This window comes from Aotus nancymaae, unplaced genomic scaffold (assembly GCF_030222135.1).
Source record: "Aotus nancymaae isolate 86718 unplaced genomic scaffold, 86718_ANA_hifiasm-v0.15.2.pri h1tg000012l, whole genome shotgun sequence".
In the NCBI taxonomy this organism is placed as follows: Eukaryota; Metazoa; Chordata; class Mammalia; order Primates; family Aotidae; genus Aotus; species Aotus nancymaae.
Window position 1 is genome coordinate 14,992,772 of NW_026988423.1, and position 144,179 is coordinate 15,136,950.

Genomic DNA, 144,179 nt, shown 5'->3' on the forward strand with positions numbered 1-144,179 from the left:
AAAACCCGTAACAAAATACTAGCAAATCAAACCCAGTTAATTTACCATGGTCAAGCTGGCTTTATTCCTGGGATGCAAGGCTAGCTTAACATACACAATTCAATAAATGTGATTCATCAGATGAACAGAATTAAAAACAAAAACCATACAATTATCTTAATAGATGCAGAAAAAGTCTTTGATAAAATCCAATATCCCTTCATGATAGAAATCTTCAACAAATTAGGCACTGAGGGAACATATCTCAAAATAATAAGAGCCATCTATAACAAACCCACAGACAACATCATACTGAACAGACAAAAGCTGGAAGGATTCCCCTTAAGAACAGGAACAAGACAAGGATGCCCACTTTTCCATGCCTATTCAACATAGTACTGGAAGTCTTAGCAAGAGCCATCAGGTGCAAGGCGTGGTGGCTCACACCTATACTCTCAGCACTTTGGAAGGCCAAGGCAGGTGGATCACCTGAGGTCATGAGTTCAAGGACATCCTGGCCAACATGGCAAAACCCCATCTCTATTAAAATTACAAAAATTAGCCGGGCTTGGTGGTGTGTGCCTGTAGTTCCAGCTACTCAGGAGGCTAAGGCAGGAGAATCGCTCAAACCTAGGAGGCGGAGGTTGCAGTGAGCCTAAATTGTGCCACTGCACTCTAGCCTTGGTGACAAAGCGAGACTGTGTCTCAGAAAAAAAATTTTTTTGAAAGAAATCATAGATGATCCAAACAAATGGAAAAACACTCCATGCCCATGGATAGGAAGAATCAATATCATTAAAATGGCCATTATGCCCATAGCCATTTACAGACTCAACACTATCCCTATCAAACTACCAAGGTCATTTTTTCACATAATTAGAAAAATCTATTATAAAATTCATACTGAACCAAGAAAGAGCCCAAATAGCCAAAGCAATCTGAAGCAAAAAGAACAAACTAGAGGCATCACATGACCAAACTTCAAACTATACTGTAAGGCTGCCATAACCAAAACAGCATGATGTTAGTGTAGAAACGGACACACAGATTAATGGAATAGAGTAGTGAACCCAGAAATAAAGCTACACACCTACAACCATCTGATCTTTGACAGAGTTGACAAAAATAAGCAACAGAGAAAGAACTCCCTATTTAATAAATGGTGTTAGGATAACTGGCTATCCATATGCAGAAGAATGAAACTGGACCGCTACCTTTCACCATATGCAAAAAGTAACTCAAGCTGGATTAAAGATTTAAATATAAGACCTCAAATTATAAAAATTCTAGAAGAAAACCTGGCCCTGGCAAAGATTTTATGGCTAAGTCCTCAAAAGAAATTGCAACATTGGCCCTAGCAAAGAATTTATGCTAAGTCCTCAAAAGCAACTGCAACAAAAACAAAAATGGACAAGTGGGACCCAATTTACCTACAGAGCTTCTGCACAGCAAGAGAAACTATCAACAGAGTAAACACACAACCTACAGAATGGGAGAAAATATTCTCAAACCATGCATCTGACAAAGGTTTAATATCCAGAGTCTCTAAAAAATTTAAATCATTCAAGAAGCAAAAAACAACTCCATTAAAAAGTAGGCAGAGGACATGAACAGACACTTCTCAAAAGAAGACATACAAGCAGCAACAAACCCATGAAAAAATGTTCTACCTCACTAATCATCAGAGAGATGCAAATCAAAACCACAATGAGATACCATCTCACACTAGTCCAAGTGGTTGGTATTGAAAGGGCAAAAAAACAGCAGATGCTGGTGAGGCGTGGAGAAAGGGAATGCTTACACACTGCTGGTGGGAATGTAAATTAGTTCAGCCACGGCGGAAAGCAGTTTGGAGATTTCTCAAAGAACTTAAAACAACTACCATTTGACCCAGTGATCTCATCACTGGGTGTATAGTCGAAGGAAAAGAAATCATTCTACCAAAAAGACACATGCATTCATATATTCATCACTGCACTGCTCACAATAGCAAAGATACGGAATCAACCTAGGTGCCCATCAACAGTGGACTGGATAAAGAAAATGTGGTACATATACACCATGGAATACTATGCAGCCATAAAAAAGAATGAGATCATGTCCTTTACAGCAACACGAATGCAGCTGGAGGCCATTATCCCAAGTGAGTTAACACAGGAACAGAAAACCAAATACCACGTTTTCACTTAAAAGTGGGAGCTAAACATGGACATTAAAATGGGAACTACTAGAGATGGGAGAGAGAGTTGGGGACAGGGGCTTAAAAACTACCTACTGGGTACTATGCTTACTACCTGGGTGCCAGGATCATTCATACCCCAAGCCTCAGCATCATACAATAAACTCATGTAACAAACCCGCACATATACACCCTAAATCTAAAATGTTGAAAGTGTAAAATAAACTCTTTTCTGCCTCTCAACTGCACATTTTTGCCATCTAATGACCTTTCTCTTTAACATGAAAATTATGCTACTCCTTTCCCTTTTCCAAAGAAGAGACTCTAAGAACAAAAAAACCTTAGAAATCGCTTAGTCCAAACGCCTCACCTTACAGCAGAGGAATTGGAGGCCCTGAGGGTTGGAGTGACTTGTCCAAGTTCCAACTACCGATTAGCGGCAGAGCCACAGCAAGTGCCCAGGTTTTCACACCCACGGGCTGAAAACCCTCAATCCTTCACAGCTTCATAAACTAAACTTTTGATCATACAGCATTATTTTTCATTGGGATTCTCTCTTACTGCACTATAAACAGAAGCAACTGATAATTTGTCCTACATATTTTCTAATAATTTCCCTTCGTATCACCAGTACTGACTAGAAAACGCCATGTGTAGAAAAGGTTTGCCCAGTGCATTGCACAGAAATTAGCTGTTGAAGGCAGCAGCCCACACTGTGCCATCTTTATCTTTTCACCTGGGGCCTCGGGTTCCCTGATATATCTATTAAAAGGTGAGAGTAAAAACAGGTGTGGCACAATTGTTCAGAGTTGCTTGCTCCATGTTTAAAGAGCTCGACAGATGATTTCCTCAAGTCTCTTCCAGACTATATATTTTATTATTATTATTATTTTTTTATTAGAGATGAGGTTTCACCATCTTGGCCAGGATGGTCTTGATCTCCTGACCTTGTGATCCGCCCGCCTCGGCCCCTCAAAGTGCTGGGATTACAGGTGTGAGCCACCGCGCCCGGCCCAGACTATATTTTTTAATACACAAAAAGTAAACTCGCAAGTGCTGTTTGCCCCTGCCATAGGATATTACAATAGGTTGGAGTGCAGTGTTGCAATCCTGGCTCACCATAACCTCTGCCTCCTGGGTTTAAGCGATTCTCTTGCCTCAGCCTCCTGAATAGCTGGGATTACAACCACCCACCACCACACTCACCTAATTTTTGTATTTTTAGTAGAGACAGGGTTTTGCCATGTTGGCCACACTGGTCTTGAACTCCTGACCTCAACTGATCCACCCACCTCAGCCTCCCAAAGTGCTGAGCCACTACACCCAGCCGAATGCATTCCCAGGTCTTATGACTGAATGATTTTATGCCAACTCCCATTTATAATCAAGGAGAGGCCTGAGAAACCATAATCTGATAAGAAACCACAACTATGTGTTTATCCTTTAAGTTATAAAAGTGCCTGATAACCAAAGATTTCACATAAATTACAAGAGACCGCTTTGGGAATAAATATTCCTTGATATTAGACAAACAACATTGTATCTGCCTAATAAAAGGTTATTTGTTTACGTGTCCCCTGTGGGAAGCGGTTGTCTCTAAAATAACTAGACTTAATATCCCATGTCATGGGTTTTTTTCTGAAAATCTTTAAGGGGTACTTTTGTGCCCAGCAAATACCTGTCAAGTAATTGCAGCACAACATGCACTTGAAGGATGTAAGAGTGACTGTTAAGGCAGCTGACTTGTGTCACAAACTGTCACCCAATCCTCCAAGCTTCAGTCCTTGGACATTCAAAACACCTCAAAGTGCCAGGACTGGTGCCGTTGTATGAATTAATAATGCTGCTTCACGTCCCAGCTCTGCCACCAAACTCTCCTCAACCGTCTTCCTCCAAATACTGGCCAGGTCCAAATTAACTGTGAAATCAGAGAAGAGGAGAACCTGAGATGGGGCAGGCAAGCGATATTCACCGCCTACCACCAGGATGCAGAATCGAGTGTGCAGTAGGGCTCAGGCTGATGTTAGAATATATTTATTGCTACATTTATATACAATTATATAAACAGCTCAGACAGGAAAGAAATGTTGCATCAATTTCTGCAGATTCCACCACCATGTGCACAGAAATGGAGCTGTTCACCACTGAGTTTGCTCTTGGATTGAAGCCATACATTTTTTGAAAAAGTGGGAAATTCTTGGAAATCCTCTCCATAGATTCCTCCTTACAAGCTAGTCATGCAGAAAAAAGTGGGTTCTCAGAAGCTGATGCCTTCCAGCATCTGTTTGGGGGATAGAGTCTTGAAGATGGGGTGCAGGAGATGCTGGCTTGGGACTGCAGAGTGCCGTGCGAGGTCCCAAGACCTGGCCCATCTTGCTAAGGTCTGTCTTTAGGAAAGGCAATTGAGAGGGGTTTGGAGACAGAGACAACAGCAAGAAACGGAAATCCAACAGTAAACCGAGATGAGGAAAGAACCATCAGCCAGGGCCCTGGTTGAGGGAATACTGTCCACCCAGTTCCAGCTGAGATTGCAGACTTTGGAGGATACACACATTCAGAACACCAGGTATGTCCTTATCCTAAAGCTTGCCATATGTCAGTAGCCAGGGGCCTGCATGAAGACACAGAAAGGGAATAGGAAAGTCAGGCAAGAAAGAAGAAAACTCAAAAACACTCATTATTATCAAAATTCAGCTGAAAAAGGCATGACCCTGAAAGTCCTTGCACATTTTGTAAGTTAACATTTAGTCATGGTTAGCTGATGGTTGAGTGATGAAGGGGAATGGAATGCCGCTGAGAAAATGCAGTGATGTACAGATTGCACCAAAATAAAGGTGCGTCCACAAACTCTGCACTCTGACCTCAGCCTGGCTAGAATTACTTTTGGCCTGAAAAGGAGTCTAACATATATATTTTGCAATGTTCTGATCCAGAATTATGATGTGGATATAAGATCACGGCATAAACTCTTTCACGTCACAACCACATACACCTTCGTAACGTGAATCCCAACGGAAATCGTTGAGCAGCCATGGGGCATGTGTGCCCAAGGAATAAGTTTACACCAGCTCCATCGGACCCACCTCAGGCCACTTCCCACCTCAGGGATCCGGGAGGGAGGATCTGCAGATTGGATCTAATCTGACCTCCTCAGCTAAAATCAGCCCAGAGCCTCAGAGAAAGGACAAGGTCTGCAGGTTGAGAGCAAAACACCCACATGTCTAAATACACCAGACTGTGCCAACCTTTGAGGTTGATTAGTCATTTGGGAACAGTCTGATCCCAAGGCTATAGGGGTTCTGTCCATGAATACACCAGTCAGTTCTATCTTGTTCATGGCTTTATTTTATTTTTGAGACAGGGTCTCGCTCTGTCACCCAGGCTCAAGTGCAGGGGTAGGCTCTTGGCTTACTACAGCCTCGATCTCCTGGACTTAAGCAATTCTCCCACCTCAGCCTCCCAAGTAGCTGGGACCACAAGGATGCACCACCATGCCCAGATAATTTTTTGTAGAGCTAAATTTTGCCATGTTGCCCAGGTTGGTCTCAAACTCCTGAGCTCATGCAATCCACCTGCCCCGGCCTCCAAAAGTGCTGAGATTACAGGCATAAGCCATCGCTCCTGGCCTGCCCGTGGCTTTAGATGTCACCTTTAATTCCTTACCACCATAATCCTGCAGGCCCCTAGTCATGAGGCATGCAGGATGACAGTGCTGTGGAGAAGCGCTGGGGACAGTGGGAAGGACCAGAACATCACTCAGAGTCCCTGTTCTTTTTATTTGTTCAATGACTTTATAATCAGCTATGGAGGGGCCCAGCAGGTCTTCCAAGGCTGCCAACTATGTGACATTTCAAGGTGGAGGATGTGGCAATCCCCAGCTCTGCAGATCCCTTCATAAATTCATCTCTAGATAATTCAAAATCTCTTTCTGTCATTTGATCTTGACTTTTCTGATGAGTCATGCAGAAACTTTCTTTTCCTACTTCTGACGACAATAGCTCAGAGTCAAACTTACTTAAAGGATTTGCTCTAAAAAGAACATTAACAGATGAAAATCAAGGAAGAAAAATTATAAAAGGTTAGGTAAATTTTACCTTGGGGAGTTTTACTAATCAACAAAATGGAAAGAGTTGCATCAATGAATTTCTGCACTGGAAGAAAGGGCTAAAGATAAATAACTAAGAAGAATATTGTTTGTGGCAATCTATGGCACATTAAGAATGTGCTTTAACCCAGGATTTTAGTTCAAATATCAGAAATAAGACTAGCTGGAGTCTACGGATTCTCAGCTAGACCCCTTCCAAAGCGAGTGAGAGCAAACAATGATGGATGTGTTGTAGCGTTTCAAGCAGACTTTGACATAAGGAAAGTGTTTTGGTAGTGTCATGAAATATCAGAGAGAATCTTGCATGACTGGCTTTAAACTCATTTCAGAGCAGTCCAAAATTCAAGGCCAAACAAGCAAATTACTTTTAAAAATTCCCCACCTTATCTGAACACATGTGACCATTTTTTGTCACATAAATACATCTAAAACATAGTATTTCTATAAAGGACATTGGTTCTACATCTTTAAGTATTATCTCAAATATATTCACATTTAGCTAGAGGGAGGTTTACAGAACTTGGGGAGACTTAACCAGCAAGTTGGGGGAACTCAATGAACCATTCAAGATCTATAACATAAACAACATTATTGTGGTTTATGTTATAAACCACAGAAATGGGATGAGTCAAATAGTCTCTGCCCAAAAAAGTAAAGAATTTTAAAACAACCTATTGTCATGGTAATCACATTGCAAAATGATTTTAAAATATTACCAAATTGAGGTCAGTACATAATACTCTATTAACCTAGCTTATGAACCAATTCTTTAATTCTTCTACTCCAGGAATCCCCAACCCCTGGGTCGAGGCCCAGTACCAGGCTGTGGCCTGTTAGGAACTGGGAGGCACGGCAGGAGGTGAGCGGTGAGCAAGCATTATGGCCTGAGCTGTACCTCATGTCAGATCAGCAGCGTCATTAGATTCTCAAAGGAGCAAACCCTGTTGTGAACTGCACATGTGAGGGTTCCACGTTGCGCACTCCTCACGAGAATCTAATGCCTGATGATTTAAGGTGGAACACTTTCACCCCAAAACCATCCCCTCCACCCCCCAACCCCATTCCCAGATTGTGGGAAAACCATCTTCCATGAAACCAGTCCCTGGTGCCAAAAAGGTTGGGAACCACTGTTGTACTCAATGTGCTTGTACGGAACTTCATTTTTTTAAATTTTTTTTTTTTTTTTTTTTTTTTAGAGACGGGGTTTCACCATGTTGGCCAGGATGGTCTCGATCTCTTGACCTCGTGATCCGCCTGCCTCGGCCTCCCAAAGTGCTGGGATTACAGGCGTGAGCCACCGCACCCAGCCTCGGAACTTCATTTTTAAGCAAATCTGAATATGTCTTTTTTTTTTTTTTTTTTTTTTGAGACAGTCTCTCTGTAGTCCAGGGTGGAGTGCTGTGGCACTGTCTTGGCTCACTGCAACCTCCACCAAGCAATTCTCCTGCCTCAGCCTCCAAAGTAGTTGAAACTACAGGCATGCATCACCACACCTGGCTAATTATTTTTGTATTTTTAGTAGAGAGGGAGTTTCGCCATGTTGGCCAGCCTGGTCTCAAACTCCTGACCTCAGGTGATCCACCTGCATCCACCTCTTAAAGTGCTGGGATTATAGGCATAAGCAACCATGCCGGGCCTGAATATGTTTTATTTAAAAGAAGAAAAAAAACCTCCCAGCAGAACACAAGTGTCGTGTGAGAACTTGCACTATAATAGTTTCATTCTCAATGCTCAAGAGGGCTCTTTCTAAAGGTAAGAGAATGCTCTAAAGTAGCAGGTCCAATCAGCTCACCAAGATTACAGGTAAAACATCACTGTCATAAACTCTAGCTGACCTCAAAATTATTAAATTGGAGGATGATGTTCTGGCTTGGCAAAGAGCCCAAGAGATGCAAACTATTAAGAAAGAACCCAGAGGGGATAGAATCAGAGGCTGTAAAGAGAGAGGTTGCTCTTGGTCAGTTCCTTTGACTTGAAATTCACAGCCCCTGTGGATGAATAGATTCAGGTCCCACTAGCATCCTAGCAGTTGGAAGGCGCAGCAGATCTCGTGGGCAAGTGGGCTGGCCCTGGTCATGATTGCTGGTTGTACTTACCTAGTGAGGCGGGGGAGCCTTCTTCCTAAGGGTTACATTTGCTTTATGCTGCTTTGGCAAGAGCGCATCTGGAACAATGCATACAGTTTGGGTCCCCACCTTTCAAAAGAGACATTAAGAGGTTAGAAAGCATTTAGCAAAGGAACACAGTAGGAAGCTGAATGGGCAGGCTGACTGCTGGCTCAGCACGTTGTAATAGCAGAAATGCCTTCATCAGCCTGGATTATGTAGGGCCTGTTACTGTCAAACTCCTGCCTAATTTTTAACTTCTTTTTTTTTTTTTCAGTCCACCTTTGAAACTCCACTATTAGAATGTGGAAATAAGAATAACTTTAAATCTTCCTTTTAAGTAGATGCTAGACTTCTAATAGTGTAGCAACTCTACACAAGCTAACTAGTTTCTTTCAGTAATAAGATCTCTTATTTAGAATAATAGATCTTGTCTTAAAGCTATAAACATCAGAACTTCATGTCAAAGTAATGTGTTCTACCAGATTTTATATTTTATTTGACATTCTCTGCTGATTAAGTTAGGCATTAAGTTACTTTCACGTAGCAACCAGACTAATGGCTCCAAAATACTTTTTAGTGCCTACTCTTTAAATCTATAGTTGCTATGTTTTTGAATAAGCAAATTCTCAGTACCTACCTACTAAAAGACTGGATAGGGGGCTGGGCACGGTGGCTCATGTCTGTAATCCCAGCACTTTGGGAGGCCAAGGCGGGCAGATCACAAGGTCAGGAGTTCGAGACCAGCCTGACTAACATGGTGAAACCTTGTCTCTACTAAAAATACAAAAACGAGCTGGGCGTCGTGGTGCACGCCTGTAATCTCAGCTACTCAGGAGGCTGAGGCAGAATAGCTTGAACCCGGGAGATGGAGGTCACAGTGAGTCAAGATGGCACCACTGCACTCCAGCCTGGGCAACAGATTGAGACTCTGTCTCAAAAAAAAAAAAAAAAACACTGACTAGATTAAGACAAACAAACCATGAAAACTACCTCCTCTGCAGACATGTTGGCATTGCAGGAATTAAAGAGGTCAATTTCGGCCCTACTTTCTCTGGTCTGTCTTCCTCAGCTGACTCACCTGCCATTCTCCAATATACCCCTTAGCAATACTGAAAACAAAGTCAGAATTAACTCAACAAAGAAACTGCTAAACTGGCCAAGCTTAGCTGTGAGTCAGTTCCCTGACTGGGGAGAATACTGGTTACAGTATTTTTTAACCTTTTGGGTGAAACAATTACAAATGCAGTTACTCGAAATCTCCATCTTATGAATGAGTTATGTACCAAAAGGGCAGCTGTGGCGGGTTGCTTCACATGGAGACCATGTCACGGACAGTGGTTCTGTTTCCAGGCAGTTTAACCCATAATGAAAAACTGAGTCTTTGCAGTGAAATACAGTAGAGTCTCCAAATTTGTCAAAGGTTTTAATAAAGGAACACAGAAACAATGACATTTGTTAACAGTTATATAATTTTTCTTTAATACTTGAGCTTGATGTTAACCTGGGCAGAAATAATTAGATAGTACCTGAAATTTAAGATATTTTAAAGGGAATTTTAAGTATTTTCAGGGACCTGAAGGTAGTCTAGCTGGCACTTTATTGTATGAAATGTCATTTCAAAATGTAGAGCTGTAGTTTTCCCAGTCACTGGTAGTACTATTCTCACTGTGGTTGAGGTAGATTTAGACTCATAAAGGAGCAAAGAGAGAGCAAAGGAAGAGAATGATTTTCATGAACATAATGAGAAAATTTAGGAGAGCATGAGAAAGGAGGATGGGGGAGTAACGTTAATGGGTAAAAGGCACAAGAGAGAGAATAGAACTGAAGGAGAAAACTGCATGTATGAGTCTCCCTAACAGGGAAAGGTAGAGAGACGTCCGAAATTTCCAAGTTTTGCCACCAGGTGGCGCCACGAGATTAGATGACTATTTTAGTTGAAGGCCGCAACAACTGAAGGAGTGAGGGTGAGATACATAAAAATCACATGGCTGGATATTCACAACATAGGAGGCTCAGGATTTGTGAAGCGGTAAGCCATGGGTTAGAATATATATCCAGTTATATCAAGAATATATATTAAATTATGGCTTCGAATGTATAACAAGGAAAACAAACCTAGTTGAACTTTTTTTTTAAAGACGTTATCTCGCTGGGCGCAGTGCCTCACGCCTGTAATCCCAGCACTTTGGGAGGCCGAGGCGGGCGGATCACGAGGTCAAGCGATCGAGACCATCTTGGCCAACATGGTGAAACCCCGTCTCTACTAAAAATACCAAAATTAGCTTGGCATGGTGGTGGGCGTCTGTAGTCTCAGCTATTCGGGAGGCTGAGGCAGGCAGGAGAATTGCTTGAACCCGGCAGGCGGAGGGTGTAGTGAGCTGCGATCGCGCCACTGCACTCCAGCCTGGCGCCTGGCGACGGAGCGGGACTCTCGTCTCAAAATAAATAAATAAATAAAGACGTTGTCTCACTCTGTCGCCCAGGCTGGAGTGCAGTGGCACCATCTCAGCTCACTGCAACCTCCACCTCCCAGGTTGAAGTGATTCTCCAGTCTCAGCCTCCCGGGTAGCTGGGATTACAGGCACGCGCCACCACACCCAGCAAATTTTTTTTTTTTTTTTTTTTTTTTTGTATTTTCAGTAGAGATGGGGTTTCCCCATGTTGGCCAGGCTAGTCTCGAACTCCTGACCTCACGTGATCTGCCCACCTTGGCCTCCCAAAGTTCTGGGATTATAGGCATGAGCCACTGCACCCGGCCTAGTTTAACATTTTAAAGAATCTGTTTATCTAGTACAGGCCATGGCTCACACCTGTCATCCCATCACTTTGGGAGGCTGAGGCCTGGGTGGGTCACTTGAGGTCAGGAGTTCAAGACCAGGCTGGCCAACATGGGGAAACCTCGTCTCTACTAAAAATAGAAAAATTACTCAGGTGTGGTGGCCTGTGCCTGTAGTCCCGACTACTCTGGAAGCCGAGACAGAAATCGTTTGAACTCCGGAGGTAGAGGCTGCAGTGAGCCGAGATTAAGCCACTTACACTTTAGCCTGGGTGACAGAGCGAGACTCCATCTCAAAAAAAAAAAAATCTAGTTTAGTATATTAACAATTTTTTTTTTTTTTTTTTTCCTGAGACAGGGTCTTGCTCTGTCCTCCAAACTGGAGTGAGGTGACATGATCGTGGTTTACTGAAGCCTCAACCTCCCAGGCCCAAGCAATCCTCCCACCTTAGCCTCTTGAGAAGCTGGGACTACAGGTGTGCTTCACTGCACTGGCTATCCTCCCTCCCTCCCTTCTTTCCTTCCTTCCTTCCTTTTTATGGAGGTGGAGTGTCACCGTGTTGCCCAGGCTGGTTTTGATTTCCTGGGCTCAAGCAATTCTCCTAGGACTACAGGCATGAGCTGTTGCACTCAGCCAACAATTTTTTTAAAAAAGTAAAGACAGGCGGAGCGCAGTGGCTCACACCTGTAATCCCAGCACTTTGGGAAGCTGAGGCAGGTGGATCATGAGGTCAGCAATTTGAGACCAGCCTGACCAACGTGGTGAAACCCCGCCTCTACTAAAAATAAAAAAATTAGCCGTGTGTGGTGTCGGGCACCCATAATCCCAGCTACTCAGGAAGCTGAGGCAGGAGAATTGCCTGAACCTGGGAGGTGGAGGTTGCAGTGAGCTGAGATTGCACTACTGCACTCCAGCCTGCGTGACAGAGCGAGACTTGGTCTTAGAACAATAAAAAAGTAAAGACATACAAATGGCAACAGACCCATGAAAAGGTGCTCAACATCACTGAGCATCAGAGAAATGCAAACCAAAACTGCAACGAGATAATCATCTCACTCCAGTTAAAATGGCTTTCATCCTATTGAGACAGGTAATAACAAATGCTGGTGAGGATGTGAAGGAAAGGGAACCTTCGTAAACTGTTGGTTGGGACTGTAAGTTAGTACAACCACTACAGAGAATAGTTTGGAATCTCCTCAAAAAACTAAAAATGGAGCTAAGATATGATCCATCAATGCATATATACCCCCTAAAAAGAAAATCAGTTTATCAAAGAGATCCTGCACTCCCATATTAACTATTCACAGTAGCCAACACTCCCATATTAACTATTTACAATAGGCAACTCTATTCACAGTAGCCAAGATTTGGAAGCAACCTTAGTGTCCATCAACAGATGAATGGATAAAGAAAATGTGGTACTTATACACAATGCAGTACTTATTCAGCCAGAAAAAATAATGAGATTCTGTCATTTGCAACAACATGGATGGAACTGGAGGTCACTAATGTTAAGTGAAGTAAGCCAGGCACAGAAAGACAAACATTGTATGTTCTCGCTGATTTGTGGGATCTAAAAATGAAAATAATTAAACTCATGGAGATAGAGAGTAAAAGAAGGTTACCAGAGGGTAAGAAGGGTAGTGGAGAAGCATGGGCTTGGGAAGTGAGGATGGTTAATGGGTACAAAAAGAAAACAGGGGCCGGGCGCGGTGGGTCACGCCTGTAATCCCAGCACTTTGGGAGGCCGAGGCGGGCGGATCACGAGGTCAGGAGATCGAGACCATCCTGGTCAACATGGCGAAACCCCGTCTCTACTAAAAATACAAAAAATTAGCTGGGCATGGTGGTGCGTGCCTGTAATCCCAGCTACTCAGGAGGCTGAGGCAGGAGAATTGCCTGAACCCGGGAGGCAGAGGTTGCGGTGAGCCAAGATCGCGCCATTGCACTCCAGCCTGGGTAATAAGAGTGAAACTCCGTCTCAAAAAAAAAGAAAACAGAAAGAATGAATAAGACCTAGTATGTGATAGCACAACAAGGGGACTATAGTCAATAATTTAATTGTACATTCAAAAATAACTAAAAGGGTATAGATGATTATTTGAACACAAAGAAGAAAAGCTTGAGGAAATGGATACCCCATTTCCCATGATATGATCATTACGCATTGCATGCTTGTATCAAAATATCTCATGTCCCCCATAAATGTATACACTTATGTGCCCACAAAAATTAAAAATAAATTTTTTAAATAAAATTTTTAGCAGCATCACAAAAGTTTTAATAATTAAAAAAATTAAAGTACACACACACGATTACCTCAATATACTCAGAAATTCCCTTAATAAATTTAAAACCTGTGCTAGCTTCGGCAGCACATATACTAAAATTGGAACGATACAGAGAAGATTAGCATGGTCCCTGTGCAAGGATGACACGCAAATTCGTGAAGCGCTCCATATAAAAATAAATAAATAAAATTTAAACCCTCTTTTTATTTAAAAAGAAAAAACTTTTAGAAAAATACGTATATGTATGTAAAAGGAAGTTTCATTAACCTGATAAAAGTCATGTACCAAAAATTAGTCAAGCTGGTGGCATGCGCCTGTAGTCCCAGCTATTCAGAGGAGGCTGAGTTAGGAGGATCTCTTGAGCCTGGGAGGCGGAGGGTGCAGTAAGCTGAGATAGCGTCACTGCACTCCAGCCTAACTGACAAAGTGAGACCCCATCTCAAACAAAAAAAGAAATGAGATACCACTTATGTTCCACATTGGACTGGAAGTTGCAGCCAGTCAACTCAGTAAGAAAAAGAATAAAAGTTTAATGGATGGAGAAGACTGAAAACTATAATTATTTGCAGAAGATCAAGAAAGTCTACGTAGAAAGCCCAAAAGACTCCACAAATTATTTAAAACCGTGAGAATTGCCAGGTGCGGTGGCTCAACGCCTGTAATCCCAGCACTTTGGGAGGCCGAGGCGGGCGGATCACAAGGTTAAGAGATCGAGACCATCCTGGCCAACATGGTGAAACCCCATCTTTACTAAAAACACAAAAATTAGCTGGGCATGGTGGTGGGCGTCTGTAGTCCCAGCTACTCGGGAGACTGAGGCAGGAGAATTGTTTGAACCCGGGAGGCGGAGGTTGCAGTGAGCTGAGATTGCGTCACTGCACTCCAGCCTGGCGCCTGGCGACAGAACCAGACTCTGTCTCAAAAAAAAAAAAAAAAAAAAAAAAAACCGTGAGAATTAAACAAGGTTTCTTAATTTAAGGTCAGCAGACAAAAATCAGCTGCATTCTCTACACCAGCCAGAAACAGTTTTCAAATGTAACTCTGAAAACAACAGCAAACTAGAAGATGCTTAATAATAAATCTAACAAAATAAATACACCATCTTTTAATGTAAAAATGTAAAAAACTTTACTGAATGGCATCCAGAAGACTTGTTGGAAAGACACTGCATATTCTTGATTAGGAATGCTTAATACTGTGCAGCTGTAATTTCTTACCAAATTAATCTGTTAATACATTTCTGAGCAAAAGTCCCCAAAGTATTTTTTTCCTATACAGGTTAAACTCACTCTAAAATTTATGCAGAAGAACAAAGAACCAAAACTAGCCAGGAGCTTATTTTACAAACAAGGTGTAGCAACTTTTAAAGAAAGCTCAACCAGATAGATATCAAGACTTGTTAAAAAGCTAAGGCTGTACTAATTAAGACAATAGTATCGACGCAGGGATACACACATTGACCGAGGCAACGGAAGAGAGTATAACAGAACAGAGTAAGAAATGTGAAAGAAATGGCGCTAGGATCAACAGGAAAAGAATGAACCATTAAATAAAGTATTAAGACAACTAGTTATCTAGACAAAATAAAATAAAATTGGGTCCATACTTCTGACCAGACACAAAAGTTATTTATAGCTGGACTAAAGATTTAAATGTAAAAACAACCAAACTTTTAGAAGATAATGTAGAAAAATATCTTCATGACATCAAGTGAGAGAAGAATTTCTCAAACAAGACACACACAGGAAAAAATCTCCACAAATTGTAGGGAGAATAATTTATAATTAAGCTACAAGAAAGTGTAAAACATTTACCTATCCAGAAAAAAACCATAAAAAGGCAAAAACACAAGGCAAGCCATGGAAAGAGATATCTCTAAAACATTTAAATGTCAAAAGATTAGTGAACAGAATATAAGGAAATCCTCTGAATCAACTGGATGAAGATAAACAATCTAATAGAAAACAGGCATTTAAAAAAGTCATATCAAAGAAGAGGAGACATGAAAGGTCCTTAAATAAAAGTTATCAACCATATTAGTAATTAAGAAATGCAAATTATTAATAAAGGCACAATATCATCTTAAACCTACCAAATTGGCAGAAATTGAAAAGCCTAGTGATACGAAGCGTGGGTGAAGATGTGGACATAGCCTTACTTTGGGAAACAATTGATGGTTACATAGCAAAGTTGAAGATGTGCATATCCCGTAATGAGAGACAATTCCCCTCCTTAGGTCTCTGCTGTAGAAATACTGTTGTGCTTATTCACCAGAAAACACGAATAGAAGACAAGACTATCCGTGGCTATATTGTTTATAGATTTTTTAAAATACTGGTAACAATCCTATGGCCAGGTACAGTGGCTCACACCTGTAATCCCAGCACTTTGGGAGGCTGAGACTGGCAGATTAGTTGAGGTCAGGAGCTTGAAACCAGCCTGGCCAACGTGGTGAAACCCTGTCCCTACGAAAAACACAAAAAATTAGCCGGATGTAGTGGTGGATGCCTGTAATCCCAGCTGCTCGGAAGCCTGCAGCAGGAGAATTGCTTGAACCCAGGAGGTGGAGGTTGCAATGAGCCAAGATTGTGCCACTGCACTCCAGCCTCGGTGATAGAGCGAGACTCTGTCTCAAAAAAAAAAAAAAAATATATATATATATATATATACTCTCTCTATATATATACTATATATATATATATAATATATATATATACTGGTAACAATCCAAATGTCCACCATCAGGGGAACTGATGAATTGTAGTATACTCATAAAATAAATACAGCAGTGAAAATGAACCACAGTTGCATTCATCAAAATGGATGTGCATGTGTGTATAGTAAAACTATGTTTTGAGAACTTCATCGTGAATTACAAAGAAAAAACTATTTTTATAAAGTTCATGTGTGTGCAAAACTAGACATTAGATTGTTGTAGACACAAACACACATAGTAAAAGCAAAGAAAAGGATGACATGATGGAGGAGGAACATGCAATGCCAGTTACTGGCAACATACTATATTTCAAACTGATACATGACTATCTAATATATATATTCCTTAATTTATATTTCTACTTGACGCATCTCATTCTCTAACATTGTTAAAAATCAATCTCTCATTTTCAAGTGTTTAAAAACAGAAAGCAATGGAGGAAAAATACTACAATAGACGGGGAAGTTATGAATTTGGTTCCAATTATCTTTAGTCTTTGAACCATTCGAATTTCAAAGGTCTCAAACAAGGTAGAAAAGTCAATAGTTACTCTAAGGACACTGATTGAAAGAAGCAACTGTGTTATTTCCATACTATTGAATGCTCTCATTTCTCTAAATCAGCAATTCTCAAAGTGTGGTCCCAAGACAGCAGCATCAGACTCACCTTTAAGAAATGCATTTTTTTGTGTGTGTGTGTGGCATGGTCTTGCTCTGTCACCCAGGCTGGAGTGCAGTGGCACAATCTCGGTTCACTGCAACCTCCGCCTCCTGGGGTTCAAGCTATTCTTGTGCCTCAGTCTCCCTAGTAGCTGGGATTACAGGTGTGCACCAACACACCCAACTAATTTTTGTATTTTTGGTAGCAACAGGGTTTCACCATGTTGGCCAGGGTGGTCTCAAACTCCTGGCCTCAAGTGATCCACTCACCTCGGCCTCTCAAAATGCTGAGATTACGGGCCTGAGCCACCGCAACCAGCCGTAAATGCACATTCTTGAACAGCTGCATAGATCGACTGAATGTGAAACCTGGGGAGGGAGCCTTGCAATCTGTTTTCACAAGCCCTCCAGGTGATTCTGATGCAAGCTACTGTGAGAACAACTATCGAAAGTTGTTCAAATGTGTAAGAAATCCCTTCATTATAACAAAATAACATTTCCTTAGGGTCACCTCAAAATGTTACTAGTCATCCAGACAGAAAGCCACAGCACTGACTCTTAGAAGAGCATTCCTTTTTTTTTTTTTTTTTGAAGACAGGGTCTTGCTATGTTGCCCAGGCTGGAGTGCAGTGGCTATTCACAGGCGCGATCCCACTACTGATCATTACTGGAGTTTTGACCTGCTCCGTTTCCGATCTGAGCCAGTTCACCCCTCCTTAGGCAACCTGATGGTCCCCCACTTCCAGGAGGTCACCATATTGATGCCAAACTTAGTGCTGGCTGATCACATAGCGCACTACAGCCCAGAACTCTTGGGCTCAAGCGATCCTTCCTCCCACCTCAGCCTCCCGAGTAGCTGGGACTACAGGCAGTGCCACCGCGCCCAGCAGAACATTCCTTTTTAAAAAGCTTTAACTCAGGAGTTAGCAAACTATGGCTCATGGACCAAACCCAGCTTCCCATCTGCTTTTGTACAGAATGTGATTTAAGAATGTTTTTTACCTTTTAAAAAAATAAATCATAGGAAGAATATTTTGTGACACATGAATTGTAGGAAATTCAGAGTTAAGTGTCATAAATAAAATTTTATTGGAACATAGACATGCTCATTCATTGACAGATGCCTATAGCTGCTTGTGAACTACAACAGCAGAGTTGCATGGCTGGGACAGAGACAACTGGCCTGCAAAGCCCAAAATATTTAGTATCTGGACTTCTTCATAAAGATCATTTGCCCTCTTTGCTCTAATTTGATAGAATCTACTAGTATAAAAGCAAAATATAATTATAGTAATTTTCTGTTAAAAATGCAATTTTCATTTTAATTACAGGAAAAAATCTAATAGTTTAAAGAATCATAAGGAAAGCTAAGTCAGATTTTTGTTTAAAATACAGATGGGGTCTCACCATGTTGCCCAGGCTGGTGTCAAACTCCTGGGCTCAGGCGGTCCTCCCATCTCGGCCTCCCAAAATGCTGGGATTATAGGCATGAGCCACCATGCCCGACCCACATCTATTTTTATTTACAAAGCCATTCAAATAACCTACATAGAACATCTGAGAAATATTTTTAGATATGCTTTCTGTCTTCAAATATTCTAATAAACAACAAAGAATTGCACAAAGAATTGACTGATACATTTCAATGAAACACTTATTCAGTTCTGAAACATTCTGTCCTGAAAACAAATTTAGCATTCTCCTCCTGCATTTGCTCAGGAGGTTAACTCGAACTATAAGTCAGTCTCAAATGCTGCACGATGACTTCATTTCTCAGCTCTCACAGTGGCCACCTTCCTCTCTGTCTGTCTCCCACATGCTAAAACTCACCAGGAGAGCCTTCTTCCCTTTGATCTTCAACCTCATGAATTTTCTTTAGACTGAGTTCAGTTCCTATCACTGAAGTCTTGCTTACTGAGTTCCTAAAATATTTAATTCAACACCTATTGGGTGGCTTAAAAAGCCTTCTATCTACATACATCTTCACTTCCCCAATTTCAGCTTTCCTCTAGATTTCTTATATTTCTTGAACACAGACTCTTCTTTTATTTCTAGGCTTTAGTAGTCAATTACTAATTTTAAAAAAATAGCCAGGTGTGGTGGCTCACGCCTGTAATCCTAGCACTTTGGGAGGCCAAGTCAGGCAGATCAATTGAGGCAAGGAGTTCGAGACCAGCCTGGCCAACATGATGAAACCACATTTCTATAAAAATACAAGAATTAGCTGGGCACGGTGGCTCACGCCTGTAATTCCAGCACTTTAGGAGGCCGAGATGGGCAGATCACCTGAGGTCAGGAGTTCAAGACCAGCCTGGCCAACATGGTGAAACCCTATCTCCAAAATAAAAAAAAAAAACCCTATCTCCAGTAAAAATACAAAAATTAGTTGGGCGTGGTGGTGCATGTCTGTAATCCCAGCTACTTGGGAGGCTGAGGCAGGAGAATCACTTGAACCCAGGAGGCAGAGGTTGCAGTGAGCTGAGATTGCACTATTGCACTCCAGCCTGGGCAACAAGAGCGAAACTCTGTCTCAAAATAGTAATAATAATTTTAAAAAATAATGCATTCCCTCCCCTACAAGAGTAAATCATATATTGCAACTCTAAATCTTTAAGCTATATGTACCTCATCCTGAAAACAGGAGCACTAAACTGGGGAGACTGGAGTTACAAGCCCACGGTGCAATGGTTCAAGGAGGCTGGTCTTCAGTCTGGTGGGTTTGATCAGGTCACCACCATTCTGTATTCAAGTTGAACTTAAGATTTAAAGCATTCTTCTTTGACTTGTAAATCAATTGATACATTCATTTTGAGTTATGCAGACAAGATAATCCTTCAAAGAGCAAGTAAACATGTCTCAGTTGGCTTTAAACTGGAAAGACCATGTTTTCTAATCAAAAAGATAAGGGCTTCACTTCGAAGAAAACCAAAATCCAAATGCAGAGTCTGCCACGGTGGTTGTCCTTGGGCAGGTTACTTAGCTGTAAAATGGAATACCTTCAAGGACACCTGCAGCCTTTATGATGTCTTTGTGAGGATAAGGAGCAGCCCTGTTTAGCCCCAGGGTACAGCATGTTGAGTAGAGTACAAACTACACTCACTCTTCCATCCCTGAACCTTTGTTCCTCAAACTTCTCTTGAATTTACCTTTTCTTAGCTCGATTCTGGTGTCAAACTGCTCAGTGGACATTGACCTACATCTTGTAGGCTTCTCACCATGGTTTAGGAAGCTCCTGTGATCTGGCTCTTCCTCAACTTCCTCTCACACATCACTCTCCTCTGGACTCACTCGGCTCTGGATATATCACCTTCCTGTCTTTTCCATGAACAAGTGAAGCTCTTTCTTGCCTCAGAGTATCTGCATATATGCTGTTCCCTCTACCTGGAATTTTAAAGCAAAGACTGTAAATTCGTGTCTAGTGGGCTACTTCTGGCAAGCAGGTGTATCTTGTTTGGCTTGCAAAACTTTTTCTAATTTTTTTTTAACAGGGTCTTGCTCTGTTGCCCAGGCTAGAGTGCAGTGTTACAAACAGCTCACTTCAGCCTCAACCTCCTGGGCTCAAGCGATCCTTCCACCTCAGCCTCTTGAGTAGCTGAGACTACAGGCGCGCTACCACACCTGGCTAATTTTTTAAGTAGAGAGGAGGTCTCACTATGTCACCCAGAGTGGTCTCACACTCCTGGGCTCAAGCGATCCTCTCACCTCAGCCTCCCAAAGTGCTGGGATTGCAAGTGTGAGCCACCACACCTGGCCCTAATTTTATTTTTGATTTTTGTAGAGATGGGATCTTGCTATGTTGCCCAGGCTAGTCTTGAACTCCTGGACTCAAGCAATCCTCCCACCTCAGCCTCCCAAACTGCTGGGATTACAGGTGTAAACCATTGCATTGAAATAGCTGACATGTACAATTTAAAAGACTTCAGATAAAAATTATACCTCAACTTAAATACAGTATCATTGAATTCTTTTCCTCTAAAAGCCATTTTCTGGCTTATCTTGGAAGATCACAAGCAATAGCAATGCCGGGTCTACCTACCCTATGTGGGAAGAGCTGATACTCTCCCTCTTCCTCCCTCTTCAGACAGGGCAGGAGACTCCTGATTGAACACAGTCCCCACGAAGCCCAGAACACTCTCTTGATCTGTCTTGCATTTGCATCTACCATCTTGATTTAAACAGGAACAAGAGGAGCTAGCCTTCTCCTCCATCAGGTAGTAACTTACATGCCACCTCCTCAGACACTTTTTTTTACCTCCTGTCCTTGATGACATCTTTTCCTAATTCAGTCCCTTGTTTCTTTCATAGTTTTAAATGTATACAAAATTGCTGTTTTGATAGGTCAGGGATGGGTAAATATCGGCAACTGTACACGATTCAACCTAGTAATACAATTTGGATCTTTTAATTATTCTGCTTTCCAGTGTTTCTATCTTCCTACGGGAATTCCGCTCATTAGGGCAGGGACATGGCTACTATGTTATTCTGAACAACTAGTACACGGCGCCTGTCAGGTGCTAACATATTTGGATGAATAAATGGAAGGACTCCTCCCACCAAAAGTTCCTTAGCAGCTCCAGACTATACACAAAGTCCATCTTGATCTCCCTTAAGGAGAGCAGCCCAAGTTGTAAACAGACTTTCCTAACCAACAGCCCAAGGCAGTGCTACCAGACCTCTTCAGCCTCTGCTCGTATAGCTAACACCCTTTGGTTCTAGTCCTGGAAATTACTCCTAAACTGTGATAGATTCTGAAACTCCTCTGTGAATTAGCATCAAGACCACCACTGAACTGAACATCCACTGAGATACGCCCTCAGCTCTAAAGGCAAGGGGTAGGGAGGAGATAGCACTTGTTCCTGAGGTGGCTGCTGACAATTACAATAACCTCTATAACCTTGTTAATGTTAGCAAGAGGTTGGTCACTACCTAGCTCTGAGTGCTTCTTGTTACTTGTCTCGTCATAATTCTTAACTCTTCTGTTCCTTCCTCTAGATGATGTTTTAAATTATTTATGATGATGTATTAAATTATCTATGAATCCTCAGGGCCTAACTTGAGGCATCTAATAAATGTTTAATAAATGGATAACATTATTTGAATGGATGACATCACTCAAGTGCTTCGTGGAGCCTATTTACTCTAGATGGCAAATACGGGAACAGATTTTCACTTCACTAGGCATAAACTCAGACTTGGGCAGGGGTATGGAGTGGGGTTCATACCCAAGTGTCAGATTTAGACATACGAAGTTGACAGAGGACATTGTTAGAGATAGCATTTTCCTGTTCTTGTTATTCTTGGAGCATAAGAATTTTGTGTAGATTTGGGGAAAACACTTACCAGAAGACACGCAGTTCAGCTAAGTGACAACTATTCTAACTCCAAAGAAATTACTCTTTTCAATGACGTTCTTGTTGCCGAAACCAATATACATTTTAAATTTCATAATAGACCTTTTTTCCCCATGCGGCACTGGTGGTCACATGCAGTCACCTTTCTGTCCTACACGTCTGTGTGGTCCTCTCTTGCTTTGACAGTACGTCAATGCTGTCGCTCTCCAAGGTCCTATACTAAACCCACCATTTCTTTCCTTACACGTTACCCTAGGGAAATTTCATCTGACATTCCATTAGCATTCCAAACTCAAATTGTCCAAAAAGAAATGCCACAGGCTCACCCAAACCTGCTCTCCTTCATGATTTTCTAATATTTCACAGCACTACCTTCTGAATCTCAAACTTTGTTTTCTTTTTCTTTTTTTTGAGACAAGACTCTTGCTCTGTCGCCAAGCGCCAGGCTAGAGTGCAATGGCGCAATCTCGGCTCACTGCAATCTCCGCCTCCTGGGTTCAAGCAGTTCTCCTGCCTCAGCCTCCCTAGTAGCTGGGACTACAGGCGCACGCCACCACGCCCAGCTAATTTTTGTATTTTAGTAGAGACAGGGTTTCACCATGTTGGCCAGGATGGTCTCGATCTCTTGACCTCACGATCTACCTGCCTCAGCCTCTCAAAGTGCTGGGATTACAGGCATGAGCCACCGTGCCTGGCTTCAGACTTTGTTTTCAATACAAATGGGCAGTCCCAGCACACCCCACATCCTTCTGTGACTCGATGTTATTTGCATATGCAGTTCCTTCTTTCCAGAAAGTTTTCCTATCTTTGCCTCCTCAATTAAGAGTAACTTGTGCTGAAAGATTTGGCTTAGGGATCATCTCCTACAGGAAGCCTTCCCTGGAGCTCTGCAGCAAGATCAGGTGCCTTCCTTCTGAGCTCCCAGAGCTCGTCTATCCGTTCATTTATTAAATAGCATGCATCTATGGCATTCCAGGCACCGCTCTAGGCCCTGGGCATATACAGTGTACAAAACGGTAAAATTCCTGCCCTCATGGAGCTTACATCCTAGTAGGGCGAGACAAACAATACAAATAGGTAAATATATAGTATGCTAGATGGGAAGTGCTATAGAAAAAAAATAAAGGCAAGAAATGGGTACAAGATACTGGGGAAGGTACAATTTTAAATAGGGTTGTAAAAGGCGGCCTCATTGAGGTGACATTTAAGCAAATTCCTGGAGGTGGCAAGAGAGTGAATCATATCTGGGAAAAAGTCTTCCAAGCTGAGTAAGAGGAGTTGGACTGGCTGGTTGCTTTAAAGAATAACAAGGAAACCAGTGTGACTTCAAAATAATTAATGAGAGGAGAGGAAAATCAGTAGAGGAGGCCCAAGAGCTGTGGCAGGGACCAGAATAGATTAGCCTGCAAATGACCGCTGAAAAGGACATGGCTTTTACTCAGAGACGGGAAACGTCTGAAGGATTTTGAGCACAAGTGACATGATCTGACTTACCTGTTGTAAGATCTTAAAAGACTGTAAAATGGCAAAGAGGAAATCAAGAAAACAGAATGGAAGACTCTTGCCATAATCCAGGCAATCCTGTAGGTGGAACACTGATGGCTGTGGAGAATGTATGAAGTGCTCATATTCTGGATACATTATAGATCTTGAATGCTGGGCCAGCGGATTTGTGAGTGGACTGGATGTAATTATAAGGAAGAGTCATAGATGCGGTCAAAGTTTTGGCCTAATTAGCTGGAAGAATGGACTTGTCGTTTATCAACTGAGAAGGGGAAGACTGAGGCAGGAGCAAGTTTAAGGGGAGAAGATCTTGAGTTTAACATGGTAAGTTTGAGATGGTTATCAGATATCAAACTGGAAATGCCATGCAGAGTGTGTGTGTGTGTGTGTGTGTGTGTGTGTGTGTGTGTGTGTATACATATACACACATCTGAAGTTCAGGGGAGAATTTGGTTAGAGATTTATGTTTTCTGCCTACAGGAAATACAGCAATTGCTTAAATAAAAAAAGCAATTGCTTATATAAAGCAATGACACTGGATAAGATCATGGAGAGATCCAACTGTAGGCAGCAGGACTGAGACTTGGCACATTACAGTATTAAGAGGTTGAGGAGGGAACCTCACTTATTGATAATACACAAACACGTATAAATGATTTATTTTGTCTACTGGGAGAAAACCATACACTGTTTACTGCTTAGGACCATGTCTTTATGTACATGCTGAGCATAGGCCTGGCACACACTCAACAAACATGGGGAGTGATACCTTCTAAGAATTATAAGTAGAATCCTTAAAAGGTAAACAAAACACATTAAAAATGGAACCCAAAGGACTTGCCTACAAATATGAATATTCATAATACTGACAGATGAAAATATTATGAAAACCAAAATGACAGAAATTACTATTAACATTTCCAACATGCCAACGCTGTAAACAAAGTATTCCGTGTTTATTATTATAATTCATGCTCACAAGGTTAATAGTGTTACTCCATTTAACAGATGAGACAAATCAGGTTCAAATGGCTGAGTGGAATCCCAAGGACTCAGAAGTGGCCAGGCCAAGATTCAAAACCGATGTGGGAATCCAAAACCCATGCAATTACCTCAACATCATGCTGCCTCACAGTTATCCCAAATACTCTTTTTTTTTTGGAAACAGAGTTTCACTCTTGTCGCCCAGGCTGGAGTACAGTGGCACAATCACAGCTCACTGCAACCTCTGCCTCCTGGGTTCAATCAATTCTCCTGCCTCAGCCTCCCGAGTAGCTGGGATTATAGATGCCCATCACCACATTCGGCTAATTTTTGTATTTTTAGTAGAGACACAGTTTTACCATGTTGGCCAGGCTGGTCTCGAACTCCTGACCTCAGGTGATCTGCCTGCCTCGGCCCCCAAAGTGCTGGGATTACAGGCATGAGCCACCACGCCCGGCCCAAGAGATTCTCTTAATGCCCATCAGGTTATGTATCTAATGTGCTGTGAACTGATAAAACCTGGATCTAAACAGCCTCTGTAAAAAAAACAAAACATTTGTTGAAAAAGCAGGAAAATGTGGTAAAGGATCACTACACCCCTAGATTGGGGGTAACCATGGCCTACAGAGTCTGTACTTTGACTCCTGCCAGTTTCTAAGCATGCCTAGAAAAACCATGCAGAGACAGGTGTCCAAATCAGACCTCAGTGGCAGTGACTGGCTAAAAGAGCAATGGCAAGATGGTGACCATATAGGCTAAGCCCTTCTAAATCTCTCTAGTACACAAATGAAGAATTTATTGTGACTCTTGGGGAAGAGGACTGGGGAGAGGGAAATCACAAATTACTAAGATTGATGTTTATTCTATGTGATTAACATGAACTATCATTAGCATTTTTGAAACAAAGCCTAGGTTGTACTCCCCAAAATATTTGTGGCCCCCAAAAAATCATTTAAGAACTAAGATGAGGCGGGTGTGGTGGCTGACACCTGTAATCCCAGCACTTTGGGAGGCTAAAGTGGATGGATCACTTGAGCCCAGGAGTTTGAGACTGGCCTGGCCAACATGGTGAAACCCCATTTCTACTAAAAATACAAAAATAAGCCGAGTGTGGCAGCGCATGCCTGTAATCCCAGCTACTCAGGAGGCTGAGGCAGGAGAATTGCTTGAACCCAGGAGGTGGAAGCTGCAGTGAGCCAAGATTGGACCACTGTACTCTAGCCTGGGCATCAGAGCAAGACCCTGTATCCCCCACCCCCAAAACACACACACACACACACACACACACACACACACACACAGATCAAAGTTTACAGGCATGAGAACAATATTTGATCTAAAACCTAAGCTCCAAAATCAAAGACCATTCTCTTAACTTCATCAAGAAATACCACATGAACACTGAATCAAAGTGACCTAAAGTTGAACTAAGTGGCCTCTCATTTCTCTATCTCCTGCACATTTTATCTCAGTTTTTCTTCTGGCACTTACTACCATATTTTCTATACCTCAATTTGAGTCAAGAACTCAACTCCCTGACTAACTACAGTTCTCTTGGCACAGCCGCAAAGTCTCATCTATTCATCTATCTCCCATTAATTCCAACAGTGCACAAACAGCAATCACTGCAAATCACTGAAAGAATCACTCTGAATGCAAATGTCTATGTCTTATTTTATGGAAAAGGGAATAAAAGTCATGACTTCTATTCTCCTATTTCAACATTCCTTTCACAGTAGTATTACACTGAGAATCTTTTCAGTGCCTAATGTTTAAGAGCCAAAGCATAATGGTTGAAAAATAAGAGGTGGCAGAGAACATTTTCTTATCTGTATACATCACACCAGTTATCCAGAAGACATACTTACTTGCAGTCTTCCCAATGCTTGAGAACATTTCAAAAACTTACATACCAATAACCTCCTGTAAGATGCAAACCTACTCTTCCAATGGATACATTTCATACAAAGCTTTTTATACAGTCTATGCCCCCCAAATTCATTTTAAATATCCTTAAAACATCAGTTATATTGGAATGCAATGTGGTCTAGTACATTAAACGATATCCAGAGGATTAGACTCTGAGTTCTAATTCCATGTTTTATATTGTCTGGTACAAAACTTTTACAAAATGGAAGTATTCTCTCAGTTATTTTAAGAATGCATATAAATCACTAAATGATAGGGATTTATTTTGCACCTATCAACCTATCTTTTAAAAGATGTTAATATTTCTTGAAAAATGACAGGCAGTTTAACTAACCTAAAGGTTTTAAGAAACCCACATAAGCTACTATCAAGTACATTTGCAAATATTAATGAAATTAGAAAGTAAACTATTAAATTATTTACTTTTACATACAATGAAAGATTTCATGTCCTTCAACAGAAAACGCATCTAAAAAACACAAATTTTGGGCTGGGCATGGCACCTGTAATCTCAGCACTTTGGGATGCCGAGGCGGGACAATCGCTTGAGGTCAGGAGATCGAGACCAGCCTGGCCAACATGGTAAAACGCTGTCTCTACTATAATTAGAAAAATTAGCCAGAGGTGGTGGCACATACCTTTAGCCTCAGCTACTCAGAAGGCTGAGGCAGGAGAATCGCTTGAACCCAAGAAAGAGATGGAAGTTGCAGTGCGCTAAGATCGCACCACTGCACTCCAGTCTCGGCGACAAAGCAAGACTCTATCTCAAAAAAATAAATAAAGTTACTGAGGAGAAACCATCTACTTATAACTTAGATTCTATCAAAATATTTTATCTACCCATATTCACAAACCTTTATGGACTACAAATTGAGAACTAGATTGTATTAGGAACTGTCTGAGGGAAACAATCAAAAGAAAGAAGGAAAAAAAAATCTAAGATGTCATTCGGGTATAAGCAGATGAATCAAATCATATCTCTAGCAAAAGCTAAATTGATGAGCATGATCAGGTATGACTTTCAACTTTTAAAAAATCTACAGAAATTTCCAAAGTGAATTCTTTAGACTTGTCACAGCCAGGAAATAATTGTGCATGTATGTTCCGAGATAATCTTCTCTGAGTTGTGTTTTGGTGAACAGAATCCTTTCATAATGAGCTGAAAGAATTATTTTTCTAACCCCAAGATGTTAAAAAAAAAACAAAAACCTTCAAATTTCTTCTAAAACCCAGCACATTATGATGGTCATCTGAGAACAAAAAGAAGTTTGATAGAACTCTTGTTATAAGCATTACTCTGAGGTAATAGTTTTCAAATATAAACCAATATTAATAATTCAAAAACACACAGATATTAAGCCTGAGTTAGCCAAACATTTTTGTGAAGATAATGCATCTAGAATGGAAGTGTCCATAATCTGAATCCAGAAAAATGCTTTAAAAAGGACAATCTGATTCAGAACTATGAAATCAGTAAATTAAAGCTACAGTATGAGAGTATAAGACTTGGAATTAGAACCCAGAACCAAATCCATTTGTTCTTGGATGTCTTAATTTCCTTTAAATTCATTCCCATGGCCACGGCCTTTCTTAGGCTAACTGTAGCAGACATAGCTCTTCTGTTATGCTATCACCTCTGCACTTTCCAGTATACCTTACATTGCACCGAGTTTTCTTTTTCAAACAAGGTTTAGTTATCGTTCCCTCCTGTAGCTTTGTCTTCCCAAAGCTACCAGTTGTCCTCAAATCAAAGTAAACCACCTAAACATAGGATTCAAGGCTCCATAAATTCCTGGGTCCAACCCACTCAAGCTTTATCATCCTACAGTCAGTGCACACTGACTCACATTTTCTACCTGTTTACTTTCATTTCTACAGTCTAGACACTAACCACTATACGTATTCTCTCTTCTGCTTTGCCTTTTTGTAACATCTTCTTCATTTAAAACTATTTTTCCTCTCCAAAAAACACAAACAACCAAAAGCACAGGTAACAACAAAAAAATTGAACTTCATCAAAATTAAAAACATTTGTGCATCAAGGAAAACTACACTATATCAAGGGTGAAGACAGTTCACGATGGGAAAAAAGCTGGAACTCTTATATCTGAAAAGGAATTAATATTCCAAATCCTAATAGATATTTTAAATCCCAGATATAAAGAATTCCCACAACAGAAAATAAAACAATTTTAAAAATGGGCAAAACTTGAATAGACATTTCTCGAAAGATGATACATAAATGGCCAATCGGCATATGAAAAGACTTCCAACTTTTTATGATTTGAGAAATGTATCAAAGAAAAATGCAAGTCAAAACCACAGTGAGGTACTCCTTCACCATTAGAATGGCTATTATCAAAATGAAGCATGCAAGCAAGCAAACCAACAAAACCCATAAAATAACAATTGTTAGTGAGGATGTGGAAAAATTAGAACCTTGGGCACTGTTACATGAATGTAAAATGCTGCTGCTGTTTCTGTGGAAAATGTTATAACAGTTCCTCAAAAAATTACACAGGCCTAGGCACGGTGACTTATGCCTGTAATCCTGGCACTTTGGGAGGCCGAAACGGGCAGATCACCTGAGGTCAAGAGTTAGAGACCAGCCTGACCGACATGGAGAAACCCCACTCGACTAAAAAAAAAGAAAAAAATACAAAATTAGCCGGGTGTGGTATGCATGCCTGTAATCTCAGCTGCTCCAGGCTGAGGCAGAAAAATCGCTTGAACTCAGGAGGTGGAGGCTGCAGTGAGCCAATTGCACCATTGCATTCCAGCCTGGGCAACAAGAGCGAAACTCCATCTCAAAATAAAACAAAACAAAAATTAAACACAGAATTACCATATGATCAAACAATTCCAATTCCGGGGTATGAACCCCAAGGAACTGAAAGCAGGAAATCTAAGATATTTTGTATACAATTGTTCAAAGCAGCAATATTCATAGTAGTCAAATGATAGCAGCAATTCAAGTATCCATCAACAACAGATAAATGGAGAAATAAAATGTGATATATGCATACGATGGAATTTTTTTTAGCCTTAAAAAGGAATAAAATTCTGATACATACAACAACATAAATGAACCTTGAAAACATTATGCTAAGTGAAATAAACCAGACACAAAAGGACAAATATTGTATGAGTTCACTTTTATGAGGTACTAAACATCAAATTTATAGAGACAGAAAGTAGAACAGTGGTCACCAGGGACTGGGGAGGAGGGAGGAATGGAGAATTATCATTTAATAAGTACAGGCTTCGGTCTGGGAAGATGAAAACATCCTAGAGATGGATGGATGGTGGTGACAGTTACACAACAATGTGAATGCAGTTAATGTCACTGAATTGTACACTTGAAAATGTTTAAAATAATAAATTTCATGTATATTTTACCACGGTAAAAAAAAAGATTTAGCTGAAAACTCTTAACTTTATTAATCTTCTCAATATTTAGTACAGATATTAACAATTACTCATATTTGACTGGTTTGTCAGTTGGGTCTAAAATGAGTCTTCCTAGGTTAGAAAAACTTTTAAAATTAGAGACTTTCTCTTTTAGAGTATCTTTATTAACTGGTGTTTAAAATTTGGCCTATGAAATGAAAATTAAGTAATTTATCAGAAAACAAGCATACCTGAGAAATGTATACTGAGCATTCATTCATATTTCCTGTCAGTTACTAATTTTCCTGCTGATTGATCTTCCTTTTATTGTATAAGTTTCCTTTATTTCAAAACTGTTTTTATGAAAACAGCTAAAATTTAAAGTAAATAATTACATAAATGGAATGACGGCATATAGAATTCAAATGCTAGACTTGAATTTCATAGACTTTTCAGTATATATAAAGGAAAGGGAGGAAGGAGATATTGCCTTATGATTCTAAAAAACACATGATACCTAGGTCTAAATATAAAACATCATATTTAAGTTGAAAAAAATAAAAATAAAAGGGATATCACAGCATACACTGTAACACAGTGCAAGAAAAATTTCATATAATAAATTCATGTTTTATAAAAAGAAACTACTCCAAAAATAGTCATACAAATAATCTCAGAAATTCTGATTACATATTACCACTAGGAAGATGGACATTTGGCTATACTGATTTAGTAAGTAAAAAACTAAAACCAGTATCACTATTTTTAGGAGCAAACTAAATGGCATGCATAAATATAAAAATGAATCCAAATATTTAAAATGATGATTAAAGAAAAGTGAAGAACAATTAGAATAGGGTGGTAAAAATAATAAGTCGCATTGATAGAAGCAACTAGCTAGCTATAAACATGGAGGAATCTGGGCATACAAATAACATGAATCAACAATACGGCATTGCCATTTTAAATGATACTGTAATAGATAAATGCAAATGATCTAAGAGCTAACACAAATTAATATTTGAAGTTCCCTATATAGGCCAAAACAAAGGGTCACAATCATCCTAACCTTGCTTCTAAGTCCTTGAATATAGCTAGCACTTAATAAAAATGTATTGGCTAAATGAAGACCATTAAATAAGAACCTGGAACCATTAAGTAGCTAGGGATCTCCAGAGCCAAAACATAAACCTGAATGCAAAGGATGTGTCATGGGGTAATCACCTTAGTCAAGATCTTTAATGTAAAAATTGTGTAGGAAATACTTCAACTCCTAAATTAGTATATATAAGCCCAAATCAGAAAACTCGTACCACAGAGGTTAAGGGAAGTCAAAGTATTGAGAGAAACGGCAATTTTAACAGATAAATGTAAATCTGAGTGTCTATTACCCAAATGGAAAGTAGCTGAACCACACAGTCATTATTTTTCCACAGGGAAAATGGTAGTTCTTACATCTTGATAGATGGACATAGTAAGAGGTAGGTCTACTAAGGAAAAATTGGAAGTTAAAATTATTTAATTGGAAAAGCTAAGGATAAGAATATGGTAAGTGGCTGGGTGAGGTGGCTCACGCCTGTAATCCCAGCACTTTGGGAGGCCGAGGCGGGTGGATCACCTGAGGTCAGGAGTTCGAGACCAGCCTGACCAACGTGGAAAAACCTCGTCTCTTTAAAAAAATAAAAAGCATGTGGTAAGCACTAACATATGGAAGATGATTATGAGCCAGTTTTTCCTACTTAGCAGTGTAGACTGTGGGGAGTCAGACTGCCTGAACATTTCATAGTTATCAAAAACATTTGCAGAATCCAAAGAGCTTTTTTATGAGCTAGAATACTGTCATTCCATGTGACAGACCACATTAGAATATTTTATGTTAAAAAAAAAGAAAGTGTAAATGCAACTTTAGCATTTACAAAATAAGTAAATGTTAAAATTCTGTTCATTTAGAACAGACTTAACGGAGGAAGCTAACAGTATAGTTCCAAACTGAACTGTTATCCCTTACTCTTATTAATGGTATCTAAGCTTTGGTTTACTCATCAGTTCAGTATATTAATGGTAAAGTTAGTAATCCCTTAGACTTTAGTTTCAAGCGTTAACTTTGTGTGTGTGTGTGTGTGTGTGTGAGATGGAGTCTCACTCTTGTTGCCCAGGCTGGAGTGCAATGGCGTGATCTCAGCTCACTGCAACCTCCACCTCCCGCGTTCAAGCAATTCTCCTGCCTCAGCCTCCCGAGTAGCTGGGATTACAGGCATGCGCCACCATGCCTACCACATTTTGTGTTTTTAGTAGAAACAGGGTTTCTCCACATTGGTCAGGCTGGTCTTGAACTCCCAACCTCCGGTGACCCACCTGCCTCAGCCTCCCAAAGTGCTGGGATTACAGGTGTGAGCCACCACGCCCGGCCCTTAACTTTTTAAGACTAATTGTTTTTATTGTGCATATGTAAAATGGGATGCTCGTGAATTTTTTAAAAAATCTTCATTTCTAAAAACATTAACAACCAACAAGGTGATCAATATTGGGACAGAATACAGTGGGAATATTGAAACACTTAATGATGAGTGACTTCCAATAAAATCAACTTTATAAGTGGTCACTCCAGTTCTTAAAAACACCAATTAGATATAAAGCAAAGTATTATTTAAAATTCCATTTTCTGATAGGATCAGAGTAATCACTATGTGTCCTTGAGAAAAGAAAAAAATAAAGTTAATATTACTATAAACAAAAAAATCTAGCTTTTACTGTATTTATAGGTTTATCATTTAAGAATAAGTTACAAATTAGTAAGACTTTAAAAAGGTGATCAATTTCTAGATATGAGTAACTGCTCTGTAATAGAGCTTTAAAATAAGAACATGTACTTAAATAAATGTACTTATTAGCATATGGTTCTTTAAAGAATGTTGGAATTTTAATAGTGACATCAATCAATGACAAGTATATCTTTCTCAGGAAACAGAAAGTAACCACTATACAATAAAGGCAATGATTGGAAACCCGAAATTATATTTTGTTGTCAAGAAAGTCAATTTAATTTAATAATTTAGCTTTTCCACAGAATTAATCACTATTACTTCTATACCAAAGAGGTATTATTTGGGGGAAAGAGTAGATACATGAGGATTTAAAATTATTTCCTATTTCTTACTTTTAAGATGTGGTGATTCATGGCTCCAATAGAGATTGTAATTTTCAAGAAATATAAAAGAAATCCATGTTAAAATAACAACAGTGGACCTTGAAGGCATGAGCTTTTGTCACTTTATTGTTAACCAATGAATATTATCCAAAATTAGAGATGTAATTGTAACTTAATTGTACAACACAAAATTATGCTAATGGTAAAAGCCTACTGAGATTTACCAAATACTCATTAGTGTATTTTTACATTGACTATATGAATGTGTGCTCAAGACTGCTAATGATAAGTTTAATTGGTTTAATCTCTATGAAAATCCATATTGCAAATAGTTTAAAAAAATTCACACTGCCTTAAAAATGGATTAAATCCATTTTAATCCTAATCTAAAAATAGATCATAAACAGCAAAATATGATAATTTTTCAATACTGCATCAAACTGATGTAGCTATGGTAGTGCACATAATCCAAAATGAGGAAAATTAATGAAAATCCAATGAAAGTTCAGGTTTTTATCTACTATGGCAATTGCTTTAAAGTGAACATTTATGTTTCAAAACATGAATAGGAGAGTCCACCATCCATTCCTTTGATGTACTGTAAGTAGGAACATTCCCTTCCATACGATTCTGAAGCATGTGCACAACCATGATACAACAGTCATTTCAAGGTTAACCAGCTATGTTTTGTCCTACAAAGTTCAAAAAATATATTAAATGCAACCTTTCTTTTTCATAATGTCTGCCCAGATTAATCCTTTTAAAGTCAGCAAAATCAAAAAAGCACAAGAGATATTTTCAGACACAACCTGAATCTACTGTGCGTGAAAATGTTTAATAAAATGGCAATTTTAATAGATAAATGTAAATTTGAGTGTGTAATACCAAATGGAAAGTAGCTGAACCACACAGAGAAAACAAGGCTTTACATATCTCCAAATTTAGCTGTTTTACAATAAACAAAGTATTAGAACATGTGACTATTAGAACCTCCTTCTAACTGTAAAGATTCAATAAGATATAATTAAAATTAATATAAACTAAAATTATAATTTCTAAAATAAAATTAACAAATCAAATTTAAGTATTTTTTAGAGACTGGAAAAAAATAAGCACAGTGATCTAGAAACCAAATACACTGATTATGCAACTATCGTATCAAGGTGCAGACATTCTTCATATGCTACAAAGTTAGCAACACACACACACACACACACACACACACAGTCGCTACAAGGTTAGCAACACACACATACACACACCACACACACACACAGTCTCTCTCTTTCTCTCACTCTTCCTCAGCCATACAATACCCCTCCAGGATGATAGTATACCAGTGAGGAGCTTACAGTTTTAATACAAATCAGAATCCCACCGTCTGACTTAACAAAAAGGCAGTTAAAAATTTAGCACTTTAAGATATTGAGGGAAAATGAAATTTCAAAAGTACTTCTTGATGACTGAGGCTATCATTATGAATTATAAAACATATAGCTTATACACTCCATTGTGTTTGAACAACCAGTCATCACAGGTGTAGTAGTGAGGTAGTATTGTTGTCCCCTCCTTGGGACTGATGTTTTTATATGCTGCCCTTCCAGAAAGGTCCAGGTTTTTAAAAAATAATTAATATCAGTTACCAACAAATGTATATTTTCTTTTATTAATCATCTGTTTTTCTAAATCAGTCTATAAAAGAGTAAAACTTTTAAAATCTTGCAGAGGCTGTTTCATCAATAAACTCTCCTAGGGAACTACTACTGCTGTCTAAATCTCTATGAAATGGTAGGCAAAAAAGCCATCAGAGGATTATAGGAGATAAAACACCAATCAATGTAGCTGTTAAAGATGACTGTGATTAAAGAACCAAATATCAAATATCCAATAAGGTAATTAAATTTGGATTAAAAAACTAACCACCAGCTGTACCTACATTATCAAATGTTCTAATCTCTTTCATGATTCATAGCCATATTCTACATAATGATCAAAGACTGTCCACTGTGCTACCTACCATCATCTTAAACACTGCTGAATCTGTATGATGGTGGAATTATGACAATGGGCATGGCAGATAAGAGAAGGGCACACTGAGAAAATGTGACTGAGCGAGAATGTGGAAATATATGTAGGTTAAATATGGAAGGGGCAAGGAAAACCCATTAAAATGTTCACCGTTATCCTGTAAGATGTACATAGAACTGAAATCACACATACACATTTGTCAGACATGATAATTAGTGTTAGTCTTCAACAGAAAAAGAAAGAAAAAGAAAAATGTGAAAAGAGGCAATGGAACACAATTCTTCATTCCCTGGACCAAAAGAAAAAGAAAACCAAGCATGGTATCATACTGCCTTAATGTTGAAGAGCTCCTCTTAAATTTATCTTTTAGCTACCACAGTCAAACTGGTATAAATGCTTTGGCAAGGTGGGATGCATTCCATCATATCTGCAAAGGCCTGCTTTTCTCTGTTGGTGGTTCAGCTTATGAAGAACATATATGCAAAATAACAGCTCTCACATTGCTTCAAACTCATCGATACGCTGCTTTGTATTGCCTTGTCGAATCTGTCGCAGAGTCTTGTACTTATCACGGCCTGCTTTAACATTCTCAGCATGAAGAACATCATTTTGTGTTTTCTTGGTTTCATCTCTGGCTTGGGCTAATTCTGAACTTAATGCCTGTATTTAAAAAATAAAAAGCAAGACTATTATTTTTTTTCTTATATTTAAAAAATTTATGAAAATGGCTTCAAGATGCAAAAATACAAATACCAAATCATTTCCACTGTGAAACCTTTTTCATTAGTGTATAAGTTTGCTTTAGTAATGGTAGTGGCAGTGGTAAGGAAGGAATACTCATGGCCTTTCATTTACACATTTATCAACCATAATATTTTGTACATTATTCTAAATTTCCTTAACTTTCTCATCTAATACTTGAAATGGCTAAAAGTTCAATGTAGCCATTATAGACTAATATTACTACGAGATTTAAAATCTATACCTCAAGGGAAGCTTTCTCCAAAAGACAATATATTTAGTGTAACTATCACCTCATTTTCTTTTATTAATATTTAAAGATTTCAACAATTAAAATATTAGGTAACTTATTAGGAAAAAAGCTCTCATTATATTAAAATTCTCTACTTTGACCTAATTATGTCCATGTAATATACTGACCTTTTGCCAATATAAAATCTGAACAAATAATTAAGATTATACAATGTCTTAAATGTAGTATATATTAACTATCATTGTTTTCAATGTACATTTTATCTTTTTTTGAGACAGAGGCACATTCTATTGCCCAGACTGGAGTGCAGTGGCATGATCTCGGCTCACTATAACCTCCACCTCCCAGGTTCAAGCAATTCTCATGCCTCAGCCTCCCAAGTAGCTGGGATTACAGGCTCATCCCACCACACCCAGCTAATTTTTGTCTTTTTGGTAGAGGTAGAGTTTGGCAGAGGCGGAGCTTCACCATTTTGGCCAGGCTGGTCTCGAACTCTCAGCCTCTCAACTCCATCTGCCTCAGCCTCCCAAAGTGCTGGGATTACAGGTATGAGCCAATGTGCCCAGCCCACAATGTACATTTTACTGATTAAAAACAAAATTCATTTGTTTTTCTACAAAGCATTAGAATATTTTCTACCTTTTAAAATGGGTCAAGCTGTAATTAACTCACTAATTAATGTCTGATTATACAAAGCTAATAGGTATTTGCTAATGGGTTCACACAACAGAGGAAATGAAATAACATGGCTATAGGCCAAACACCCACAAAGCAATCACAAGGCCAGTCACTATTAAAACTTCTATGTTCTTTTTAACTAAATTTGTCTAAGATGGTGAAAATGCAAACTATATTTCAAATGTGCATACAACTGCAAATTTTAAATACCTGAAGCTGCTTCTTAACACGCTCATTTTTCTGTGTTTCTGTTACACGTTCTTCCTCGCTTCTATGGTTCATTACCCCTTCATTTGATAATTCAGCACTAGCCTCAGCATTATTCTCATCATGTTCATCATGTTCGTTTTCTGTTGGAGGAATGACTGGTGGTGGTGGAGGTGGAGGTGGGGCAGACATCACAGTTTTTAACTCTTCTTTGGTCTTTTCCAAGTCTTCCTGGGCTGCAAAAGCCTGAATATTAAAAATACTTTTATGAGCAACTTACTTTAAAAATTAATAAATAAAAAAATCAAGTTATACTGCCTTTTTAATAGAAAATATATTTCGAAGTAACTAAAATAAGCCCTATTTATGAAACCTCTATTTTCATAAAAGAATGCCAACAGGTAAAAGAGAAAATCTAAAACATTATTGCACAAAAGAATTACTAATTCTGTGAGCTTCAAGTCAGTGACAGGTTAAAAGAAAAACAATCATACATGCAAAAAAAGAATTATTAATTCTGGCAAGGATTATTGTTTGCCAAAATTGTTGTGCAAATGGTTGATGAGAAATGGATATTCGTATAATGCCTAAGAATGCCACACTCAGTAGATTTTCTGTGAGCCACAAGGAGAAAACGTAATCAGATAATGGAGGAATAAGACTGTCCTTACTCAAATCCAATCATCACTAAAAAATAATTAATGGTGAGTTAAGTAGATATTAAGTGTCTTCTGATATAATACAACTTGAAATATCTAACATCACGAATTGTTTCGGTGATCATATTATCTTGGTTTACCTGGAAAAGTCCTGTTACACTGTTGTCCTGGTGTAATTATGAACAATACCCCCTTTTTCTCAAAAGTGCTCCAGTTTAGATGTCAAATTACATGGATGTCTCAACTCTAATGCACTGTAGTCAAAAACACTTAATTTGAATTACTCCAGGCTCTAGATCTAACTTCTGTTTCACGGGAAATATTGGAGTTAAAGGACAATCTGAATGACACAATGAAGTAACCTAAACAAATATAGGAGGTGGGACATTCTGTAGGTCCTATCAGTAAGTCAAAATAATAAAAAGAGAACTGCCCTTCATTAAAAAGTCTGCAAATAGAGACAATGCAAAGTCCTCTGAACACTTGTCTGGCAAATTAGCTATGAGACTTTTTGGGAAATTTTGAACAGAATCTAACATTATATGAGATGAAAATTCACTAAAATGAAATAGTATGTACAGTAAGATTTCATGTTGGCAGGGTGCAGTGGCTCACGTCTGTAATCCTAGCACTTTGGGAGGCCGAGGTAGGTGGAGCACCTGAGGTCAGGAGTTCAAGACCAGCCTGGCCAACATGGTGAAACCCCATCTTAAAAAAAAAAAAAAAAAAAAAAAATTCATGTTGAATATATAAACAGGAAGTATCATGGAAGGATCTATACTAAGGTTCTACAGTACTGATCCTAGTTTATGGGAATATAACTGTCGTTTGTGTGCATTTTCTATTTTTCCATAATTCACAGACTTGACATCTGTAAAATGCTTTTTAAAGTTTACATGTCTCTAAATTTTACAAACCATCCCTAAAAGGGATCTAAAACATTCTAATAACAAAGTAGGGTGGGAAATTAACAGTGGCATTCCTTCAGTTGTATTTATGTAAATGTATTTTCAATACATCTAAAACTTCCCAATGAAATTTAAACTGCTACAAAGATTTACTTAAGAGTGAAAGAAGGCTGGGCGCGGTGGCTCATGCCTGTAATCCCAGCATGTGGGATGCCGAGGCGGGTGGATCACAAGGTCAGCAGTTCAAAACCAGCCTGGCCAAGATGGTGAAACCATCTCTACCCAAAATACAAAAATTAGCTGAGCGTGGTGGCGGGCACCTGTAATCTCAGCTACTCAAGAGGCTAAGGCAAGAGAATTGCCTGGGCCAGGAGGCAGAGGCAGCAGTGAGACGAGATCACGCCACTGCATTCCAGCCTGATAGACAGTGCAAGACTCTGTCTAGAAAAAAAAAAGTGAAAGAAAACTGTTTTCTGTATAGGTACATTTTATTGTAGAAACATTGTCTTCTAAAACTATATATCATCTTTGGGTGTAAAAATTTATATTTTCATTTGAGAGTTAATGTCATTTGAATTGACTCTCATCTTATATTCCCCCATCCCTCCAACCAAAGCCTGATTTTACAGTTGTGTGTTACTTTAGACAATAGTGGTTTCATCTACTTAAGACTCATATTAGAAATCTCAGTATGAGCTGCACACAGTGGCTTACACCTATAATCCCAGCACTTTGGGAGGCTGAGATGGGAGGGCTGCTTGAGGCCAGCAGTTTGAGACCAACCTGGGCAACCTAGCAAGACCTCCGTCTCAACAAAAATAAAAATAATGGTGTATGCCTGTAGTCTCAGCTACTGCAGAAGACAAAGTGGGAGGATCCCTTGAGCCCAGGAGTTCAACGCTGCAATGAACTAAGATCGTGCCACTGCACTCCAGCCTGGGACACAGAGTAAGACCATGTCTCTAAAAAAATTTAAAATAATTAAACTTCATATCCAATCACCGGCTGCCATGGCCTTTTGTATCCACTACAAAGTCTTCCCACTCCTCTTTATTCTCATTTCCACATCCTCAGTTTGGCTCTTTATCTCTTAAGTATCCACTATCCCAATCCTTTCTTCACACTGATTACTACGTGGTTTTTATAAAATCCTATCTGATCATGTTATAATCCTGTTTTGAAATCTTCTAAGCCCCATGTCAATCGATACTCTCCATTGCCTTGTTGTAGCACAGCATTTATTTAAAGCCTTTTACAATTCCCTGCTATCTAATTTGAGGGCCACATCTCCCAACATTTCTGAACAACACAAAGCCTCAGCTGCTTATTGGTTATTCTCAAATCTATTATGTATATTCATACTTCCTATACGCATTCGGTTCCCCTGTCTGGAATGACTACCTCTTCAGTCTATATTCCCAATCTTTCATACCCCCAAAACCTAATTCATTATTCAAGACCCAACTTAAATGTATATGGGTCTTCCGACAACTCAGAGAAATTAATCACCTCTCCAGTGTTCCCAAAATACTTGGCTTATATCAGTGAATATTTACAATACACATACACAAGTATCTTTCTCACTCTAAATTATGACAGTATCTTGTATTTATCTCTAGAAAGTTAGCATAATCCTAGGTAGAAAAGCTATTCAATAAAAGCTAGCAAATGAACAAATGATTACTTTGTGCTGCCACTCAGTAGCTTCTTCTTCCTTTTTCTTCTTGGCTTCTTCTAGAAGTGCAATCTTGGCAGTGAATTCAGCAAGTTCTGCTGCCTAAAATAAACAATATAATTCCAAGATTAAAATAACACATTTTGAATAATCTTGTGATATGTTAAGTCAACAAAGCTTTAATGCACATGCTTAGGCTGTTTATGTTTTTCTTAGTCTTCCATTTTAAAAAATACAGCATTTGTTAAGATCTTAAATAGCTTATTATTACAGAAAGTCCTTGAGGTAGTGAGCTAAGGAGGAGACAAAATTAAAAGATTATTATTAGTCTACAGATGAGTAGTTAATCCTGCTTTCAGTAGCAGGAACTTAAAATGTGTAACTTAGGAGCTTTTTTAAAAAACTTTCATCAATAAACTATTTGCTGAAGTCTACAAGAGAAAAAACATTTATATAATGCTATGTACTTTAAATGGCACTTCGTCAAATCATGTCATTTAATTCCACAATAATCCAAACAGGTAGTATCAATAACAGTTAGCATCATTCCTCTTTTTTTTTTTTTGAGACCCCAAGCTGGAGCGCAGTGGCACGATCTTGGCTCACCACAACCTCTGCCTCCCGGGTTCAAGCGATTTTCCTGCCTCAGCCTCCCAAGTAGCTAGAATTATAGGTGCACACCACTGTGCCCAGCTAATTTTTGTATTTTTAGTAGAAATGGGTTTTCACCACGTTGGCCAGGCTGGTTTTGAACTCCTGACCTCAGGTGATCAGCCCGCCTCAGCCTCCCAAAGTGTTGGGATTATAGGTGAGAGCCACTGCAACCAGCCATCATTCCTCTTGTCAAAGGGAGGGTACTAAGGCTCAAAAAGACCCAAAGAGACATATATAGCAAGTAAATGTATAAACTAATATTTAAATCCAGGATCTTTTAAATGACATGCGTACACCTAATTATTAGCAAGTCCACTAAATAAACAAAAAAACCCAACCAATTATGGCCTATAGTTATCTCATAGGAACTATAACATATATTAATTTATCTAATGCAACTGACTTACTGCAGAACCTATCCAAAGTCAAAGTGAATTAGAATCTTTTGCTGACAGAAGACTCTATTTACAAATAATCTATAGAAAAGTAACTTATTCTTTTGTATTTTTAGGTTTTGTTTACGAAGAAATAAAATCTTTAGGTTTTTGTCCACATTTTGTTATTAAGTTACATGTTATCTTTGGCTTGCTTTCCAGAAAGTACAAAATGGCTGCTTTTCGTTTTTTCTTTTTAGAGGGTTCTATTATTTAAACTTTCTTCTCTAAGATAGACCTAAGACAGTTCCTTACTAGCTGCTCCTGATTCTTCATCTGGTCGGCAGCTTGTTTTGCTATGGCAGATTTTGCCTCTTCAGCAGCTCGACGCTCCTTTTCAAGACGCTCTGCTTCTTCTTTTGCTCGTTTTCGTTCTTGATCCAGTTCTAGAGCTTTTCGAGTCTGTTCTTCTAGTTCTGTGAAATATGTGTATTCCCCCCAAAAGTGATTAATTCCAATCATTCTCATTATCAAAAGAAGCTAAAATAGTAGCAAGAAATCAAATCTGTTCAGTTTCTACAAATTAGCACACATGTAAATACATACATACCTCTTTGTTTTCTTGAGACAGGATCTTGCTCTGTTGCCCAGGCTGGAGTGCAGTGGCACGATCATAGCTCACTGCAGCCTCGAACTTGTGGGCTCAAGCAATCCTCCTGCCTCAGCCTCCCAAGTAGTTAGGACTACAGGTGCTCTACTTGTCAAAAGCCTAATTATTTTTAAAAAGAAATGAAAATCTTTTGCAATTTGTTATGCAAAAAGGCTACAAGCATACCTTTATTTTTAAAAAATAATCTCTCCATCTAAAGTTTTTACCTCAGTAAACAAATTGCCATGTTCCAGAAATCTGTAATACATTTTGAAACTTCCATTAAGTTTTTACTTATCTAAACTAATAAGTAAATCTAAGAAATTCGCCAGGTGTGGCGGCTCACTCCTGTAATCCCAGCACTTTGGGAGGCCGAGGTTGGCAGATCACGAGGTCAAGAGATAGAGACCATCCTGGCCAACATGGTGAAACACCATCTCTACTAAAATACAAAAATTAGCTGGGTATGGTGGCACGTGCTGCTAGTCCCGGCTACTTGGGAGGCCGAGAACTGCTTGAACCCAGGATGCAGAGGTTGCAGTGAGCCGAGATCATGCCACTGCACTCTAGCCTGGCGCCTGGCAACCAAACAAGACTCTGTCTCAAAAAAAAAAAAAAAAGAAAAGAAAAGAAAAGAAATTAAGATTGAAAACAATACTTACTGACCCAAAATAGGAATTTTGATGTGAATTACATGAATTATTGAAAAATGTGAGTTACTGGCATATATCTATTCCTATAGCATGAATATTTGGAGATGAATGACATGAATTTTAATCCTTAAGTATACACATCACTAAATTATCTATCTTTTCTTATTCTAATGAGTGGAACAAGAAAGAAAAATAAATTTTTGAGTATAAAAGTATTAACTTTAAGTATTATTTTGACAATTCTTTAAGTTCTCTGACAGAAGACAACAGAACAACAGAATGCCACCTACTGAGACAGTACAATGTCCTACAAAATGTTCTCCCTTACTGTATACTAAGAAAATCTGTAGGTCATGAGGTTTGAAAGCTAACTGTAATTTACAAGCTTTTACTTACTGTTCTTAATTTTGTTGGTCTTGATCAGAACTCGTTAAGTAACTGCAGTTAAGGCTTGGAAGATTTTAGGCTGGGTGTGGTGGCTCATGCCTGTAATCCCAGCACTTTGGGAGACCAAGGTGGGCAGATCACTTGAAGTCAGGAGTTTGAGACCAGCCTGGCCAACCTGGTGAAACCTCGTCTCTACTAAAAATACAAAAAGTAGCCAGGCATGGTGGTGGGGGCCTGTAACCTCAGCTATTTAAGGAGGCTGAGAGGCAGGAGAATCGCTTGAACCCAGGAGGCGGGGGCTGCAGTGCGCTGAGATTGCACCACTGTACTCTAGCGTGGGTGGTAAAGCGACACTTTGTCTGGAAGGAAAAAAAAAAAAGACTTGGAAGGTTTTGAGAGGGTTGGAGAAGAAAAAAATGACTCTTTGGTTAGGTTTTAAATTCTTAATAAAATAATACAAAGGCCACAGCAATTGGTGGCAGGGGGAAGGAAGAAGAAGAAATAAAGGGTATCCAAAGTGGGAGGGAAGAAGTCAAATTAGCCTTATTTGCCGACTACATGATCTTATACCTAGAAAAACCTGAAGAGTCCACCAAAAAAAACTGCTACAACTGATAAATGAATTCGGTAAAGGTGCAGGAGACAAAATCAACATTAAACAATCAGGGCTGGGCATAGTGGCTCACGCCTGTAATACCAGCACTTTTGAAGTTTGAGTTGGGAAGATTGTTTGAGGCCAGGAGTTGAGACCAGCCTGGTCAATAGAGTAAGATCCCATCTCTTCTTAAAAAATAAAATTAATTAAAAAAAATCAATAGCCTTGATTTGTAGTAGCTTTGAAGGTCTCTTTAAAAATAAATGAATGAATAAATGAATGAACGAAAAAAATCAGTAGCCATTATATACACCAACAGTAAACAATCTGAAAAAGAAACCAAGAAAGCAATTCCACTTATAATAGCTAAAAAAAAAATACAAAACACCTAGGAATCAACCTAACCAAAGAAATGAAAGGAGGACATTGGTTTGGCAAAGCTTTTTTTTGTGTAAGAACTCAAAGGCAGAGGCAAAGAAAGATAACAGGTATTATTATATCAAGCTAAAAAGTTCTGTATAGCAAAGGAAACAATCAACAAAGTAAAGAGATAAACTGAAGAACAGGAGAAAGTATCTGCAAACTGTCTATCTGAAAAAGGACTAATAACCAGAATATATAAAGAGCTCAAACTCAATAGCAGAAGACCAAATAATCTGGTTTACAAATGGGCAAAACATCTGAAATGACCTTTCTCAAAAGACATACAAATGGCCAACAGCTATATTAAAAAAAATGCTAATCACTAATCACAGAAATATAAGTCAAAACCACAATGAGATCATCTCACCCTAGTCAAAATGGCTTGTATCAAAAAGACAGGCAAGGCTGGGCACAGTGGCTCACACCTATAAATCCCAGCACTTTGGGATTTACAAAAATTAGGTAGGCATGGTCGTGCATGTAATGCCAGCTAGTTGGGTGGCAGAGGCTAAGAATCGCTTGAACCCGAGAGCCAGAGGCTGCAGTGAGCTGAGATCGTGCCACTGCACTCTAGCCTGGGCAATAGAGGAAGACTCTGAAGACTCTTTCTCAAAAAAAAAAAAAAAAAAAAAAAAGCAGTAACAGATGCTGGCGGGGATGTAGAGAAAAGGGGAACACTTATACACTGTTGGTGGGAATGCAAATTAGCAAGGCCACTATGTAGAACAATATAGACAGTCCTCAAAAAACTAAAAATGGAATTACCATAGTATCCAGCAATATCACTACTGGGTATATATATCCAAAGCAAAGGAAATCAATATATTGGAGATTGTTATACTCCTATGTTTATTACAGCACAATTCACAATGGCCAAAACATGAAGTTAACCTAAGTGCCCATCAATAAATGAATGGATAAAGAAAATGTGGTATATATACACTATGGAGTATTATTCAGCCATAAAAATGAATAAAATCCTGTCATTCGCAGCAGCATGGATGGAACTAGAGGCCATTATGTTAGGTGAAATAAACCAAGCACAGAAAGATAACTATTGCATGTTCTCACTCATATGTCAAGAGTTAAAAAGGTGGATCTCATAAAGATAAACAGACTGGTGGTTACCAGAGCCCAGGAAGTGGGTGGGGGGGAGATGAAGGGAGGAAAAAAAGATGTAAATGTATTTATTACTACTAAACTGTATACTTAAAAATGGTAAAGATGGCCAGATGTGGTGGCTCACCCCTGTAATTCCAGCACTTTGGGAGGCTGAGGATCAATTGAGGTCAGGTGTTTGAGACCAGCCTGGCCAACATGGTGAAACCCTGTCTCTACTAAAAATACAAAAAATTAGCCAGGTGTGGTGGCAGGCGCCTGTAATCCCAGCTACTTGAGAGGCTGAGGCAGGAGAACTGCTTGAACCCAGGAGACAGAGGTGGCAGTGAGCCGAGATCACACCACTGCACTCCACACTCCAGCCTGGGTGACAGAGTGAGACTCTGTTCTGCACCCCCACCAACCAAAAAGGTAAATATGTGTATATTCTATATTATATGTGTACATTTTACCTCAATAAAAAATAAATAATATGAAAATTCTATGTGGCTATTTGGCTATAAAGACAAAACGTATACAGCACTAGATGTTATCACAGCTAAATTCTAGGATTACTCATTTTAGAATCTGCCTTCTAAAATTTAGAAAATCAAGCTGGACTATCAAACTTTTCTTATGATTACTTCTTTTCATCTGATTGATAATAAAACAATACCCACAGAGCTCATGGTTTTATCTTCCATCTAAACAAGCAAACAAATAACTAAAGAATTGAAAGCAGGGTCTCAAAGCAATATCTGAACATCCATGTTCATAATAGCATTATTTACAATAGCTAAAACACATAAGCAACCCGAATGCCCATCAACTAATAAACAGGCAAGCAAAATGTGGTATACAAACAGAATATCATTCAGCTTTAAATGAAGGAAATTCTGACATAGGCTACAACATGGGTGAAATTCGAGGACATTATGTTAAGTGAAATAAGTCAGTCACAAAAAGACAAATACTGTATGATATCACCTATACAGGTAGATAAAGGTAGAATACTCAAAATCATAAAGACAAAAAGTAGAATGGTGGTTGCCAGGGGTTGTGGGGAGGGGGGAAATGGGGAATCTTAATGGACACAGAGTTTTAGTTTTACAACATGAAAAGAATTATGAAGATAAATAGTAGTGATGGCTGCATAACATTTCCAATGTATTTTGTATCAATGAACTACATATTTAAAAAGGCAAAAAAAACCCAATGCTTTATTTTCTCTCATAATAAAAATTGTTTTTGTACTATAAGGCAAAAAAAAGATAAATAAGTCTGGGTTACAAAGTTAAATTCTGAAACATTCCCCAATATTTATTTTTATCAGTTTTTTGTAATAAAGGTCAATTTGAAAAATGACAGATAAGGCAATAGCTATTTTGTGGTATATTAAGAATTGTAGGCCAGGCGTGGTCTCAGCACTTTGGGAGGCCAAGGCAGGTGGATCACCTGAGGTTAGGAGTTCAAAACCAGCCTGGCCAACATGGTGAAACCCTGTCTTTATATTTTTAAATAAAAAAAAAAAAAAAAAGAATTGTATAAAGTCAAAGTTTTAAAAAATGTTTAAAATGAACTCTGAAAACATCATGTCTACTCCCTCTCTTCTAAAAAAAAGGAAGGTTTTTAACAGTCATACATCCCATAAATGACTTCTGGTGTTTCCTCTCCAATTAACTGAGTTAATACAGGAGTTAGCAAACGACTCATGGAGCAAACCCAACTCAGTGGTTTTTTCTTGGTAAGTTAAGTTTTACTGGAACACAGCCACCCTCATTTGTTTATGTATTATAGTACACGGCTGCTTTCACACTGCAGTAGCAGAGCTGAATAGCTGGGACAGAGACCATGTGGTCTGTAAACCATGAAATATTTATCATCACTGGTAATCAAGAACATACACTACAGATACAGTATCCAAATCCAGAAATCTGAACTCCAAATTACTCCAAAATCCTAAATGTTTTGAGCATTTGCACAACACTCAAAGGGAATGCTTACTGACAGCATTTCAGATTTCGGAATTTTGAATGAGAGATGCTCAACCAGTTAGCATAATGCAAACATTCCAATTAAAAAAAAAACAAAACCTCAAATCTAAAACACCTCTGATCCCAAGTATTTCAGATAAGGGATATTCAACCTGTATATTCACTATACTCACCAGAATGGCTAACCAAACCAAACCAAACCCTAACAATATAAACTAGTAGAGCAAATGTACTTTCAATCACCAGTAAAAGAAAGAAAACTGATTAATCCACGGCTGGGCACAGTGGCTCAGGCCTGTAATCCCGGCAATTTGGGAGGCCAAGACAGGCAGATTACTTGAGGCCAGGAGTTGGAGACCAGCCTGGCCAACAAGGTTAACCCTGTCTCTAATAAAAATATAAAAATCAGTCAAGTGTGGTGGCGCATGCCTGTAATCCCAGCTACTCAGGAGGTTGAGGAATGAGAATCACTTGAACTTCGGAGACTGAGGATGCAGTGAACTGGGATCATGCCACTGCACTCCAGCCTGGGCAACAGAGAGAGACCCTGTCTCAGGCACACACACAAAAAAGACACATCCATGTCCAAAAAGCATATGGAAAGACACTCAACATCACCAGATATTAGAGATATGCAAATAAAAACTATAAGATACCACTTTACACCCATTAAGATGACTATAATCCAAAAGAAAAACACTAACAAGTATTGGTGAAATGTGGAGAAATCAAACTTGCTAGTGGAAACGTAATATGTTATGTTTCACTTCAGAAACCAACGCAGCAGTTCCTCAAAGAGTTAAACACAGTTATCACATGGCCCAGCAATTCCACTCCTTAGGTATATACCCAAAAGAAATGAAGACATATGAACAACAAAACCTACACAACAAATGTTCGTAACAGCATTATTCACTTTAGTTAAATAGCGGAAACAATCAAAAACATCCATCAACTGATGAACGAATAAATAAAACAAAGCATATCCATAAAATGAGTTCAAGACCAGCCTGACCCATATGGTGAAACCCCGTCTCTACTAAAAATACAAAAATTAGCTGAGTGTGGTGGCAGGTACCTGTAATCCCAGCTACTTGGGAGGCTGAGGCAGAAGAATTCCTTAAACGCGGGAGGCAGAGGTTATAGTGAGCCAAGATCATGCCATTTGCACTCTAGCCTGGGGTGACAGTGACACTCCATCTCAAAAACAGACACACAAACAAAAATGGAGTGCTGACACATGCCAAAATATGAACGAACCTTTAAAATATTATATTAAACAAAAGAAGCCAGTCACAAAAGACCATATTTTGCATGACTCCATTCATATGATTGTCCAGAATAGACAAATATATAGAGAAAGATTAGTGGTTGCCTAGGGCAGATAGAAGGGGTACTGAGAAGAAATGGGAGTGACTGCTAATGGGTATGGGATTTCTTTTTGGGATAATGAAAATGTTCTAAAATTGATTATGGTAATAGCTATATAACTTTGTGAATACACTAAAAACCCTTAAACTGTATATTTCAAATGGGTAATTACATGGTATGTAAATTATAAGCTATAGCTCAACAAAGCTATTAGAAGACAATAAACAAAACTAAGCTCTATATGAGGGTAAAATCAGAGTGACAGAAATCACATTTGAGGTTAAAAGAAAAAGAGAAAAGGAGGAGACTCCTTGAGTGTAGGTAATTTCTATATTGTGTTCAGGGCACTTATGGGAATAAATTCAATTTGTAAAAATTAAGCCGTGTACTTGAGAAATCACTCTATCTGTACTTCAATAAAAATTTTATTTCTTTCTTTATTTTTTTTGAGACAGAGTCTTGTTCGTCGTCCAGCCTGGAGTACAGTGGCACGATATTGGGTCACTGCCACCTCCGCCTCCTGGGTTCAAGTGATTCTCCTGCCTCAGGCTCCCTAGTACCTGGGATTACAAGCACCCACTAATTTTGTATTTTTAGTAGCAATGGGGTTTCACCATGTTGGCCAAGCTGTCTTGAACTCCTAACTTCAAGTGATCTGCCCGCCTCAGCCTCCCACAGTGCTGAGATTACAGGCATAAGTCACCGCACCCAGCCAAATTTTTTTTTTAATTCGGTCTCCATATAGACTGTCAAACTATACTGCAAGTTGTCATGATGTGGTATCGGGAAAAGTTTTAAATTAGCAATAATCATGCCTTGGATAAACCTCATTGGCTACGATACTGCCACTTCGCCAAGCTAACTTTTTGTTTTTAAAAAAGTCCAATTATAAGCCTGGGTGCAACAGCTCATGCCCATAATCCCAGCACTTTGGGAGGTCAATGTGGGAGAATCACTTGAGCCCAGGAATTTGAGGCTACGGTGAGCCTTGATTGCACCATTGCACTCCAGCCTGTTCAACAGAGTGAGACCCTGTCTCACCAAAAGAACCCAACAACTTTAAATATTCTTTTTAATCTCAGAATGCTAAATTAGGGATTATTTCCACTTCAGAAATTAGGATCCTAAGGAAATTGAGATATTAAAATTACTTGCTTATAGTCATATTCTAAGTTAATGATAGAAGTAAAGCCTTTTCAAATTGTAAACAATGTATGTCTAAATTAGACACTCCCTTCCTACCCACAACTACTGCTTTCATCACATTACCATGTTTCCTTTCCTTGTAGCACTTAAAACTATGTAAAATAATTGTATTATTTAATACATTATTTTGTCTTTCCCCAATAAAATGTAAACTCCAGGAGAACAGAAAGTTTTTTGTCCAGTACTATAAACTCAATACTAGAACGGTGCCTAATACACAGAAGATGTATCCAGAATGAATGAAATCATTATACTAATTCTTTTCTATTGTTTGTCTTCTTGAAGATGGAATTCACGATGATATTTGCTGGGACAGTAACTGAATGCAGGTCTGGCACTCTGTGTGTGTGTGTGTGTGTGTGTGTGCGCGCACGCGCACATGTGTGTATACATTTATTTACTTATTATTTTATTTTATTTGAGACAGGATATCACCCTGTTGCTCAGGCTGGAGTACAGCAGCCCAAACATGACTCACTGCAGCCTTGACCTCCCAGACCCAAATGATCCTCCCACTTCTCAGCCTCCTGAGTATCTGATACAACAGGCACATGCCACCACACCTAGCTCACTTTTAGTCTTTGGAGTGACAAGATCTCACTATGTTGCCCAGGCTGGCCTTAAACTCCTGGATTTAAGCAATCCTCCTGCCTCAACCTCCTAAAGCACTTGGGTTACAGGCATGAGTCACCGCACCCAGCCTATTTTATTATTTTTACTTTTTGTAGAGAAGGGTCTCGCTATGTTGCCCAGGCTGGTCTTGAACTCCTGGCCTTAAGCAGTCCTCCTGCTTTGGCCTCCTCCAAGTGCTAAGCTTACAGATGTAAGCCACTGTGCCTGGCCAGGTCTGACTTTATTATATCTCAAATATATCATCACCAATATATCTTCAAAATGGTTAAAAAATGATAAAGATATAAAATAATTTTTTTTTTTGAGACAAAGTCTTGCTCTGTCGCCAGGTGCCAGGCTGGAATGCAGTGGTGCAATCTCAGCTCACTGCAGTCTCCGCCTCCTGGGTTCAAGCAATTCTCCTGCCTCAGCCTCCCAAATACTTGGGACTACAGGCACATGCCAACACGCCCAGCTAATTTTTGTATTTTTTAATAGAGATGGAGTTTCATCATGTTGGCCAGGATGATCTCTTGATCTCGTGACCTGCCCACCTCAGCCTCCCAAAGTGCTGGGATTACAGGAGTGAGCCACCACACCCGGTGATATAAAATAATTTAACAATGGTACATCATGAAAATGTCAACAGATATATAATTCTATTTAATGATTCACTTAAAATAATGACTTCAATTTTTAAAAATTATTAGTAAGTATAAAAAAGTTTCTTCTTAAAAAAAATTACAAATTGATCTACTAAATCATGATTTAGATACGGCCAAATTTATGGCATTTGTAAGACAATTAGCATAAATTACAAGACAATCATGGAGACTCTAGGAAAGCCTGGGAAAGCTTTATTGAAGAAATTTTAAAATAATTGGGTATCCTTTGCCTTAAGATGACTGATTTGAAATTATCTTGGTAGGAATGCTCTATATCCTTTCTTATGTTCTATCTTCCTTATATTCTTCAGTGCTTGTTTACTTGTAAATCATTAATATTTTTGTTAAACACCCTAAATGAGATTGAAAGACTTAGTAAGTATTTTCTCAGAAAACGTGTTATGTCAATGATAAAGTGGTACTATGATTTAATCTTTTCTTTAAAATAAGATCAGTAATGTTTTTAAACTTTAACATACTTCAGTACAATCCCGATTTTTTATAGCATTCTTCCTCTAAAAGTATTGTCCACACTATTCACATGGCACTTAACACATACTATCCCACTTTATTAATATTTTTATGTACGTATTTCTGTCAAATACACAGACTTTACTCCCATCTATGCTAAATCTTTGTATTCCTAGAATGCAGCACAAAGTAGGCACACTTTATACATGTGTTTTATGATTGAATTTTTAAAAAAGGTACCTAGGGTGGCAGAAATAGCATAAAGTGGCATTCAGAAAACAAGTTCTGCCCCTGAGTTGTGGCCTGAAAATCAATGCTTTATTACCCCCGTGGGCACTCAGCTAAATTCATTTCTAAGGCTTTCACTGCTCTGAGAAGTAAGTCTTCTAATGAGTCAGAATAAAACCTAGGTTTATTACTATTTTTTCTCCTAGAAGTATTATTTCTAATCCTCTTGAAATTGAAATGATCAATCAGCTTGTGCATTTATAGCAATTTTTGTGGCTTTCCCCTCTAGTTACTCTCCCTTATAATTAGTCTACTCTCATTGCTCAAGAGTATGTCTCTACCACAGCAGGCTGGTATAAGAAATCAAAATATATCTTAAATAAGACTAAAGACTGCATATCCTTAATCCAAAAAATCTGAAATGTGAAATGCTCCAAAATCCAAAACTTTTTAAGCATCAACATGACCTTCAAAAAAATGCTCATGACTGGGCACAGTGGCTCACGTCTGTAATCCCAGCACTTTAGGAGGCCAAGGCAAGTGGATTACTTGAAGTCAGGTCAAGACCAGTCTGGCCAACATGGCAAAACCTTCTCTCTACACTAAAAATACAAAAATTAGCTGGGCCTGGTGCTATGGGCCTATAATCCCAGCTACCTGGGAGGCTGAAGCAGAAGAATTGCTTAAACCTGGGAGGCAGAGGTAGCAGTGAGCTGAGATCATGCCTCCGCACTCCAGCATGGATGACAGAGCAAGACTGTATCTTAAAAAAAAAGCTCAGATTTTGGATTTTCAGATTTGGGATCCTCAATAGGACAATGCAAACATTCCAAAATCTGGAGTACTTCTGTTACCAAGCATTTTCAAAAAGGGTTATTCAACCTGTGTTGGCTACTTCCAACAAAACTGAATAGCTTGTTCTACCAATTGTTAGGAAAGCAGGTTATTAAATATAGCTTTTATAAACAGTGTAGACTTCATGTTACCCTTGAGAGCCTGCTGCTTAGAAAGGAGAAAAATATTTTATTCATGCAATACTTTTTTTCCCTTGCTTTCTCTACTATTTGCTGAGTGAAAGTAGTATATCCTAAAGTTACTTAATACAAACCACACACTATAAATCCAGTGTATCCTTTCTATGTACTGTAGCACTTTGGTTATATATTGCCTAACAAGTAAGTTCTTCCAAACATATTACCAAAAACAAACAAAAGACATAACATGTCTATGTGTTGTGTATTGTCTAGTACACTAAAATAAAATCATTTTAGGAACTGAGTTCCAAAAAAGTTTATATAGTCAGAATAGCTTAAATTACTTTAAATTACCTAAATGCCTTACTTATACAACCATAAAGCATTATATACTTTTGTTTAAATGCCATCATGTGTTGGATATGTGTTTTTTGTTTATAGAACCCATATTTACAGTCATTTACAATATTTAAGAATATATATGAAAAATATTTGCTTAAAATAAAAAAACTAAAAAAAAAATTTGCATGTTTAAGAGAAACATCAGCACTGTATAAATGAATGTGCCTTAGTGAAACATGTTTATGATGTAATTGTAATTCCACTAAGTATTAATCTGGCAATTAAATATACAATTGTCCTAGATAACAAATAAGGTTTAATAGTAGTAAAAAAAAATACCACTATCTGACAACGAAGCAATAATAATTTTTAATCCATTGTCAAAAAGAAACGCTTACCTTTCTGGGCTTTAATTGTCTGTTCTTCAATTTGTTTTAGACGTTCCATTAGCTCTTCCTTTTCACGTTCTATCCTTTCCTTTTCCTTTTCTGCTATTTCTCTTTTCTTCTTTTCATTCTCTAATTGTGCCCTTAAAAGAAATTGCAATTGCTGTTACAAATTAATAGACAGAAACATTACTCATGTGATAGAATACTGCTCAGCCATAAAAAGGAATAAAATAATGTCTTTTGCAGCAACCTGGATGAAGCTGGAGGTCATGATTCTAAGTGAAGTAACTCAGAACATACAAATGCCGTATGTTCTCACTTATAAGTGGGAGCTAAGCTATGAGGATGCAAAGACAGAGTGATATGATCGACTTTGAGGACTTGAGAGGGAATGGTTGGGAGTGGGGTGAGGAATATAAGACTATGTATTGGGAACAGTGTACACTGCTCAAGTGACAGGTGCACTACAATCTCAGAACTCACCACTATAGAACCCATTATGTAACCAACAATCACCTGTAGCCCCAAAACTACTGAAAAATAATAATAATTAGAAATGTCACTCATATGAAAGCTAAGAACTAACTGAATCAACTAAGAAGAAACAATGGCATAAATATTTTACCAGGGTTTTCATTATATTACACTTGTGTTCAAAATAGCACGTAGTTAAAAATACAGGACCATGTATGTACATACATGTGCTGGGTTCCAATGTATTATTTATTGTGGGGTCACAATAAGACAACTGAGACTGTTTTTAAAAAATATTAAAAACTTAGACATTTAGGAACATCCACAAAAGATGGGTTTACAAAATGGCTGGTAAAGTCTAACTGTCGAATATATCCCTGTGTACAAAACATGTTTATAAGGCACACTGAGTGGGGGAAAAATTAGATTTACCATTTGCATGCAGGATGAACTCTGACAACAAATTAAATATCAGCACCAAAAGAGTTACCCACAGTTGCCACGCCCCAAGAAAATGCCTTCTTTAGATTAACAGGAGCCGTCTGCTAGGGAAATAATAAAGGACTGAAAGGCACAAACAAAGGCATGTATCTTAAAAACAGGGAGGGCAACAATTTTCAATCATTAAAAATAAATTAATCCAAGTTTAATTTCTCAGGTAGTACCCATTTATGCCTCGATACAAGATGACATTTCAGTTTCACCTCCTCTCACAATTCCATTAGAATGATAGTAGGTGGCTAATGATCTTTAAAAATATCATCAGAACTCAGTGGGGAAAAAATGCCTTGATCATTTAGCTGCATCTGCCATGAGCCTGATGAAAGTGTAACTTTCTTCTCTTTTTTTTTTTTTTTTTGAGACAAAGTTTTGCTCTTGTTGCCCAGGCTGGAGTGCAGTGGTGCCATCTCGGCTCACTGCAACCTCCACCTCCTGGGTTCCAGTGATTCTTATGCCTCTGCCTCCCAAGTAGCTGGGATTACAGGCACCTGCCACCACACCCAGCTAATTTTTGTATTTTTAGTAGAGATGGGGTTTCACCATGTTAGTCAGACAGGTCTTGAACTCCTGACCTCAGGTGGTCTTGAACTCCTGACCCACCTAGGCCTCCCAAAGTGCTGGGGTTACAGGCCTGAGCCATCACATCTGGCCCGAAGAGTGTTTCTTTTAAATACTGCCAAATTCATTCACGAAACATCTACCAAGAGCCTAATCATTGGTCAGACTCTATGCTGGGGCCAAAAATACAAAGAGGAATAAAATTCACACGGGGAAACTCTATTATCAGACAATGTTTTTTACTTAAGTTGAACCAACACTCAAATCGCTATTTTGATAACTTAAAAAATCAGTTATGATTTCATCTCTGAAATTTATCTGAGTATGTTCTAATGTTCCACAAATAGATAGCACTGCCACCTGCTGTCAATTCTGAATTTCAAGTACAAAACCCTGTAGTTTCTCAGCTTGCAGTCTCTGACAAACTTATCAGCAAAATTTTGCTATCAAAGATTTCTCCCTTATTTATAAACCTGAATTTTAATAAAATTCCTGCAGCTCCTAGTACCCATCTGCCCTAAGACAGAAAGAGAGCTCACCTTTGGGGCAAACAGGTGTTGCAAGTCAGCAAGAGGTCAGACACTGATGGTGACCCTCTAGTGTGCCAAGCCAAAACATGAAGGGTCACCACACCTCGCTGCTGGTTTAATGAATCCTCCCACCATTTAAGAATCTATAAACATTGGGCATGGTGGCTCACGTCTGTGATCCCACCACACTGGGAGGCCAAGGCAGGAAGATTGCTTGAGGTTAGGAGTTCAAGCCTAGGGCAACATAAGAAGACCTCATCTCTTCTAAAAATAAAAATAAAAAATTAGCCAGGCATGGTAGTGTGTACCCACAGTCCTGGTTACGCAAGGAGGCTAAGGTGGGAGGATCACTTGTGCCCAGGAGGTCAAGGTTGCAGTGAGCTATGATCATGTCACTGTGCTAGAGCCTGGCAGGCAATTAAGCAAGACCCTGTCAAATAAAAAACAAACTAGAGCCTTGTGGCCATTCATGCAAGGGAAGTTCCAACTCTGTTCTGGAGTTCCCTATGCCTATGAGGTACTTTCTTAACAGCAAGGAGGAAAAGCCAATAACTCTTTCTAACCCCAGTACTTGGGCTCACTCTGCAGGACATTAACCTCTTTCAATCCTATTTCAATTTATAAAGCCTTTATAGGCAAAGAGATTTAAGGAGTTCTAGAGGTATGAGATGCCTCTGTAAGACATGAGTTTAGGGGAAATTTGTGTTTCCCAATCTCTCTGGGCAAAAGAAAGGCCTGGTGGCCCCCACAGCAGCTGCTGACCTTTCTGTGTTCTTTAGATAGCTAAATATCAGGCTCTGTATGAAAGCACAAGAAGCAAAAGCACAGTACTTTCCAAGTAATTGCTAGTATGGCCAAAAGCTGTTCTTTTCCATGCCAGGTTGTCTGCACCCTAGGATGTTGATTAGACTACCCAACCACTTCCTGGCCTCTGTGCAATCACATCCAGTGCTGCCACCCAAGCCAACTACCTTCGTCCCCCCTTCCCCAAGGTCCCAAGACAATTCTCGAGGACTTCCACTGCAAACCAGATCTCAACCAGAAGGCTACCATCATATTCCACCAATAAGAGCCTTTCAGATCCAGCTCTGGCATAAATGGCCCCTTCTGGAGATGGATGTGCTGATTTTATTTAGCTTTTCCCTATCGATATTTTTTGTTCTTTTTCAGGGATAGAGGTGAAGGAGATGTGGAAGCAGAAAAACAGAACCAAGATAATCCAGCCACAAGCAAGTTGAGAGGGGTGGGAAATGGTCTTCCTACTGAAAAATGGAATAAGTATACAGCAGATATTTAACCTGATTACAGTATTTAAAACATGTTATAGTTTACTGTACTTTGTGAGGCTCAAAGCTCACATTTTATAAGAATCCTACCCTGACGATAGCCATTTCCAGGCAACACTTCATTCAAATAATACAAATGCCTTCAGTCCTTTACATTACTCAGTGATATCTAGTTTTTACAGGCTTGTCTTGTCTCCTTTATGAAACTAGAGGATCTTGCTGCTCCCTCAAATGCTATTCACTTGAGAGGGCCTCACTGGCCCATAGGCACACCACACATGTTTTTATCTCTACATATTCGTTTATGTTGGCTGCTTCTTCTGAACGTATCTTCCCCTCTCTCTAACCTTCAAGCCTTAGTCCCACTTAGTCCCACTTTCTTCACGAAGTCTTTTGTGATTACTGTAACAATAGACGCAGATATTTTTATTTGAAGTTTGGGTTTGGAAACATTCATTTCAACACGGTTGTTCTATTTCAAGGACATAAATATTATTAAAAAACTATTATTCCCTGTATTAACACGCAAAAAATTACTTTAGAATATCTTACTTTTTAAAGAATATCAAATGGATCCAATTACATTTTTCTTCATTGAATATTAAAAACATATTTAACTTAGTTTATAATAATATTAGAAATTATTATAATGGCTATTGTTTATTAAGTACCAAGTACTTTGCTAAATGCCTGTATACCACTGTCATGCTTTCTTACAAAAATGCTTGAAGGTAAGAATATTATTTTCATATTAAAAGCAAGGAAACACAGGCTCAAAATTATCTGTTTGATGACTGTTAGAAGAAGTTTCAAATCCAGATTTATCTAGTTTCAAAGCCTGTGTTCCTTGTATGACACTAGCCAGTCTCGATACAGAATCTCCCATAGCTAACCTACAATTTGCACATGGATATGTAACTCTAAACTGTAAACTTGGGGCTTTCAGTTTTTACATGTGGAAACAATTTTAGCCATACAAAAAAGTGCAAAAATTATAAGTCATAATTCAATTTGGATGCAAATAATTTAAGAGCAAACACTACAAGGAATAACCACCCATAGTGTATAAAGTCATCTTCCTTGCCAAAAAACCTCAAAGTTATGAAAATTATGGGGAGTAAATATAGCCAAACATACCAAAGTACTGTAGGGAAAGAGGTCTCTTTGCTACTCTTTCCCAACTACTGTTCATGACCAAGAGAGTCTAGCAGCACAGGCAGCATACCTCTGAGCATTCTCCCAGGTATGTCTGCTGGCTGCTTTGCCAATGGGCTTAATCAAAATTGTTTCCACACATACAGCTGCCATTTCTCTCTCTCTGATCTGTAAAGCAGGGAATAAATGATTCAATACACCATTTCTGAAAGACTGCCAATCCCTAGGTGACTAGAATAATGTATCTTCTAGACATTCAAACTAAATAAGTTACTGAACCCCTACTGAGTATAAAGCAGACAATAACTGTTTACTAACGAAGAGCTATAAAATTTATCCAGAACTATGGATTATTGTGCCAAAAAAGAAACAAGTCTTCCACTTCCATCTAGGCCCTAGAGTAACCAAAATACAGCACCATTACCAAATGATACCAAGTAAACATACTACCTGTACTAGAAGCGATACAGTACTCCTCTATAAGCCATGAAATAAAGGACATATAGACAAATGTATTAAGTTGAGAATGTAAATAACGTATCAACATTATGAATGAGCAGTACAGTTAGGCATAATACAGAGTGATGAGTGTGAGATACAGAAACTGTACATAAAGGAATTCTTCATTTATCTCATGCTAGAAGACCTTGAAGACACAGTGAAAGCTTTAAGATGATTTTTAAAAATTAAGTAGAAACTAAAGGAAGTCTTCCCTTTGACAGAGGCAAATGCAAATCTATGATGGAAAAGAATGTACTGTATAGAAAGTAAAGCCCAATAAAGATTATTTTTAAAAAGCATTTAAGATTAGAACCACAATGTAATGCTAAAGCACATGACCACAATAAAAAAGGACAGAGCCTGTCAAAGTAACAATCCGACTCATTGTCCCCTTTTTTCCCCCCCCAAAGAGAAAGGGTCTTACTATGTTGCATGTTGCCTGTTGCCCTGATTGTCTTCAAACTCCTGTGCTCAAGCAATTCTCCTGGCTTAGTCTCCCAAGTAGCTGGGACTACAGGCACATGCCACCATGCTCAGCTCACCAACTTTAATGGTGGGACCAGTAATTACTGACAAGCTTTATACCCATATAAAAATGTTTTGTTATGTGGTTAACCTCTCTAAGGCAGATAATTTGAGTTAATATTACAAAATAAGTAAAAATCAACAAAATCCCTTAATTACATAGAACAGCTGTTGAATAAGAAAAAAATCATTCAACAGAAAAACTAAAAATATAGTAGCAAAATGATATCTGGCAGATGGCTTCCTTAATTACTAGATACAAAGTACCTTGTATCTAGTATTTAAAATGTGTATGTTTTAAGGACCTACTCTATTTCTTAGACTATCATGTTGTTCCATAAAAACGTATTCAATAAAAGTTAACCTTAGTTTGGCCTCTAAATTTTTTCAAGTAAAGCAAAAAGTTGAAATTAATCTAAAATCAGATTTGGAAATTAATATTACTGGACCCAATAATCTGACTCCAGGGTTGATACAAATTTTTATTCACTATCATTCCATTTTTAAAATTCTCAATTTAACATATTTAACATTTTTTTTTTAAGTCAAAGAGAAACATAGTTAAAAAGATTAGTCTTTGGCATTATCCTACTCAGCAAAGTGATGTTTCAGTTGTGTACTACAATGTCACTGACACTGTTTCAAAGTTAAATATTCAGCACATTCTTACCCTGAAAAAATTAATATAAGTCACAAGTAAAACAATTTTGAAAATTTCATACTACATCTAAAACAATGTCTATCAGTAAAAAGCAAGTAATGAGTCACAAAAAGCTATTTTCTGAGATACCTGTCAAAGGTTTCTAACTTGAAAATTATACATACTCATTTTAAAGAAGGATAGAGTGATAAGACTGTCTTTGAATTTTAATACAATGAAAATATTAAAAAATACAAATGTAAGGTATATTTAAAAAACTGAGCAGTCTTAAATTTTAGATAGCCTACTCCTATCAATTAAAAGTAAAAGGTCATAAATTCCATACCTTTCCAACTGCTTCTGATGTTTCTCCTCCCTAGCCTGAGCCTTCATCTGTTGTACTTCAATAGTATCAGGCTTCCTTCTTCGCATGTATAGTTCATGGTTTCCCATACATAAGGCCAAAATCCTCTTATTGATTCTCAGACGAGGTGCATAAAAAACAAAATCCTAAGCATAAAGTATTCTGAATTTAAAATCTTCCTGAGGGATACTGTCTCTCACAACAATCTGTACTAAATTTTAACATGAGGTATGAATTTTAATGTCATATAACATATAGTTTAGAAATCATACAATTTCATAACTCCCAGTGAGGATGACATACTTCCACATAACTGGTTCCTTATCTTTCGTATCCTGCCAGTTTTGTAAAGAGGCTAATATTCTTATCTTTGTAATACATTAAATGTCATTTATTCCTTTTTGTTCTCCAAAGTAACTATGAACTGTATAAAGTTCCTTATAAGCCATTTGCCATTAATGTCAAAACTGGTTCTCTGTTCATGGCTGTAGAGTTTTTTTTAACCTAGAATTGTTTGGGGTTTTTTGAGACAGTGTCTTGCTGTCACCCAGGCGGGAGTGCAGTATGCAATCTTGGCACACTCTAACCTCTGCTTCCCGGGGTCAAGCAACTCTCATGCCTCAGCCTCCCGAGTAGCTGGGATTACAGGCATGTACCACCACATCTGGCTAATATTTGTATTTTCAGTAGAGATGAGGCTTCACCATGTTGGCCAGGCTGGTCTCAAACTCCTCACCTCAGGTGATCTGCCTCCCTCAAGCCTCCCAAAGTGCCGGGATTATGGGCCTGAGCCACCGTGCCTGGCCTGTTCTCCTTATCTTTTATCTTCCCAATAACTAACAGAGTTAGGATACTAGAGTATATTTGACATTAGTGGAACTTTAAAAATCTATTTAAATAAAAAGATTTCTTAAGTTCAAGGCTTCAAGTTAACAAAAATACAAAGTTCATAATGCAAAACTATGTAAACAACATTAATTTAGAATAGGGCTACCTCTACTGCATTCTAGCCATCAATGAAGAAATGTTTTAAAATTGCATCTTAGGAATGGCGATTGTTTTTACTAACCTCCTAATAAATATTATCTATCTTATAACTGAATTTCAAATAAAATTTTAATATTTATATCTTACTTTAAAAATTAAACTTTGGATTTTTATTAACATATATTATTTCATCACTGGGAAAGCTGACCTATGGAAAGAGAAAGTTCCTCAGAAGCAATTTAATAAATGAACAATGTTATTCTTCAAGTGATATCATAGGAAAGTAGCAGATATACAGTTCATACACAAAACATTTAAAAAATTACTTACAGGTGCCTTTTTGTCGATTGGCTTTATAACAAATTTTTTGTCATTAAATGAAATATTTCTGATTTCACTCCAGGGAAAACCAATTTTAGGTGTTAACCTTAAAAAATAAGAACATCTCCTTAATTAAAGGCAGGAACCAATGAACAAATTTCCTAACTGTTTAGGGTCTAAACTGGCTGAATGACCAATCTTAAGAGTTTCAGATTTTCAAAATGTATTAACTTATTCATAACTACAGTTGACCTTATTTTTTAAGGGGAAAATTGATAAATCACATAAAACAAATAATTGTCCAAAGATTTCATAAATATATCATGAATCTTAAAAGTATTATAGTTATTTTCTTAAAATTATCTTAAAAAACTACTTGGTGACCCGAGTGTAGAACTGAGCCTCTTGGGGTTTGCACTAGCTATTTAGTTTTTATTCTGTTTGGATTCAAGCTACAGTTACCATTTAAATATGTATAAGAAGGGGGGAAAGAGGCCTTTATAACTTCTCATATGAATCACTGGCAAGTTACTGAAGATTAAAAAAAAAAAAAACAGTACTTCCTCCCTGTGTTTAATTTGAAACTGTCTGGATATTCATGAATATACTAAAAATACTTATTTCAGTATATTTTAAAAGAATTTTATGGTATATGAATTATATGTCAACTTTAAAATTTTAAACAGTCACACAAATATTTGGATAAATGGTCGAGATGGAATTAAAACTCTTGAAACTATACAGCAGTTACCTCCTTTTTACCACCCTAAAGATACAGGGAATCAAATTGGAATAAGTAACTTTGTTTCTGCCTTTTCATGTATTTTACTGTTTCAGACTATCCATCACATACATCACTATTGTCCTATTGTCCTAATAACTACGACCGAGAAATGATTTTGACACCTATACTGGCCAGAAGACATCTTTTAGCCAGGCTTCTGACAACACAGCATGAATTTCTACCTATTTATATTGCTTTTAGTTCTCAAGCTGAGTAGGTACTGCAGAACAGCAGTCTTTTGACATAAAACATTCTTTTTTTTTTTTATTCTTTGTCCCTCTAGAGAAAAACATTCTTTAGTCAATATGCATGTGTTATACTGCCCTCTAATGGCCCTTGATATCAGTGTAACCTGCTTAAAACAGACTGCAGGAATGTAACATAGTATTTTATGCTATATTTACACACTACTTCAAAAAATTCTAAAGCAATTGCCTCATATAATTCTCACAACAATCTTGTGAGGTAAGCCTGGAAGCTAATAAAAAAAACTTCTTAAAAATTAAAAAAAAATTGCTCCAATATATGCCTGAACAACAACAAAAAATGAGCAAGTCAGGCACCATGGCTCACGCCTGTAATCTCAGCACTGGAGAAGGCAGAGGCAGGAGGATCGCTAGAGGCCAGGAGTTTGAGGCCAGCCTGGGCAATATAGCAAGATCCCATTCTCTAAAACAAAAAAGAAAAAAATTCAGTTTACAAAAATTAGTCTTGAAGTTATTTTTGCTTTCCAAAAACTTCTCTTCCGAATGACATAACATTCTAACTTGCTTTGTAATAAAAACATGAGAAGATATTAGGGTAAAAGTAGTAAAATGTTTATTTGGAATCACATATGCTTTGAAATTAATATTTTATTAGATACCTGTAATAATAAAAATTAAAATTCTGGAGCCAACCTAGAATAAATAATGTCGTAGGAAAAGGCATTAATTACTGGCATAGACTTGGATGCTTATGTGGTATGGTAAATAAATTAAAGTCTAAGACAACTGGAGTTATTAATCCTGAAAAGTCTTGAAAGAGTCTGGTATATTTTATATTGCATGCATATGTGTATAATATACTGTCTCTATGCAGTATTTACCCATGTATTTATAGAGTACATATACAATATGCAAATGTAAATATACATATATTATACATATGTATAATAAAATATTGATGAATTATATATGTATCATAAAAAATAATATTTGGTCAATTTCAAAATATACTGTTCAATATGCATAATACAGGGATATTCTATTGTATTAATGTCCAAATATATTCAAAACAATTCCTATATATGTTCAAAAAACATCCTCTAAGCTATAATAGACATATTTATTAATTTCATTCTCTCATTGCTCTTGATTTCTTATATATATTCATTTCAATTTCAACCTATTGGTCAAGCATAATAGCATTTTACAGAATTATTCCTCACCTATCGAGGGAGCAAATTTTTATTAAGTTACTAGACATAATTCACAAGAGCTAAAGCAGCACAATTCAAATAAAAGTAAATCACCTCATTTGATAAATACACTGAAAAGTAGAACTCTGAAACTGCAGGGTGATAAGAAAATGGAGATAAAATATCTACAAGTCTATGTGGCATTAACTAATCTTTTAGTTTGAAAATAGTAGTAAGGGTAATCAGGACAAGAAAGTACTCCGACAAACAGGACAGAAGATTAAAGTCATTTAGACCACTGAACAATGACTAGTTCACTATGCAACTAATTTACTTACTTGTCATCATGCTCATAAATATTCAGACCCAAAGCATCAACACCTAGCCACAGTTCAGTTCCCTTTTTATTTTTTATTTCAAAATAGTTGACTCCATACATTTCTAGATCTTGTGCAATCTTCAGGTATTCCATCATAGAATCCTCCCTGTTGAAATAAAACTAAAAGTCATATTTAAGTAGGAGCATATCAAACTAAAATTACAAAAATATCTTGAATTAAAAATTAGCGCTTTACATAAGTCAAATAATCTTTTGGAAATAATGTAATAATAAATGTTATGACATAAAAATACATTTTAGGAAAAAAAAAACATAGAAAATAGCTACCCAAATACCTTAACATTCCTCTATGTTCTTCATGCCAGTTCTGTATTCTTTCTTCCCATTGTTCTTTTGTTAGTTTGTGTTGTTCCAATACACTAAAAGGACAAAACAAAATATTATAATGTCTTTATGATTCAAAATCATACACTTTAAAAGTATAGAATCCTTTCAGTAACTCGACTACAAATTAATACACATGATGAAATTGCACAGAACTAAATTACATACTTACACACATACACAAATGAGTGCAGGTAAAACTGATGCAATCTGAATAAGGTGGCTAGATTGTACCAATGTCAATATCTTGTTTATAATATTGTACTGTAGTTACACAAGATGTTACCATTAGTGAAGGCTGGAAGAAGGATACCAGAGATCTATCTTATTTTTTACAATTGCATCAGAATAATCAATAATTCTCTCAAAATTAAAAGTGTCTAGGATGCTTAAATTCTTTGAAATAATACATGCTCCAAAAAGTTACTACAAAGATAGCTTATAGGAACCCAAATATTTCAAAGGAATAAAATATTAGATTAAAAAATGGCTCACTGTTAATACAAAAATTAAAGATCAGATTGAAATCAGAATTCTTGGGTCCTAATTATTCCTTCATGTATTTGTATTTACCTTTTTGTCTACTAATTTTGTTTTATGTAGGTAATACTTTCAGTTAAATAAAAAGTAGAGTGAAAAGTCATACTCTAATCCAATGCTCTCCAAATAACTTCTTTTTGTATCCTTCCAGGGTTCTTAATTAAAATGTGAAAAAATACATTCTTTTTTTTTTTCTTTTTTGAGATGGAGTGTCACTCTGTTACCCAGCCTGGAGTACAGCGGCACAGTCTCGGCTCACCGCAACCTCTGCTTCCTGTGTTCAAGCGATTCTCCTATCTCAGCCTCCAGAGTAGCTGGGATTACAGGTGTGCGCCACAATGCCTGGCTAATTTTTTTTTTCTTTTTCTTTTTGTGTCTTTAGTAGAGATGGGGTTTCACCATGTTGGCCAGGCTGGTCTCGAATTCCTGACCTCAAGTGATCCGCCTGCCTCGGCCTCCCAAAGTGCTGGGACTACAGGCGTGAGCCACCAGGCCCAGCCAAACACAAACATTATGTTCTACTACTATTTTAACACCAAATCAGCAAAGTCGTGTTTATAAGTTACCTACTATGCACACTACAGATCATGATTTCTATTCTCTTAGGCTCATATGATAATTACTCACCTTTATTTACCAGATCCTACTTTACTGATAGCAAAAGCTGTGGTGTTAAAATATTACTGTTTTGCTATATAAAAAATCTTGCATGAAATCCAGGGATTTCTTGGCAGTATAAAGAAATCATAAACTCTCCCCTTGGACACATTACATATCACTTAGAATAGATTTCTTAATGAGGTCTGAGACATACCACTATGTTCTTATTATACTCTGCTCCTTTCTCTAGGCATCTTTTCCAAGCTCTTGCTTTTGGGGAGAAGAGTTTTATCTTCCTTCTAAGAGAGCTTAAGTTTTCAGTTTCCTGTCTTTCTTGCTGTCTGGCCTCTGGGTTCACAGACAGGCATGCAATCAGCCTTGGTGACATAACCCAGTGTAGTCGACCGCTCATCATAATTATATGCCCAATGCCAGTACTAAAGAGGGCCTCAAAAATTTGTAGAATGAATAAAAGATTTAAGAGTCAATTTTTCCCAATCCTTTTTTTTTTCTTTTTCAGAGCTAACTTTCTTTTATGAGCTGTCCATTATACACTAACCTCAGTTTTCATAACTGACATCCACTGCCCCCAATCTACCCAATATGGCTCAATCACCCAATACTCTATAAAGACTGCTCTTCTAAGGTCACCATCTATCTCCTTTTTTGTTGTTTTATTTTTCTGAGATGGAGTCTTAATTTTGTCGCCTGGGCTGGAGTGCAATGGAGTGATCTCGGCTCACTGCAACCTCCGCCTCAGGTTCCAGCAAATCTCCTGCCTCAGCCTCTCCAGTAGCTGAGATTACAGGCACCTGCCACCACACCCGACTAATTTTTGTATTTTTAGTAGAAATGGGGTTTCATCATGTTGGCCAGGCTGGTCTCGAACTCCTGACCTCATGTGATCTACCCGCCTCGGCCTCTCAAAGTGCTGAGATTACAGACGTGAGCCACCACACCCAGTCCTAATTTCCTTATTCCAACACTTTAGTTCTCCTCATACTTGACCTCTTGAACTATTTGGCGGTGCTGATCATTCTCTCCATAAATTATTCTTTTAACTTGGTTTCTATGACATAATACTCTTCTGGTAGTATTCTTGTTTTTTGAGACAGAGTCTTGTTCCATCACCCAAGCTGGAGTGCAGGAGTGCAGTGGTGCCATGTTGGCTCACTGCAACCTCCACCTCCAGGGTTCTAGTGATTCTCCTGTCTCAGCTTCCCGAGTAGCTGGCATTACAAGCATGCACCACCACGCCCAGCCATCTTCTGGTATTATTATTGAATCTCTGACCATTTTGTCTCAGTACAGTTGTCCCTCCACATCTATAAAGGATTGGTTCCAGGACTCCCTATGGATAACAAAAACTGTGGATGCTCACTTCCCTGATATAAAATGGTGTAATAGTTGCATATAACCTATGCACATCCTCTTGTATATTTTCAGTCATCTCTAGGTTAATAATACCTAATACACTATAAATGTTTTGTATTCTTATCCTGTATTTTTAAACGTTTGTATTTTTTTTATTGCTGTGCTACTTTATTTTTTCAAATATTTTCAATTTGTGGTTGGTTGACTCTGTGAATGCAGAACCCATAGACAAAAACTGAGGTCCAAAAAAGTCTACCCTAGGTCTTTTTCTCATTTTATAGTACTTGCAGGTTGATCTCTTTCATTCTCATGGGTTAATCATCATCTATTCACTGATTACTCCTAAAACTGTATCTGTAGTCCAAGACTGTTCTAAAAGGTCTGGATCCACATATGCATATAAATAATAGACATCTCTCTTGGTTATACTATACATATTTCAAACTCAATAGGTTCAAAACTGAATTCATCTTCCCCCTCAAATGTATTTTTTCTTCCTCTCATTTTGATAAAAGGTATTACCAAACACCCAGCTGCCCAAGTCAGAAACCTGGTATGGAAAAATTTATGTGTATCTAGCTCTTTTCCAAGAGAAGCAATACTATCTGGTGGAGCTAAGTATCTATACCACGAAAGCTAAACTTTTCTACAATAAGAACAGATTACTAATTTGGGTTTTTCAATACAATAAGTCAGAATCACTGAATTATTTTATTTAATTTGTCATTACCAAATAACCTAACTACTCATTTACTCCCCAGGCTGTACTAAGATACTGAGAAAAAGTGTGCTATATACCATACTGGAGTAAGACAATCACTATAATAATATCCTCTCTGTTCTAAACAGAAAAAAAACAGGTCTCTGATTTTATGACTAAGTCTCATTTAAGATTAAAATAGCTTGAATCAGTCCTTCATGGAATATCAACTCTGAAAGAACAACTGACACAAAATTAAGGAAGAAATCTTGAAATGGGCATTTGCACTAGCAACCACAAGCAACCCTAGCTAAAGCATTTAGCCACTTTCCTTGTTTTTAAACAGAGTGAGTTAGAGCACACATGTATTTAAAATAAACTGTGCTTGAGTGTGATTCTACTGTTTAAAGGATTTTTTCATCACATGCCAATTACTTCATCTGCTGCTCAACCAAACAACAATTCGGTTTGACAGTGAAAGATCAATACTATACTTGTTTAGATAAACCATTCTTATTCTTTAACATTAAAAAAAAATTTAAAGTAATTCTGATTATAAAGCAAAAGGTAATCCTTATATGAAATGAAGTTCCACCATAAGAGTCTGATTACTGAATTAAGTGCTTTAAATCTAGGACGAAGGATGTTAGGTTAGAGTAACATTCAAAACCAGAAGAATATAAACAGACTATCAAATATCTCATATTCCTGATTCTCTTGGTGAACAACTTAGATGATTCTTTCCTCTTCCAAGGTGACTACTATTGCTACAAAATTACACAGCAGAACACTGTAATAGTTAATAATTAAATTTTGGCCAGGCATGGTGGCTCACGCCTGTAATCCCAGCACTCTGGGATGCCAAGGCAGGTGGATCATTTGAGATCAGAAGTTTGAGACCAGCCTGACCAACATGATCAAACCCCATCTCTACTAAAAATACAAAAACTAGCCAGGCGTGGTGGCAGGCACCTGTAATCCCAGCTACTTGGGAAGCTGAGGCAGGAGAACTGCTTGAACCCGGGAGGTGGAGGGTGCAGTAAGCCAAGATCACGATGCTACACTTCAGCCCGGGCAACAGAGCAAGGCTCCGTCTCAAAACAAAAATCAAACTTTAAAGTTACTGTACTTGTGGCACCCTATAAAGCATATATTAAAAGATAATATATCTGTTAACTAAAATAAACCTTAATGCCTACAAAGAAAATAAAAGTGAACATGAAGTAGTTGTCTTCCTTCATATCTAGTAACCATGAAAAAGAAACTACACCTAAAAGCTGCAATACTATTATAAGGAAATGGTGCAAAACTGAAATTTTAAGTTAATAGTAATGCACATTTTTACATTTAAATAGACATTTTTAGGGCCGGGCACAATGGCTCATGCCTGTAATCCTAGCACTTTGAGAGGCTGAGGCAAGCATATCGTTTGAATCCAGGAGTCGAGACCAGCCTGAGCCACATAACAAAACATCATCCTTACAAAAAATACAAAAATTGGCTGGGTGCGGTGGCACACACTGTAGTCCCAGCTACTTAGGAGGCTGAGGTGGGACGATGGCTTGAGCCCAGGAGGCAGAAGTTGTAGTAAGCCCAGATCACATCACTGGACTTGAGCCTGGGTGACAGAGCCAGACCTTGTCTCAAAAAAAAAAAAGAAATTTTTAAATTCAGGAATGCGGACTAAAAATAGAGAATAGTAAAAACCTCTTTCCAGGTTCTAAAAAGATCTCAATGTAGTCTGTAATATCAAGGATATGTGTGCTACCAAATTAAGAATCAAGATACTTAAAGTAGTATTTAGGCTGGGCTCAGTGGCTCATGCCTGTAATCCCAGCACTTTGGGAGGCTGGAGCAGGATAACTGCTTGAGGTCAGGAATTTGAGAGCAGTCTGGGCAACATAATGAGACCCATCTCTTACAACAAATACAAAAATTAGCTGGGCACAGTGGCACATGCCTGTAGTCCCAGCTACTTTGCAGGCTGGGGCAAAAGGATCACTGGAGCACAGAAGTTTGAGGCTACAGGAGCTATGATGACACCACCACATTTCAGCCTAGGTGAGAGAGTCAGAGCCTATCTCTAAAAAATCAAAAAATAATTTTTGATGTTTGATTTTCTAGATTTCATCAATATTACCAAGTAACGCTTGTATCACACTTGACAGTTAAAACTGTAAACCATATAGTTCATTAATTATAATCATAAAATAGAAGGTAGTCAGAGCAGAATTATTACCCCCACTTTACAGATTTAGATGTTGAGGTTCAGAGGTTTTAGGTTATGTACCTAAGGTCACATATACAGCAAACAATTGAATCAGTACTCAAAATTTAGGTCTTCTAATAATTTTTTCCTATGCCATGTTATTTTAAAATAGCCATTATAGAGGCTGCAGTACACTGTAGATAAAAACAATGTGGCCGGGCGAGGTGGCTCATGCCTGTAATCCCAGCACTTTGGGAAGCTGAGTGGGTGGATCACGAGGTCAGGAGTTTGAGACCAGCCTGGCCAACGTGGTGAAACTCCGTCTCTACTAAAAATAGAAAAATTAGCTGGGCATGGTGGCAGGCGCCTGTAATCCCAGCTACTCAGGAGGCTGAGGCAGGAGAATCACTTGAACCTGGGAGGTGGAGGTTGCAGTGAGCTGAGATGGTGCCACTGCACTCCACTGGGTGACAAGAGGAAGACACCGCCTCAAAAAAGAAAAAACCAAAGCAAAGAACAATGCACTAGCCTAGGAGTATAAAAACCTAGTTTAAAAGCCTTTTTAAAAAGTCAGAAAATTTAGCCAGAAGTGGTGGCTCACGCCTGTAATCCTAGTACTTTGGGAGGCCAAGGTGGGGAGGATCACTTGAGGTCAGGAGTTCAAGACCAGTATGGCCAACATGGTGAAAACCTGTTTCTACTAAAAATATAAAAATTAGCTGGGCATGGCAGCAGATGCTGTAATCCCAGCTACTTGGGAGGCTGAGGAAAAGAGAATCACTTGAACCTGAGAAGGGGACTCTAATCTTAATGAGTGAGATTATACCACTGCACTCCAGCCTGGGTGACAGTGAGGCTCTATCTCAGGGAAAAAAAAAATAGTCAGGGAATTCTATGAAGAAAACACAGTCTGCCACTTATTCTCACTTATTAAGCACCTTCCTGTGTTAGAATTTGTACCAAGAAGCAGCAATATCCTTTCCTCAAGTCCAAATTATAACGCCTCCATTTATCGCTTACCCTACGGGAATGAAGAAAGAAGCAGATCAACCATAGGTAATTATAGAGCATATAAATCTATGGCGGTGCTAGGTCATGATTTTCAGAAGTACACCCTGTGATCCAGCTGGCAACTTAAAATCTGATTTAAAAAAAAAAAGGCCAAGTACAGCGGCTCACGCCTGTAATCCCAGCACTTTGGGAGGCCAAGGCAGGCGGATCATTTGAGCTCAGGAGTTTGAGACCAGCCTGGGCAATATCATGAAAGCCCATCTCTACAAAAAATACATTAAAAAAAAAAATGGCATATGCCTATAGTCCCAGCTATTCGGGAGGCTGAGGTGGGAGTGGCTTGAGCCTAGGAGGCAGAGGTTGCAGTAAGCTGAGATCACACCATTGCTCTCTAGCACAGGTGGCAGGACCAGACCCTGTCTCAAAAAAAAAAAAAAAAAACCTGAAAAAAATTTTATTTATAGACTTCTGGACTGTAATTTTCAAACAATATAATGTAAAGGCATGTCTCACTTACCGCTGGGGTAGGAGTCTATCATTAGCCAGGTATCCTGGCTTATGAATCTCTTTATTATAATCTGCATACTTGGCTTGGACAGCATAGGAGGCCAAAAGAACTGCAGTTTCTGGCGGGCAATATATCTCATCATTCAAGATGGCTTCCTTAACTTGCAAGAAGAAGAGTCTCTGGGTTATTTCTTGAATTAATTCCTCAGAAACATCTTCAGGAAAAAATTTAGCTCTAAACTTGAACTGTAAAGGATTCTCTTTTTTAACATCTTGCTGTGTCACCTGGAAAAATAATTTCAAATGTAACAACAAAAATCTTAATTTACAATAATTGAACCTAGTCATGTCAAATTCTTTTTGGAAGAAAGTGAGAAGTGAAATAGAAGATTCTAAATCTATGAAGTCAGATTTTAGTGTGTAATACTCTAAATCAGTAAACAAATATATGTGATAAAAGATTCCACGCTCTTGAATGTGACCTATAAACTCAGATTCTAATAACCAAATTGAAAACGTTTCTACATATTCTTGAGAAGATTATCCTACAGATGTTTACATCAAAATTGAAGCATTTAGCACGCCATCTGTGCTACTTGCTTTAATATTTGTTATAGGCTAAGTTTTCAAATAGAAAAAGTAAGCATTTTTTTTTTTTTGAGATGGTAAGCTGATGGTGCCTGACTGAATTAAAAACACATGATATCTCTTAACGACTAACAGTTAACTACAAAAGGAAGCTTGGAATCAGTCAGACTGTTAGCTTTTCCAGCAGGAATTCATGATAATTTCAACTTAACAAAATTATTAATGTTATTGTATATATTTTACCTTTTTATTTAGTTTAAGCCATGTAGAATAACCTTTGCTGTCTACATACTGCAGCCCAAAAAACCAGACCTCACGCAAACCAACTGTTTTCACCACCTAAAACACAAGAAAAAACCAATTTCAGTTCAACATATACATTGAGTCTAGATGATATTACACTTCAAAAGAAGAACAAAACTATATAGGTATACACATACTTCTTTACCGTAGAAAAAGTTAAATTTAACATATTAAAGGAACATTTTTAAAAACTCAAATTCAAGTTTTCTACACTCAATTTTTTTTTTTTTTTTTGAGAAGGAGTTTTTACTGCTCTTGTTGCCCAAGCTGGAGTGCAATGGCACAATCTCGGCTCACTGCAACTTCTGTCTCCCTTCAAGCGATTCTCCTGCCTCAGCCTCCCATAGCTGTGATTACCGGCATGCACCACCACACCTAGCTAATTTTTTGTATTTTTAGTAGAGATAGGGTTTCATCATGTTGGCCAGGCTGATCTCGAACTCCTGACCTCAGGCAATCTGTCCGCCTCAGCCTCCCAAAGTGCTGGGATTACAGGCATAAGCCACTGCACCCAGCCTCTACACTTAATTTCGTAGTGTCACTTCAATCCTCTTACTTGATCCACTTTTTCATACCTCCTTTTTTCTTATCTATCATGACCTCAACAAATAACAAGAGTCTTGAAAATACACATATAGTTTTCATAATCCTATATTTCGATTTCCATTTATCCCCACAAGTACCCTATTGGTATATTTAGGGCAAATGGTATCATTTTGGCGATTAGAAAAGTGTCTGATAAAGCTTTGTGCAGTAGCAGTATCGTAGACAATGAGGTTTATCCAAGCACAATTATTGCTAATTGAAAACTTTTCCCAATACCCCGCTGTGACAACTTGCAATATAGTCGACATTGGCAATTTTTGACAGTCTCTATGAAGACTGAATTTAAAAAAAAAAAAAGGAAAGTGTCTGATATATTCTGTGTTCTATCTTCACTGAGCAAGAAACCATTACTGGAACATACTATAAATTTCACCCTTCTACAATTTTGCTCATGTTTTTTCTTCTGCCTAGAATGGGTCTTCTGTACTTTTATGACCTGTTAAAATAATTTATTCTTTAAGGACCAGTCAACTAACATGCCTTCTGTGAATAAAGCTCTCCTATCATCTAGATAAAATTAATCACTTGTTCCCTGATATTCCCATAGGACTTTATCTATCCTGCTATTAGAACACTTACTCTATTAAAATTGTGTTATTAGCAGTGTGTCTACTTACCCTCCTTGACTGTATAATACTTATGGACAGAGATTATTGATTTATTTGTCTTAAAATCCATGGTATCTCACAGAGTGATTAGCCTGTGGTAGGCATTCGAAAGTATTACAGTAAATAAAGTGGTGGAGTTAGGACACACACCTAGGACTTGCCCACACTTAACAAAAGCATATGGTTTTTTAAAAATCTATAATTTAAAATGAGGAAAATGAGCCAGGGGAGGTAAAAGTTCATTAACATTTTAAAAGCTTTATAGAATGATTCATTATCAGTTCTTAAATAATAAACATTCTTGGTTTTTTGGGACTTTTTTGCTTTGTTTTTTTTAAAGCAGGGTCTCACTCTACCCACACTGGAGTACAGTGGTACAATTTATGGCTCACTGGAGCCTTGACCTCCTGGGCTGAAGCAATCCTCCTGCCTCAGCCTCCTGAATAGCTGGGACTACAGGCACATGCCACCACATCCAGTTAGTGTTTTTTTTTGGTTTGTTTTTTGTTTTGCTTTTCTTTTTCTGTAGAGGCAGGGTTCTTGCTATGTTGCCAAGATTGGTCATAAACTCCTGGCCTCAAGTGATCCTCCCCCTTCAGCCTCTCAAAATGCTGGGATTATACATGTAAACCACTGAGTGCTCAGCATTTTTTTTTTTTTTTTTTGTCGGTTTTTTTTTGAGATAGGATCTTGCTCCATCACTCAGGCTGGAAGTGGTGTGGTGCAATCTCAGTTCACTGCAACCTCCAAACTCCCAACCTAGGGCTCAAGCAATCTTCCCACCTCAGCCTCCTGAGTAGCTGGGACCACAGGCATGCACCACCAAACACAGCAATTTTTTCTATTTTTAGTAGAGACAGGGTCTCACGTTGCCCAAGCTGGTCTTGATCTCCTGAGCTCAGACAATCTGCCTGCCTCAGCCTCTCAAAGTGTTGGGATTACCGGCGTGAACCTTTGCATCCAGCCTGTTTTTCAAAAAAATAATCTTAAAACATTTGGCAGGGCACAGTGGCTCATGCCTGTAATCCCAGCACTTTGGGAGGCCAACGTGGCTGGATCACTAGAGGCCAGGAGTTCAAGACCAGCCTGGCCTACATGGTGAAAACCCATCTCTATCAAAAATACAAAAATTAGACAGTCCTGGTGGTGCACACCACCCATAATCCCAGTTACAAGACAGACAGACACACACACACACACCCCTCTTAAATCATTCCAGGCTTTTGGTTTCAAGACAGAAAACTGAACCCTTCTGTTTACTTTCCCATTTTTGAAAATTTTCACTGAAATGACACAGTTAAAAAACACTGGCTGGGCACAGTGGCTCATGCCTGTGATCCCAACACTTTAGAAGGCCAAGGCCGGAGGAGACCAGGAGTTTCAGAGCAGCCTGGGCAATGTAGGGAGACCTTGTCTCTTTTAAAAAAAAAAAAAAAAAAAAAAATTAGCTGAGTGTGGTCACGTAAATCTGTATTTCTAGCTACTCAAGAGGCTGAGGTGGGAGGATTGCTTGAGTCCAGGAGGTCAAGGCTACAGTGAGCTGTGATTATGCCACTGCACTCCAGCCTGAGTGACAGAGCAAGATCCTGTCTCAAAAAAAATTAAAAATAAGAAACTTCTGGAAGATGTGGAATATAAAGTCTCATACTGATAATGCAAAAGCTGATCAATGCCAAACAATGAAAAATTCAATGCAGACAAAAGGAGATCCCAAATAATCTAACTTTGGTAAAAGACAGGTTGCCCCAGCAGTGCCATAGAAAACATTCAAGCTCAGAGTACAGGAGTGGGAATGTACAGGTCAAAAGCAGCAGAAAGAAGTATAACAGAGCAGCTGGCCTCAGCTTCTGCCCCCATACTCTGAGAGATTCACAATGCTGGGTAAGTAAAAGGGAGATGTACCACAGTGGGCACAAGGAATAATAGCTAAACTAACTTTCTTACAGATAAAAGAACAAGAGAACTCAGCTATGAAATGCCCTAATAGGCCCTATCTCCCCAGCGGTTTAGGTGCTCCTAGAATTTTTTTTTAAGTTAATATATTTTTGTGAGGCTGTCCTTTGAGTGCCCATAAACTTTGGATTACATACTTTTATAAGTGAAACTCCTTGGGCACATAACTATAATATATGTACATTTATTTACAAATTACACACTGTCATGCTAATACACTATAAAGCATATATATTTTTAAACATTTTGGAAATGATTTTATATAAAAGATTTTATATACATATATGTATTTTTAGATGGAGTTTTGTTCTGTTGCCCAAGCTGGAGTACTTCCGCCTCCCAGATTTCAGCAACTCTCCCACCTCAGCCTCCTGAGTGGCTGAAATTACAGGTGCATGCCACCATGCCTTGTTTGTATTTTTAGTAGAAACAGAGTTTTGCAATGTTGGACAGGCTGGTCTCAAACTCCTGACCTCAAATAATCCACCTGCCTTGGCCTCCCAAAGTGCTGGGATTACAGGAGTGAGCTACTGCATCCAGCCTAAAAATATAATTTAATACTTCTTTCACCCTAACAGATGTTCTTACACACTCTTTGGGGGTGTGAACACTCACGCTGTGCTTTAATCCCACAAGAAGCAGCTAGAGGAGAAGGCTAGTCAAGAAGAGTCAGCAAGAAGCAAACCAAAGGACTTCAAGCACTCAAGAGTCCCCAACACAGAGCAGCTGTCCTCAATCTAACATCATAATCAGACATGGGGCTTTGCTACACATGGACTCATGAAGCTATGTGCTCTCATTTTAGAGGACCCAGTTTACTCCTGGCTTGACGTAAAGCTGCCAGCTCATTCCATGCACGCTATATACAAAAGTAAAGCCTGTATTTAGATCCTTGCATTTGAGTTCAAGAAAAGCAGTCAGGAAATAGAACAGGGACTGAAGAACTGCTGAGAACAGTCCATAACAGATAACCATACTCAATAATCTAGACCAAGCCGGACGGTGGCTCACACCTGTAATCCCAGCACTTTGGGAGGCCAAGGCAAGCGGATAACTTGAGCTCAGGAGTTCAAGACCAACTTGGGCAACATGGCAAAACCTCATCTCTACCAAAAATACAAAATAAAATCAGCCAGGGGCTAAGGTAGAAGGATCACTTGAGCCTGGGAGGTAGAGATTACAGTGAGCTGAGACTGTGCCACTGCATTCCAGCCTGGGCAACAGGAGTGAGATTCTATCTCAAAAAAAATTATTTTAAGTAAATAATAATCTAGACCATTTATAATATGAAGTGTGTGTGTGTGTGTGTGTGTGTGTGGTCAGTGCTGCTTAATGATGGAAATACATTCTGAGAAATGCATCGTTAGACAATTACATCATCATGTGAACATCATAGAGTATACTTGAACAAACCTAGCTGGCACAGCCTACTACACACCTAGGCTATATGGTATAGCCTATTGCTCCTAGCCTACAAACCTGCACAGCATGTTACTATATTGAATACTGTAGGCAACTCTAAGACAACTGTAAGTATTTGTGTATTTAAATATATCTAAACATAGAAAAGGTACAATAAAAATATGGTATTACAATCTTATAGGACCACTATGGTATATGTGGCCTGTCATATATAATGGTATGTGTCATATATAATGGTATATGCAGTATATGGTATATGTGGCCTGTCATATATATGTGGCCTGTCATATATAATGATGTTGACAGAAACATCATTATGCAGCATTGATACTGTATTTATCTATATAAATAGAAAGAGATATACATAAAACCATCAAATACTGTTCTACGCACTTTATATAGATTTTCACTTAATTCTCAAAATATACCTCTAAAGAAGTAATGTTATCTCATCCTAATTAGAGCAAGAAATTAATTTGTCCAAAGTCAAACAGGTACAACTGGAACTACTGCAGGCAGTGTGGCTCCAGTGCCCATACTACTAAACCACTACACATTACTGCCCTATAATAAATGAGGTTTCACTTTCCGATCCAAGTTAAAGTAACTCTACTTAATAAAAAGTAAGTTTTATTTCTTAGTATCCAATACCAAAAAGAATAACTTGCTGATTAGTTTTTGGCTGCCACAAACATTTCACTTACTATAAATAACATTTCAATTTGCTATGAAGTACAGTAAATGCTAACTCTATTCACATTTTTTATTCAAGATAGACTTTATATTCACAAACAGGAGTCCTAGAAGAATCAACAGAAGTGGATATTATACCAAAACAAATGTGGTTTGGAAAAAAAACAAAAAGAAGTGGAGATTGGTTCACAAGGTATGGTGAACTCAGCTCTCTGATTTTGCTTTAAAATTTTGCTCATCTGGCCGGGCGTGGTGGCTCACGTCTGTAATCTCAGCACTTTGGGAGGCCAAGGCGGGCAGATCACCTGAGGTCAGGAGTTCAAGACCGGCCTGGCCAAAATGGTGAAACCCTGTCTTTATTTAAAAAAAAAAAAAAAAAAAAAAATTTGCTCATCCACACAAAAAGCCTTTCATCATCCAAAAAAGACCTTAGCAGGACTTTTCATTTTATGAATTACCTAATTAGGGGATTAAGTATATTATTTGTTATGAGAAAAAGCAACTTTTCAGAATTTAGAATTTTTATTTCATCAGATTTGAATCTGCATTTGACAGAATGACAACTAATAAACCCAAGGTATCTCATGTTACTTATTGCTAAAATGCTAGAAACTCTTTCATTCTTTAAGATCAAGTTATTCTGAGTACAAGCTATTACTCTCCTGCTCCTAAGAAAAAGTATATGTAAAGTTTATGCAAAGGTTATCCTCCTTTTTTTTAAAATTTATTACGTACGAAAAGTCTCCTCTAAGTTTCATGCCATGCATGATATACCACCTTCCATGACCCCTGGGAACAATCTCTTACCTTATTTTCTCAGTAAAACTTTCTCACATTGCAATACAACATTACCTGGCAAGCTTAAATTTTAAAATACTGATGCTTTAGAGTAGGCCCAGACAATTAAATCAGCATCTCTGGAAGGGGTTTTGAAGGCACTGTCTCCTCCCCCTTTTTTTAAGCTCCACAGGTGACTCTAATGCATATCCAAGACTGAGAAGAAAGATAAGATCAGTAGTCCCAGTGCCTTAACATACCGGATACCTGACCTCTATGTCCCAACCTTTCTTTGCCTCATACATTATGAACCTATGACACCAAATTGTTAGTGATCTCCTTATAGCCTATACAGGTTGAGCATCCCTAATGCAAAAATCCAAAATCCAAAATGCTGCAAAATCTGAAACCTCTTCAGTACCAACATGACTCTGCAAGTGGAAAGTTCCACACCTAACCTAATGTGATGAGTCCCAGTAAAAACTCAGTATAAATTTTATTTCATACATAAAAGTATTATTATTACTCTTTTGAGACAGAGTTTCACTCTTGGTGCTCAGGCTGGTGAGCAATGGCGCAATCTCGGCTTACCGCAATCTCTGCCTCCCGGGTTCAAGCAATTCTCCTGCTTCAGCCTACTGAGTAGCTGGGATTACAGTCATGCACCAACACTCCCAGCTAATTTTGTATTTTTAGTAGAAATGGGTTTTCTCCATGTTGGTCAGGCTGGTCTCAAACTCCTGACCTCAGGTGATCTGCCCGCCTCAGCCTCCCAAAGTGCTGATATTACAGGCATAAGCCACCATGCCCAGCACATGCATAAAATTATTTAAAGCATTTTATAAAATTACTTTCAGTCTATGTGTCTAAGTTGTACAAGAAACATAAATGAATTTTGTGTTTAGACTTGGGTCCCATCCCCAGGATATCTCATGATACATATGCAAATATTCCAAAATCGAAAAAAAAATCCAAAATCTTAAACACTTCTAGTCCCAAGCATTTTGGGTAAGGGATGCTCTCTACCTGTAATTCCCTATGCTTTCGCTCCCGCTGTCTCTTCTGCCCATGATTCCTACTCATTTCACTCAACTTTGTAGATTATTCTTGAATCCCTTTTAGTCACCATCACAATGATTTTCATAGATGTTAAATAAATGCCTGCTGAAAATTATTTTTGAGAAGTCCTCTCCCACAAATGTAGGAATGTGAAAGAATAAAGAATATCCTTACTGCTGTAGTAGGGGTATCTGAAGAGCTACCATGAAAAATTCCAAGTGCTACATTGTTGGATTATCAGCAAAAGTACAGAAAAATAGAGAAAGAGGTATGCAACAACATTCACACTATGGTATCAAAAGTTGCATATTTCATGCAGTTAAATGATACCTGGTCAAAAAGTTGTTTGCCAGTTGTATTGGGCTGAATGGCAAATTCCAGCTCAGCATCCATTGTAGTTACTCTTACGTTGATCTGTAATAAATACAAAAAGAACAGTAGTAGAAAAGAGAATGTATATTAAGTTATTAGGCATGAGAAAATACTTTTATGATATTCTTTATTAAAGTGACAAAATTTTATTTTCATCACAAGAAATCTTAAATCTATTTGAAAAACTTATATTTGAAGAGCATATAAAGTCCTCATTTAGAAACATCTATTGAATACTTAACATACACTGGGCACTAAGCTACAGGCTTTCAATACTCTCATTTAGCCCTTGCTATAATACTAGGAGATACTACCTTCATTTCTAAAGAAACAGAAAGAATTTCCATTATTCAGCTAAGGACACATGGATATTAAAAGGCAGAGCAAGAGCTAGAAGTGGTAGCTCACACCTTTAGTCCCAGCACTTTGGAAGGCCAAGGTGGGAGGATCTCTTGAGGCCAGGAGTTTGAGACCAGCCTAGGCAACACAGCAAGACTATATCTCTATGAAAAATTTAAAAATTAGTTGGGTGTGGTGGTATGTGCCTATTATTTCCAAGAAGCTGAACTGGGAGGATTACTTGAGCCTACGAGTTTGAGGGCTGCAGTGAGCTATGATGTATGTATCTATGATTACACCACTGCACTTCGGCCTGAGCAACACAGCAAGACCCTGCCTCCAAAAACAGAACAAAACAAAAAAGGCAAAGCAGGCATTATTGAGGTCTAACTCCAAATGCTTTGAATCTGATTCACTATCCCATATTTATTTCCACCACATAAAAATCCTAAAAATCAGAGGGCCGGGTGCGGTGGCTCACGCCTGTAATCCCAGCACTTTGGGAGGCTGAGGCGGGTGGATCACGAGGTCAAGAGATCAAGACCATCCTGGTCAACATGGTGAAACCCCATCTTTACTAAAAATACAAAAAATTAGCTGGGCATGTGGCACGTGCCTGTAATCCCAGCTACTCAGGAGGCTGAGGCAGGAGAATTGCCCGAACCCAGGAGGCGGAGGTTACAGTGAGCCGAGATCATGCCATTGCACTCCAGCCTGGGTAACAAGAACAAAACTCCGTCTCAAAAAAAAAAAAAAAAAAAAATCCTAAAAATCAGACTTCATTTTATTCATACTGTAAACACATTCTTCACTTTAGAAAAGCATTTATCTACAATGCTTTATTTGCTAGACTCTATTTTTTGTTGTTTTTAGAGACAGGATCTCACTATGTTGTGCTCAGGCTGGAGTGCAGTGGCCACTCATGGGTACAATCATGGCACACTGCAACCTTGATCTCCTGGACTCAAGCTTACATTCCCACTTCAATCTACCAAGTAGCTAAGAGACAGGCACGTACTGCCATGCCCAGCTCTAAACTCTGTTAACTAATTTTCATGTGTAAATAACTTTCTAATATCTCAAAAACTAACATGCCTTACCAAAATAATTTTTACCACAGAATAGCATCTTCGCTTAGAATTCCTCACGTGATCCAAATATATCTTTTTAACTTTTAAATTTTTCCTTTTTTTTTTTTTTGAATTGTACTTTAGATTCTGGGGTACATGTACAGATCATGCAGGATTGTTGCATAGGTACACACGTAGCAATGTGGTTTGCTGCCTCCATCCCCCCATCACCTACATCTGGCATTTCTCCCCATGTTATCCCTCCCAACCTCCCCAACCATCCGCTGTCCCTCCCTTGATGCCCCCTCAACAGACCCCAGCCTGTGATGGGGTCCATGTGTTCTCATTGTTTAACACCCGCCTATGAGTGAGAACATGCAGTGTTTGAATTTCTGTTCTTGTGTCAGTTTGTTGAGAATGATGATTTCCAGATTCATCCATGTCCCTACAAAGGACATGAACTCATCGTTTTTTATGGCTGCATAGTATTCCATGGTGTATATATTAACTTATTTCTCCTTGAATTTTCCGATACTTCATTTGCTGTTTCTGTATCTATTTTCTAACATTCATTACTTTTCCTGTCACCAGTATAAACCTGTAGCAATTCCTACTTTGTTTCTGTAACAACTGTATTTAAAGGTTTTTTATTAATATATATTACTGCATCTGTTTTTAAGTATCTTTTTCCATCAGCCTGTACGTTTACTGAGCACAGAGCTTGTGCCATTTTATCTTTCTAACTTTAACTCACACTATAAAAACTCTGTATCAGACTTCTTATTTCTCCATATGTCTTACTAACAATCACAACCTTAGCACATGTTATGGCTTTCACCTGGAATAACTTCTGTAATTAAATCTTAGATTCATCCTTCTTTAAAATAATCATATTTTTTTCTTTTCTAAAACAGTATCTTATTAAGAGATGACATACACAAAACATGTTATCATATATAAACAATGAAGAATAAAATGAAACCCACAAAACCACCATCCAACTGAATAACAAGAAATGGTAATGTTGCATATACTGTACTTCTTTGCAAATACCAACAGGTAACCACGGACCTAAATTTTGTTATTCTCTTGCTTAAAAAAAAAAAATAGTTCTAACATAAATGTAGTTATGTATATGTAAAATAGCTTCACTTTTCTTGATTTTTAGCGGTATTATAACTGCACAATATTTGTTAATCAAATTTTCTTTCTTGATGTGGGCAATGCTTACATGGGTATATTCACTTTATGAAAATTCATCAACTACACACTTTTTTCCCCGTTGCCTAGGTTGGAGCACAATGGCACAATCCCAGCTCACTGCAGCCTCAACCTCCCGGGCTCAAGTGATCCTACCGCCTCAGCCTCCCTTGTGGCTGGGACTACTGTACTACACACTTCTCATATATTCTCTTTGTTATGTATATTCTACTTCAATAAATTCTTTAAGATTTCACTACACTAGCTTAACTTTTCACAATATGTTTCTAAGATTCATTGATGTTTCTGTAATAAGAATTTTCACTGCTATGCAACATTCTCCATGTGGCCAAACAAAAATTTACTCACCCATTTTCCTGTCAATGAACAGTTTCCAATTTTTTGGCTATTAAGAACAATACTGCTATGAACATCTTGTACATCTTGCACAATTTCTGAGTGTCAGAATTTCTCCAGAATATACTCAGAATTCTTGAGTAATAAAGTGTGCACATCTTCTACTTTACCACATAATGTTGAATGAATGTAACTGTGTCAACGTATACTCTCATCAGCATTGCATAAGAATTCTTGCTGTTCTGTATTTCCAGGAACAGTGAATATCATCAGATTTGTTAATATCTGACAATTTAGTTAGCAGAAAATTGTATCTCAATATGGCCTTAAAGTAGGATCCATATAATGTTGAATAAATGTAACTGTGTCAACGTATACTCTCATCAGCATTGCATAAGAATTCTTGCTGTTCCGTATTTCCAGGAACAGTGAATATCATCAGATTTGTTAATATCTGACAATTCAGTTAGCAGAAAATTGTATCTCAATATGGCCTTAAAGTAGGATCCCCGATTGCTGATGAAGTCTACATTTTTGTATATGGCATGTGGTGTACAGAATTTTAAGATGGCCCCTAGTGTCATGCTCATGATTACATTGCATTACATGAGAAAAGGGATTTTGCAGAAGTACTTAAGGATTACTAATCAGCTGACCTTAGAACAGGAAGATTATCTAGGAGGGCCTAAGCTAACCAATTTAATTGGCTGGTTGCAGAATAAGTTACACCTTGATTTCAGGCTTATAAGACTTTGAGCAGGGAACTCAGTCACATCATCCCAGATTTCTAACCTATAAAACTGTGGGGATAATACATGGGTGCCGTTTCATAACACTAAATTTGTGGTAATTCATCATAGACCAATGGAAAACTAACACAGTATGTTTAACTGACCACTCATTCTCATCTTCGAATGTCTGTTCACACATATGACTTTATTTTTCTATTGAGTTGTTCTTTTCTTACTTTTATGTAGGAAGTCTTTACATATTCTTGATACTGATCCTTTGTCAGTTATTTCTTACAAAATAACCTCCCATATTGTGATTTATTTTACTTTCTTCAGTGTCCTTTATGATAAACTGACATTCTTAATGTTAATGTTGAATTTATAAATATTTTACACACAGATACCAATTTTTTCCATCCTTTTTTTTGGCGGTGGGGAGAGGGGGATAGCATCTCACTCTGTTGCCCAGGGTAGAGTATAGTGACATGATCTCAGCTCACTGCAACCCACACCTTCCAGGTTCAAGCAATTCTCCTGTCTCAGCCTCCCAAGTACACCACGCCTGACTAATTTTTGCTATTTTTAGTAGAAACGGGGTTTCACCATGTTGGCCAGGCTGGTCTTGAACTCCTTACCGGGGTAATCCACCTGCCTCAGCCTCCCAAAGTGCTGGGATTACAGGCATCAGCCACTGTACCTGTCCAATTTTTTGTCACCCTTAAGAAACTTTTCCATACTCTGGAGTCATAAGGATATTCATATATTATTTTGAATTTCATAATTTTCAATAACTTTTGCTTATGATGATAGAGGTCCAATTTCATTTTTAATCTCCATATGAATGAAAATATAGGGTTTTTTTAAAATTCTAATATAATTAATTAGTTCATTTAGTCTCCAAACTCTGTGCTGTCACAAATCAAATATATGCATAAGTGTGGATCTAATTTTGTTCCACTGGTCAATTAAACTACTTTTAATATCTTATTGTCTTGATTAGTATTTCTTTAAATAAGTCTTGATATCTGGTAGGGCAAGTTTGCATTATTCTTCAGAACTACTTTGACTATTATTGGATCATTATCTTCGCTCTTGGCTCCATACAAAACTGTGAACTTTACAAAATATACCATTTATGATTTAGTATTGGAATGAGACAAAATTCTTAGGTATCTTTGGTTAATAATTAACATTTCTATTAATATTGACTCTATACATGACTATGGTTTTCTCACTGTACATTGATTTAGACCTCCTTTAATGACTTTCAAAATCTTTTAAAATAAAGAGCTTATAATTTGCTTCATATAAATCCCTTTGCGGGCCGGGCGTGGTGGCTCACGCCTGTAATCCCAGCACTTTGGGAGGCCGAGGTGGGTGGATCACGAGGTCAAGAGATCGAGACCATCCTGGTCAACATGGTGAAACCCCGTCTCTACTAAAAATACAAAAAATTAGCTGGGCATGGTGGCGCATGCCTGTAATCCCAGCTACTCAGTAGGCTAAGGCAGGGGAATTGCCTGAACCCAGGAGGCAGGTTGCGGTGAGCCGAGATCGCGCCATTGCACTCCAACCTGGATAACAAGAGCGAAACTCTGTCTCAAAAAAAAAAAAAATCCCTTTGCTTATAATTTGCTCCATATAAATCACTTTACTCATTTGTTAGATGTTTTCTCCTAGATCACCACAGCTTTGTGGCTATTGCAAATATAGGCCCACAGTCCCTATTCCGTAATTTTGACATCCTAAAAGCATTGAAAACCAAAGATTAGTTAATTTTGAGCAAGAATCTGACATGAAGTGACATGAGACTATCACTCGTAGCAAATTAATTTATTCCACTTCACGTGACTATTCACACATGAATCTACAGAAATACTAATACTTTAGAGATGATGCCATAGACCTTGAAGGGAGTTTCATGATATAATGACATATGCACATAATATATTGTAAATTCACCTTTCTAAAACCCAAGACTTCCACATTCTGAAACTTATCTAGCTTCAAGAGCTGTTTTCTCCACAGGGCAAGTTCTATACTTCCAGAATTGTTAATGAATCAACAACACGCAATTGATATCCAACTGCATATATAATTTTGACTTTTTAAGGAATAATAAACACTCTCCACTCAATTATACTGGCAAAGAGTTTTCCAAGTTGGCTGTAAACATTCATATTCATACCAGAAATACAATGGAGTCACAGCTGCTCCACATCCTTATCTACACTGGATTATTACCAGTCTTTTGTTTGTTTTTTTGAGACAAGTCTCACTCTAAAGTTACCCAGGCTGGAGTGCAGTGTTATCATCTTGGGTCACTGCAACCTTTGCCTCCTAAATTCAAGAGATTCTCCTGCCTCAGCTTCTCAAGTAGTTGGAATTACAGGCATGCACCTCAATGCTTGGCTCATTTTTGTACTTTCAGTAGAGACAGAGTTTCACCATTTTGGCCAGGTTGTCCAGAACTCCTGACTTCAAGTGATCTTCCCACCTCGGCCTCTCAAAGCGCTGAGATTACAGGTATGAGTCACCATGCCCAGCCTACCAGTCTTTAATATAGCTTCTTTTGTGAAATATTATCTGCTCAAATATTTTGCTCACAAAAAAAAAAAAAAAACCACCTGAGTTGTCTTATTATTGAACTGTAGAAGAACTTTATATGGCAACTTTTTTCTCCCGTTGTCTTGCCTTTCCATGTTCTATCTTTCACAAAGAAAAGGTTTTAATTTTAATTACCTCTAATTTTTTCTTTAATGGTTCAAATTTTCTGTGTATTATATAAAAAATTTTCATCTACTTCAAGGTCACAATTTTTTTCCTATGTTTTCTTCTAGATGTTTTATAGTTTGGGCTTTTGTATTTAAGTCTATACTTCAATGAGTTTATGTTTGTGTAAATTGTGAGACAAGAGTCAATGTTCACGTTTTTCTGTACGGATAACCCTTTGCATCAATATCATTTGTTGAAAATAATTGTAGTTCTCCATCAAATTGTGTGACACCCTTGTCAAGAATCTAATGAATACATATGTGTGTGTGTATGTATGTGTATTGGTGTATTTTCATTTCACCAATACTATTAGTCTATTTATTCTTTCATCAGTAACTCAATGTCTTACTTTAGTGACTTAAGAATAAATCCTGAAATCCAGGAGTGGAAGTTTTCTTTTTTGGTAAATTGCTTTAGCTATTCCGTACACATTTTGGCATAGCCATATATTAATGTATTTTAGAATCAGCTAGCCAATTTTAATCAAAGAAGACTGCCTGGATTCAAATGACTGGAACTGAATTTCATTTACAAAACTTTTATGGAGAACTGACATCTTAATACAAGTTTATAAAGATATCTATATACATTTTATAGTTCTCTATATATCTAAATCTTTAATTTCTTACAGCTAGTTTTCAGTGTAGAGATCTTACACAGCATTTGTACATTTATTCCTAAGGATGTCATGTTTTTTATGCTGTTAGAAATGCTGTTGCTTCATTTTTCAAACTTTGCTTTTCTCATTTACTGGGCACTAAATATATAAATCAGATTCTACTAACCTTAACCATATTCCCTAGGGTAACTAATTATATTCCCATTTTATACGTGAGGAAATGAAAAATTGGACAGATTGGGCTAAATTAACAAAGGTCACCGAGATTAGAAGCAGAACCAAGTTAAGAACTAAGAGTTTGACCTAGAAGTCATGACCACATAATACTATGCTCTAACCATATTAATCTAAAAACAAATAACAGTAATATTAGTACCTTTTTCTTCCAACAGCTCTACCAAAATTCTATGCCTTGTTCCAAAAAGAATTTAATGGTATCTTACTGAGGGAAGGTGTTCTCTTTCCGGGTCCACAACGGGGTGTGGTTTTAAGGGCAAGAACTTCCCAGTGCCATGCCCCACTCCCATCTCCCTCCATCCAAGAGATTTAACTGTCTTTAAATTTTCGCTGAGGTGGGAAAGGGTCAAAAGTCAATCACTCCAGTGGAAGTTCTAAGGAACTCCTTTCGCTGGTCAGACATCTTGGAGAAGGTGGGGGCTCCTCCCAGGTTAAAAGTCCCCTTCTTCCTCACCCCATTGGATTCCATGTCTGAATCCCCTTCCACGAACTCTGTAGTGGAAGCTGTCTTTCTCTCTCCTGGATTTTCCCTCTGGAGTCCCCTTACACACACACACACACACAGAGACACACACACATACTCTTTCTCCACCTAAAATAAATTTGCTTTCTGCAAAAACACTGTTTGGGGTCCGGTATTTACTTTGCGAGCACACCTGGTCCCCTCTCATTCTTGAGAGAGCAGGAGACTAAGAACCCTGGAGAAACATCCTCTCAGAGTAGCTGAGAACCCCAGCATTACTATGTAGACAGTGTCAAATGTAATAAAATAACTTACTGGTTTCGGCATTTTCGTTCTCTTTTCGTTACTTTCTTAAAAATTCTTCACTTCTATGAATTCTGTTGTCACTTTCTGTTAAAAAAAAAAGGCATAATCTATTATCTTTTAAAATAAGGTTTCTATTGTAACTATAATTTGTATAAGATATAAATTAAAATATTTTAAAAGTAACAAGGAGTGATTTAAAGTAACAAGGAATGATTTCATTCTAATTTTCAAGGTCTTCTACTAGCATTGCACATTCCCTAAAAAGATTGAAATCCAAAATTAAAAACACCACACGTCTCAAATACCATGGTATAAATACACTAATCTACCAGAAATTTTAATTTAATTACAGACAACAAAGAGCAAGGAAACATCATTGCTAAGAGCCCAAAAGCTCTCTCTCTCTCTGTCAGGTTCATCTCTGTACCCAGGATGTTAGAGAAAGGAACAATAAAAGTAAGGATACATGCATTCAGATTCTAAAAGAGCTTAAGAATACTTTTCAATGTTTTTCTCTGTACTGCCAAAAACAAAAGGAAATTCTGATTAATGTAAGCTACAAAAAAATAACAAGAAACTAATTTTTATTTTTTTAAAGACAGGGTCTCATTCTGACATCCAGGCTGGAGTAGAGTGGTGACATCACAGCTCACTGCAACCGAAATATCCCAGGCTCAAGTGATCCTCCTGCCTTGGCCTCCCGAGTAGCTAGGATCATGAGCATGTGCCACCATGCCCGGCTAGTTTTTTTATTGTACTTTTTTGTAGAGGCAGGGTTGCCCTATATTGCTCAGGACTGTCTCAAACTCCTGGCCTCAGGCAATCCTCTGAGCCTCCCAAAGTGCTACGATTACAGGCATGAGCCACTGCACCTGGCTTATTTTTCCTTCCTGTAAGTTTGAAAATACAAGTAGAGAAAAATATAAACAGCTTATTCACCCAATGTGTACAAAACAGGCAAAGCTCTTGCACACTAACACCCTGCATTCAGCTAGACACAGCGGCTCACATCTGTAATCCCAACACTTTGGGACCTGTAATCCCAGCACTCTGGGAGGTTCAGGTGAGAGGATTGCTTGAGCCCAGGTGGCTGAAGCTGCAGTGAGCAGTGATCATACCACTGCACACTCCGACCTGGGCAACAGAGCAAGATCCTGTCTCAAAAACAAATAAGCCAAAAACAAAAAAAGTTATCAATTGCTGTTTAGGATGCCATAACTAAGGCCAGGTACGGTGGCTCATGACTGTAGTCCCAGCACTTTGGGATGCTGAGGCAGGCAGATCATTTGAGGTCAGGAGTTCAAGAGCACACTGGACAACATGGTAAAACCCTGTTTCCACCAGAAATATAAAAATCAGCCAGGCATGGCAGCAGCTGCCTGTAATCCTCCCAGCTACTCAGGAAGCTGAGGCAGGAGAATCACATGAACTCAGGAGGCAGAGATTGCAGTGAGCCGAGATTGTGCCACTGTACTTGAAGAACCTGGGTGACAGAGTGAGACTGTGCCTCGAAAAAAAAAAAAAAAAAAAGATGCCATAACTAATAAAAGTGAAAATTCTCTCAGTTGTAATAAAAATGAAATTTAGGTAAGGTCATTTCCCTAAATTCTACTCAATTACAAGTAACAGACTACCAACAAACCTCTTACCAGAGAAAATTTCCTCCTGAGATTTTTTTTTTTTTTTTTAGATGGAGTCTCACTCTGCCGCTCAGGCTGAAGTGCTGTGATGGCAGTGGTTCGATCTTGGCTCACTGCAACCTCTGCCTCCTGGGTTCAACCAATTATCCTCCTTCAGCCTCCACAGCTGGTATTACAGGCAGCCACCACCATGCCCAGCTAATATTTGTATTTTTAGTAAAGACAGGGTTTCATGTTAGCCAGGCTGGGCTCAAACTCCTGACCTCAAGTGATTTACCTGCCTCGGTCTCCCAAAGTGCTGGGATTACAGGCGTGAACCACTAAGCAATGAAATTTTGTTGGAGGTATAAACCCCTCATTTCTTAATTCTTATCATTTCCTAGCTTATTCTCATCTACACTTACCTAAATGAACCTAAATGTACTTCAGTCCAATTTTTAAATTCTATGCCCATTTTTCATCCAACTACTATTACTGCCTTAGTTCAGATCTCATCATCTCAGGTCTTGATTAAAATATCCTCCAGGCCAGGCACGATAGCTCACACCTGTAATTCCAGCAATTTGAGAAGTGGGAGGATCACTTGAGTCCAGGAGTTTGAGACCAGCCTAGACAACATGGTAAAACCCCGTCTGTACCAAAAAAGTAGATAAATAAACACAAAACCTAGCCAGACATGGTGACGGAAGACTGCTTCAGCCTGGAAAGTACAGGTTGAAGTGAGCTGAGATCACCAATGCACTCCAGCCTGGGCGACAGAGCAAGACACCATCTCAAAAAACAAACAAAAAATGATCTATAACCTACTGGTTCAGAAAAATTCCTTCATCTCACATTTCACAGAACAATTTTATTCAAATTCTTCACACATATATAAGACATGTATGTCACCATCAAAACTTTGGCCATTTTTTGAATATTAAGAGTTTTCTAGATTACATAAGCATTTTATTGAATCGGTGATACAATCACTAAAAGTTTTATCCCAAGCCAAAATGGCTTGTCCTAAGTTACATGGGCAATAAATGGCCAAAGTACAAGTCTTTTAACACCTAGCATCCAGAGCTCTACAACGTATCAGTCTGTCTTCCTCTTTGTTGATATTAAAGAAGTGCTAACTAACTTCATTTGTGGAAATACACCTGAAGAAAGTATTAACAAATGTGCATAATGATACAGTTACAAAGATTCTAATTATAGTACAATTTATATAAGTTTATGTAAAACTGGGAGTTTAGTTAGGTCAATCATGGTATATCTACAGGATCCACTATCACAATGCAGCCCATCAAAATGTTATAGAAAAATACTAAATGACATAGGAAGAGATTCACATACCACTAAGTAAAAAGGCAGGTTATAAAACCATCTATAGTAGCCAGGCATGGTGGCTCACACCTGTAATCCAGCACAAAGGCAGGAGGATCACTTGAGGGCAAGAGTTCAAGACCAACCTGGGTAACGAAGAGACCATGTCTCTACAAAAAATAAAAATTAAAAATTAACCAGGTATAGTAGAGTGTACATGTAGTACTAGTTACTCAAGAGGCTGAGGCAGGAAGATGACCTGAGCCCAGAAGTTTGAGGCTGCAGTGAGTTATGAGCACTCCACTACAATCCAGCCTGGGCAACAGAGCAAGACTCTGTCTAAAATGTAAAAAATAAAACATTAGGCCAGGTGTGGTGTCCCATGCCTGTAATCCCAGCACTTTGGGAGGCCAAAGCTGGAGGATCACAAGGTCAGGAGATCAAGACCATCCTGGCCAACATGGTGAAATCCCATCTTGAAAAAAACAAAACAAAACAAAACATTTTTAAAAATCCATAGAATACCATCACTCTTTTTTTTAAGAAATGACATGCAGGAGACCAGGGTTAAATATTGGTAAATTTTAAAATAAAAAAGAAATAGAAAAAAAGGAATGAATGAAAAGACCAGAATAATTATATTCTAAAATACTAAGAGGCTCTAAGAATTAAAATGAAATCTGTAAACTTGTAAAATGAAAATGTAGAGGTTTTGTAATAAAAAACTAATTTCTTTTTTTGGGGGGGTGAGGGACAGAGTCTCGCTCTATCATCCAGGCTGGAGTGTACTGATACGATCTAGGTTCACTGCAAACTCCACCTCCCGGGTTCAAGCGATTCTCCTGCCTCAGCCTCCCAAGTAGCTGGGATTACAGGCTCGTGCCACATCTGGCTAATTTTTGTATTTTTAGTAGAGACGGGGTTTCACCATGTTGCCCAGGCTGGTCTCAAACTCCTGACGTCAGGTGTTCTGCTTGCCTCAGCCTCCCAAAGTGCTGGGATTACAGATGTGAGCCACAGTTCCTGGCCTAAAAATCTAATTTCTTACAATGAAAAAGCAGAATTATCCTAAGTAAGTAAACTAATGTTGGACCCATAACTTCACAATACCATTTAATAAAATGAAAGTAGGTTAGTATTTTTTTTCAAAAAGAAAGCAGGAGCAGTGGTTCATGCCTGTAATCTCACACTTTGGGAACTGAGATAGGACTACTTGAGCCCAGGAGTTCAAGACCAGGCTGGACAACATAGCAAGATCCTGTCTCTACCTTTTTTAAAATACTTTAAATTATTGAATTATTAAAATTATTAATTACTTTTTTAAAAAGAGAGAGACACTTGGAAAAAATTCTAGTTTTGGAAGAATAACGTAATATGACTAAGAAAAATATATAAGTTATAATAAAAACAGATAAGTATATTTTATTTTAAATCTCTACAAAGGTAAAATAAAAGAAATACCAAAATAAAAAAAAGAGAGAAAAATTTTCAACAGTATAACAAAGGTGTTATGCAAAGTAATCAAATGGTTAAATATATAAAGATATTGCTCAGATTCCACTCAGTAAACAGTTCAATAAGAAACGCCACAAACAAATCTTATGTTAAAAACACAAATGTTCCACTGATTAAAACTACATATGTTTGACCAATGATATACTTATTAAACTAGCAAAATAAATATTAATTATGCATGCCAATGATAATAAACAATGTTGGTAAACAAGTAGGTAAGTATTGCAGGTAGCACCACATACTGGCTCCATATTTCTAGAAAGTAGACAACACATAACAAAAGCTACTGAGCTTTTTTGAATATGAAATCCTGCTTCTGTAATAAACCTCCAGAAGAAATTTCTCCCCACAAAATAAATATAACAAGTTGTGATCTATATCAAGATATTCACAGCAGCATCTTTTACAATAGCCAATGATTACAATCACCAAAGTAATGTTGACACTATGTGTGTGGACACTATGTGCTATAATGGACTACTCCAGGGTTGTGGGGGGTTTGTTTTTCCACATTATTAAAACAAACTGTGTCAACATTTAGGTAAGGTTAAGTGGAAAGGCAAAATATGTAGCTACTCATCCATCAACACAGAAAAACACAGGTATTATTACAAAGAATGTCTGGATACACAGAAACTGAGTACTTTGAACAGAGTTTCGTTAAGTATCTAATTTTAAAAATCAGAGAGAAGAATTTCAAAAACATATTTCATGAAATTGTTTATATATATTTTTCATTAGCTTATATAATACAACAGATGCAAGAAGCTACCTTAAATTTTTTTTAGGACAAAGCTATGTATAAATGCTATTAAAATCTAAGTGTTTTCTCCAATTTAGTGATTAACGGAAAATATTTATATCAAGAGAATATTGTTTAACCTCAATGAGACACTTCTGGCCAGGCATGGTGGCTCACGCCTGTAATCCCAGCACTTTGGGAGGCCAAGGCAGGAGGATCACTTGAGGTTAGGAGTTCGATGCAGCCTGGGCAACATGGTGAAACCGTCTCTCTAGTAAAAATACGAAAATTAGCCAAGCATGATGGCACATGCCTGTAGTCCCAGCTACTCAGGAGGCTGAGGCAGGAGAATCGCTTGAAACCAGGAGGCGGAGACTGCAGTGAGCTGAGATCATACCACCACACTCTAGCCTGGGTGACAGAATGAGACTTTGTCTCAAAAAAAAAAAAGAGAGATTTCTAGTTTACGAATATATGTTTTTTATGTTTTTTTTTTTTTTTTGAGATCGAGTTTCGCCGTTGTTTGCACTGGAGTGTAATGGCACGATCTCGGCTCACTGCAACCTCCACCTCCTGGGTTCAAGCAATTCTCCTGCCTCAGCCTCCCGAGTAGCTAGGACTACAGGTGTGCACCACCATGCCCAGCTAATTTTTTGTATTTTTAGTAGAGACAGTGTTTCACCATGTTGACCAGGATGGTCTCGATCTCTTGACCTCATGATCCACCCGCCTCGGCCTCCCAAAGTGCTGGGATTATAGGTGTGAGCCACTGCACCCAGCCCAAATATATGTTTTTAACTGAAACTGGCATCTTTTAGTAGTAGAATAGATAATTTCATAAAATGTCACGTGGAAAGCAAAGAAAACTAGATGCATATTCTGGGGTTCCATCTCTAACTTGAAACAAAACCTGGTCTTTCAGGTCTTTCCTTTTCTCCATTAAAAAAATAATAAAGGGGGGGTGGGGAGCCAAAAAAAATAAAAATAAAAATAAATTAGCCGGGCGCGGTGGCTCACACCTATAATCCCAGCACTTTGGGAGGCCGAGGCGGGTGGATCACAAGGTCAAGAGATCGAGACCATCCTGGTCAACATGGTGAAACCCCATCTCTACTAAAAATACAAAAAATTAGCTGGGCATGGTGGTGCGTGCCTGTAATCCCAGCTACTCAGGAGGCTGAGGCAGGAGAATTGCCTGAACCCAGGAGGCGGAGGTTGCGGTGAGCCGAGATCGTGCCATTGCACTCCAGCCTGGGTAACAAGAGCGAAACTCCATTTCAAAAAAATAAATAAATAAATAAATAAATAAAAATAAAAATAAATTAAAAAATAAAAAAATAATAAATAAGCTGCCTAAAGCATTATATATCAAAGACATACATTTGTATATTTCCAATCTTTCCCCATAATAAATAAAAATTTACTCCCTCCTCCCCACTCTTAATTCTCTTAATTAAATTTAATCTGCAACTTTATTGGTTTAAACTTAATTAAACCAACTAAATTCTTAATTTTCTCCCATTCTTAAATGTCTTCAGGCGGTCTTGCCCTGCCTCTTTTCCATACCTACTCCTCCAGAAGCAACAAAGTGCAATCATGGCAGCAACATACCCAGCAAGTCATCTTGAGAGATGCTGCCAGCCAGCAAACATCTCCCATTTCCAGAAAATCACTCTTATGAATATGTACTCAAACACAGTGCCACACATTAGAGATCAAATAGCCACAATAAACATTCTCTTCTTTAACTTTGAGGGTGACCCTCAGACAGTCTCCTTTTTACCTAATACAACAAAAAAATAGCCTCACCCTTAATACACTGAGCTCTGTTAAGTCAGTGGCACAAGACTCCCACCTGCCAGGTGGTAAAACAGGTGTTATAAAGTCTGGTCCATGCAGTGCCAACACTGAAGCATCAATAATTCATATCAGATTGCCTGATTTTACTTTTGAGATATTGTTTTCTCTAAACCTAATTTTAATTTTTTTAATGTTTTTCTGCCTTTTGAGACTCAGAACCTCTGAACATAATTGTGGTCTCTCCACAGACCAATAAATTCCAAGAGAACTCCTCTGACAATTTACTGCCAATTTGTAAATTCACCAAGTTACAAATACATGCACAAAATACAAAAAGAAACCAATTACACTGGAATATAATTATCAAAGCATAAGAAACGCAAACTTATAGTAATATATATGCTTCTTTTGTAATACTTTAAGTAACAGTATGTTATTTTGAGACAGCTTTAATGTATTATTAAAGTATCTACCATTACTAATAGAAACAGTCTCCAGGCTGGGTGTGGAGGCTCATGCCTGTAATCTCAACAATTTGGGAGACCAAAGCAGGACGATGGCTTGGGGCCAGGAATTCAAGACCAATCTGGGCAATGTAGCAAGACCCCCATATCGACAAAAAATAAAAAAATTCGCTGAGTGTGGAGATGTGTGCCTGTAGCCCCAGCTATTCCAAAGGGTCACTTCAGCCGAGAAGTGATCATGCAGCTACACTCCAGACTGGGCAACAGAGACTCCATCTTTATAAAAAATAAAAATTAAATAAAAAAATAGACACAGTCTCTGGTACTGTACTGCTAATGCTAATGTTGTCTATATTCATAATAGAAAAAAATGTAAAAATAAAGATGTAACTTTTTCCCCATTCAAGGCCATAGGTCTCCAGGTTTAAAACCTTTAATATACAAAGAACTATGCTTATTATGCTGTTAGCTCAGTGTTAATACTAAATTTAATAGCAATAGTAATATACTTTTACCTATACAATGCCATGTCATCCCTAAGTGAAGCAAAGAGGACAAGAATTTTTAGCTCCATTTTGCAAGAAATAAGGCCAAAAGTAAGAAGGGTAGTGAATACAAGGAGCGTTTGTAGAATGCTCACTCTCCACTCTACCTACATTTCCTAATCTTCACAGTAACTGCCCTCCCGCTTCCTGCCCAAGACAGGTGTTACATCTCTCATTCTTCTGAAAAAGAAATTAAGATTCGAATAGATGACTTGCTCAATGTTAGAGGGCTACTTAACAAAATCAGAAGTCCTTTTAAATCCTAATCTAGGGCTCTTTTAATTATCTTACTCTACTTTTCTCAGATGCCATTCTAGACAAGTTCATTCCGAACAATTACTAGGGGTTTTCAAGAAGTCAGCTATTAAAGCTCTCTCCTCTACTGTTATCAGGTCAAGAGACTACCTCAAAGATGTTTTAAGTGCACATTAATAACTGGTATGATCACCTCTGTAAGTGGATTTCCTGTAAGGGTGAGAGGCAGTTTTAAATAAGATATTAAGTCTTGCTCATGTAGAAATGATTTCTCGTTTAAGGATATTTTCAAGGAAATGAAATATTCAACATGTGAGTAATATACATATATATATGTTAGTGAAAACGTAAAGCAAATTTCTAAAATTTATAAAGCTGAACTGCAAAATTAATACCAAAGTTTTACACTGAATTTAGGATCTCTTCTAAGAGTTCTGCAAATTTAAAAAGCAAAATTGTATCTGTATTGTTCCTAAGGTAAGCAGAAAATAATACATTATCATTTGCAATTATTAAATATTAAAAGAAAGCTAAATCCAGTCCAACTTCCTCATTTCACTCTTAAGAAAACATTAAAAATTCACATAAAAATGTTTAGAAATGGGGGGCCAGGTGCAGTGGCTCACGCCTGTAATCCCAGCACTTTGGGAGGCCGAGGCGGGTGGATCACGAGGTGGAGATCGAGACCATCCTGGCCAACATGGTGAACCCCTATCTCTACTAAATATACAAAAATTAGCTGGGCATGGTGTCGCCCACACCTGTAGTCCTAGTTACTCTGGAGACTGAGGCAGAAGAATTGTTTGAACCCAGGAAGCGGAGGTTGCAGTGAGCCAAGATTACACCACTGCACTCCAGCCTGGCGACAGAGTGAGACTCCGTCTCAAAAAAAAAAAAAACAAAGTTTAGAAATGGAAAAACGAAGATAGGCTCATGCAAGTCACTTATATAACAGGAAAGAAGCAAACACAAAATAATTCTCACAAATAATTCTCCCCTTGATATGGTTTGAAACATCAGATATTATAGCTTATTTTCAAAACAGAACAAAGTCAATGTTTCTTAAATATCCTTATAACTAGACAATATTTCCTAATACAGTCAATAAGGCTACATGGCAGTTCTATCACTATAAAAAAATTAAGCTTCTAATTTTCTAGATAGTAACTTTTTAGACAAACTGATAGACTGCCTGGTTCACAGTTGGGCCTCAAAACGTTTGTTGACTTTGTTGGTAAACTAATCTTACACATAATACTCATTTTAATTTTTCTGTTAATTATTGTCAAAGGCAATAGTTTCCTCTCCTTCTTTATGTTGTAAAATGACCAAGCTAATAAGCATCACTAAGAAGAGACAACCAACATGAACACAGGGATGAACAAAAGCTCTTTACGGCCAGGCAAAGTGGCTCAAGCCTGTAATCCCGACACTTTGGGAGGCTGAGGTGGGTGATCACCTGAGGTCAAGAGTTCAAGACCAGCCTGACCAACATGGCAAAACCTCATCTCTACTAAAAATACAAAAATTAGGAATGGTGGAGCACATGTGTAGTCCTAACTACTCAGAAGGCTGAGGCAGCTGAACTGCATGAACCTGGGAGCCAGAGGTTGCAATGAGCTGAGATCATGCCACTGTACCCTAGTCTGGGTGACAAAGTAAGACTCTCTCTCAAAACAAAAAAAAAACAAGAATTCTGGCCAGGCGCAGCGGCTCACACCTGTAATCCCAGCACTTTGGGAGGCCAAGGCAGGCGGATCACGAGTTCAAAAGATAGAGACCATCCTGGCCAACATGGTGAAACCTCATCTCTACTAAAAATACAAAAATTAGCTGGGTATGGTGGCAAGCACCTGTAGTCCCAGCTACTTGGGAGGCTGAGGCAGAACTGCTTGAATCCAGGAGGTGGAGGTTGCAGAGCCGAGATTGCGCCACTGCACTCCATCCTGGCACCCGGCGACAGGGAGAGATTATGTCTCAAAAAAAAAAAAAAAAAAAAAAAAAAGAATCCTTCTGTTGCATTCATGTATCCACATTATTCCATGTACTCACCAGGATTTTTGGTTATAAACACACCCACTCTGGTTAACTTACAGAACCCACATTACAGAAGACTGTGCTTAAAACACTGCTGCACTGAATATCAATTCATTTATACACACCACTGTGACAACACTTAACTGGCCAGGTGTGGTGGCTCACACTTGTAATCCCAACACTTTGGGAGCCCGAGGCCAAAGGATCATTTGAGCCCAGCAGTTTAAAGACCATCCTGGGCAACACGGTGAGATCCCATGTCTACAAAAAATAAAAAAAGTTAGCTGGGAGTGGTGGCAAGCCACGATAGTCCCAATTACTTGGGAGGCTGAGGTAGAGGGATCACTTCTGCCTGGGAGGTTAAGGCCAGTGAGCTATAATCAAGCCACTGCACTCTGGCTTGGGCAACACAGACACTACCTCAAAAAAAAAAAAAATAGCACTTAACACACTTTATGAATACAATACGGCACATCAATCTTCCCATTAGAGTGAGAACTCCTCAGTATTTTATTCATCTTTCCGTCCTCAAATGCAGAGTACGTGGCATATAACTGTCTGAATGTACGACTGACATCTTAAAGCTGTGGTTGTCAAACTTTTTCTGTAAAGGGCCAGGCAAGTAAACATTTTAGGCTTTGTAAGCCATACAGTCTCTGCTGAAACTATTCTACTGTTGTAGCAGGAAAGCAGCCATAGAGAATATGTAAACAAGTAGGCTATGATGTCTTCAAATAAAACTTTATTTACAAATACAGGCAGTAGGCTGGATTTAGCCCATGGACCACAATTTGTCAAGTATTTTAACAGGAATCAACACTTCTCCTTTCATAATTTAACTGAAGTTGGTACTCACAAAGATATGAGCTCACTACATACGACATGTGTAATGGATCAATTTTGGAGATGACTTTGGGTGGGGGTAAAAAAGAAACAAAGACGTGATATAGGTGAATAATGAAAATAATGCAGCTCGGTATGGTTGCTTGCACTTTAGGAGGCTGAGGCAAGAGGATCACTTGAGGTCACAAGTTTGAGACTAGCCTGGGCAACATAGTGAAACTGTATCTCTAAAAATAATTAAAAATCAGCCAGGCATGGTGATATGCACATGTAGTCTTAGCTACTCCAGAGGCTGAGGTGGGAGGACTGCCTGAGCCCTGGAGTTCAAGTCTACAGTAAGCTATGATCATAACACTGCACTCCAGCAGCAGGGAGGTGACAGAGAGGGAGGCACCTAGGGAGATGGTGAAAGAGGGAGGGGTGGAGGGAGAAAGGAAAAAGAAAAAAGAGAAAATTATTAGGAACAGAGTTGGAAGAAAGGGCAATTCCATTACCCTTGCCAGTTGACTGGTTAGGTATGGAATGTGCCCCAATCCTGGCCAACAAGGCTGAGAAGACATCTGCTTGGGAGTTTCTGGAAAAGAGACAGTTCCTCTTATTCCTTTGGATATTGCTGTGTCTGGATGGGATGGAGCAGCCAAAATGGGACAAGGGGCTCACTGTAGACTTGATCTTCCAGGTTCAAGTGATCCCCCAACCTCAGCATTTTGATTCCTCTGCAGCAGCCAAATTGGAACAGGGAAGGGTAGTCTTAGTATGAAGTTAATGGGGAAAATCACAGGGAAGAGAGTTGGAAAGAGAAGGGGTCCTTGTCCCTGATGTCACTGTTGAACCATTCTTGAGCCTCTGGACTTTTAGTATATAAGACATTAAATTTTGGCCATGCCTGTAATCGCAGCACTTTGGGAGGCCGAGGCAGGAAGTTGAAGGCAGAAGATCATTTGAGCCTAAGAATTAGAGACCAGCCTAGGCAATATAGTTGAATACTCAACTCCACAAAAAAGATTTTTAAAAAATTAGCTGTTGGCCGGGCACAGTGATTGATGTCTGTAATCTCAGAACTTTGGGAGGCCAAGGCAGGTGAATCACTTGAGGTCAGGAGTTTGAGATCAGCCTGGTCAACATGGTAAAACCCTGTCTCTACTAAAAATACAAAAATAAGCCAGGCTTGGTGGCGTGTATCTGTAATCCCAGCTACAGCTAAGGCATGAGAATCGCTTGAACCCTGGAGGCGGAGGATGGAGTAAGCTGAGATCACGCCACTGCACTCCAGCCTGGGCAACAGAGCAAGGCCCTGTCTCGGAAAAAAAAAAAAAAAAAATCAGCTGGGCATAGTGGCACACGCCTATGGTCACAGCTACCAGGAAAGCTGAGGTGGGAGAAACTTAAAGTTATCACTTGAGCCCAGGAGGTTAAGGCTGCAGTGAGCTGTAACAGCGCCACTGCACTCCAGCATGGGTGATGAAGATCCTGTTTTTAAAAAAAAAATTTTTTAAATGACATCAAATTTGCTCATTGATTAAGCCAGTTTGAGAATTTTCTGTTATCTGATGCCAAAGCATCATAAATGACCTAAGGGCTTAAAACTTAAGAGTGCTCACTTCAAAAATTTACCTGCACTCAGCCAGGTGTGGTGGCTCACATCTGTAATCCAAGCACTTTGGAGGCCAAGGCGGGCAGATCACCTCAGGTCCGGAGTTCAAGATCAGCCTGACCAATATGGTGAAACCCCGTCTTTTAAAAAAAATTTTTTTTAATTAAAAAAAAAAAAAAATTTACCTGCACTCAGTCCTAGTTGACTTAAACTTTTCACAAATAAATTTTTTTTCTTTTTTTTTTTTAAAAGATGGAGTTTCACCACGATGGCCAGGCTGGTCTTGAACTCCTGACCTCAGGTGATCCATCCACCTCGGCCTCCCAAAGTGCTAGGATTACAGGCGTGAGCCACCGCGACCGGCCCCACAAATAAATTTTTAAAAAAACATTTAAGGTCCTGAAAGCCATAAATTCAGAAGAAAACAGTCCATTATCTCAATTACTAATAATGAAATTCACAGCTTTATAAATTCTATAATCTTAGAGAAAATGAACAATACAGTACCTTTCTTCAATACCATATCTAAAATACCCTTTCAACAGGATGTTTTTTCCAAGAAGTTGGCAAACTTTTTCCATAAAGGGAAAGTGTGGATATTTCCCACCCCAAATCATAAACCCTTTTTTTTCTTAAAGACACCATTTCTGACTGTCAATTATATGCCATACACTAGAAAGACAAAAAGTAAACCTTATCTTCAATCATTAATCAAGAAAATCTGTATATAAACAAATTTGCACATATATACACTTGAGAATTAGTGTAGCAAATTCTACTGTGTGCTTTTATTCAAATGATGAAAACATGACAATATTATTTACTAAATGTTTAATATAAGTTAATAAGCACCCTTTCAATGTTTCTTACAATATAACCCTATTTCAACAAGATCTTCAAATCACAAAAAAGGGATATAAAGTCTATGTTTATCCCTGCATACCTACTGGCATTTTCCATAAACAAGGAATTGCCAACAGCAGTTACCTATGGAAAACAAGACTGGGAGAGGGGCTGGGGTGTTCTAGAGAGTAAGGAAGACTTTGACCTTTCCCTTTATATTTTTCTGGGTTTTTAAACTTTGCCATAAAATATATCACTTTTATAGTTCTTAAAATGGCTCAAACTATACATTCAATATAAATATTAAGAAATATACCAGGAACTTAAAGTAGGAAAAACGGAATTTCTCCAATATAGGCTAGAAATTGAGGAATTCTCTGGGGTTAGATTAGACACCTCTACCACCAAAGAATAAGCACACACCCTGGCTGCAGCAGACAAGGAAGTTACCAGAACAGCCTTTAGATGGACCCGTAATGCCATGAGACTTAAAATAATACTTTAATGGTGGAGTACATAGCAACCCAATCCAGCTCCACTGAATCTTGTACCCCAGATGTAGTATCAGTTAAGTACTGCCTGCCAGCTAGTGATCTGCAGGAAGGTCCCTGCCACCCAAGAGTGACTTATTTGACTTCCCAGATTCACAGCAGCAACATGAAATTGTATTTAGCTACACCTTACAGATAAACTCCGCTGGCACAGCTCAGTCTTCACAACCTTAATAAAACAAAATTTTTTAATTTTGGTCTACATGAAATATTGGTTAAAATTTGATCCCATTTTTAAACATTAATAGCATAAATTAAAATGCATTAAATTAAAAATGGATGGAAAAAACAAGATTCCCACCATCATTCACCGTTTCAGACTCTATTGTATCAGATCACACACAGTAGGTTAAAAGATTGAGAACGGCAAGTAAAATAAAAATTTCAACACTACAACAGCCTGTCCAAGATAAAAAATTAATAATAAAATCTAATTCCACCTGGGTGCAGTAGTTCACACCAATAATCCCAGGATTTTGGGAGGCCGAGGCAGGCGGATCACCTGGGGTCCAGGAGTTCCAGACCAGCCTACCAAAATGGCGAAACCCCGTCTCTACTAAAATATGCAAAAATTAGCAGGGCATAGTGAGTGATGCACACCTGTAGTCCCAACTATTCGGGAGGCTGAGGCACAAGAATCACTTGAACCCAGGAGGCGGAGGTTGCAGTGAGCCGAGATCGTACCACTGCACACCAGCCTGAGCAGAGAGAGACTCCATCTCAAAAAAAAGAAAAAAAAATCCAATTCTGCTCTTGGGAATGGTGAACCAATAAACAAAAAACAACCCGTTTCCCATCCCTGAGACTACTGAGATTTAGCAAAGGAAGGAAAGAACAGCAAAGTCCATCATTTCTTACCATTAAAAGAAAAATAATCAATTTGACTTTCAGCTAAGTAATTATAATTTAAAAAAAAAAAAAAAAGACTCAACATATTTTCCCTACACCCAAATTAACTACACCTATTCTACAGCTACTTCTGAGTCTCTCCTACATACTCTTCACGTGTGGGGATACAGGAGTGAACAAAACATTGCATGTGATTCCTAAGGTCAAGAACTCAACGTTTTTTCAATGCTATAATCAAATTCTGTCTCACTTAAACAAAACCGTAAAGAATGCCAATGCCTATTCATTCCTCACTAATAATATACCAACTGCTTATTAAATTCCATCACATATAAGAAAGTGATTAAGCCAAGAAACAAAGTCATTGCAATCCTCTTTACAGCATACTATTAACTTCAAAAGGCGTGTTTTACATGTTGCTGTATTTGAAGTATTAGTCCCTGGTAGATAAAGCACACTGGGGAAAGCAAATCCTGAAAATAAAAAACTGCAATCCTGAATATTAGTCTCCTTTCTCAAATCCAATGATGCTGTTTTGGCAAATGGATCAAGCCATTATTTATCCGGCAACATGAACGGGGTAATTGTTCATTCTTAGCTCCATCAGTCATATAAAAGAGTATTTAGTGTTCTAAAAAAAAAAAAAAGAAAAGAAACAAAATGTATGCTCCGTAAACAAAAGACTGCAATGTCTATGTCATAGTACTCGTTTATCAAATAAACTCTTATTATCTTGGGCTTTTGCATTTACATCCTGCCAGTCTTAGAGCCACAGGATTGCCACCGAGCTCCTCAGCAACGTGTCTTCCACAAAAATCTCAACTGTATTTTAAAATAGATTTTTATGAAGTTGGCTTTTAACACATTTCCAACGTCACTAATAATTACTCTTTAAGAAAAAAATACCTTGTTTCCTAGGATCTTAGTGGTAGAATTAAAAAAAGAAAGAAAGAAAGAAATACCAAATATTGGGAATGTTTGAAGAAACATGACATCTGTCTAGGAAATGATGTAGTCTGTTTAAACTGGGGTCGGGGGGAAGCACTGCCCCCTTTCAAAGTTAGTCAGGGAATTGAGTTTAGAATCGTTCAAAGGGAAAGAGTGCTATTATGTACTGAACTTGTCTGCTGAGGTCTGAGACACTAAACTGAGCGGCCTCAAGGGCCAGAGAAAGTTACTGGGCTCCGAGAGCTGCAATAGCAGCAGGTAGAGCTGCGGCCGGGAACCGCGGCCCTGGCCTGGCGGGTGCGGGAGGCGGGAGCGGCTGGCGCCCCAAACCCTGTCAAGCAGCATCCCCTTTGCCACTGGGGCGGAACGCACGCTCTCTAGTAATTTAACACCCTTCCTTTCAAACTGGAGGCCGGGAGACAAGTTTTAATAAATGCAAGATCGAATTCTGCCTACGCTGAATATCTGGATTTTCAAACAACCCTCGGGGCCATGCCAGCCCGGGCCCTATTGCAGGCACCCGGGAACCCACCGTCCCCAGGGCGCGGGGGGTCCGAGGCCGACGCTGAAGGCTGACTCCGCGCCCAGAGAAGAGGAGAATCGCGCGGCGGCGAGGGTCGACTTTGGCCCGGCCGGGCACGTTCGGGCCACGGCTCCACCAAGACTCGGGCAGGGCCTCGCGGTCCCCGCCAGCCCCGGGAGGAGCCTGGCCGGCCGGGCCGTTACCACGGTGGCGCCTCGGCCGGCGGGGCGCGAGTGGAGGCGCGCCAGGCCCTGGCGGCGGCGCCACGGCCGGGCAGCGCGGGCCACGCAACTTCTCGCCGCCACCTCAGCGTCTCCGGAGGAACTGGGAGCGGGGAGTGGGGGAAGGGAGGGCGCCGCGGCTTACCCGGAGAGAGAGCGGCTCCTACCCGCCGGCGTGTGGCTAGAGGCGCTGCGCGGCGGCGCGGCTGCGGCAGGGAGGGAGAGGCAATGGTGCGAGCGCTGGGCCGCGGGAGACTAGAGGCGCCGCCGCCGCCGCAGACAGCTCCGCAATATGGCCGCCCTGCACCTCCTCGGGGAAAAGGCGGGGCTGCCCGGCGCCCCCCGCCTTCCCCCGCCGGCCGGCCGGCCTCGCGCCGCGGCCCGAGCACCAACGCCGCCGCCTGGGGCCGCCCGCGCCCCGCCCCTCCTGCGGGCTCGCTGCCGTAGGCCTGGCTCCGGGCGTGGCCGGGGGTCGCGATCCCCAGCCGGCCAACGCGAGGGAGGAGGCTGCGGGTCCGGGAGTCCCCAGGGAAACAGGGCGAACCCGCAGCAGGGTCTAGCCCTTCCTGACAGCGCTGGGCTCGGGCGAAGCCTGCGGTCGAGGGAAGCGGAGCCGCCTAGCCCAAAGCTCGGAGTACGTCCGCCGCCTCCCCCATGAGTGGAAACTTGAAACTCCCGCTGGTGCCAGCAAACTCACTGAGGGCGTTGCTGTCGCCCCCAGAGGAGAAATTCTTCCCAGAGGGAGCCGGGGACCAAATGGAGCGTGAGAGTTGGCTGTTAGGTTTGAAGATCCTGGACTGGGAGAGAGAAAAGGGCCTACCTGAGCGAAATTTAGATTTGCCATAAAGAACATTTTCATTATTTTGGCAGGTTTCAACCAACTAGAAAAACTTAATTTTTCAGCGACAATTTTTAAACTTCACCAAAACCTCAAAGGATATCGCCGCAAATCAGGAGTGCAAATTTTAATCCAAGCAAGGATGTGTGATAATTTTTTTTTATTTTAATTTCCCAGATCCCTGTTCTTGAGTGTGATAATTTTTTATTACCAACGACGTGCCTTGGCAGTTGGAAGGAGTGGGTTAGCAAGAAAAAGTTGGAAGTAGGGCCCCAAAGAGCCGCCAAAACTACATAATTCTAGACTTAAAGTTAGGCATTCGATCTTAGACTAAGTCTAGCCCACTCACTTTAGTTAGTGGCTGGGATGAGACAGGAAGCTCCTGACTTCGGGATCAGTCTTATGTCGTCTAATCCATGCTGACTCCCCTCAGTATTGTCTGCTGGGATGATTCGGGGAGCAAAACTTGATATAAATATACAAACAGCAAGTGTACAAAATCAGATTCGCCTGGCTTGCCCTGCTTGCAATACTTTAGCTTATCTTTTGTGAACAAACTTTAGATTCAAATAACAAAACTCCTCAGTGTACTTACTTTTATAGAACAAATAATTCCTATACTCCTGCCTTAGCATTTACCTTCGGTGAGACTGACTTTTCCAGGAAATATCTGCAAATCACTCTCACTAGGCTGCCTATTCAGTGAGTTTCCACTATTGCCCTTTGAGACCTCTCTGAACAATTAAAAGCCCCCAAGAGACTCAAGGGTTAAACTCAAGGGCGTGTAGATAGCAAATTCCTCAAGGATGGGAACCAGGTGTGTGCTTTGTAACCAAATAGGTTCTTGTGGTTCTTAGACACCACCGTAAGATCACTCCCTTATCTTCTCCCTCGGGTGGAAGAATTATCCTGGTTTTTGTTCAGCCTACCACATCAGATTGCAAGCATAGTCAAAGTATTATGTAATACTTCCCATGAAGTAGGTAAGAAAAAAAGTATTATGTAAATTCCTACATAGTACACTAATCAAAGGAAACTATATAACACACTTTTGCAACTGAAAGTGAAGGATTCACTGTCATTGGTCATGTGTCAGACACTGCTGTGAAATTTTTTATATGACTGTCTATTTGAATCGTTACAACAACCCTCTGGGGTAAATACTATTACTAACCCTTTTAAAAAACAGTCGATAAATAAAGACAGCTTAAAAAGAGTTAAGTAATTTCCCCAGTGTAACAAGGCTAGGAAGTGGCAGAGCAGCGACCAAACCCAAATATACATTTGAATCCAAAAGCTTTGATTTTATCCTATCCTCTGCAAGAGCAAACAGACCAAAAATTGCAACATTTTAATTGGATATCATATTAGTAAATATTTAAGTAAAAGATAACATTCAAGGCTGGTAACATAAAAAGGGTACTCTCAGACATTGTGAGTGGGAGTGTAAACTGAAATAATCTCTTTATAAAGCTGTTTGGCACTGTGATTCAACCCATAAGAATGTTCGTGGCCGGGCAGTGGCTCACACCTGTAATCCCAACACTTTGGGAGGCAGAAGCAGATTATAAATCAGGAGATAGAGACCATCCTGGCCAACATGGTTAAACCTTGTCTTTACTAAAAGTACAAAAATTAGCTAGGTGTGGTGGCATGCGCCTGTAATCCCAGCTAGCCAAGATCGCACCACTGCACTCCGGCCTGGCGCCTGGCAACAGAGCAAGACTCATTCTCAAAAAAAAAAAAAGTTCATAACTGGCCAGTGCTGAGGCTCACTCGAGTAATCCCAACACTTTGGGAGGCTGGGGCGGTAAGGTCTCTTGAGCCTAGGATTTTTGAGACCAGCATGATCAAAATAGTGAAACCCCATCTCTACAAAAAAAATTATAAAAATTAGCCAGGCGTACTGTCACATACCTATAGTCCTAGCTACTCAGGATGCTCAGGAGTCAGAAGAATCCCTTGAGCCCAAAAGTTTGAGGCTGCAGTAAGCTATGACTGTCAGAGGCATTGACCCCAGAGAGACTCCATCTTGAATAGGGGCTGGGTAAAATAAGGCTGAGACCTGATGGGCTGCATTCCCAGAAGGTTAGGCATTGTAAGGTGCAGGATGAGATAGGAGATTGGTGCAAGATACAGGTTCTAAAGACCTTGCTGATAAAACAAGTTGCAATAAAGAAGCTGGCCAAAATCTACCAAAACCAAGATGGCACTGAGAGTACTTCTGGCAACTTCCCACAGCTCATTATATGCTAATTAAATACATTAGCATGCTAAAAGACACTCTCATCAGCACCATGACAGTTTACAGATGCCATGGCAACATCAGGATGTTACCCTATATGGTTTAAAAGAGGGAGGAACACTCAGTTCCGGAAATTGCCCACCCCTTTCCCAGAAAACTCATGAATAACCCAACCCTTGTATAGCACCTCAGATTTCAAGGGGTAAAAACCATACACATTTGCTAAACTACTTTTTTTTTAAGGAAAAAATGACATTAATCAGTAGTTACAAGAAATTTTCTAGTCTAGCATATAAGACGCTTAACAAATGCTCAGCTGGGCACTTGTATAAGTGGCTCTCATGCCTGTAATCCCAGAATTTTGAGAGACTGAGGTGGGCATATCACTTGTACCCAGGAGTTTGAGACCAGCCTGGGCAACATGGCGAAACCCTGTCTCTACATAAATTAATACATAAATAAGCCAGGCGGGGTGGCATGCACCTATAGTCCCAGCGACTCAGGAAGGCGATGTGGGAGGATTGCGTGAGACCAGGAGGTTGAAGCTTCAGTGAGCCATGATGAAGCTACTGCACTCCGGCCTGGTTGACAGAGCGAGAGCCTATCTCAAAAAAAAAAAAAAAAAAAAAAATACCCCACTCAAACCAATCTGTTACTAATACTTCTGTGCTACAGTCCTACTCTACTTCTCCACAATATGTTGGCCAATTCTGAATTCTGGAATTCTGGTGACAGTTAAAAAGCATTTGTCTCACTAGCACATATGAAAGTACTTCTTGAAGATAGAAAAAAAAATTATTTTTACAAGAATAGTTTATGCATAGCAGTTTTGTTTTGTTTTGTTTTAATCTAGAACAAACATTGACCTGCAGGCCCTTTGCTAGTTTGAGTAAGACTTGGTTCCTGCCCTTTGGTTCAGTAATGGGAAAAGCAAACGAGCTGTGCAATAGGAGCTATAATAAAGACAGACACCTAGTGTCACGGGAGACAGAGAGGAGGGCAGCTCACTCTGCCTAGAGAAGACAACACCATGTGGAGGAAGGGACAGTAGAAGTTCTCTAACACAGGGGTCCCCAGCCCCTGGACCATGAACTGGTACCTGTCCATAGCCTGTTAGGAACTGGGCCACACAGCAGGAGGTGAGAGGTGGCCGAGGGAGTGAGGCTTCATCTGTATTTACTGCCGCTCCCCATGGTTCCCATTATTCTGCCTCCTGTCAGATCAGTGCAGCATTAGATTCTCAGCATTAGATTCTCATAGAGGCACGAACCCTATTGTGAACTGCACATGTGAGGGATCTAGGTTGGGTGCTCCTTATGAGAATCTAATGCCTGATGATCTGCCACTGTCTCCCATCACCCCCAGATGGGACCATCTAGTTCCAGGAAAATAGCTCAGGGCTCCCATTGATTCTACATTATAGTGAGTTGTATAATTATTTTATTATATATTACAATGTAATAATTACAGACATAAAATGCGCAATAAATGTAATGTGCTTGAATCATTTTAATCATCCCCAAACCATCTCCTGCTGCACCCCCCTGCCACTCTGTGAAAAATTGTCTTCCATGAAACCAGTCCCTGGTGCCAACATGTTTAGGGACTGCTGCTCTAAGAGGGGAAGCAGAGGAAAGACAACCAGCTTTAGAGACCGAGGAGGAAGATGGGGTTGAGGTTTAGATATGAGGATGTATATAACCAGAGTCTTCAGAAAGGTAAGTTGAGATCCATTCAGGAAGTGCAGAGTTTGTCCTTCATCCTTGAGGAAATAGGAATGCATCCATAAGAGGTATTAAGAAGAGGAATAATGTGATCTGATTTTTATTTTAGTAAGGTAACTTGGCAGCCACATGGATTGCCTGGTTCAGTGACAGTGAGAGCAGATGGTGAGATCGAAACTGTCTACCTTAGATAGACTTTTGCTATAAAGGCCCAAGCAAGAGAGGATGAGGGTGTGAACTTGGGAGTTTGTGAGGATGAAGAAGAGAAAATAGAATTCTATTCAAAGATTTGGAGATAGACTTTGAGGGGTAAGAGAAAATGAGATGTGAAAATGATTTTAAGGTTTCCAGGTGCCATTAAGGTAAATGGGGAGTATAAAAGAAGTAGAACTAAGAGATCAAGATAATTAGGCAGGTTGGGAACGTGATGAATTTGAAACATCTATGGACAATTTAGAAACAAATATATATTCAGTAACTGGAAATATATGAACTATTAATATTAAAAACGATGACAAATGAGACATGCAATAAATACTTGTTAAATAACATACCATGCTAAAACAGACCTTTCATTTCCAACTATTTCTTTGGAAAATACAGTTTTGTATGAGCCCAAAATTTTTCAACAGTATTAGGTATTAAATTAACTGAAAGCATCATAATATACTAAAATGCTTTTCCATCAAAAAAATTTATTCACTTTTTTTTCTCTTTTATTTTGAGACAAGGCCTCACTCTGCCACACAGACTACAGTGCAGTGGCACAATCATAGTTCACTGCAGCCTCAACCTCCTGGTTTCAAGCGATCCTCCCACCTCTGCCTCGCACTGTGCTGGCATTACAGGCATGAGCCTTCACATCCAGCACTATATTTAAAAAGCTATAATTATGCAAAATTACAACTACTTTTTTAAACCTATACATGCAGGCTAGGTGAGGTGGTTCACACCTGTAATCCCAGCACTTTAAGAGTCTGAGGTGGGAGGATTGCTCAAGCCCAGGGATACAGTAAGCTATGATTCTATCACTATACTTCAGCCTGGGCAATAAAGGGAGACCCTGTCACAAAAAAAAAAAAAAAAAGAAAAAAAAAGAAAAGAAAAGAAAGAAAGAACAGAAAAGAAATGCAAGAGAATTTTTCAATTATAAATCAAGATATTTCATACTATCCACATTATCTTACACATTTAATTAAGTACGTATTCACAATGTGTTCACCAATATAATGGCTCTCAGTTAAAAATAGGCAAAGTAAATAAAACTATCTTATCATTTACTTTGTATGCCTAGTAAGTCATACAAATTTAATTGCTGATAAAAGCTATAAAATTTCAGTACAGTCAATAGAAGTTTGATTACTAATGTACCTAAACTAAGAGTCAGGAAATCACAGGTCTATTCCTGCATTTATTCTCTTCCTAAGATCAAATTACATAAGTACATAATTCATCATGTGTTCACAGATATGAGTATATTAGTCTTCCACAAAGACAAAGCTATTACTTAATCTTCTCTGCATATATAATAAAGCCAATTTAGTTTGTGACAAATGTCGATAACATTTCAGAGGTAAGTAATGAATGAGTGGAAGGAATCTAAACCAAGGAATCTGTAACCTTGGCTTCATTCCCAATTCCAATAAACAAGTTACGAAGTGACCTTGAAAGATCTAATGGACTATTCCTTACAATTGTAACTTACTTGCAAACAATGTTAAAACAGGGAGAATGTTACGCCTATTGTACCTTTCCTGAATGTTTGAAGACAACATAGATTTTCAGGACTAGAAAAAAACAAGATATCAAAGAACCACTGAATCCCATCTCTAACATTATTACCATGTGACCGTCTGTGGTTTTCCACCACAAACTGAGTGAGAACTCCAGGGGAAAAAAAATGGTTTGTTTGTTTATTGAGGACTCAAGTTTTTTCATCTATTAAATGTGGAAATTGGACTTGACCATCTGTAAGCTTTCTTCAAGCTGTAAAATTCTTCGGCTCTGACTCTGATTTGCATAAAAAAATTGATTCTCATACATAACAATATGTAATTTACAGAATTCATTATTTTACAATATATGCAGACGGCATGTATGCACAGATATTCATTATGTATCTGTGCATACATGCCGTCTGCATATATATGTATCTGTGCATACATGCCTTCTGCACATGTATGCACAGATACATATATATGCATATATTGTAAATATATGCAGAAGGTATGTATGCACAGATACTTATTATAGTATTTTATAATTATAGATACAAACATCCACTAATGGCCAGTGTGGTGGTTCATGCCTGTAATCCCAGCACTTTGGGAGGCCAAGGCAGGCGGATCCCTTGAGGTCAGGAGTTAGAGACCAGCCTGGACAACATGGTGAAACGCTGTCTCCACTAAAAATACAAAAATTAGCCAGGCATGGTGATGCACATCTATAGTCCCAGCTACTCGGGAGGCTGAGGCAGGAGATTCCCTTAAACTCAGGAGGCAGAGGTTGCAATGAGCCAAGATCATGCCACTGCACTACAGCCTGGGTGACAGAGCAAGACCATGTCTCAAAAAAAAAAAAGCCACTAGTTTATGACTAATAGCTTTGTACATTCTTTGACTGCCCTTGTCTCATTACGGAGATAGAGAGAAATCTAAATGTAAATAAATAAATGAATAAATATTCATCCAGAATGTTGGCACTAAGTATTCTAGGCAGCTGTTTTCTAGAAGTTCATAACACTTTAGTTTTATTTAACAGTGTTGGGCCGGGCGTGGTGGCTCACGCCTGTAATCCTAGCACTTTGGGAGGCCGAGGCGGGTGGATCACAAGGTCAAGAGATCGAGACCATCCTTGTCAACATGGTGAAACCCCGTCTCTACTAAAAATACAAAAAAAAAAATTAGCTGGGCATGGTGGCGCGTGCCTGTAATCCCAGGTACTCAGGAGGCTGAGGCAGGAGAATTGCCTGAACCCAGGAGACGGAGGTTGCGGTGAGCCGAGATCGCGCCATTACACTCCAGTCTGGGTAACAAGAGCGAAACTCTGTCTCAAAAAAAAACCCAAAAAACAGTGTTATTTACCATCAAGAAAAGTTGCCCGAACTTTGTGAAGTGTCAAGCATATAAGATTTTTTTTTTTTTGAGATGGAGTTTTGCTTTTATTGCCCAGGCTGGAATGCAATGGCATGATCTCGACTCACTGCAACCTCCACCTCCTGGGTTCAAGCACTTCTTCTGCCTCAGCCTTCCAAGTAACTGGGATTACAGGCATCCACCACCACATCCGGCTAATTTTTTGTAGTTTTTAGTAGAGATGGGGTTTCACCATGTTGGCCAGGCTGGTCTCGAACTCCTGACTTCAGGTGACCCACCCACCTTGACCTCCCAAAGTGCTGGGATTATAGGTGTGAGCCACTGTGCCTGGTCTCTGTGGTGGTTTTAAAATATTTGATTATTTTAAAATATTTGATTATCTCAAAAAAAAAAAAATCTTATATGCTTGACACTTCACAAAGTTCGGGCAACTTTTCTTGATGGTAAATAACACTGTTTTTTGGGTTTTTTTTTGAGACAGAGTTTCGCTCTTGTTACCCAGACTGGAGTGTAATGGCGCGATCTCGGCTCACCGCAACCTCCGTCTCCTGGGTTCAGGCAAATTATTTGATATTCCTCATGTCAAATGAAGGAGTCTGATTCCCCTCTCCAGATGTGGGCTGGATTTAGTGACTTGCTTCTAACAAATAGAATAAAATGGAATTGACAGTACGTGCTATAGTCTGAATGTGTGCCCCCAAAATTCAAATGTGGAAGATTAATCACCAATGTTGTAGCATTAAGAAGTGGGGGAAAGGAGGTAATGAAATCACTCTTGAATGGGATTAATGCACTTATAAAAGAGCCTTCACCCTGAGTTTCCCCCTTTTCTCTCTTCCACCCTTCTACCATGTGAGGACACATAGCAACAAGGTGCTATATTTGAAGCCGAGAGAACCAGCCCTCACCAGACATGAAATCTGCCAGAACCTGGATTTTGGAATTCTCAGCCTCCAGAACTGTGAGAAGTAAATTTCTGTTATTTATAAATTAACCAGTCTAAGATATGTGACTTGTGACTTCTGACACCAGATCATCAAAGGCACTGCTCCTTCCTCCTTGTTAACTCTTTCCAAGATCACTTGCTTTGAGGCAAACCGGATGCCATGTTGTAAGGACATTCAAGGAGCCGGTGGAGATGCCCGTGTGGTGAGAAATGGAAGCCCCCTGCCACCTGCAAGGACTTGAGGCCTTCTGCAAACAGCCGTGTATGTGAGCCATGTGGAAGTGGCTAGGTCTGGACTCAGACAAGCTTTCAAATGCCTGCAGCCCCTGCCAACATCCTGAATGCTCCTCCTAGGAAACCCTGAATCAGAACCACTCAGCCAAGCTGCTCCAAAATTCCTGACCCACAGAAATTGTGAGATAATGAATGTTTGTTGTTTTAAGTCACTAAGGTTTGGGGATAATTTTTTTATGTAGCAATACATAAACAATACATTTACCTATAAGCAATTCCCACTCAAGATAGGCCACTTTATTTTTGAAAAATGATTGACTATATAATGCAAGCATACACTTTTAGAACTAGACAGAGCTTCAAAATAAAGTTTTACTCATACTTTGCAGAAACAGAAATTAAGACCTCCAGAGTTTGTCTTGCTCAAATCTGGTCATCTATCATTGTTCTTTATCTCAGCTAGAGATACAGGTCTCATCCTTAACGCCCCCGGCTCCTTCACGAATCCTATACCCAATGTATTACTTAATGCTGTTATTAATTACTTAATTCTATTAATCCTCTTGCCTCTGCCTACCTCTATTTTTTTTTTTTTTTGTTAAATCCACCAAGCCACACAACTGTTATATTTTCTGGACTCCAGCAATAATCTCCTAACTAGTCTCATGTTGATTTGTGCGCCTACAATTGGTTTTCAATACTCATCCAGAGTTAATGTATTGAAATACAATTATAATGATCTCATCTCTCCTCCCATCTCCCTCACTCTCCAGACCCATTTGTTGAGTTCCAACTGCTGGTCATTGGTTTGCACTTGTTCTCTGAGCTCAAGTCATTCTGGCCTTCTATAACTCCTAGAATTTAATGGTTCCACACCCAAGCCACTAGGACTTTGCATATGCAGTTCCTGCAGCCCCATTCACCTAGTTGACACCTAATTATCCTATAGACCTAAATCACAGTTCAAGTCTGTGCTAACTTCCCTGGTACAATCTTCGGGTAACTTTTCTTTGTAGCACTAAATAGCGGTTACATTGTTAATGCTTGGATTTTCAAAAATTGATGTCTGTCCTCTCTAATAGAATACAAGTTTATAAATGCAAAGACAATATACATTTCATTTGTGTGCTTTAGCACTTAGTACAGTGCTCAGGGCATTATAAAATGTCTGATAACTCTTTGTTAAGTGGATGGATGAATGAATAAATGCACAAAATCATCCAAGAAGTTAATATGGGGCTAAAATCTAGGTTTTCTGACTCCACATTTAATGTTATTTACAACTCATCTGCTGTTCTCAATTTGATGTATTCAACTCTGAGTATCAACATAATGCATTTATCAAGTGCAAAGAAAATCACTGATATTCCTCAAATATCGTATCTGGCAATACTTGTGAAATACAGTATCTGGGTATGGTCACTGTATTGAAATGACAAGGTTGTACTGCAGACCTGTTGACTTTGTGACTCTGCCACTTATTTCCTAAAACATCACCATTACTTAAAACAATATGGAAACCTGTTCTTCCAAAATAAATTGCTTTATATAAGTTGAGATTCAGTAAGTTAGTAACTGAATGAGCTGGGTAAGGTGGTATGCTCTTGTAGTCCCAGCTACTCAGGAGGCTGAGGTGTGAGGATCACATGAGCCTACGAGTTTGAGTCCAGCTTGAATATAGCAAGACCTGTCTCAAAATAAAATAAAATAAAATAAAATAAAATAAAATAAAAAACAGTAACAATATATGAACGCCTTTTAATACAATAAGTTAATATATAAATGTAATGATTACAGTTAAATTTGCGGGGACTGTCTGAGTCACAGTTGGCTGTTACTGCCAAGTATTTAGGAGCTATGTGTGAAAAAGAGTGGCAAGCTCTAGGTTTTTTACAAATCTACTTGGGTCCTTGACCTAGTCCGATTATTAGTCTCTGGAGTCCTTTTCAAGCCCCTGGGCTATGCCCCTATTCCCTGTCTCAAGAAGCCTTCTCTGATCTGTGTAATGACCTGATTCTGTGAATCAGTGAACAAGATGGCACTGAAGCATCGAGATAGTAGCCACCCAATGCTCTTCATCCTTTTGGTGGTTTATTGTCAGTTGCACTGTAGACCTGATGGCTTCCAGGACACACATGCTGGTGTAATAGTAAGTTCATCGGGGAAAACACAAGAGTGACATTTTCAACTAGGGAAGGGTCTTTTGGTCCAAAGGTATGGTATAGGCCGGACCCAGTGGCTCATGCCTGTAATCCCAGCACTTTGGGAGGCCAAGGTCATCCGAGGTGAGGAGTTCAAGACCAGACTAGCCAATATGGTGAAACCTTGTCTCTACTAAAACACAAAATTAACCAGGTGTGGTGGTACATGCCTGTAATCCCAGCTACTCAAGAGGCTGAGACAGGAGAATGGCTTGAACTTGGGAGGCGGAGGTTGCAGCGAGGTGAGATCTTGCCATTGCACTCCAGTTTGGGCGACAAGAGCAAAACTCCATCTCAACAACAAAATAAAACAACAAAAAAGATAAAGTATAAATCACTTTGGATTTTGAAAGGTGTTTTTCCCCCACTATGGAAATGATTTTGAAGGGTGGTTCAGTTCTGAGGCTGGCCTAGATATAGTTGACCAATATACTCTGCAACCAGCAAGGCCTGTCTGTTCAGATCCTTCTTGCCCTTCCTGTGGAGAAATCCTTCTGGGATACAGGACAGACAAGGTAGGTGAGATAATATATTTATGGCCAGCTCTTATACAGAAAGTCGTGGGAGGTTAGAGGAATTTTTCCAGATTTTATGACTGGCTTTGGTGGAGAGGGGTTCTGGTTTCTCTGATCAGCCTCAGGGAAAGGGAATTTAATTTCTATGGCTTGCCTTGCTGGAGAAATAGCATGGGAGACAGAAAGGCAGGAGAAGGTCAGAGGCTGCTTCTAAAGCTGCTTCTGAGGTCTTCTAATTTCTGTTATTTCAAAGTGTTCAGCATGCCAAAGCACCACATTTTGGGGTATCATTCTCCTATTTTTTTTTTTAGGCAAAGAGCTAAACAGTGGTATTTCATGGTGTATCATTTTCGAACCCCAATAGTTGACAAAGGTTCAAGTGTGATTTATTTAAATTTCAAAAGTCACCCAAACTACTCATCTTCACATTCATTTCTTCATTCTTCACACAGATAGTCATCTAAGGTTATTCTGTAACATCCAATCCAACTCTCCCTTTGTTAGAGTTCTTTTATTCTCTACTTTTTTTCTGGATTTCAAGATAACAACCATTTGTTATCTTTGGTTGATAACAAGTTTGCTATGTAAACAAATGTTATCAACCATTTGTTCACACAGCAAACTTTTGTTAAGACCTGCAAAGGACTAAGCACTGTGAAAGTACCAGGGTTAAGATACTTGCACATGTGATTTCAATATACTCTTCATCATTTTAGTACATTTGTATAACATACTGCAATTGCTAATGGATATACACGTCGCTTACTTCTAAATCACATTTTAGATCATTTCTTTCTGAGCAAGTTCTTATAGACCTAATCCGAAGTGTGTTTATTCATTCTTTGACTTCAAATAGTATAATTTTGTCTGCTTTTTAACCATTTTTCTTTCCAAATATCCCAATGAAAGCTGATCTAACATTGGGCCTATGGACCTTAGCACTGCCTGAATTCTCTTGAGGGCCAAGGGCCCTCCAGCATCACAGACTGTCTGAGACTAAATAATTCATTTGTGCTACCCAGGAGGGACACATGAATCATTTGGGTAAAGGTCAGAATCATCAAAAAAAAAAAAAAAAAAAAAAAGACTCAGATGACTCAGCATTTTGTATTATACATTGCACAGAAATAAAAATGCACTTGACCTGTTTCTTGTTTTTTTTTTCCAAGGCATAACACAACAATTAGAAACCAGAAAATCTACTTTGACTGTAGGCCCTAGAATTATTCCTTATAGTTTTAATTATTCATAGTCTGTAAAATTATACTTGATATTTGTAGCTAAGTGTATTAGTCAGTTCTCACACTGTTATGAAGAAATATCCGAGACTGGGTAACATAAAGAAAAGAGGTTTAATTGACTTACAGCTCCGCATGGCTGGGGAGGCCTCAGGAAACTTAACAATCATGGCATTAAGTGGAAGCACACCCATCTTTCTTCATATGATGGCAGAAACGAGAAGTGCTGAGCAAAAGTGGGGAAAGTCCCTTATACAACCATCGGATCTTGTGAGAACTCACTCATTATCATGAGAACAGCAGGATGGGGGTAACCATCCTCATGATTCAGTTACCTCCCACAGGGTCTCTTCCACAAAACATGGAGATTGTGGGGACTACAGTTCAACATGAGATTTAGGGATACAGCCAAACCATATTGCTAAGGAGTCACCATTTTTCACCAGGTGACAATTTCTACCAAAAACCTATAATAAAACATTAAGCTAAAAAAAAAAAAAAGTGAATTCATCATTTCACAAGCTATGCCTTAAAAGTTTTACAAAATTTTTACTTGTTTGTATGTTAGAATCAAAGACTATGGCAGAGAATTTGTATATTAGCAAATAAAAAGAAAATTATTAACACGCTTCTTAGAGTAAGAAATATATGGCTTGCAGTTTAATACAATGTTAATGAATATGACACTACTCATCTCATAAAAGTAATGCTCTGGTTTTTACTTTTCCATAAAGCTGAGTCATATATTTTAAATAGGATGTCAAAATAATAACTTCCTTCAAATAATTTCCTTGTTTCCTTAAACAGAGAGGAAAAATGGTGTTAAAATTTAAGAGTTCCATGACATTCAATGCTTTGAAGAGTATGATAAGGCAGGCTGTCTTTTTTTTTTTTTTTTTTTTTTAGAGATAGGGCTTCACCATGTTGGCCAGGCTGGTCTCCAACTCCTGACCTAGGTGATCCGCCCATCTTGGCCTTCCAAAGTGCTGGGATTACAGGAGTGAGCCACTGCGCCCAGACTAGCAGGCTCTGTTATATACTCTTATATACTCTCAATAGGAGTGTAAATTGTTACAAAATTACTAAAAACCAATTTAGCATTATGTGTCAGGAGTATTAAATATATATATACACTTTGGTCATTTATCAATTTCTTAGAATCAGAACTAAAAACTAAGACCATGGGTTAACACAAATATACAAAGATGTTCAACATAGCATTATATATAATCGTGAAAACTTAAGAACATACTAAAAAAGAGTTAAATAAATTGTTATACAATGTGTACCATAATATAATAATGTATATAATAAACAATGTGATGTTTCTTATGCAAAAGAAAAGTTGTATTAAAAAATTATGTCATTACATGTAAAAATGCTTATAATGTATTGTTAAATTAAAATCAAGATACAGGCCGGGTGTAGTAGCTGACACCTGTAATCTCAGCACTTTGGGAGGCCGAGGTGGCTGGATCACTTGAGATCACACCTAGGATTTCAAGACCAGCCTGCCCAACATGGTGAAACCCTGTCTTTACTGAAAATACAAAAATTAGTCAGGTGTGGTGGCATGTGTCTTAGTCCTAGCTATTCAAGAGGCTGAGGTGGGCAGGGCACAGTGGCTCATGAAGGCCAAGGTGGGCAGATCACCTGAGGTCGGGAGTTCTAGACCAGCCTGACCAACATGAAGAAACCCCATCTCTACTAAAAATACAAAATCAGCCAGGTGTGGTGGTGCATGCCTGTAATCCCAGCTATTCAGGAGGCTGAGGCAGGAGAATAGCTTGAACCTGGGAGGCAGAGGTTGCAGTGAGCTGAGATCAAGCCATTGCACTCCAGCCTGCGCAACAAGAGTGAAACTTGGTCTCAAAAAAAATTAATTCTTTTTTTTTTTTGAAACAGTCTTGCTCTGTCACCAGGCGCCCGGCTGGAGTGCAGTGGCATGATCTCGGCTCACTGCAACCTCCGCCTCCCGGGTTCAAGCAATTCTCCTGCCTCAGCCTCCCGAGTAGCTGGGACTACAGGTGTGCGGCACCATGCCAGCTAATTTTTGTATTTTCAATAAAGACGGGGTTTCACCATGTTGTCCAGGATGGTCTCGATCTCTTGACCTCGTGATCCACCCGCCTTGGCCTCCCAAAGTGCTGGGATTACAGGCGTGAGCCACCATGCTCTGCCTAAAAATTTTAAAAAAAGAGGCTGAGGTGGGAGAATCACTTGAACCTGGGAGGCAGAGGTTGCAGTGGGCTGAGATCATACCACTGCACTCTAGCATGGGTGACAGAGTGACACGCCATCTCAAAAAATATATAAAATAAAAAATAAATATAAATAAAATAAAATAAAGATACAAAAACATTACATGCAATATAATCTCAATTTCAACACATTATTGTGTTTATGTGTCTGTTAAAAAGTTGCCTTCTTATTCACCTTTATCATCCCCCCAGCAAAAAAAAAAAAAAAAAAGTTGCCTTCTTATTAATTTAGAAGAGATATTTTTATTTTTTAGATAAAGTCTTTGATAAAAATTTTGTGAAGATTTTTTTTCCTAGTTGTGGTTTGCCATTTCATTTTCTTTTATTTATTTATTTATTATTAAAAAAAGAATAGAGATGGGGTTTCTTCAAGTTGGCCAGGCTGGTCTCGAACTCCTGACCTCAGGTGATCTGCCCATCTCGGCTTCCCAAAGTGCTAGGATTACTGGCGTGAGCCACCGTGCCTGGCCTGCCATTTCATTTTCATAGCGGTGTCTTTTGCAAAGCAAATATTTTTTATTTTGATGAAGTGAAATTTATTTTTTCTTTTTTATTTCATGATTTTTATGAACTCTTTAATAAACTAAACATCTGCCGGGCGCGGTGGCTCAAGCCTGTAATCCCAGCACTTTGGGAGGCCGAGGCGGGTGGATCACAAGGTCAAGAGATCGAGACCATCCTGGTCAACATTGTGAAACCCCGTCTCTACTAATACAAAAAAAATTAGCTGGGCATGGTGGCGCGTGCCTGTAATCCCAGCTACTCAGGAGGCTGAGGCAGGAGAATTGCCTGAACCCAGGAGGCGGAGGTTGTGGTGAGCCGAGATCGCGCCATTGCACTCCAGCCTGGGTAACAAGAGCGAAACTCCGTCTCAAAAAAAAAAAAAAAAAAAAAAACTAAACATCTATAAAATTTTCTTTTTTTTTTTTTATTATTTATTTATTTTTTTTTGAGAAAGAGAGAGAATAGGAAGGAGGAAAAAGGAAGAGAAAGAGAGAGAGAGAATGGGGAGGAGGGAGAAGGAAAAGAAAGAGGGAGAGAGAATGGGAGTATTGCTTTCTTGCCCAGGCTAGAATGCAATTTAGTAATGGGTATTGAAAAGCTCTTTTATACTGATAATTATACTTAATGATGTAGTCAGGAAGGAATAAGGGAAGAAGATAACAAACAGACAGCCAACCAATATTTAATTTAAACCTATGAAATGCTATGCGATTACTGAGGAGTGATTTACTTCCAATTATATAGTCACCTTTGGAATAGGTGTGAGGTGGTAATGTATGTTTTGTGTATTTGAAGTGGAGAGTTCTATAAATGTTTATTAAGTTTACTTGTTCCGGGTCTGAGTTCAAGTTCTGAATATCCTTGTTAATTTTCTATCTCGTTGATCTATAGAATCGTTAGCTCTTCTTGTTGCATTGATCCTTTTGCCATTGTGTAATGTCATTCCTCACCTCTTTTGATCTTTGTTGCTTTAAAGTCTACTTTATCAGAGGCGAGAATTGCATCTCCTGCTTTTTGTTTATTAGTTTATTTTTACTCTCTGTTTGATTGGTAAATCTTCCTCCTTCTCTCTGAGTCTTTGTGTATTGTTGCATGTAAGATGGGCCCGGATGCAGCATACCGATGGGTTTTGGCTTTTTATCCAATTAAAATATATATAAGTTTAATACCGGCGTTTGATGCTAGCTGGCTGTTTTGCCCATTAGTTGATGTAAATTTTTTATTGTGTTAAAGTTCTTTGCTTTTTGATATATTTTTGGAAAGGCTGATATTGGTTGTTCCTTTATATGTATAGTGCTTCTTTCAGAAGCTCTTGTAAAGCAGGCCTGGTGGTGGTGAACTCTCTAAGTACTTGTTTGTTCGCAAAAGATTTAATTTTTCCTTCGCTCATAAAGCTTAGTTTGGCTGGATAGGAAATTCTGGGTTGAAAGTTCTTTTCTTTAAGGATGTTAAATATTGGTCCCCACTCTTTTCTGGCTTGTAGGGTTTCTGCTGAGAGATCTGCTGTAAGTCTGATAGGTTTCCCTTTATGGGTAACCTGACCTTTCTCTCTGGCTGCCCTTAGTATTTTCTCCTTCATTTCAACCCTAATAAATCTGGCGATTATGTGCCTTGGGGTTGGTCTTCTTGAAGAATATCTTTGTGGTGTTCTCTGTATCACCTGGAGTTGAATATTACCCTGCCTTGCCAGGTTGGGAAAATTTTCCTGAATGATACCCTGAAGAGTATTTTCCAACTTGGATTCATTCTCTTCATCACATTCAGGTACACCTATCAAACGTAAATTAGGTCTTTTCACATAGTCCCATATTTCCTGGAGACTGCTCATTCCTTTTCATCCTTTTTTCTTCATTCTTGTCTTCTCGTTTCATTTCACTGAACTGGTCCTCGACTTCTGATATCCTTCCTTCTGCTTGACCAATTCGACTGTTTAAACTTGTGCATGCTTCGCGAAGTTCTTGTGTTGTGTTTTTCAGCTCCATCAATTCACTTATATTCTTCTCTAAATTGTCCATTCTCGTTAACATTTCGTCAAACCTTTTTTCAAGGTTCTTAGTTTCTTTGCATTGGGTTAGAACAAGTTCTTTTAATTCACAGAAGTTTCTTATCACCCACGTTTTGAAACCTGCTTCTGTTATTGGAACACACGTGTAATCTATTAAGCCTTGTTCCGTTACTGATGAGGAATTGCAATCCCCTGTAGAGGGAGAGGCATTCTGATTTTGAGTATTCTCTACCTTTTTACGCTGGTTTCTTCCCTTCATTATATATTTATCCGTCTGTCGTCTTTATAATTACCGACTTTCTAACTGGGTCTCTGACGTCCAACTTGTTGATTCCCTGCGCCGAAATCTGAGCAATCCACTGAGCCGGCCAAAACAGCGGTGTTAAGATTGATGGTGCTTTTCTGCCCGGGAATCTCCGGACTCTGCACCAAGAACTGGCGTGCTAAGGCACCAGCAAAACCACCACGCCGGCCACAAGAGTCGCCCTGGCGACCCGTGGAGCTCCTCCACTGGGAATCTCCTGGTCCGTGAGCAACTAATATTTGTCTGAAAGTGTGGCGTCCTCTCGTTCTTTGCGCTTTACTGGGAGGTACGTGCCCGAGCTGCTAATCATCAGCCATCTTGGATCTCTCTCCTATAAAATTTTCTTCTAAGACCAGGCATGGTGGTTCATGCCTATAATCCCAGCATTTTGGAAGGCCAAGGCAGGCAGATCGCTTGAGCCCAGGAGTTTGAGACCAGCCTGGGCAACGTGGAGAAATCTCATCTCTACAAAAAATACAAAAATTAGCCCAGAGTGGTGGCATGTGCCTGTAGTCCCAGCTACTCAGGAGGCTGACGTGGGACAATCACTTCAGCCTGAGAGGTGGCGGTTGCAGTGAGCCTAGATCTCGCCACTGCACTCCGAACTGCACAACAGAGTAAGACCTTGTTTAAAAAACAAAACACCCAACACCTTTTTTCTCCTATGTATTTCTTCCAGATCTAATAGTTTTGACTTCTACAATGAGGTGTGTAATGCATTTTGCTTTTTTTTTTTTTTTGAGATGGAGTCTCCCTCTGTCGTAGGCTGGAGTGCAGTGGCACGATCTCAGCTCACTGTAACCTCTGCCCCCAGGTTGAAGAGATTACAGGTGGATGCCACCACATCTAGCTAATTTTTGTATTTTTGGTAGAGATGGGATTTCACCATGTTGGCCAAGCTGTTCTCTAACTCCTGACCTCGTGATCCACCCACTTTGGCCTCCCAAAGTGTTGGGATTACAGGTACGAGCCACCACGCCCTGTCTGTAATGCATTTCACATTAATTTTTTGCATATCATGTGAATCAAGTGTTGAGAATCATGGGGTGTGGGTAATGACTAATTTTTCTGGCAACATTTATTAAAAATATTTTTCCCCCTTTTAACTGACTTGGTACATTTGTGGAAAACCAGTTGGGTCTATTTCTGGACTCTGTCTTCCATTCTTCTGATCTAAATGTCTCATTTATGTGAATTCCCCACACCTTTGATACTGTAGATTTATAATAATTTTGAATATAATCATTTTGAAACCAGATAGTATATGTCTATCAACTGTTCTTTCAAATGTGTTTTGACTATTCCAGGTACTTCGCATTTTTATATGAATTTTGGAATCAGCTTTTAAATAACTACAGAAAAAAAGCATGCTGAGATTTCTATTGGGATTTTATGAATTTATAGGTCCATTGGGAAGACCTGATATTTGAACACTACTGAGTCTTCTAATTCATTAACATGCTGCATGTCTCCATTACTATGTCTTCTCTAATTTTTCTCAGCAATATTGTCGTTTTCAAAGTTTATCCCTTATTATTTTCTATTTTCATGTTATTGTAAATGGTATTGCTTTCTAAATCATCAAGTTTAGTTTGTTCATCACTAGTATGTAGGAATATAATGGATTTTTGTATATTGACTTGGTATTCTACAGCATCACTAAACTCAGTTATTAGTCCTAGTAGCTTTTTCTGTAATTCCATAGGATATTCTTTAGGTGAACATATTATCTGCAAATAAAGACAGTTTTACTTCTTTCTTTCCAATCTGTATGTCTTTCATTTCATTTTCTCGTTTTGCTGCACAGCCTAAGCTATCAAGTACAATCTCAAATAGAGATAGTAAGAAAGAGTGGATATCCTTTATTCATTCCCAACATCAGGGGAACATCGTTAGGTCTTTACCATTAAATATGAAGTTAGCTGCAGGTTTTCCAAGGTGCCTTAGTGCCTTTTGTGCTACTATAACAAAATACCTGAGACTGGGTAATATGTAAAAAACAGAAATCAGAAACGTATTTTCTTTTTTTTGAGATGAAGTCTCGCTCTGTCACCCAAGCTGGTGTGCAGTGGTATGTTGCCGGCTCACTGCAACTTCCACCTCCCCAGTTTAAGAAATTCTCCTGTCTCAGCCTCCTGAATAGCTTGAATTATAGGTGTGGGCCACCATGCCTGCCTAGTTTTTGTATTTTTAGTAGAGATGGGGTTTTGCCATGTTGGCCAGGCTGGTCTCAAACTCCTGACCTCAGGAGATCCACCCACCTCAGTCTCCTAGAGTGCTGGGATTACAGGCGTAAGCCACTGTGTCCAGCCCAGAAATGTATTTCCTTACAGTTCCAGAGGCTGGGCAGTACAAGATTAAGGTTCTGGCATCTGGTGGCAATGTGAACTCGGCATCCTCTGGCGAGGAGGAATGCTGTGTCCTCACATGACAGAAAATAGAAGGGCAAAAAGGGGTAAACTTGGCTGGGCGCGGTGGCTAATGCCTGTAATCCTAGCACTTTGGGAGGCCGAGGTGAGTGGATCACCTGAGGTCAGGAGTTCAAGACCAGCCTGGCCATCGTGGTGAAACCCCATCTTTAAAAAATAATAATAATTAAAAAAAAAAAAGAGGCAAACTCAGATAAGCCCTTTTATAAGGGCAGCCAATCCCATTCATGAGGGTGGAGTCCCCATAACTCAATCACCTCCCAAAAGCCACACCTTCAAATACTGGTGTGTTGGGATTCAGTTTTAACATGAATTTTGGTGGGGACAAAAACATTCAAACCCTAGTAGTGCCCTTTATCAGATTGAAGGCATTCCCTATTATTCATATTTTGCTAAGAGTTTTTCTTAATAGATACTGGATATAATTTTTAAATTTGCACCAAATACATACAAGAGCAAGTCATGTTTTAATTTTGCTTGAAAATGTATTAATGGATATATAACATCTCTAATTATTAAAAATTAAGAATGTACCTATTTATATTTAAAAAAAAAAAAAACTTGACTTTTTTTTTTTTTTTTTAAGACGGAGTTTCCCTCTTGTTGCCCAGGCTGGAGTGCAGTGGAGCACACTTGGCTCACCACAACATCCACCTCCCAGATTCAAGCCATTCTTCTGCCTCAGCCTCTCGAGTAGCTGGGATTACAGGCATGTGCCACCATGCCCCGCTGATTGTGTATTTTTTAGTAGAGACGGGTTTCTCCATGTTGGTCAGGCTGGTCTCGAATTCCTGACTCAGGTGATCCACCCACCTCGGCCTCCCAAAGGGCTGGGATTACAGGTGTGAGCCACCACGCCCGCCCACAAATGCTTGACTTCTTTATGACGGCTTACTAATAAAACCCTAAATGATTTGAACTTGAGAACTATTTTCTCTTCACAACTAACAATTTAGATTTTATTTATAATGACAAGGCAGTTAAAATTAAAGGTATGCTAATGAAGCAGCAATTGCTGCCATGTGCTAAAAAATACACATATTTGGTTACAAAGATATGTATGTATAAGTCTTGAGTTACATTGTAGATGATGTTTGGGTATCAGGTTGCCTCTGCTCCTCTCCTTTGAATGAGTGGATACCAGGCTGCTGTATGGGCAATGTGTCTCTCCTTATTTAATATAGTGCAGCATCACAAGCATGTATTTTAGGAGATTTGGACTAAGGTAAAGTCAGCTTTGATACAGACTAACAAAGTCAAAGGAAAAGCACCAAAAATAAAATTCCCCAAACACCCCCAAATCCAAAAGCTTATACCAAAGACCCATTGTTTATTATAGGTGCATAATGTACCATTTTGTGAAAATATACAAAGATATTATTATAACTTCTAGACAGATTGTCAGGAAATCCTTTCCAAAAAAAGAGAAAGAAAAGAGCCACACCTAATTTACTATTACTTGGAAAAATCCATTGGTTTGTGTGATAAACACTAAAATAGACTGATTATACATCTGGCTAAATGCCAAGCTGTTCTTCTGTGAACTCTAAGATAATGGCCCCTCATTGTTCTGTGTGTTTTCGTTGCCAATTCCTGTCAGACTTGTCCTCAGCAGTTTAGTGGGCTTCTGTCATTTATCAAAAGTCTGAAGCTTAAAAGTCTCTTTGCTTGTCTGAAACAACAACTTATTTGTTTATTAAACATGCATTTGATGAAATGTTTAAGGTTCCCATGTGATTAGTAAATTACCACTATTTGTAAATTGAGGAAATGTGTAAAACCCTATTGCCTTAGGAAAAATTATGCAATCACCTACAGTTATCCTTGGGGTAGCCATCTTCTCTAATTTAACAATAAATCCTTCTAGAGTGTATTAAAAGTAAGAATTTTCTTTCTTTTCTTTTTTTTTTAGAAGAAAAGGAAGAAAGAGAGAGAAAAAAAGAATGAAGAAGAGGAAGAAAAAGGAAGAGAAAGAGGGAGAGAGAATGGGAGTATTGCTTCATTGCCCAGGCTGGAATGCAGTCTAAAAATGAGAATTGAAAACTCTTTTATGCCAATAATTGTGCTTAACACTGGAGACAGGAAGGAATAAGGGAAGAAAATAACAAACAAGCAGCCAACCAATATTTCATTTAAACCTACGAAATGCTATGCAATTATCGAGGAGTGATTTACTTCCAATTATGTAGTCACTTTTGGAATAGGTGTGATATGGTACTGATAAGAATGTGTGTTTTGTGTATTTGAAGTGGAGAGTTCTATAAATGTTTATTAAGTTTACTTGTTCCGGGTCTGAGTTCAAGTCCTGGATGTCCTTGTTAATTTTCTATCTCGCTGATCAGTCTAATATTGCTTACGTATCTGGGTGCTCCTGTATTGGGTGCATATATATTTAGGATTGTTAGCTCTTCTTGTTGCATTGATCCTTTTACCGTTATATAATGTCCTTCTTTGCCTCTTTTGATCTTTGTTGCTTTAAAGTCTATTTTGTCAGAGGTGAGAATTGCAACTCCTGCTTTTTATTTATTTATTTATTTATTTTTGCTCTCCATTTGGTTGGTGAATGTTTCTCCGTCCCTTTGTTTTGAGTCTTTGTGTATCGTTGCATGTGAGATGGGTCTGGATACAGCATACCGATGGGTTTTGGCTTTTTATCCAGTTAATATTATATATGAGTTTAATACTGCCATTTGATGCTAGCTGGCTGTTTCGCCCATTAGTTGATGTAAGTTCTTCATTATGTTAATGCTGTTTACTTTTTGATATATTTTTAGAATATTTTTGGAAAGACTGATACTGGTTTTTCCTTTATATGTGTAGTGCTTCTTTCAGAAGCTCTTGTAAAGCAGGCCTGGTGATGGTGAAATCTCTAAGTACTTGCTTGTTCGCAAAAGATTTTTATTTTTCCTTCGCTTTTGAAGCTCAGTTTGGCTGGATAGGAAATTCTGGGTTAAAAGTTCTTTTCTTTAAGGATGTTGAATATTGGCCCCACTCTTTTCTGGCTTGTAAGGTTTCTGCTGAGAGATCTGCTGTAAGTCTGATAGGCTTCCCTTTGTGGGTAACCTGACCTTTCTCTCTGGCTGCTCTTAGTATTTTCTTCTTCATTTCGACCCTAGTGAATCTGACAATTACGTGCCTTGGGGTTGGTCTTCTTGAGGACTATCTTTGTGGTGTTTTCTGTATTACCTGGAGTTGAATATTGTCCTGTATTACTAGGTTGGGAAAGTTTTCCTGAATAATCTCCTGAAGAGTATTTTCCAACTTGGATTCATTCTCTTCGCCACATTCAGGTACACCTATCAAACGTAGGTTAGGTCTTTTCACATAGTCCCATATTTCTTGGAGACTTTGCTCATTCCTTTTTATCCTTTTTTCTCTAATCTTGACTTCTCACTTTACTTCATTAAGTTGGTCTTCGACCTCTGATATCCTTTCTTCTGCTTGATCAATTCGACTGTTAAAACTTGTGCATACTTCGCAAAGTTCTTGTGTTGTGTTTTTTCAGCTCCATTAATTCACTTATATTCCTCTCTAAGTTGTCTATTCTCGTTAGGATTTCGTCAAACCTTTTTTCAAAGTTGTTAGTTTCTTTGCATTGGGTTAGAACAAGTTCTTTTAATTCACAGAAGTTTCTTATCATCCAACTTCTGAAGCCTACTTCTGTTAATGGAACGCACTCATTGTCCATCAGGCCTTGTTCTGTTGTTGATGAGGAACTGTGATCCCCTGTAGAGGGAGAGGCATTCTGATTTTGGGTATTCTCAGCCGTTTTACGCTGGTTTCTTCTCATCATTGTAAATTTATCCACCTGTCGTCTTTGTGATTACCGACTTTCAAATTAGGTCTCTGAGTGGACATCCAACTTGTTGATTCCCAGCGCCAAAATCTGAGCAATCCACTGCGCTAGCCAAAACAGCAGTGTTAAGATTGATGGTGCTTTTCTGCCTGGGAATCTCCGGTTTAGCTCCCTTCTGGATTCCCTCCTTCAATCAGCTGAATAGGTGACTCTGTCTTCTTGGAGCTCCAAACAACATCGGCCAAAAGGGGACCCAGTCCCGCTCACTCTGCACCAAGAATTGCTGCACTGAGGCACCGGCAAAACCGCCTCCCCGGCCACAAGAGTCACGCTGGTGACCCGTGGGGCTTCTCCACTGGGAATCTCCTGGTCCGTGAGCAACAAAAATTCATCTGAAAGTGTGGCGTCCTCTCGTTCTCTGCACTTTCACTGAGAGCTACAATCCCGAGCTGCTAGTGATCAGCCATCTTGGATCTCTCTCCCAAAAGTAAGAATTTTCTGTAATTTAAATGGTGTCATATTTGGTAAAATATAAGCTAACTCCAGCAGACAGTGCTAATAACAGTGTTACAAACTTTAAAGACCTGATTTTATTTAAGAAGACATTCCTGTGCTGGTTTTGTTCCTGTAGAGATAAAGATTTTGCTGTGTCTTTCAGTCTTCTTCACACTATTTAACTTCTTGGTGTTTGGTGGTTTTTTTTTTTTGTTTTTTTTTTTTTGAGACAGAGTCTCACTCAGCTGCTCAGGCTGGAGTGCAGTGGGGCAATCTCGGCTCACTACAACCACCGTCTCCAGGGTTCAAGTGATTCTCCCATCTCAGCCTCCTGGGTAGCTGGGATTACAGGCACTCACCATAGTGCTCAGTTAATTTTTGTATCTTAGTAGAGAGTTTCACCATGTTGGCCAGGCTGGTCTTGAACTCCTGACCTCAGGTGATCCTCATGCCTTGGCCTCCCAAAATCCTAGGATTACAGGTGTGAGCCTCCGAACCCGGTCACACTATTTAACTTCTATACTACAGAAGCTAAAATATGTGTTTGCCAAAAATTCTTCTTACATGTTAATTACATATTCCTTCAGTGTGGTCTTTTGTAGCACTGGGAACTATTTTGTCATTTGGACTCTAAACCTTTTAAAGTGCATTTTTTACAACTGTAGGTTGAGGAAACAAAGGTAACATCAACTCAGACATTATTTCATATAAACTTACGAGTGTGCTTTCTTTTGGTAGGTGCGTGAGTGTAGTATAAACAGGACTGCAACGAAGACCAGTGAAAATAAAAAGACAAAGACATAAAGCATACATTTACTTCCTAAATTCACTTTGGAACGCTATGTTGGAAGGTAAGCATCAGAAACAGAAAAGAAAGAAGGGAAAGACAGGGCCGGGTGCGGTGGCTCACGCCTGTAATCCCAGCACTTTGAGAGGCTGAGGTGGGGAATCACCTGAGGTCAGGAGTTCATGACCAGCCTGGCCATCATGGTGAAATCCCATCTTTAAAAAAAATTAAAATAAATAAATAAATAATAAAAAATAAAAAGAAGGGAAAGACAGGAAGGATGATTGTAAAATACTTAATGGTCACAGAAAATAATTAAAAAGTTCTTTAATTTCACATTTTACTTGCAAAGACCCTGTAGAAGAGATTAAGGAAAGATAATGTATAAATCTTAACTCAAAGGAGGAAAGCATATTTTAAAAAAATAGGAATAGTCTTCTTTGCGGGTGTGGGGGTGGGGGGATAGATTTTTAAAAATTCCTCAATCTGGGCCATTTCAGAGTTCTGAAAGCAGCTGGATGCCCCATAAGCGTATCCAGGCACTTTCTGTCAGCAGGATAGAATGAGCTAGCGAAGGAGGCTGACTGCTTGCGCAGGCCTTTCCTGGCTTCCTCAAAGCTCTTGGATGCACTGGAGGTTCCCTGCACAATCAGCCCGTGAGTTCATTTCGTATCTCCGGTGTTGACCTCTGTTGCTCTACTCAAGGTTGTAGGCTTCAATATTCTGTTCTGTGGAAAGGGTGAAGGAGGAAAGGACAGGGCAGGAACCTGGTAGGGATGAGGTAGAGGGTTTAGTATTAAGGTCATTTTAATGGTCCGAGCAGTTGTAGGAGTTGACTGTGAACTTAAGCCCTGGATGGGTAGCTGGTTAGGTCCTGCATTCCTTGTTTTCCCTTATATTAAAGGCAGTGGAGACTACTTATTTCAGGAGCAGTGCTAAGATAAAATGACAGGATTTCCTCTGTGAGAGAAGACAAATGCTTTTCTTTGGGATAACAAACATTCCACAATTCCATAGAGGCAATCCTTTATTTGTTCCTCTTGCCCTGACAATGGGAAGTCACAAAACCTGTTCACCTTATGCCCAAGGCCACTGTGCAAGCAGAAACCTGAAGGAAAAGCATAAAGATAAGGTAAGAATCTCTGGGAAGGAAGGTATTACTGTACCCTGCTGTTCAGAACCCTGCCCCATCCCACTTCCTCACTCTTCTCCCAGCCTCAGATTCTCTGGCTCTCACCCACCTTATCTGCTTCTGGAGCATTTCCATTATTTATCCCAATGTAGGTGTAGGCAATCAGTTTTCCTTTCGGCTCATCTGGGACTTGGTTAGAATTGAAAGAGAAAAACAAACCCCAAAATAAATAAACTGAAGGAAAAGAAAGAAAATATAAGAGCATAGAAATGGATAGGTTTACAAAACCCAGATTTTTTTTTCTTTTATCCTAACCTCACCAAGGTCTAGTGATAACCTGGTTGGATTGGCAGTTTGTAAAGTACACAGTTCCAATTCTTTCTGGCCTCCACACTGTCTGGGCTGACAGGGTGGAGGCTAGACTGAGCTCCTTGGATATCTGGTCCAAGGTTACTTTAAACAAATCATCTCTGGTGGAATCTCAGGAAAAATGTTTGGGTCCTTTTGGAAATGGGTTCTGTGTTTATTCTCTGGGATTAGCCTTCAGATTATCTGTCACTCCCAGGTTGAAACTCAGCTGATTTTCTTTCAAATAGACCCCTGACTCTCTGGGCCCAGCTTTGTTCTTCTTTCTAAATAAATTAAAACAAAACAAAACAAAAACAAAAACAAACAACAAAAAAATTTCCCTCTCTGCTCTGCAAGGGATCTGCCCTCAATCCCAAGGCAGTGATATTCAGCACTGGCAGTCCAGTTAGTCTTTGCAGCCCTGACCGCTGAAAATACTACTCTTGCTCTAATCCTGTCTTTACTAACTTGGTTAGTCTGATGGATACTCTTTTTTTCCCCCTTCCTTTTCTTTTTTGAGGTAGAGTCTCACTCTATCATGCAGACTGCAGTGCAATGGCACTATCGTGGGTCACTGCAGCCTCCACCTCCTGACCTGAAGCAATCCTCCCACCTCAGCCTCCTGAGTAGCTGGGACTACACACATGCACCACCATGCCCAAATAATTTTTTTGTGTGTTTTTTTGTTTGTTTGTCTGTTTTGAGACAGAGTTTTGCTCTTCTGCCCAGAGTGGAGTGAAGTGGCATGATCTCGGCTCACTGCAACCTCTGCCCTGAGGTTCAAAACAATTCTCCTACCTCAGCCACCCTAGTAGCTGGGATTACAGACACCTGCCACCACACCCAGCTAATTTTTGTATTTTTAGTAGAGATGGAATTTCACCATGTTGGCCAGGCTGATCTTGAACTTCTGACTTCAGGTGATCTGCATGCCTCAGTCTTCCAAAGTGCTGGGATTACAGGCGTGAGCCACTGCACCCAGCCAATTTTTTTGTGTTTTGTCCAGACAGGGCATCGCCATGTTGCCCAGGCTGGTCTCAAACTCCTGGCCTCAAGTAATCGTCCTGCCTCGGCCTCCCAAAGTGTTGGGATCATAGGTATAAGCCACGGTGCCCAGCCCTGATGGATCCTCTTGAATATTGGATTCTCTGAGACAACTCATCACTCAGAGATCTCCCCCTACATCAGAGTGGGCTCACTGGAGCTGACCACTTTCATTACACAATTTAAAAACACTTATTATGCAATCAGCAGAAAAAAAAATTCAAAAATACAAAAACAAACACACATATATACAGTCCTGCTCGCCGCCAAGGAAACAGGAGGGATGTTTTTAACCACAGTTCTTAGATTTCCCAACCCCAAGCTTCTTTTCTACAAAGGTGCAAAACCCCTGACCAAAGAATTATGGGGCCCTGGCTATAGTTTTCATACTAAACAGCTGAGCTTTGAGCAGCAGGATTACATAAAGGCCAAGTACATAGGCTCCGGGGGACAGATCACTGGATTTGAATCCTAGCTTTGCTGCTTATTAGCTGATTCACTAACTAAGTGAAGTAAGGCAGATTACTTACTAACTCCATGCCTTAGTTTTCCCATCTGGAATATGGAGGGAAATAACAGTGACTACTTTCATGGCTATTGTAGCAATTTAATTAATACATTTAAAGAACATAGAACAGGGCCTATACGTTGTAAATACTCTGTAAATGTCAGCCACCATCATTACCACTGTACAGGTCTCTTGGACAGTTAGATTTTAAAAAGTAACTGTTGGTGTAGTGGTGTTAGCAGTAGGATTGAAACTGAGATTTAGAGATTAGTTAAGGGTAACTCCAATGTTCCCCACAATAATAGTTGACTTAAAACAATGAACAAGATGGACTATGAAACAGTTCATTGAAATGTTAACCAACATTGTTTCTGTTGCAGGGTTCGGGAACCATCCAACGGGTCTGCCACCTTTTGTATTTGTGCCAGTGTTCACCTTTTCAGGAAAGTATCCATCAAAGTCATTTCTTTTTATGACTAACTCTTCTTGTTTCTTGATTTTCTTGTCCAACTCTCCAAGCTCACTACGCATCTAGATTCTATCTAACATGGATTTTAGGGTGAAAACATTCAACCTTTTGCCATTAAGTCTCCTGTTAGCTGTAGGCATTTTATAAATGCCATTCATCAGTTTAAGTCCCTTTTTAGTCCTAGTTTGTTGGAAGTTTCTATCATTAAAGGGTGTTGAATTTACTTTTTTCTATTGAAATAATCCCATAGACTTTTGAAACAAAATTTTTGTAGAGACAAAATTTTATGTTATGTTGCCAAGGCTGGTCTCAAACTCCTGGTCTCAAATGATACTCCCACCTTGGCCTCCCAAACTGCTGGGATTACAGGCATAAGCCACTGTACCTGACCATCCTTTTAATTTCTACTGGGTCTATAGTGTGTCTGCTTTCTCATTCCTGACTTAGGTAATTTTTTCTATTGTTTTCCTGATTTCTATTTTGTATGTTTCTGCTCTGATCTATATTATTTCCTTCCTTCTATATACTATGGATTTTCTTTTCTTTTTCTAGTTTATTTTATTTTTTTATTTTTTTAGACGTAATCTTGCTCCTCTGTCACCCAGGCTGGAGTGCATTGGTGTGATCTCAGCTCACTGCAACCTCTATCGCCTGAGTTCAAGCGATTCTTCTGCTTCAGCCACCCAAGAAGCTGGGATTACAGGTACCTGACACCATGCCCAGCTAACTTTTGTATTTTTAGTAGAGATGAAGTTTCACCGTGTTGGCCAGGCTAATCTTGAACTCCTGACCTTAGGCAATCTGCCCATTTCGGCCTCCCAAACTTCTGGGATTACAGGCATGAGCCACCACACCCGGCTTCTTTTTCTAGCTTCTTAAGATGAAAACTTGTTTTTCTTCCTTTTTAATAGAAGCATATTGTAAGGATAGCTGAGAGAATGGAGAATAGACCCAAAGTCTGGCAAGCATGTTTTATTAACCTGCTGGGCTGCTCCATAACAATCAGAAGAGGCAGCCCTGAGCTTACAAAACGAGCAGTTTATATGAGGTGAGGGGGGCATAAGGGAATTTTTTAGGACTGAGGTAATCTATTCGCTGGTAACAGGCACAGAGATAGTTTGTTAACTTGTAACAGACCTACAATACATTATCCTGTGACTTTTGTGGTGGCAGTCTTTAAAAAAGAGAAACCAGGAGTTTTTTTTTTTACAGATATGTGTCAAACAGAAATTTACAAGTATGGATAACCAACCTATGTTTTCTCTGTCCTCCCTCAAGCTGCCCGGATGGCTGCAATCAGGTTTTGCTTAATTGCAGCATGTCTGGCAGCCTTCAGAGCAATCGAGGGTGGGGAAAGGGGTCAGCCTGAGTGGAGGGGGTTTTCTTGTCCCTAACACACATAAAGCTATAAATTTTCCTCTAAGCCTGCCTTAGCTACATCCCGTAAATTTTGACAGGTTGTGTATTCATTTTTACTCAGTTTAATATATTTAAAATTTTTCTTTGTCATTTATCCTTTCACGTGAATATTTAAAAGTGTATTGCTTAATTCCCTAAACTTCTGTCTGTTAATGATTTATAATTTGATTCTATTGTGGTTAGAGAACATAGATTGTATGATTTTAATCATTTTCAATTTATCAGGACTTGCTGTATATACTAGTATATGATCTCTACTAAACAATGTTCCGTGTGTGCTTTAGCTAGCTCTGTAGGGGTGAGATTCAGCCTATATCCTCATTTCCCTTCACACACCAAAATATTTGATACATAAAAAATGAAATTTTACAAGTTACACAAAAAGATAAGAGAGATTTGAAGTACATAAGATAGACTGGACACATACATTTTTTCTTTTCCTCTTAAATCCTACTTTAAAAATTAACCTAAGTGTTAAAAATGCGCACTTTGAATGAAGAGACTCCCCACAAACAGGCTTCATGTGAGCAACACGGCTGTTTATTCACCTGGGTGCAGGTGGGCTAAGGCCAAAAGGGCGTTAGCAAAGGCCAGTGGGATAGGAGCTGGTTTTATAGGTTTGGGGTGGGCAGTGGAAAATCACAGAGTAAGATCAGTTACAGTGGTGGGGGTATGGGCAAGGAGTATACATTACCATCAGTTCAGTTACAATGGTGGGTGGGGTAAGAGTAGTTAAGATGGTAGAGTGGGGTGAGGAGTATTCATATTATCATAATAACAGTTAAGATGGCAGGGTGGGGTGAGGGGAAGCTCCACTGGGCCTTCAGGGATAATGGTCAACACAGGTGGGGGTTGAAGGGTGATCAGCCGAGGCAGGCAGGACTTTAGACTTTCTGGGTCTGGGCTTGCACATGGAGGCCTGACATACCTGTCTTATTATATATAGAGAGAAAGAATTAGAGAAGAAGGGGTGATAACAGGTTTCATGGGGTGGGGCCGACGTTTCTTTGAGTGGGATTGGGGGTGGTGCGGAAACCTAAAAATGGGAAAGAATTTAGACTGCTGGGAGATTTTGGGGAAAGCGGTGATATTGTGGGGTTGTTAGAAGGAGCATCTGGGGCTGGGCGCGGTGGCTCACGCCTATAATCCCAGCACTTTGGGAGGCCGAGGCGGGTGGATCACGAGGTCAAGAGATCGAGACCATCCTGGTCAACAAGGTGAAACCCCGTCTCTACTAAAAAATACAAAAATTAGCTGGGCATGATGGCGCACACCTGTAGTCCCAGCTACTAGGGAGGCTGAGGCAGGAGAATTGCTTGAACCCAGGAGACGGAGGTTGCGGTGAGCCGAGATCACGCCATTGCACTCCAGCCTGGGTGACAAAAGCGAAACTCCGACTCAAAAAAAAAAAAGAGCATCTGTCCTATCGACTGATTGGTTATCGCTTGTATACGATTTTGTAGGAATTGAGAGATTAATTGGAAAAACACAGGATTTAAATAAGAGCAGGAGAGCGACAGGATTAGAGGACTAAAGATTGGAAGAAGCCACAACTTCCAGTTACACAGTGTCCCACCAGTCCAGCCAGGTCCAGAATAACCATTTGCCCCATTAGTGAACTTTTGGGCTCTGTTTATTAATTTATTTATGGCATTATACACAAGGCCAGGCTGGTTTACATAAAAACATTTCTCTGGAGCTTTGGACCCGAATGCCAAGGGAACCAGCAAGGGCTGCTGCTGTTAAAGGTTGTAGTGGGGCTTGGTGGGGTAACTGTGGGGAGGGAGGGCTTTTGTTTTCATGGTGTATGAGGAAGCATGTGGTATTTATAAGCAACCACTCACTTTTATTAACAAGATTGGGTATGAGCAGAGAACAGGAGTGAAATACTAGTTGTAATTGCCTGGAGGAAAAGTGTAAACCGGCAACTTAAACAAAAGCAGGGCATGTAAAAGTAAATGAGTACAGTGAATCTGAGCACAGTTAGACAGAAAATAATAGAAACAGACTTTTAGAGGTGTGGTTTAAGTAGTAGGGGCAACTGCATAAAGCTGGAGAAGGCGAGGGGCTGAAAGTAAGCGTGTGAGGTGTAAAGGGAAAACTTTGGAGGTGGTGAGAGCTATAGAGGGTAAATGCGACATAGCCTGTGATTTTGAGGGATTTTAAGAGTGTTAGGGGGGCCGGGCGCGGTGGCTCACGCCTGTAATCCCAGCACTTTGGGAGGCCGAGGCGGGTGGATCACGAGGTCAAGAGATCGAGACCATCCTGGTCAACATGGTGAAACCCCGTCTCTACTAAAAATACAAAAAATTAGCTGGGCATGGTGGCATGTGCCTGTAATCCCAGCTACTCAGGAGGCTGAGGCAGGAGAATTGCCTGAACCCAGGAGGCGGAGGTTGCGGTGAGCCGAGATCGCGCCATTGCACTCCAGCCTGGGTAACAAGAGCGAAACTCTGTCTCAAAAAAAAAAAAAAAAAAAAAAGAGTGTTAGGATGGCAGCTGCTGCTGCACTTTGTCATGAGGGCCAGCCCAGGACTGTTAGGTTAAGTTGTTTGGATAAAAAGGCTACAGGCGTGGGCCTGGCTCCTGTGTAAGATTCCTGATCGCACAGCCCTGATTTTTTGCAGTATATAATGAAAAGGGTTGAGACAAGTTGGGGAGAGCTAGGGAGGGAGCAGTTTTTAGAGCTGTCTTTAAGGAGCGAAAGGAGGAGTGAGGAAATGATTTAGGATTAATAGGGTTGGATACTTTTTTTTTTAGTGAGTTTATACAATGGCTTAGTTGGAATAGCAAAACCTGGTATCCAGAGGTAAAAAAAAGTAACCCCACCCAGGAAGGAAAGAAGTTGTTGTTTGGTGGTTGGGGTTGGGGTTTGGGAAATTAACTGGATATGGCTGGCAGGGAGAGCGTGTATATGCTGGCGAAAGATTATAACAGATGGAGAAGAAAAAGGGATACATGATATCCCTTTGAGTAAAGATGCTGAAGAAGCAGGAGGGTGAATTAAAAGGCCATGTTGCAGCCGGGCTCGGTGGCTCACGCCTGTAATCCAAGCACTTTGGAGGCCAAGGCGGGTGGATCACCTGAGGTCAGAAGTTCAAGACCAGCCTGACCAACATGGTGAAACCCCGTCTTAAAAAAATAAATAAATAAAAATAAATAATAAATAACAAATAAAAAAATAAAAGGCCATGTTGCAATAGATGGGTGATAACAGGCTTTACATCTTTTAAAGCCCATTGTGGGATGGGGTACTGCGGCTGGGCGGTGTAAGGGTGGTTAGGTTTTAATGGGATGATGAGGGGTGAATGACTTGTAGCAACAGATGAGAAGGCGGTGTTCCACACCCTAGGATTAAGGTTGGGGAACATAAGGGGCGCTATTGAGGGAGGTACGGGTTTTGGGGAGGAGGGCGGCAATGAGGTGTGGCTGTAGCCCAGGAATAGTTAAGGAGGCAGACAATTTCGCTAGGATATTTTGGCCTAACAGGGGAACTGGGCAAGTGGGGATGATTAGGAAAGAATGTGGAAAGGAGTGCTGGCCTAATTGACAGCAGACCTGGGGAGTTTTGAGAGGCCTGGAGGCCTTGCTGTCAAGTCCCACAATAGTTATGGAGGCCAAGGAGACAGGCCCTTGAAAAGAAGGCAGCATGGGGTGAGTGGCCTCTGTGTTGATTAAGAAGGGGATGGACTTACCCTCCACTGTAAGAGCCACCCAAAGCTCAGCATCCGTGATGGTCCAAGGGCCTCTGAGATGATCAGGCAGCATCAGTCTGCAGCCGCCAAGCCGAGGGCTGGAGCTTTAGGAGCAGCGATGTGAGTTGGACAGTTGACTTTTGTGGGGGCCCTGCACAGGCGAGGCAGGGCATTCCTTGGCCCAGTGGCCAGGTTTCCTACACTTGAAGCAAGGTCTAGGAGGGGCAGTTGGACGCGCTGCAGTTTGGGTGCTTTGAAGTTTTTGTGAGCTGGTGGTGTGGCTGGGGTTTGTCTTACGGAAGAGGCAAGCCTCTATAGTTCTGAGATGTGCTGCAGCTGGGCAGATTTTTCCCTATTATTGAACACCTTGAAGGTGAGGTTACTTAATTCCTGTTGTGGGGTTTGAGGGCCAGATTTTAATTTTTGTACCTTTTTGTAATGTTGGGGTTGATTGGGTGATAAAATGCAGGTTAAGCGTTTTTTAGGGGTGAGAGTAGAAGTAAGGATAACATTTAAGTTACTCCAGGTGAGACTGTAGGACTGGGTTAAGTACTAGAGGATGTGACGAAAAAGAGCCTAACTGTTGGCCAATTTGGGAGAGGTTGGATAAAGGGAAAGGAAAATGCACCCTAACTATGCCTTTAGGCTCAGCCACCGCTTAAAGGAGGAATGTTGGGGAGGGGCAGAGGAGGTAGCCGCGGACTAAACTGTAAGCTGGGCCATGTATGAGGTGGGGAGGTGACAGGAGGGGCATAAGGAGGAGGGTTGTGGGCAGAGGAAGAGGAGGAAGGCTCTGGGGGGTGGGGTTAGGTCCTGGATCAGGGCCTGGTTCGGACAGGCAGGGAGGAGAAAGGTCGGAAGGGTTGATGGACAAGGAGGACTCTGGCTTACCTGCAGAGGAAGGAGATTAGGGAGGGATTGGTGCGTAAAACAATGCTTGGATGTATGGAATTTCAGATCATTTGCCTGTGTTGAGACAAAAATTGTTAAAATTGAAAGGTTAAAGGCGCCATTATTTGGGCAATTGGAGCCGTTGTTTAACTTGTATTGTGGCCATGCAGTGTTACAGAAGAAGATGAGACGTTTGGGTTTTAGGTCAGGAGACAGTTGAGGAGGCTTGAGGTTCTTTAGAACACAGGCCAGCAGAAAGGAGGGAGGGATAGAGGACAGGTGGTTGCCCATGGTTCTGGAAAAGCAGCAGAGACAAGGAAAATGGGCATGCAATCCAGCCGCTCAACAGGCGTTCCTAGTTGAGCCTGGGTTGAACTTCGTCGTTGGTAAAAGGCCAAAGAGAGTGTCCTCTATGTTGACCTGCCACCAATATTGACCATGAGCCTGGTGGGCGAGTGACTAGGGTGAATGTCTCCATGATAGTTAAACCCCTGGGGAAAACTGGGTTCCCAGACTCGTGACCTACATAGGATTTTTCCGGTCCTGAACCACACGGAAGAACCTGGTTTATCTGATTTTCCTTGTCTTTGTGGTGGAGAAAGGATGAAACTGAAAGTGGGAGGAAGTGGAAAGGAAAAGACAAAAGAATGGGAAAGCAAAGAGAGAGAGAGACTGCTTACTAGAGTAGCCGGTGGTGTGCATCTGTGGGCTGGTCTGATGACCCCAGGTCGGTAGGTAGATCTTCTCAGGGAGGGAGGTTTTGAAGAAACCCCCTGCCAAACAGGCTTTGTGTGAGCAACACGGCCATTTATTCACCTGGGTGCAGGTGGGCCAAGGCCAAAAAGGGCATTAGCAAAGGCCAGTGGGATAGGAGTTGGTTTTATAGGTTTGGGGTCAGCAGTGGAAAGCTACAGAGTAAGATCAGTTACAGTGGTGGGGGTAGGGGCAAGGAGTATACATTACCATAAGTTCAGTTACAATGGCGGGTAGAATAAAAGTAGTTAAAATGGTAGGGTGGGTAAGGAGTATTCACATGATCATAATAACAGTTAAAATGGCAGGGTGGGGTGAGGGGAAGCTTTTGTGGGTTGGGGGGAAGCTCTGCAGGGCGATCAGGAATAATGGCAAAAGCAGGGAGTGGGGGCAGGGGGTAATCAGCCGAGGCAGGCAGGACTTTAGACTTTCTGGGTCCGGGCTTGCATATGGAGGCCTAACGCTAAACACCTCCAAGGAGAAGATAACAAGAAAACAAAATTATTTTTGCCCGTGAGTTCCAAAAAGATCTGGGCACGTAGTCCCCAGTAACCTCTGAAAACAGGGGTATAAGATTGGATTGAAAATAGGAGGTTAGTTGAAAGAAGCAGTTAGTCCACTCAGATCTCCTCTTCTGTCCTGACCTGTCCCTCGCTTCTATAGAAAACTAAAGCAAAGTTTACTCTCTGGAGAAGTAGAACCAGAGAGGCTTTGAACTCTGGAAGACTAGACATAGTGGGGGTCCACCACCATACTGAAAAGTGGGAGTGTCAAATTAAACTCTTAACAATAAGCAGGCTTACATTATAGACCAAAGTTTGGAGGATTTCTTGCTTGTGAAACTGACCAGCCCAAAACAAAGGCCCTTTATATGCTGATACATAGAGGAGGTTGCCCAAAGAAACAGCTGCATCTCTGCTCAAGTAATCTATTGTGAGGCCCCTTCATTCAAAACCTCCTCTGCACATAGGGCTTTCCATCAGCTATTTCTTTCCTTTAGGAATTGTTCTTCAGTAAGTCTTAACAATGTGTGGCAAAATATTATTTATCTTAGCGATGACTAAAGCCTGGGCACTGGGGCATTGCTCACCTCTCTCATCCATTGAAAGGGTTAGTGAAGAGTCATCATTTATTAAGACTGGGTCTATGGTCAGCCCAGTGTTGGCAGAGCCACACCTCCACCTTGTGCACAGGCTGGTTCAAATTTTGTTAGCTGAAAAGAGCCAGTGCTTCAAAAGAATCTAATAGCTAATTTGACTTTGCATTATAGATCACGTTTTTCTTATCAACTCCAAGATGCCTCACTTGAAATCTAAGAATTCTTAGGATATAATTTAGTTTTTAAAATAAGTATTTTAAAATAAGATTATATTCCCCATGCAGAAATATAATCAACTGGTGCAAAAAAGTATCCTCAAACTTGAGCATCCTCATCTTCTTCTTGAAAAAAAGAAACAGAGGTCATCCTGCTCTTCTATTATTCATGGAAAAAAACAGACAATAGACAAAAAACGTTACGGAGATGACAGTGGAGGATGATGGTGGGCCAGCACAGGTGGGGGCTGTGGCAGCTACTAAGGACAGGGAGGTGGAGAAGATGGCACCCCAGGCAATGATGACTGAGGAGATGATGGCAGATGTGATCACGATAGACCTAATAGACCTAATGGCTGCTGAGGCAGATGTAGCAGAGACTGCCTATATGATGGTTGGTGTAACATGGTGTCGCCTCTGGGGTGAATCTGAAACGGGAAGAGTTCCCTTATCCCCCTGGAAGAGCGTGTATGAGGGTGTGGCTCACTTCTTCCGTGTCCAGCTGCTCAGACCTCTAGGGGGAGCATGCTGATGGTCAGGTCGTGGGGATCCCACCCGCGGCAGCGTCTAGGATCCAGTGTTTACAGCTCCTGAAGCCCCAGTGGGCGTGTGTTACAAGTGCATTCCTTCAGTTTAGCTGCCCGCAGGCGGCTTGTGTCATTCAGCTCAATTAGGATCCTGCCTTACCACAAGGACAGAGGGCTTTCTGTCTCCCAGGGTTTTTGCCTTAGTGTACTGGAAAAATCGGATCACAGGTGGGCTTGGAGGATGGGTGCAAGGTTTTTTAAGTGGTGGTAGCTCTCAGTGAGGTGGTTGGGGAGGCCAGAAAGGGATGGAGTGGGAGGGTGCTTTTCCCCTGAAGTCAGGCCACCCAGCGGGTGGGCTCTCCTGCCACTCTGGGCCAAACTCCACATACTTCCGCTGCTCAACGGCCGCCGGGGTCTGCCAGTAGTTGTCGGTGTATTTTTCCGCACGTGTGTTCCTATTGACATCCAGCCACTTGTGGCTCTGCCCGCTAGGGTCTCGGGGTGTTTATAGGTACAGGATGGGGGCACAGCCCAAATGCAACATTTGGGCATGGAAACAGAAATGCCTGTCCTCACCTAGGTCCATGGGCACAGGCCCGGGAGTGGAGCCCTAGCCGTGGACCTGCCCTTCTCTACCCAGAACTTCGCTGACCCTTTCCCGTATCAAATCCAATGGCGACAGCAAGGAGGTGGCTGCAGCTCAAGAACAACAGGCCTTATTGTTGATGTGGAGGCAGCAGCTGCTGGTGAGAAGGAGATGACAAAGTTGATATGGCCACAATAATTGGAGCTGGGAGGTAAATGAGTTTTCTGCAGTAATCAATGAGATCATCCTTCGTATCCCAAGGGGATCATAGTGGCAAGTAGAAAGAAAAGCCACTGGCGATCTATAGAATTAGCCATTTCTTATGATTCTGAATTGTGCACTGAGCTCTATACACACTTCCAGAGAGAGTCTGGTTAATCCAAGGTGTTGATAGGTGAGCAGACCCTTCCGTGGCCCAGGGAAGCTAGAAAATAGAAAGAAACCAGTAACTGGTTACCAGAAACAAGAACCACAGATCTATATGTCATTGCAACATCAGAGGTCCAGCCTTTGGGTTCCTTTTCAGGAAAGCAGTTCCCATCTTGAATTCTCATGGGTGTAACTAGAATTATGGTCGACTTGGGGCTGGGCATAAAGAGATAAGGAGAGAGACTGTTGATCAGGAGTTAGGATTCTGTGACAGGAACAATCAGCTCAGAAGAGGCTGGTAACCTCCATGTTCTCTGATGCTTTGATACTATTTTCTCTGTCAGTGACCAGCTCCTCACTGAGAACAATAACAAATAGAAAATGAAATCTCCTGCTTGAGAACAATCACACACAGGAAATGAAAATAGATATGAATGTACAGGTACAATTTTCATTAAAAAAAGAAAATAGATATGAAATACAAGTGTCTTTTCAAACACACACACACACACATACACACACAAGCGTTTTGCCTGGATATTCATGAAACTGAAAAGTAGTTCAGTTTAGAACAGAATGACTTTGCTCTTACTACATAAATAAATGTTTAAACTACACATAACTGACAGGGCACAGTGGCTCACACCTGTAATCCCAGCAGTTTGGGAGGTCAAGACAGATGGATCACTTGAGGTCAGGAGTTTGAGACCAGCCTGATCAACATGGTGAAAACCATCTCTACTAAAAAAAATACAAAAATTAGCTAAGCATGGTGGCAGGCGCCTGTAATCCCAGCTACTCAGGAGGCTGAGGCAGGAGAATCGCTTGAATCCGGGAGGCAGAGGTTTACGGTGAGCTGAGATCACAACACTGCACTCCAGCCTGGGTGACAGAGTGAGACTTTGTCTCAATAATAATAATAAAATAAAATTAATAAAAAATAAACTACACATTAACACAACCCATTATAACAATACTTTACCACACATCCAGTAGGATGGCTACTATAAAAGAAAGTGTTGACAATAAAGTGGAGGAATTGGAACTCTTGAGCACTGTTGGTGGTAATGTAAAATAACAGCTGGTATGAGAAATAGTATAGTGAGTTTTCAAAATTAAAAGTAGAATTACTATATGATCCAACAGTTTCATTCTTAGATACTCAGAAGAATTGAAAACAGAGTTTTGAAGAGGTATTTGTACACCAAAGTTCATAGCAGCATTATTCACACTAGCCAAAAAGTGGAAGAAACCCATGTCCACCAGTGAATGAATGGATAAATGAAATGTGATATATACGTACAATGG

The 144,179-nt window shown here is 39.4% G+C and overlaps 1 protein-coding gene, 2 non-coding genes and 1 pseudogene across 3 annotated transcripts; 2 read left to right on the forward strand and 2 right to left on the reverse strand.

Moving 5' to 3' along the window:
- Positions 1–4,175: 4,175 nt before the first annotated feature.
- On the reverse strand, positions 4,176–104,493 carry RDX (radixin). The gene is made up of 16 exons (XM_064375401.1): positions 104,345–104,493; positions 87,531–87,605; positions 79,383–79,466; positions 71,875–71,970; positions 71,054–71,328; positions 64,054–64,137; positions 63,717–63,863; positions 61,205–61,301; positions 59,870–60,033; positions 53,363–53,493; positions 41,612–41,772; positions 40,278–40,370; positions 37,030–37,272; positions 35,647–35,807; positions 8,360–8,458; positions 4,176–4,769 (listed from the first exon to the last, which is right to left on the reverse strand). The coding sequence occupies exons 2-15, from the start codon at positions 87,540–87,542 to the stop codon at positions 8,392–8,394; spliced, it is 1,815 nt and encodes a 604-aa protein (XP_064231471.1). The 5' UTR covers positions 87,543–87,605; positions 104,345–104,493; the 3' UTR covers positions 4,176–4,769; positions 8,360–8,391.
- On the forward strand, positions 13,508–13,614 carry LOC135274647 (U6 spliceosomal RNA). The gene has a single exon (XR_010342438.1). It is a non-coding gene; the product is annotated as a U6 spliceosomal RNA (small nuclear RNA).
- On the reverse strand, positions 49,201–49,326 carry LOC135274733 (U4 spliceosomal RNA; annotated as a pseudogene).
- LOC135274727 (U4 spliceosomal RNA) lies at positions 72,677–72,816 on the forward strand. The gene has a single exon (XR_010342496.1). It is a non-coding gene; the product is annotated as a U4 spliceosomal RNA (small nuclear RNA).
- Positions 104,494–144,179: the final 39,686 nt, after the last annotated feature.

Excerpts from the sequence above, each read along its gene's own strand:
- RDX (XM_064375401.1), bottom strand. Across the intron at positions 53,494-59,869 it reads CATCAGAAGCAGTTGGAAAG|GGCACAATTAGAGAATGAAA; the intron begins GTATGGAATTTA and ends ATTTCTTTTAAG. Across the intron at positions 41,773-53,362 it reads GACAATTAAAGCCCAGAAAG|AACTAGAAGAACAGACTCGA; the intron begins GTAAGCGTTTCT and ends CATATTTCACAG.